Genomic DNA, 133,543 nt, shown 5'->3' on the forward strand with positions numbered 1-133,543 from the left:
TGTCTGTTTGTAGCCACGCCCTCTGTAAGGACACACACCTGCATGGGGTTAATTGTAACGTGTCTGTCTATTTAAACCCCAGTTAGTGTGAACCTCGGTGTGGGTCATTGTAGTTGTTGATGTAAATTTAAATGTAAATGTAGATGTTGTTGTAAGCATGACTGTTTTTGTAGAATCACTGTTATTGTTGTTTAGTTTTTGTCATTGTTATTAATGTCCAGGCTGTTAATGTAAGAATGTTCAGCATTAATGTTTTGTGTGAGTGCCAACATTGTCTTGTATGTTTTATGTTATTAAATGTCTCTCAACATCGAGGAGGTCTGTGCGTCCCGTTCCGCGCCCTGCGGCACTCGGGCCACCTATACAGCGATACAGACTGCAACTGAGAGTTAATAAGAAGCTCTCTTTGGTCTATCCACAATCCATTGCTTGGAGATATAAAGTAAAAATAGCTAATTCCTTGTTGCAATCTGTTAGATATACTATTAGTTTACAATGTGCTGTAGCATAATTGAAAAGTATAGTAACTACAAAATGAATCTACAGTTTTCAGCAGCTGTGGTTGGCTCTCCCTCTCAGTGTGAGAAGAGTTTAATAATGCAAATTGAGGGTGCATTTACATTGTTGTGTTTTGACTCTTGGTCTACTGGAGTCTAGACAGGAGAGATAGATATGTAGGCGAGCATTGTTTGGCCTTCTAGCTCTCACGGGTTATTGGCAGAGTTTGAAAGCTTTTAACCTAATTAGGCCATATGCTGTGTGACTGATTAAAGTTACACTCTGCACTTTTCAAAGCCTTTTTTGTTTACATCTTGCAGAGAACACACGGTGACACTTAAAATTGTTTCTTAGACACAGACACTGACCTACTGACTAGATCCTTATATGAAATGGTTAACACTTCAGAGTCAGAAGCAAAATTAGAACCTGAATCCAAATCAGAGACACCTAGTTTGCCAGATACAGGAATCTGTTTTGGCATGATGGAAATTGCTCAACAGAGAGTACGTGCAATGACATTAATGACAAACTGGAATAAATCAACAAAGCAACACTACAGTATATACATAAGTAACACTGTTCCTCTGATTCCTCTTCCTCTGTTTACCAGGAAGAACTTCCTCTGCTCCTCATAAATAGCTGATTTATTCCCCTCACCTGCACTTGCTTTCATATAACAGGAAATGAGCTACAGCTGTAGTAAAGGTGACAGAGATTAAAGCAACCCTCTGTTATTTTCAAAGGCATTTTATTTACATTAATAATACTGCGTACAAACTTTTGTGATAGTTGTTCTTTTGGATGCTTCTAAATGTATAATAGCATGAAATGAAAGAATATGTTACTCAGAAACATATTCTCTTATTATTAGTGATTTTGTTTCCAATATATAAAAGAGAAATTTAAGCCCAAAATGTTTTCAGGTTCCTAAAAATTGAAGATGAAGGGGACTAAATGCTTCCTTCCGCTTCCTTCACCTTTCCAGCTGAAGTTCCAGGGTCACCACTCTGTGTTAAAGCCAGACAGAGTTGCTTTAACAGTCATATGTGCTAAAGATGAAAAATGCAGACACAGGTGCTCTTAATGTCTGAAGTCACTGTACTGAGTGCAGCATTTTCTCAGTTCTCTGGTGCAAAACACCTCCCACTCAATTGTTTCCCAGTGCTTTCTGTTCAAAGAATGCCGTGCATCTCCATAATTACAATCTTATCCCCACAGGACATGTCTGCAGTTTCCTGCTCACCTTCTTCTGTTATCAACGGCTATTAATCAAATCTGACCAACAGCTTCCTTGTTATGGACAAGCTTTATTCGCAGATCCAGTGGGGTCCTTCATATACTGCTGAGTAGTTTTAATTAGGCAAGAACGTGTGTTGTGCTTCTCATAGAAGTGGCCGCACTGTCGAATGTTAAGGCGGCGACTCAGACCCTGCGGGGACTGTAGCTTCCAGCATGCCAAACACGACAAGCTGTGGCAGAACACTGAGCAATAAAGTGAACAGCCATTTCATTCACCACTTCCCTCTCTTGCACTGTTCTAGCAAAGTATTTTCTCACGTAGCGAGAACAGGAGAGAAATGGAAGGTGCCTGGAGAGAGATGCGACGACGTGGGCAAAGCTGGCAGACATACAGACAGGTTTAGACCACAGACAGTATGTGACAGGAGAAGATCTGAAACCACCTGGAGCTTCTAATCCTCACTGCCAAGCTCACCAACTGAAAGCATAAATAGAGAATATTATGAGATTCTAATGTGTTGCACTCAGCCTTATAGCTTAAAACTTTTCACAAAAGAGTTTGGTTACTTGGTCTGAAAAAAACATTTTAAGAAGCTTATTTGATACCCCTGAAGTCCAAATAATAGGGACTGTATGAATGTGCAATCATCTTATAACAGATGAGAACAGCAGAACACAAGTTTTACAAGTTCCAGATGTGTGGTTTTTCTAGATAGCAAAACTAAACACATAAAGTGGCTTTGGGTTTGAACTTAAGTATGAATGCAATCAATTGCTAATGTAAACATAATTAAAGAGCTTTGCAGACATTTTCTCAAGGCCGCAGAAACCCATGTGAATTTGTTTTAATCACAAAGCTGTTGGATTATGTACCATGTGTGTTATTTGTTTTAATTTTTTTTAAAAAAAGGGAATTTAGAGGGCACTCCATCTGAGTATTGAGAGAAGCTGCAAGCTCTATTGCATCAATAAACAAAATGAATATTTCTTCCAGACGTAACATATTTGAATGTTCTGTATCAGGCTCAGTTTACTGTAACATTCAATTCAAGCTTCTGTTTATGTAAGCAGTGGACTTATATGCCATTTATAAGCATGCTATAAATATTATACATCTGCTACTTTATTTCTGTTGATCAGTTTTAAACAGTACAAACTAAGGATTTAGCCTAGTAAGTGTAAATTATGCTGGTCATTTATAAACTATATATGATATGTCTGTGATGAAGTGATCTTTATCATCACCCCCATTCAGAAGATTTCCTTTTCTCCATTCTTCTGCCCTGAGCCTGTCTCACTGCAGCTCTGAACTGGCGCATTCACGGAGATGCACCGTGCGAAGCCACGGAGACCGTGATTTCCTCCCATTCTCCCAGGACTCCTATCTGTTCCCACACTTTAAGCACACTCTGTGTACCTTCAAGCCCAGGCTCCTGGGACATATTGTTAAGGATGCCATATTTGACCACAACCTGCTATGTGGAGAACACGCTGTGTTTGAATAGCTGCTACTTCAGAGAAGAAAATGCATTGAAAAAAAGTACCATTTATCACTTATCTCAGCATAGGAGGCTGAATGGGAACTTCATTTCTGCACCAAAAATTGTAACTGAGGCTTAACATATTAATATTCTTTACATATATAATATTAGACAATTAATGGCTGTTAATATTTGTCCTTGGGTAGTGTCCCACTCTAGCCTTTAGCTTTAGCCTAATAGTATTGTTGTTACTAATTATCTATGCTTGCATCAGGATTTGTTTATAGACTGCAAAGCACTTCTGTAAGTCGCTCTGGACAAAGGCTGTAGATGTAGATGTAGTGTCAACTGTTCAGATGACGCCCAGTGTGTGATCACATGATTCAGTAGAGGTGTTTACTAAAGGTAAAAAAACAAACATGGAAACACTGTTAAGCAGTGATGGATCAGGAAAAACAAAACATATAAAACATCTTAGATATTGTGACCTAAATCAAGAATCAAGCACTAGTGATGCAAGACTGGTAGTGAAGATGGCTGGGGCTTAAAAAGATGGCATGAGTCAGGGGAGATATAAACTATTTTTGGATGCCATCCAGGGGCTGTGTTTGGGTGATGGGTAAACAAGCAATGAAGGAGCATAAAAGGGACAGTGAGTGCAGAATATTTATTATACCTCAGACAAGAGCGTAGAGAGCCTGCACTAATTAGCAATGACTCACATGGAGGTCTATCTTGATTATTACAGACCTTTCTCTACAAAAAACTACACTAAGTTGTTTTGACTGCTATTGATTTGGATTCATAAAATATGTTTCACTTACCTGGAATTGGCTTTATAGTTGGTTTGCCGGTATGATGTTTTTACAGAAAGGAATAGTGCATAACACAACGAAAGAACAATAATTTTGCAGTGAGCTCATATGGGTCTTGTTTCAGGAATAGTCTGACATAATGTCAGTGTGTTAAGTACCGTTAGTCCTGTTAGAGCTGTCAGATACGCCCTATTTAAATATCTCAGTGAGGTTTTATTTGCTTTCTCCACATAGTTATTTTGCCAACAAATTACTTTGGCATGAGAGTGCACTGCAGTGACTATAAGAAAAAAAAATCAATATTTTTTCAGAATCACTTTCATCCACGTAGGTTATAGCCTAATGGATGGAGGGACATCTGTGTTAGTTAACAGTCTATTGACCATTTAACATAGAACAGTTTATACCATACACACAATCAATCAGTATAAATGCCTCCCATTTACAGCGATATGGGTTTAAAATTATTTTAATCTCAAACTCATTCCTTTTAAAAAGATCTTTTTAATGGATATAGCTGCTATAAATTCCCTCTGAATGTTCCATATCAATATTTGTACGGCATGAATAGACCGCTTCTTTTATAGAGGCTGCTATCCCTTTAACATAAGGAGCACCGTGTGGCTACCTTACAAAACACAACCAGAAAAGGTGGCGCCTAGTCGTACCCTCAATGTTTAAACCAATCCGCTACTTGGAGACAGTCACGATCCGCGAACCCTGAACCAATCACTTTTTGCCTTGCACCAGACTTACGCTCGCTATATGTGGTTGCTGGTTTAAGGTTAATTATTCTGAAGTGCTGTTTTGCAGACCAGGACTGCAGGTAAGATTTTGCTATTCAGTGGCATTCGACATACTATATTATATGTAGTATATGAAGCACTGTCTTAAAATCAGTGTTTTGTTTATTAAAAACAAAGCATTAAAAATGTCTGACAAGTTGAATGCCAGGGGTTTCACAATCGATCTGGCAACCCAGATATATGACGCGCATTCTGTGTGATAGAGTTGTGGAAGCACCGTCGAACGGACTTCAGTGTCGCATTTTTATGCACGGAACGGAACGTCAAGCGAATGGAATGTGCGGTCATTGGTGTTCCATCGCAACTATTGCAACTATCGCCTAACCAGCCCATCGCCTATCCTGTGACGGACCTTCTGCGTTTGGTGCGTCCCGCTACATTGCTATTGGAACTGAAAGAGTGGCAATGGTACAATGTAAACGCTTGTGTTGTGGTCGCTTTGCCGTAGGGTAGCTGCGGCTGGAACTTCAGCTCAGCTCAAACCCTCGCCTTTCGACTTGGCCTTTCTTCCCGTGCGTGTAGTTTAGACGACATCTTGTTCAGAACTTGCTCGAATTGAGCATGAATTTGGATTCGGAAAACGATCCAGACTTGGCACGGAACGGCACGTGCCATCGTTCAAGACTCGTGCGTTACGCTACCGTCTAAGCAGGAGGCATCTGACTGAGAATGCGGATTGGAAAAGATGCGTAGATAATCCAATAACATTTATCAAATGTGCTTAAAATATACGGAAAGCTATATAGTTATTCATGTATTCCGTTTCAATGGGCAGTTCTTCAACCCTCTGGTCGCTAGTGGTTATGTAAACAAGAATTGGCTCGCGGCGCCGTCAAGAGATGGCTAGTGAACCGAATTTCTTTAATTAATTGACTTATAAAGGCCTGAATGATGCTGACTTACTGGCTGACAAATGACAGCATTCCTTTCACCCTTAGTGTTCGTAATGCTTAAGTTAATGTTTAGGTGCGGTGTCCGTAGGCGCATGTCGGTCAGTTTTCTTGAAGAGCAGAAGCAGGATTGAGAAGCACCAAAAGACAAACTGGTTTTAAAAGATGATTTTAGGTCCGTGTAAGACCTTTCTAGTAAAATGTATTCGTGAAAATGTACACGTTGTCAAGATACATGGCATGGTAACTTTGAGGGCTGTGGTTGGCCTTGGTGAAGTTTTCATTGAACTCATGTATGTTGCATCTTTCCTCGCTTAGACTCGGTTGTGCCGTTTGAGTCGTGTTTTAAACGTACATATTCAGGGGACTGCTTTTGTGCGGCGCAGTCTGTCATCATTTTGTGGTGATGGGGGACAAGGAGGTGATAACTAAAACGCTTTCTCACATTCTCCAGACAGATAGCTGGAGTGTCATTCTTTGACGCCTGAAATGGTTTTCTCTCCTCTAGAAAAACTGGTTGTTCAGTATAGATTTGTCTTGCTTTTATAGACAGTTTGGACAGAGGTCTGTAACCTGAACTTTAAACTTGTTGGGGTTATCTGCTAGTACCAGTTCATCTCTGCTGCATACAGGGGCGGGTTAAGAATATGGCATCCACACATTCTTATCTTATTAAAGGTATTCCACTGAGTTGTTTAATTGCTTTTAAATTGCTCATTTTGGATTGTCTTAATTTACATTATGTTTTTTTATGGAAGGGTTGACTTTGTACAGTGTTCACTCTGGTCCCAGTGTGTGCTGATCAAGGTCTTATTCTGTTGCCTCATACGCTCACTGTTTTCCCATTAAAGATGGCTGTGCTGACCTGGCCGCTGGCCACCAAAAAGCAGTTGAGATTGATATGTTTTGTTTTGAAGGTTTACAGCTACCTCAGTCACCATCAGCTGAAACAGATACAGCATATTAATAAAGAATGTAGGTATCTAACAGTTTGCAGGTTTTGGTGCTTTGGTAAATTGTTGTTGACTACAAACCTCTCTCTCTCTCTCTCTCTCGCTCGCTCGCTCGCTCGCTCTCTCTCTCTCTCTCTTTATATATATATATATATATATATATATATATATATATATATATATATATATATATATATACACACACACACACACATATAGCGTATATACCATGTACTATATAATGTACTATATATAGTACTATGTACTATATATACTATAGTATATATATACTGTCTCCCTTTCTCTCTCTCTCGCTCTCTCTCTCTCTCTCTCTCTCTCTCTCTCTCTCTCTGTATTAGAGAGATTTTTAAAACCGCAGAGAAGTACACAAGGTTTCAGATATTTTGGACATTCTTTGGAGGTTCTTCATCAGCTGTGCAAGCACCATGCTTCTGAATTTGTAGGAGGAGGTACCAATTTATATTTGCAAAACTGGTTCTTCCTCCTACTAATTCAGAATTCATGTGAATGAATAATATCATGATTCTTAAAAAAGCATGTGAGCAAATGTGTGAAAACTCGAAATAATAAAGCTGGCCTTGTGTGCCTGACCAAGGCTTAACCATAAATCACCATAAAGAGCTGGCTCACTGCTGCATGCTGATGCTCCTTGACTCTGCAGTAAATGAAACATCTTTGCTGTAAATAAAGAAAGATGCTAGTCTTCAGATAAGGAGAAAATAAGACATTTTTTAGGTGTGAAAACCCATCTGATTATGAGAATTTCACCCAAATTGTAATCTTTAATCAGAGCTTATAACTAAATAAATAAAGAGTTAATAAACTCTTTATTTAATAAAGAAGAGTACATATCAAAATCAGCTATATGTAGCTTGTAGCAAGTTATAATTTGTTCCTTCACTGAATTTGAGGCTAAAGCTTAAACCCGCAATTTCTTAATGGTTTTCTGAAGTGGTCCACCTCAGGCATTGACTCATGGAATAATTCAAGCGAATGGAGGCGAGACAAGCACTGAGCTCTTTAGTGAGGGCATCTTGTGTGTTCTTGGTGGTCACTCAGAAATCCCCTGATATTATATGTGTCAATCTGAGGACTCGCTGAATTATTGTTATATCTTAATTGTTTTGTTGTTGTTGTTGATATGCAGTAAACTACATGTTGTCTTTGTTTCCTTGCTGCTTGTTTTGGGTATCTGGAGGTCTACTGACCCGTGCCGTGGAGTGGTGAGAATTTGGTTTCATTTGCAGCCAGTGCTTCTTAAGGAGTATTTACTTTTACTGCTTAAGAGTTACCCTTAAAAGGAGTGATCAGTCTTTTGTGAAGGAGAACATATCTGGGTTAAATGTGTTTTTATTGTGTGAAAATGCATAGAGGATCTCTTCAGAGTGCCTCTGTTTCACAAACTGAGCTAAAGATGTATGGCAGAAAGACCTGCCCTTTGGCAAAAATGCCTGTAAGGCATTTGCTGGGTGTGCAGGGGCCTTGAGGTCAGAAGGAGGGGACTGTCTGCTAGAGCACGCTGAGGATCGGTGACTTGGCAAGGATTAGCATAGTTTACTCTCAGGCAACCTGGTTTCAGGTTGGATGAGTCAGACCTGCAGTACATTGATGGTGGTGTTAAAAACATTGTAGCCACTGCATTTGTCTAAGCAATCCTTTACTCAATTATTTCATTAGTTTTTGTTGTATGCTGTAGAGTATGCTATAATAATGATCAAACTCCAGGTTCCATTTTTAGAGCAAAGTAAGGTATTTGAGTAAGGTGTTTGAGTAAGGAATTTGAGTAAGCAGAATGTTGTGTTTCAAGTTATGAAAAGCCTCACAGGTTAAGAAACAATGGGATGGGCAATGGAACATGACTGGTGCTCATATTTAGCTCTAGAGTTGAGACAGAAGAAAATGTTTCTTCTCTGTGCAAGACCTTCTGCCACATTGTTGCGAAAGGTACCAGGAGAGACTCTTCATGTGTTGTCTACCAAGCCTTGTTGAAACACTTATTATTAAGTGTTAATGTGGTCTTGTGCAGGGCTCCCAAACAGATCAATGGGAAATCCAGTGGAGGATATCTGTAACAGCAGCGAGAAGGCACTCTTAATTTAACACCAACACATTCTTGCTTTTGGTTTTACCAAGATGAAACTTGAGACTAAATGTTGCCTAACCACAATAGTCAATCAGTTGTGGGGTGCAGTCTGTGCTTGTTCCTTTCAATGGTATTGGAACATCAATTCCCAGATCTGTCTACTTATTCTACATTTGAGTATATGTACAGCAGATTTGCATGTGGGTCTGTTTTTGTACTTTGAATGTCCCCTGCTCTGTATTCAGCAGAAATTTAAATGGAGATCCACTGGAGCCCTTCTGCTTGTTTTCTTTGTTTTCCCACTGGTTGCTGTTTGTACTTTCTTTGCATGCTGTTTATTCTGCCCCCTGCTATCTCTGCGACTGCTCAGCCTGGATTTCATCCAGTGATCTCAAAAAGACGTCTGAGACGTAGGACCTCTTGAGGTATCTATATTTTTACTGATCTTTATCATTTCTTGGGCTCCCGTGTTGCTTACAGATCCAGACAGAATTCAAGTGTTTTGTCCCTTCAGCCAAGGACGTGCCGTGCTTACTGAAACGAAACTTCTTTAGTGATTGTGATCCGCTGCAACTGGTAGGATTAGGATGTGGAAACCATGTTTCCCTCCCTGACAGCATCAATATCCTGTGGCTAAATCTGACAAGCTCAGAACCCCTCTTCATGAAACCCGGGCGTTTCTAAACATGGCCTGTCTGGGAAGGCCTAGAATGACTGTTTATATAGTGTTGGGATGCTGCTGTGTGAGTAGGACCGATCTGACAGGGAGCTAAGTAATCCGTTGCAAGATTCTGATGTTTCTTGCATCTTTCTCAGGGTTCCTCTAGCCGTTCCTGTTCTCTGCGGATAGACGACAGCAGATGTGCTGTCTCATCTTTTTCATTACGACCCTGTGAGATTCATTATGGTGAGATATCAGCAGCATGCCTTCAATTCTTGATGGATTGCCAAATTCCATCAAAGTTTGTTAAAAAAACAAGCCCAAAGCAAAAAAACCAAAAACCCAGCAAAAGGAGTGTGACTCATTCCAGCCTCTTGTCATGTTTACAATACGTACTGTGATTGAACTCATCTAAACTGCTTCCACTTCCTTGGCTTTTAATGAGGTTAGTCCAGGCTACATCTTACCAGTGCCATTCACTCTCTCCCTCTCTTTCACTATCTCTTCTTTTCAATCTCTCTCTGTCTCCCAGTCCCGCAACTCCTGACAAAAAGCCCAAAAACAGAAAAACATGCACTATGTGAAATATTGCGATCCGTGTGTCCTCTGGTCAAATGGACATGTGTGGGGGTGTGACTCTTCAGGGTTCTTCCAAAGTTGTCAAAATACTGCCAAGAAAATACTACAAGAAAATGTCTCTTTTTGGCCTTTACTTTAATAAATTTTAGATAATCACAAATGAGATTACAAGCAAAAATCGTTTAGAAAATGTACATGAGAAAGTTTGTTTGAAATCCAGGCCACTTGTCTTAAATCCAGGTCATATTTACTTTGCCCTGCTTCTCCCATTACAATAATGAGTGGCTACCAAGAAGGCCATGATCCCTGCTTTTGCTGTGACCTGCTACCCTTTCTGTTTCTATCTGCCTTCCACCAGCATGAGTTCACTCAGGGCAGCCTATGTTGTGCCGCTCACCACTTTGGTCAGAGAACAGCACATGAAGGAAACCTCATGACATGACCAGTGAGTCTGAGCCAACCCTGTGCGGTGGTGTTTTCACGTGGGCCTTTTGTGTGGAGTTAGCCATTCACTTCTTAAATACGCATGCCGCTCGGCAAATTAAAGACTTCAAGGTCATGCGTGTTGTTTCCGGTGGAGATGGCTGTCCCTGAAGCTCCATGAGAGGAACTATAGTTCGAAAGATGAGCTGAAAAGACGGAAACCTGACCAGATCAGTGTCTCTAACGGGTGTCTCCTCTCCCTTGTGTTATTTCTCTGAAGAGTCCAATTCTGCTTATTGCTCAATATAATGAAGCTCAATATGAGTTTCCAATACGGCCTTTAATTCGTTTGACATCCGTTGCATGTAGACTGCTTATTGCACTCAACTGAGGGTTATTTTATGGCATTCTTTTGATGTTTAAATGCGGTTGTAGTGTTGACCTGAGATCAATAGTCTTGTGAAATGAGCCAAAGGAAATGCTGTAATTACATGTGAAGTGGATGATGGCCCTATGCTCTGGTTTGTGTTGCAGGCCTGATGGAGTTGGGTACTTGGCGAGACCTGTGCACCGCGGAACCCAGTCTCCGCTCGTCTGTCTCCAGGGACTCCTGAAGAACAGGCGTCTCCCTCAACCCGTTACCCTCCCCTCGTCCAGTGTCAGCCCTATCCCCCCCGGCAGCCCCTGCCCCCAAGCCCCGCCCTCAGGCTTCCCCTCCCTCTCCCGAGATGATCGGCAAACTAAGGCAGAATCTGCTGGTGGCCTGTTTGGTCATCAGCTCTGTCACGGTCTTCTACCTGGGCCGGCACGCCATGGAGTGTCACCACCGCGCAGAGGACCGGGTGGTGGCACCGCTGCTGAGCAGCCTGCATGCTACGCTGCGCACGGGACACAACCTCAGCAGCCCCTTCGTCTACAACAAGGACATGCCGCTCATCTTCATCGGTGGCGTGCCACGCAGCGGGACCACGCTCATGCGCGCCATGCTGGATGCCCACCCGGACGTTCGCTGTGGTGAGGAGACGCGCGTCATACCACGCATCCTGGCCATGAAGCAGATGTGGAGCCGCTCGGGCCGCGAGAAGATGCGTCTGGATGAGGCGGGCGTCACTGACGAGGTTCTGGATGCCGCAATGCAGGCCTTCTTGCTGGAGATCATCGTCAAGCATGGCGAGCCGGCGGCCTACCTGTGCAACAAGGACCCGTTCGCTCTCAAGTCCCTCTCATACTTGGCCAAGATCTTTCCACGTGCCAAGTTCATCCTCATGATCCGTGACGGGCGTGCCTCTGTCCACTCCATGATCTCGCGAAAGGTCACCATCGCTGGCTTCGACCTGAACAGCTACCGCGACTGCCTCACCAAGTGGAACCGCGCCATAGAGACCATGTACACTCAGTGCCTGGAGGCAGCCGACAAGTGCCTGCCCATGCACTACGAGCAGCTCGTCCTGCACCCTGAGAAGTGGATGAGGACGCTGCTCAAATTCCTGGACATTCCCTGGAATGAGGCGGTCCTGCACCATGAAGAGCTCATTGGGAAAGCGGGTGGCGTGTCCCTCTCCAAGTAAGTGGCAGATGGCTGGCAACTTGCGCCACAACACAACTGAGGTTGGGGGAGGGGTGGTGTGGAGGGTGGATGTTGGGGGAGGGGTGGAGAAAAGGGTGGGGTCACTGAAGACTGGAAATCATTTCCTCTGCAGATGACAAGCTTGTGGGCTGTGTTCCACATTGGTTTAATTGAATATCGAAGCATAATTGCTTTGCTGTAATTACAGACAGCAGCATAATGCTAAAACACAACCTGGCAGTATTCTGCTTCTGGACGTTAAAGCCCCTTATTAACTTGCTTAACTGGGGTCCCCAGCTGTCTTTCTCTTTGAAGTTTTTTCATCTGGTGCCTTTAAATATCCTTTTTAAATACATATCCAGCTTGATCTGCTCTATATGTGTATGTGTGTGATCTTTCTGGCCAATTTATTACAAAGGCGAATGTTGAAGTGTAGTCCTGATTGCGAGATCAGTGTTAACTAATAGTTTCCTGTCAGAGACTAGGATGGTCTATGAGGACTAAGATGAGTAATTTGATGATTCGAGAGTGTTTGTGATGTAAAGGTGTGAAGGAAAAAATCTGTGTATTATACAGACACACACAACACATTAACACTGTCTTCCTGATGGTGGATGAAGCAGATTCTATCCACTGAGGGTCATCTTTGATAAAACAAACAAATCTAAAAGGGATTCTCTGCCTATTTTTTCAAAAATATTCAAGAACAGTATGTGATTCTCTTTTAGTCACCAGGATTTCGAAGTACACCGTGATAATACGCCCTTGCCACACAGCAGACGCCCCCCCCCCCCCCCCCGCGGAAACGGGGCTACCGTCTGGATATCATCTGGGGTGGGAACACAATGTACAGAGCCAAAGGTCTGTGCTGCTCACGTTCACTTTTCGGGTGACAGAGCACACTGGTTTAGGCCCTCAGGTTGCCCCTGTGGGCATCTCACGCCACGCCTCTAATCTCTGTGTTCATGTTAGCTTGTTGACACAATAATGGCATTATAGTGCATTATAAAGTGAAGGGTGGTATTGTTTAGACTTTGTCCCGTGGAGCAGGAATCTCAACTGTCACCATAGCTGTTCTGAACAGACTCAGGGACTGCACACACTGCTTTGACCTCCCCATTACTGCATTTAAACACATACAGTTTATTTCCTAAAGAGGTTTGGGAAAGAGGAAGAAACTAATATTTGAAAGCAGAAAGATAAATTTTTGGTTTTGTTTCATGGTCAGTGGTGCCACTGTAATGATGAACGAGGCTCGTTGTAAGTGACATCTGTGTAACAAAATGGTGCATTTCAGGAGACACATAATGGAGAAGCAGAATCGATTCAATCTTTTGGACATAAAGATCTCATACCCCTTAGTAGCAAACTACTGCACCGACTAACTGTAGATTAGTGTAGTGTTACAGGTGGTTTATGCCACTTTGTTGGCAGGATCCAAATAAAGTATGCAATACCTTGAGCAGTTTTATGGGAAAAAAAACTATCCCCCAGCTTTTACCTTTGACCCCATATAAGGGTCCTCCCTAGCATAAGGGGCCCCAGAGAACCAGGTTTGATAGCAGACAGGAACTAAGGCTGAGATAATGCAACATCCTCACTGCACATAGTGTACTTTCCTCTAGGTCTTCTTGTAGGACACCTAGTTAGGCCTCTGAGAAAAAAAATACTTCATGTACTTCACTGGCTTGCATAAAAATTGCGATTTTGTGCATTAAAGAGAACCTTGCCCACTGATTATCATGGCTTTCATGACATGGCCTGGGGCTTGTCTGCATTGACAGAGTTGTAACATCCTGTAGAAGAAATTGCAGTGAAACTTAGCATGTTGCAAATCTACACCACACTTCTTTAAAGCCAGCAGTGATTATTTTTATGTTTTTGGTTTCTATTACCTAGTTACTATTAACATTAATTGTTATATATTTACTTTTGTCAAACACAATAAAAGATATTTAGAGGACGAGGCCAAACGGTCATATTATTAGGTAGTATTATTAAGGAGGGGTAAGTCAAATATTCTTGAATTTGCCAAATTAGTTGTGTCCTGTACATGCAAATGTGTGTTTCAGCAGAAAAATTAAAAGAAATCGTCTCCTGTTTGTTTTCGGTCCTGTACACTCACCCTTGCCTCTTCATGACTTGTTACCTACAATACAAAGACAGAATAATGTCAACAAAATTAAAAGTAAACTGTTGGGACAAGACTGCAGTGAAATAATATTTTAGCATCCATTCCTCATCAGTCCCTCCAAAATTCCACACATTTATTTGAAGAGACCCCTTAGACGTCCTCTGTGATGAGGAAGATCGTTTGGTTGTTTTGTTGCCCACAACTTTGAAAGTGTATACACCAAAGTTCTGGCTTTCAGTTTATTTCCTGTTCTTATGCCATTCACTGAGTTTTCCTGTTTTAATGGGATGTGGTTTTAACATTTTTGAGTGTTACTGTTGTATTTTATCATTAATGTGAATCACACAGAGCAACCAGTGTTGACTATAACCAGGTTGTGGGTGTGTTCTGGTGTCCCCTGTGTCCTGAGGCATGCCTTGAGTGCTTCAGAGCTTCAGAAACCACTTAAAGAGTTTCAGTCATAGCATGGCAAAGCTAGCAAGGGCTCTTCAGTACTAAGAACCATCGGTTCTGTACCGTTAGCTCTTTCAAAGTGAACTGTAAGCTTTGGTGGTCTGGTAAAAGCCATTTAGCGTAGCTCGCATATAATGTTTCGTGGGTTTACACCTGAGCGGTCCCACACAGTAACCCTGACCTCTGCAGGGGGGGGGGCAGAAATGGACATTGCAAGGAGGAGGGGCTGTGTGTTGAAGCCGTGCACATTGGAGTGCTCTTGGACTCCTCAGGTCTCCAGACAGTGGCCTAAGCGCTGAGCACATGCAACTCACTCTTCATTTCATTGATCCCAATCAAATATTAATAAAAGGGCGACCTCTCGCAGGCAGCCTAATATGAGCTTTTTACACTACTGATAGGAGGGGCTTTACCGAACACGGCTTGTCATCAATGGCTTTGTAATATGCGATCCACCGAAGACGTGGAGATGACGGAATGGCCCACAAACAAAGTTTGGGCTTGCTGGGACTGACTCTGGGGAGAGCAGCATAGCTGAGTAGGATCCGCCCAGGCATAAGACAAACTCAGCCTGTGGCAGATGGAGGGTGCACGTTCGCGCCTGGTGGTCCTCGACATGGAGAGAGTCTGCACCGTGCCGAGTCAGTCGGTGGGCAGGCAGCTTGTAGAACAGGCCTGCTCCGGACAAATGCGCTCCAGTCCTCTGGGGGGACCTGCCGAACCCGTGGCTCATTTCGGAGAAGGCACTGATGGGATTTTTAGGTGGAAGGGGAGAGCCTGCAGCGCTCTAATGGCTGATGAAAAGCCCCACCCTGAGTCCCAGAGGGGACTTGCAGAAAACAGTCCATTAAATCTGGCCCGCTGCACCTGCAGGGCGAGGGTCTAGCACTGCTGCGTGTGCGCCTGCAGGCAGTGCGTCCCTGCCTGCGACGGCCACCGGTCTGCTCGCCGCGACAGCCAGGCCCAGGCTCTGTCTAGCCAAGACATGGACCTGACCATTAACATCAATTACTTCCTCGTTTTTATTTGTTTAATTCCTCCCTCCCAGTCGAGTTGTGGCAGAGATTTGGCCATTACTTGGTCTGGTGGAGCAGCAAGGCTGCTATTTGCCTCCAGGAATACACAGCGTTGCAGAAAAGCGCCGGAGCTCAGCATGAATAATTAACATTCACCCACAGGCTATTATACAGAGCTCAACCACAAGGAACTTCTTGCGACGCGTGTATGAGTGTGGATGCACTCATGCGCCTGTGTGTGTTTCTGTCTGGAGAGGCAGTGGAGCGGGGTTCTGTGCTGATGGTCGCGTTAGACGATGGCAGAAGAACTGCTGCCTTGGGGGGTGCTGTGGTTTTGGGCAGGTGAGCAGCTAGTGAACCTCCGTTTCAGGGGGTCATATGGCGCCTACTGCTGCAGCGGACGTCTTTGGCATTAGCCCTGTTCCTCCCGGCGCTGTTCTCAGACACTTTGGCAGTCTGTGTTGTCTGTTTAGAGCCTCTCTGGGCATATGGGCTGTGGGTGGAGAGGATGAAGGCTGATCATGGCCTGTTTTGGCCAGACCTTGTGAATGTGAGCATATGAGGTACACAGCTATCAGCTGTAAGTAAGCCTGCAAATTGCAGTATTTACCAATAGCTGGCCTGTCAAGTTAGTCGAGTAGTCAAGTTATTCAGTGGACAGCAAGCTGCTATGGAGGCATCCGCTACGGTGACCACGGCTGCCCTTCCTTACATCCGCTGCTCTTCCTGCATTCCCGTGAATGCTGATGCCACCTGAGAGGGCGTCACTGCGACCTTGTACACTCACGGCAATGAGTGGCAGCGTGTCAAAACCAGACGGCCTTCTCCATTTGTTGGCCATGGCAACAGCAGAAGAGAGACGTTGTTTTTCAGGAGAATGGCATGACTCATCAGCGGTGGCAAAGCTGTCAGGACTGGCTGCAGCTCTTCGCCACACCAGATCTTTTTTTCACATCTTCCCTCGTTTCTCAAGGCATCACTGCAGACCGAAGCTTTTTCCTGCACTTTCCATTAGTGAAAAGTATCATTAAAAAAAAAAAAAAAAGAGAACTAAATATGCAAAAAAAAAAGGGAGCAATCCACGCTGTCCTATGAAAGAAAGAAGTCTATTAATCATGCAGGGAGTGGTGAAGTGCGATTCCAGCGTAAATGGATTATTGAAGCCAGAGGCCGTATCGGCCAGGGACTCGAGCAATGAAACGTAAAGCGGCGCTTGTTGCTGGTGTAAATGGACTGGTCAGCCTCTGGGGAGGGCGCTGCGTCTCTAGCTCTGGAAGGCAGCGAGGCACTCCTCCTGCACGCAGCGATCTGCGGCGTGGGAGCTCCAGCAGGGTTTCCCAGGGTCCCCACCGACACACTCCGGGGCTCTCCGCCATGCTGTGTCTGTGGGGAGAGGGAACAGGAGGGGCCAACTCCTGCTCCGGAAGTGCTACGAGTTTACAAAGTGTGTGCAGAGATACGATGAGGCAGGCTATCATGTGTTTCACCTCGGATCATGCACAGCTGCGAGGCTTATTCATCAAGCTTCCCCCCTTCTCTTCTTCTACACTGTACACACACACACACACACACACCCATATGAGTTCTTGCACAGGCCTCATCTTGCTTGTTTAGTGGAAGGGGAATGGAGAATGATTATGGCCTTAAAGGGAGTAAAAGCCCCAGGATCTCTCACCTGAGGGTAAGAATCGTTGTGCAGTGTGGACCTGCTGGGACCAATCGGTACTCCATCCTTGCCCTGGTTGTAAAAGGCCTGCCTTGGCCACAGATGGGTATCGCCTGTCATAATCTGTTCCCCATCTGGTTTTACTTCTCCGCAGTGGGGGATAAGAAAGGGGCACTATGGCTTCCCTCCTTTCTGGCTCCAACAAGGCCCTGCTCCTCAACAAACAGAGCAAAGAGGAAGACTAATACGCAACATTCCCGACATGCACTTCCCCCGCTGCCTGTGGCACCACAAACTGGCAAAGACTACGTTTAGAATGAATTGGCTGCTTGTGGCCCTATTCTACTGACACTTTTAAAGAGTGCCATTCATTTTTCTGTGAAACAAGAAATGCATAGTTTAAGGAAGTACAACAGTATCTATGGGAACTGAGTGGATGTTATAATGTTATATTTATGTTATGGTTTTGAGTAGATGTTATAATGGCACTGACGTTTTAGTGAAGCTGCGTGTTAAGGGGTAAATTGCTTATTTAATTCACTGTTCCTGTGCATTTGTATTAATTATGTACTGTGTTTATGCTTTGATGTGAATCTGAAGTATCTGCCTCATCACTGTTTGAAGGCAATGAAAATTTTGGCTCTGATCACAAAACAAATTTTTGTCTATTGTTTGGCTGAGGTCTAGATAACTGCTTATTTTAAATGTACACGTGAGGCATTTGATCCACATCCCACAGCATCCAGAGGCCAGATCATGTGTTTTCTATAACTATACGCAAAAAGTGTCATTCCTTTGGTTTGGTCCCATCTTACGCCATATATTATTTCATACAGATCAATAATTTATCGTGGATGTGATATAATTCGTGATTCATTTTTAATCTGCTTGCAGATTTGCTTCCACAAAATTTCGTGTTTGAGTGAGTCACACTGTAACCACGGTAACGGCGTTGTTGGGTTTGCACTATTTGAAAGCTTCAACATAAAGAACAAAAAGACATCGGCATGCCCACACACGGCATGGGCCTCCTTTGTGATGTTATATAAATCACAGCCATGCCTCAGTCGTACAGGTTAGGGTTTCTGGGGTTTTGCACATTTGCGCAGTTCTCAGCAGGCCCTGCAGCGTTGAGCGCTGCAGCATTGCTGAGATTGTCCCTTCGAGAGAGCTGTCACCACCATCCTCGTGACTTTAATCAAATATGAGCATTATTCGCCCCATGTAAGGTGACGCATGGCAAATGGAGACTGATCTCAGAGAGTGAAAGGCCGTTCGCTCCAACCATTTACATGCTGCTGTAAGTGGGAGGAACCCCGAGCTTTTACTCGTTATTTGGCTCTCGCGATGCAGTTGACGCCAGTTGAGGCCAGTTAGACCCGGCGGCGGTAGAGAGGAGCGGCGATGGGCGGCACTGATCCGGCCGGCCGAGCAACCTCGCTGTCCTGCTGCCCCCGCTGACGTGGTGGTGTCTCGTGTCCTGCAGGGTGGAGCGCTCCACAGACCAGGTGATCAAGCCAGTCAACGTGGAGGCCCTGTCTAAGTGGGTAGGCAAGATCCCTGTGGATGTGCTGCGAGACATGCCTGCCATCGCGCCCATGCTGGCCAGGCTCGGCTATGACCCTCACGCCAACCCCCCCAACTACGGCCGGCCGGACCCGCGCGTCCTGGACAACACCAGAAGGGTGAGTGTACCCCAGAGACAAAATGAAGGCTTCAATCGCACTTATTTTTATTTTAGGTTTTTGCAGGGCACAAACTGCTTCTTGTCATATGTCCTCGACCCGTGATGAAAACAGTTGGTGAATATACTGGTTTCTTACTAAGTCTCAGCTTGTGCTGCCTACTGGATGTTTACTGTGCAGGGCACGTTTTGGGAAGCCCGTCGAGCGAGACATGCATGGTACCTGCCTAAAGCCAACATCCCCAGCCTTGGCAGTGCCGCGCTTGCAGGTCAGAGGTCACAGGAACTAGATGCCACCTAAAGTTTCTTACATGACCGGAAGCTTCCCTTGCAACAAAAAGAGGACCATCTGGCTTTTGAAGGGTAATCATTATTGGGAAAAGCACATTTCTGATGAACCAGCTCTTCGAGGACCTGTACTTAATGAATGTACTCATGAGATGCGTATACACTTTCTTTCTGGAGCTGATGTGTGCAATATGTACTAAAATGGGTCTGCGCATGCTGGGGTATCAGGTGAAAAATGAACACGTTTTTACCTCCTGTGCTCTTAGGGTCATAGGATTTTATGTCTTAAACGCTGGATCTATTTAGTGTTTATCATCTCAATCAAAGTCAAACTCCGTAGTTCAACAGGCCTGCACTAATGAGTGGAATTAGCCACTTACTTTGGAATATGTTCCATATATATGAACTACAGTACTTTGTTGAGTTTTGCAATATTGCCTGTGAGACATTTTACTGTGTTGAGATGCTGTTTTCAAATTGTTAAAGTGTGTTTGTTTCATGAAGGGGTTGTAACGTTAGTGTTTTGACAGTAGACTCGGTTTCTGAGCCGCCATTGTTCGGCCATGGGAGCACCGCCGTACGTGGTCTCCTCTGTTGGATCCTATCCCGTTATTGTTTCCCTGACTATTGATTTCAAATCATTCCTGATGCTTTGTTGGATAAGAGCCCACTACACTTCTCTCAGGACCTGGTAGTACACTCCATTATGAAATGAGAAGAGACTGGCCACTCATTCAGATGTTATTCCAATGTTAACATTATATCTTATTCGTCACCCTCCATTATGGAAGAGTCCTCACTGATGGAAAGCTAGCAGATATGGATATAGAGCCTGTACTGCGTAAGTGGACACCGCACTCATATCTCCTGCAGTCCTTTCTCCTAGGGCAAAGGTCAAAACAAGCCGCTGCCATTTTCAAGACTAATTCTCTTTGGAGGCTTCCTTCCAGCGGAGGGAACTTAGCGCCGTGTGGAGGCGGGGCCGCACCTCTAATGGCTAACGGCGGTGCTCTGGAGGAGCGCACTGTCCCCGGCGAGTCTGTTCCGTCTCGGAGCGTCTGTGGAGGGAGTGGGGAGCCTTCTCACGCATCCGCCACTTTACACCCCGTCCCTCGCCGCCGCTAATGACCAGGCGGTACACTGAACTGCGGTCGATAAAGGGAATAAAAGCCGTTCAACACCCCATAAAAGCCAGTAAGGTTTATGAGAGTGGCCGCAGGCTGGCCGTGCTCCCCCAGTGCAGTTCTGTTATGTGTTGCTGTGATTTGAAGGGCAGCATAATGTTTGGTTCTCCCGAGGCCTTTAGTGCTCCTTCCTTTTCTCTTAGGCTTAAAGCTCAAACTTACTGGTTCGGTACGTCAGCGAGGTGTCCCGGGTGTTCACCTGGCGAGGTAACGATGTTTCTCCACTCCATGAGTCTTAAGAAAGGAAACCTAACAGAGAAAAAACGCATGACTCGGTGGAACCTTTTTACCGCAAGGCTTAATCATTATGCTTGAAAGCATTTTTTGAAAGGTGGAAAAGCCAAAGCCTGCGACTGCAGACTGCTTTTTAGCATTTTTCCTAAATGAGGTTAGTGGGGTTGGGAGGGCCCCTAGCTGAAGCCTGCGTCTGACTCACTCCACTTCCGGAGACGAGAGGGGTGTTCGTTTCTCCCGTCTGGCTGTGTGCTAATGTTCAGCTGCTCTCTCTGGGAGTGCCGCGTCTGCAGGGCTGGACGCTCTGCATGAACTTTGCTGACCACGTCCCTGATACGTCTTCCCGGGGAGGTGTTATGAAGGGGAGCCTGACACCACGTGTCCAGGTCCTGTGACGTATTGCTGACAGATTTTCTCAGCAGTGCATTCGAGACATGTACAGCGATCTCTAGGCGCATTAGAGCTGGAAGTTAATGTGACTACAACAGAGAAGGGTTTGAAGTTACTGAGGAGATCATATATTAGTCAGCTCACTGACTGAAATTATTGGGTTTTTTTTCTTTTGTGAAAGTTGCTCTGTCTTCTAATTTCTCAGCATTCCATTTCATTTAGACAAATTCTTTACCAGTCCCAAGTGTCCCAGGTTTAGATAAAATATTTGCCATTGCTTTTAAATGTCTCCAATGGGTGTACTATGCTGTCTCAGTATTTCCCAGTGCAAAGCACTAGAGTGTTAAGATTAGCTCCAGAGGGTAACCTTTATATCCATACACATGTGTGAATGCACGTGCACATATGTGTAATTCTAGTTTCACGTGTGAGTGCAGATGCTTGGCTGGTTTTGGGTTGTGCTCCATGTGTCTGTGCCTCGCCGTACCAAAGGTCCTGCCTTTCTCTCATGAATCCTTTCTGTCGTCCATGTGATGGGCAGCACTGCACATCTGCAGGGTATTATCGTGTGTTTTCCGCAGATCAGCCCCAGCTGCGAGGCTTATTCATCAAGCTTCGCCCTCTTCTCTTCTTCTACACACACACACACACACACACACACACACACAGACAGAGATGGAGCTCAATTATTTTTATTCTGTGTGTTAGCTGTGGACTATTCTGACCAGAGGAAGAATGACGCGGTGATTTCTGTCATTGCGCTGCACCTCCTGTCATTTTGGCAACGACTCTTCTCATTGTACAGGCTGCTTTACTTTCAGGGGAGGACAGGCGTGAGGAGACCAGCATGATGGGCATCAGGACCTTCCCCCACCCAGCATGCCTGACTGACTCAGAGAAGCAGATTTTTCAACTCTCTTAGGTGTGGGAAGTGCGCAGAGCAGTCAGGGAGGGATCTGGGACGTTGTTGAAGACGTGTGCGTTTGAGCTGTCATTTACCGTCACCAGGTTTCCTTCACTTGTTCCTTTTCTTTATTCCTTTCACATTCTACTGATCCAAGTGGCAAAATCCTTTTTGTGTTTTATTGCACTTCTTGCGGGGGTTATGCTTTAGGCTTGCTTCGGGCTGAGGGTTCTATCGTGGCTTCCTTGTGAGGGCGCACAAGTCCTGTTGTTAATGTGACAGAACAGCACTCTCTTGCTGCAGTGATGCACAGTCGCTTAGGAGTACCTTAAAAAACCTTAGTGACTGGTGGGTGCCATGCAGGCCTTTGATTGGTCCAGGATGCTGAACGTGCATGTGCTCTGCATGTGCTCTGCGCATGTGCTCCCTGTGTGATGCGGTCGCGCTTGCCGATTTGCACGTGTGCACAGACCTTCCCCAGGCTGAGCGGGCAGGCCAGCGACGTTTCCTTGGTAACACCGCCTTACCACAAGACGGGAACCGTGTCGGAAATGCGTGGCGGCTGTACTTGTCTGCCAGGATGTTTCCAGAGTCTTGGCCAGCTCAAGGTTCCGAAGGTTCCGAGGGTCTTGGTCCGGTTCCGATTCGGATCTCTGCGACACACCAGCAGCTTTGGCTGACTTCAATGATTTCACTGATTTCAGTGATGAATCTAGTAACTAAAGAATCCCTGGGTCTCTATTTCTGCTTGCTACCGCAATTGATTGGCTTCGTATGACAGGAATGCATTACAAGTGACATGTATAATCAATATGACTGAGCTTTAACTTTGCGTTCCACTGGCACCATCCATTTCATCCTGATCACCTCCATTATTTAGGCTGCCGAGGTGCTGATTAAAATATTGATCTCACCATGGCAAACAGACCTGACATAGTCGAGGTTGCATTAACTTTTAGCCTCTTCTTTCCTGGCACCTGGGCCTCTTGAGGTGTCTACCGCAGTGAGTCAAACCTCAGCTTTCACATGCTGACATTTTTACCAGTGCGTATTGATCTTGTCTTGTACAATCGTCCCACGCAAGTAAACAAAACGTGGCTTTATGTGCATCTGAGTTGAACATTAACCATTACTGTTCTTCCAAAAAAGAAACACATTTACAAATAGAGCCGGACGATTGTCATCAACCTCAATGATTTGCTCCAATGATAATTCCAATTTTCTGGATTCTAACTCGGCTGCTATTAATTTTCTCCACAAGAGGGCGTTTCCACATTGCAACATCCATTTGTCTGGGCTTCAACAGTACAGCAGCAATGGAGTGAAAGAAATTCTAACAACATTCCTCTTTGGAAATAAAGTTCCACTTTAAGTGGAAATATATTTCGCTATATTTGATTATACATCAAAATATGTTGAATGCTTTTTTAGCTAATCACAGAGTACAAATCCTCTGACACAATAATGTCATTCGTAATACTCGATAATGTGGTGTTTATATCAGTTAGTTATAATAAAGGCATGATTTGTTTATTTAGTCTGAGAATGTTGATTATCTTAGTCTTAATAGGTTTTACTTACTTAACAAAATGTCTAAATATCTAAAAGTGGGCACTGTTTTTAATAATCTAACAAAAAAGCACAAACAAAAAGAAAAACAAAACAACTCTGAATTGTTTTAACAGGATCTTCCAAGAAACAGACAGATTTGCCCTTTGTGGATGGAAAGATTTCATATATGACGTCATTGAGATCTTTCCCATAGACGTGCCTGTGCAAAGCTTAGCCAACCATCTCTGACTTTCATCACAAATATTTACCCTGTTTATCTTCATCTGCTCAGGCATAAACACCATATGCTTTGTGCTAGTGCACAGTGGGGTTGACAGAATGAGGTTGTCCTGTGTATTCTGATCAGAATTCTCTATTTGGGTTTGGATGTTGTGTGTGGACCTGTGGGCTAAAGGTATTCCTCTGAAGCACGAAAAACCTGCCATAGATACAAGAGCCGATTCATGTGTGATTGTATTGTTGTCCAGAGGGACAGTTTCACAGCAACAGATCTCGTTAAGCATGTTAACTGAGCGATCTCATTCCGAGATTTGGGGACAGCTCCACGTCTTGGTGTGTGAGGGAGTTCTGCTTGTGTTACGAGGCATGTACAGGATGTGTCAGTGTCAGGATGACATTAGACAAAGACAAAGAAAGACAGAGAGAGAGAGTGCATCAGTAAGTTGAACAACAAGATCTTGGCATCAGAAAGCTGTACCTCTTCTTCCTATTAAAAGTATATTTGCCGGTTTTATGGAGTTTTCACCTAACCTCCTCTCAGCTAAAGTAAGTCATAATGACAGCATTCTACTTTCCAAACGCTTAAAGTCATAACGTGCCCCTGCACAAGAGCAGCTTAGTTTATGAGCCTTGTGAAGTTCCCCCGTCTGCCGTAACCAAAACAATGAAATCCACATCCCAGTAAGAATCTGCTCGGTGTCCAGCATGTTTAGCAGACGTGTTATTTCATTAAAACCTACTAGCAACAGTTTTATCATTTTGTCCTGTAAAATAAATACTTAAAGGTTGTGTTTTGAGAATTATGGATATTACTGAATGGTGTTTCTAACACCTTCTAACATCTCTTTTTAATCTGTCAGTGTCCAACATATATAATGTAGTTCTGCATGCATGTTCTCGGGCATCTGTTCCACTTTAATGTCACTTTATACTACTGCCAGACTGGATCGGCCTAGTTACACATTTATTTTTAATTCTAAAGAACAGTAACAAATGTGTTAATAATTGGACAATGTTGTCCAGAGAAACTTTGGGTAGTATTAATATAATATTTCTAATTATAATAACAATATATAATAGTATAATATTAATAAGAGAGCCCTAATTACAGAAAGCATTGTAATACGGCGTTATTGGATGAGAAGTAATGCTTTGAGTCAAAGCAGTTGTCTGCTCAGACGCAGGCCTTGGTACCTTGGTAACTTGCATCGTCTGGTTCCTGCTGTGTCTGGAGAATAAACAACAGCTCTAAGAAAGGTTATTAACAGAGTGTCAAAAGTCTCATTTGGGCATATATCGTCATTTATTTTATTTCTCACTACTTTAGTGAGACCCAAACCCTTCTCTTCCAGCACAGACAGTGTAGCTGTGGTGGTGACGTAGTTTCACTGCTCTGATTGAGTTTATCAGGCTACGAGACTAAAGGGTGTACGGTTCGTAATCTTGTCATGGTGATCTGTGGCCTTCATCCCATGCCTTCTTGCATAACATCAGACTCTGATAACGATTTTTTACTGGAGAGCCACTTACATCATGTAGTCTACATACGTGAAGAGCTCAGAGGATTTTAAAGATTAGTTTTGCTTCTCCTGACCTGTTTGTATTTGTAGCAAGTCAGCCCCCAGACTAAATCATTTGGCATTTTGTAGTCTGTGTGATTTGAATAGCAGGCATTGTAATATGTGTCTTCTGTATAGTTAATGAAGCTTTGCAATGCAGCCTGTACTCTTCTTCATAATCTCAGTTTTCATTTTTTTTAGATTATGTAAACAGGGTGGACTGGTCTTTTTAATCTGTGGTGGCAGGGCACTGCACTTTGTAATAGTCTCCCCTTTAATCTGCCTGTGGCCTACAGTGTGTGCTGTGAATTAGCACATCTTGAATCATTTGAAAAGCCGCGATCAATACCTATTAAGTGGCTTTGAAGCTCCCGTGATCTATGTTGAGAAACTAATATTAAGATCAATACATTCCTGGTCTAAGGATGATATGATCAGGGAAACGGTGGCATTTAACTCAGATAGACAGACTCTAAACTCCAGCCTCTAATCTCCAGCCTCCAAATTTAAACTTCTAATCTCCAGCCTCTATACTCCAGCCTCTACACTCCAGCCTCTAATCTCCAGCCTCTAAACTTAAACTTCTAATCTCCAGCCTCTATACTCCAGCCTCTAAACTCCAGTCTGCATATACAAGACAAGCAGCCATTCATCAGTGCAGCTGGATATTTATTTAGCAAAAAGGACAAATGGATAAACTGTGTGATTTAAGGTTTAATTTAATCAGCTCCAGTGCTCTGGAAGTAGTGCATGCTCCTATGTGGCTGTAAATACAGGCGGAGAGGACCTACCTGTCAGAGCTCACCCAGCCAAACTGTGACAGCGTAGGCAAAACACGTAGTAGAGTCAAATCCCTGGGAAGTGCATCAATAAAACGAAAACAGAAAACTCAAAAGGAATTTTTTTTTTTTTAATGTTTCTGTAATTTTTTTTATTGTCTATTTTAACCACATCTTCCCTGTTCTTACCCCATTATTTCTTTCCTGCCTTTTTGCCTTGTTATTGTTTGTGAAATAAACTACAATTCAAATAAAAAAAAAATTTTTTCTGACTATTTAAAGCTTCTGGTGTAGCTCTCCTGGTAATTCACCATGATCGTGAGTTCATTTTCCATGTAGCATTAATGTTGTTGCACTGATAAATATAAGTTGCTCTGGATAAGATTATATATATTCCAGAAATGTACAGCACTTTTTATGAAGTAGATTTAACAGGTGGAATAAATAAATTGCAAACATAATGTGTACTTCTCACTAGTACACTAGAGAACATGCTGTTCGCTCTTTTAGTTTCAGTATTTTATTTTAGTTTCTTCATTCCCAAAAGTGGCCTTGCCCTCTCACCTCTGCTTTTCCATATGAGCGTCATCGGAGGTGATCAGCCTGTCCCCGTGGTTTGTTAGGGCCAGAGAAGGGTAGGGCCAGCATACTTAGACGCTTTCCACAAATGACACACCCAAGGAGGTGCGTTGTGGACATGCACACGTGTGCACACACAAGCCCGCAAAAATGCAGAAGGGCAGCTGATTGTATTTCCATCATGTGTGCATCTTATCATTACATTTCATACATTTCTTAGAACCGTTGTATTGAGGAGATATAGTTGTTATCTTTTAACTTTTGAGTTGGTGTCAAATTCCTAAACTGCTAAAACTGATCAGCACTTCTTGTCAAGTGTTTTTTTTTCCCCCAAACCCACATTGGTGCAGATGTGGGTGTTAATGTTTCCAGTCACCTCGATGATTGAATATTCATTTCTGGGGGTCATCTGAGGTCCTGATTGCCTCATTATTTTGCCAGTGCATGTCCTGCTAAGAGGATAACGAACCCCCATCAGTCATCACCAGCTACCACGGGCTCTGCTGTCACAGCTGTCTTAATGGAGACATTAGCAGGGGGGGTGGACATGGATAAAAGGAGATACGAGGTTTGATTCAGAACTCCTGCTTTCAGCGTTTGCCTGCAATGGCCCCTGGCCCCTAATAAGCAGAGTGTTTTGAGGAACCAGCAAACCTGCTTGAAGAAAATCTAGGCCAGGGTCTGGTCCACGGCCACTTGTTCTTCACAGACAGCAACAAGTTATGTACAACAATCGGACCCGTCACCAAACGGTTTGGCCATAAGACTGATGTTTCAGCAAGTCACCCACTTCTCAGCTCCTCATTGCTCCTCACTGCTCCTCTCAGCTCCCGAGTATTCTATCCCCCCACCCCTCCCCCTCCCGGCCGTTTTGGCTTTGGCGCTTCCCACTGGGACGTGGGGCAGCATGGAGGTGGTTCTGAGCGCACCCACTGGCTCCTTCGCTCTAGGCCCACATGCTGCTTTCAATAATTAAGGTTTGAAATAGTCAAAACCCCCCCCAAACAGCCTGCGGGAGACCGAGCGAGCCAGACTTCTCTCGGCATGTACTCCAACATGCCAGAAATGCGTCAAACCAAACGAATAGCTAGGGCTCTTCCCGCCATCCCGTTAGGCTCTCGTTTCATGCAGACATCAAGTTCTGAGCAAAACGTGCTAATGTCAGCTAGAAAGCAGGAATGGGGAAAAAAGCCTGTGGGGGGAAGGATCGCCTGGACAATCAGCCAGAGCAGGGCCTCCTCCTGTCTCCTCCTTCTTTACACTCCCTCGGAGGCGCAACAGAGAGGGGAGGTCTGCCTGGTGGAATTTGAGAGAACAAGACTTTATGGGGTGCGGTTGGCTGATGGACCTTGCAGTGGCCGCCTCGACGCTGGAGGGTAAAACAGGAGAGCGAGCCTCAGATTCCCACTGTTTCCCTGGTGCAGCATTTGTGAAATTATGGATTTAACACTAGTTTTTTTAGTTTAGTTTTTGTACCTCATTTTCCTCTCCCTCTCGCACCCCCTCACTCTCCCTCTATTTCCCTCACACTATTTCCTTTCTCTCTCTCTGTCAGCAATTCTCTTCTTTTTGTTTGCAGATTCAACGGTTCTTTTGTTTGTGCTTTAATTCCCTTTATCCTTGATTTAGCTCCTTTAGATACATGCATTCTTCCAGCAAGCAGCTTGCGAGGCGGAAAAGGATTCTGGACTGGTCTTAATTGCCGATTGCTCCTCTGTGCCCCCTTTGGCTCTGCTCACTCGCTGACTATAGAGTCCATGATGGCTGTCTCTAATACCACCAGCGCACAGTTCACAAACCCCACACACCCCTTTCATCTCCTGGATTGACAGACTGACTCGATGCATGAACATTGGGGTGGGCTCAGTCTGACACCCTGGGAATCGATATACAATATCCTCCCAGGCGCGAGAAGAATGAGTGTCTCTTATAAGAAGTCTGTTAGTTTTCACTGTGCCTTTTTCACATGCAAACTGCTTCACTTAGCCGTTCCTCTTCTCCCAACATCATTCCCAAATGGGTCTGTTTTATTGGGGTTTTTCATTTGATTTCAGTTTGGACTCTCATCGCATTACATCACAGCGCAGTACTCATCTCGGGATAGATGCATCCTGAGAGGAGATTTGGACTTTTACTACTTTACTGGTTCAATGATGTATCAGTAGCACTGCTTTTGTTATCCCTGAAAACAAGACCGATTTTTTTTTTTTGTCTTGTTGTGTTTTTCCAGGTGTTTAAAGGTGAATTTCAGCTACCTGATTTTCTTAAAGAACAATCACAGGTATGGTAGCTCCTCTGCCTGCTCTAGTCATTTCATTTGTTTTTTTCTATACAGTTTTTCCCCTTTGATCCTCTTTTTTTAAGTGCTAACCATCTTAATAATTAGTATGCAGTACTGGCTTTCGCTCCCGTATGCTTTCTCGCTTGGTCTTACTGCATTCTAGTCATTTTGGTGATTCCGCCGGTGAATAACCCGTCTTCCAACCTCCTGCAGTTCTCTCTTGATCTTTTATTTCTTGCCTTATTTTCATGCCTGCACACACAGATTCTCACATTAGCTCTCTGGCCTCGTTTCTCATGGCCTGGTGGTCCCTGCTAGCGAGGGAGACGAAGCTGGATGCTCTGTGGCTGTCTGGGGGGTGTATACTGCCCCCTCTTGACCAAAATGAGTTATTTAATCAGCTGCATAGAATGCCACCCAGATTGTCTGGCTGGTTACTGTAGTAATGAATAATGCTCGCAGTGTCACTGGGAGAGACTGCATGTTGTAAGACTGCGATGCGTATTGGACAGGACCCTTCCTTATTGGCTGCCACACGAGAACCGGAAGGACAGACATTGTAAACAGATCTCCAGCAAAGCAGATTGGCTCGTTTCCTTCTGTCAGCATATCTGCAACGCATCAACAGATGTGCTTCACAGGAAGTGTATTCCTTCTTAAGCACTGAGGGGTCTTCTACTCTTTTACAGCTGCAGAAATCTTCAGAAAAGCCAAACCCAAGTTAGGAGGAGAAAAGAAACAGTCCAGACAACCATAAAAGTAAGTGACTGCTTATATTGGCTAAGAAAATACTGACTGAAGGTTTATTCATCTGACCTAAATTGAACTTAATTGCCATGTAAAAAGCACTGATATGATTGTTTTTAGAGCTTCAGTCTGGCCCAATGCAGTGTTCTGTTTCAAATATATTCTCAATGTTAGTGTGTATGGTTTGTAAGTACATCTTGTAGGTGGGTGTGTGTTTAATATTCCAGTGTAGCTACTCTTTCTTCGTATACTCACTCAGCTGGCTGCTCTCTGCTGTGTTACAGGCAAACAGGATGGGACACAGCAGGGCCCTGGTGGACCCACAAACACATGCTGGGACCTCCCTCTCTATCTATCTCTCTCTCTCTCACACACACACACACACACACACACACACACACACACACACACACACACAATATTCATTCAGAGGCCCCTGGGCCCAGACCACTACATGGAGAACTTTGGCCTTTGATGTTGTACTGTAACAGTTGTGGCCTAAGAATGTCATTGCTATCTAGATTTTTTTTTTAAACCATAATCGTGGGACTTTTTCCTGGCTACATAAATCTGTGATTCTGTTATAAGAAAATACAGTGATTAGCAATGGAAATATTTATGGAAGAAAATTAGCTTTTGAAGATGCAACATCTATTTTGATGTTTTGTTTTTAATGTTCATGTATTTGTAATGTGCAATTCCTTGGGTACTCATGTACAAGATCACAGTCTTCAGGCAGCACTCATAGTGAGGACAAAGCGGCATTTTGTACCCTTCCATTCCCAATAGCGTGATCTTTTGTACATGGAGATCTGTAATAAATGAATTGTCAGTGTTGAAGGCGAGAGAATTGCTTGTATTTTCCCATCGGAGGAAAACTGGGATGTCAAGAGACAATGGTTGAGTCTTCTATTGTAGCAAATTTTAAAATGGCACCAGCAAATTGGACCTTTTGTTTTTCCTGGTGAAATAAAGCAATGATGGCCTTCAGGCTGCTCATGTCCACATCACTGCAGTCTGTGCAGCGCGGAGTTTTCGGCGGACCCCTGCTCTGCTCTGGGCGCGGCTCGCCTTTATTACTTGACTGACTTTGTAATACCTTCATGCTGAGTCTTCTTCATAGCTCGATTAGTCCAACAAACAGGCCACAGGAAACCTACTCCTGGACTACCAAAGTCTTATGAGAATCTATAGGCTAAATCCCTTAATCTGTTTGTGAAACTGATTGTAAAACCTGTTATAGATACATGATAAACATGACAAATGTAAGTTTCTTAATTTCTTAATGATTCTTAATTCGTCTTAAAAATTCTTAATTTTGAATACTCATAGCTACTGTAACTTAACAAGTGCCTACTAGTGGTGGTTAATGCCTGTGGCCTTGTGTGATGTCCGAGCTGTGGCTGACTACGATGCGTCTGTCTCGTTGTGGGAGTGGGTTTCTACAAACAGATCAAGCATAATCGTGACTTAAATTGCTGTGGAGCTCAGGAGTCCGTGTTTGGGTGGTGACGTTTATCTCCACATCTGTTATCCTCTTCTTGTTGCACTGCATAACTGTTTTGTTTGACTGTGGTGCCCCTGAGTGGTGGCTTTAGCAAATGACATGCCCGTTTCAGGTCTTCAAACCCTGGGAATCGTTGAGATGAGTTCACGCATGTACACACGCAAACCCACATCTCTGGAGTTTCTCAGTTTCACTGCTGAAAAAGCAAATGTATTTTGGCAAATGAAATGTGAAAATATGTTAGGAACAACATTTTTTTTTTCAAAGTACATACATACAAGATAAATGATACATCTATTACAATACATCATCATTCAGATTTTGGCATCCAAACAAAAAAATAAATAAATAAATATATATATATATATATATATATATATTCAATTTAGTAGAATCCAGAGCACAACATTAATAAGGAACATAACAGTCAACATGTAACAAAGGTCTCCACCATTCAAATTGTAAAGTTCTCCAGTTCTACAGGGTTCTTCAAAAGCACATCTCTACAACCAAAGTAAAAAATAGAGTTTAAACTACAGATGTCTTTACTGCTCTCAAACTGGAGTTCTTTTTGCCCTTTGTATTTACACTACAGTAGCAGGCATGGGGGGGGGTTGTCAAAAAGCATCTTCACAGTAGACATTAAGAACATGATTTATCTTTCCGATACCTAACCAACAGTCGTTGAGTTTTGAGATCGCACAACCGTATGACACCAAGGATGACGTTCTAGAGACTTTGGTATACAAGCTCCTGTTGGAAGTAATCTTTAATGGGGCCATAATGTCCCTCCCCAAGAATCACAGGCTGAGATCAAGACATTTGACTAGCAGGGTTTGAGGCACAGTTACTACAAAGGGCACCTAGTCAAGGCCCAAACGCATGGGCCAACCGATACAGAAGATTCACATGAGGGAAGTGGAAGGGTGAAACCAGGCAATAGCTCAGGATTGGGGAAGACATTAAAGGGAATGGGTGAACCTCTCAGGTCCTTTTTGTCAGGAACGCTGAGGGCGACGTGCATCCTTTAGAGGAGTTATGGCTGTGATGTGGGATGCTCTACCGTATCCAGGAGCATCCGCTGATGTGCACGCTCAGAGCTGTAGCCGTCAATCCGCCCAGATGCGAACTCCGTCCCAGAGGTGTTCTCGCGGCCAAGCCCAGAACGCTGCACTGACAGGTGAGAAAAGAATCCGCCGCCACCCACTGTCAGTGTCAGGCATGCCATTGGCTCGTCACGCAACCCCGTCACCATCATCTGGAAGGAGCTCGCCTCTTTGGGGCCCCGGCAGGGAGGATTCTGGTAATCACGTCTCCACCCTCATCTTCCTGCGTGGGCTGATGGGCATGAGTGGAAGGAAAAGTTTCAAAGTGCAAAAAGTAGTGAGACAGGTTAGAGGACAGGGTACGAAGGCAACGTTAGCGTTTTCTTCAGCGGCCATCAGAAGATCTGGCAGGGAAAATAGGGCCAGTGAAGTCATTTAGACAAACAAAAGGACATATAAACACTATGACAAGGTCATATCATTGGCACAGTCCTTTTGGTCACAGATGGATGCTTTAATAACTCATCTCCGTGGCTTGGTTCTTCAGTGGCTGTCACCGTAGGCAGTCTCTGCCTTTTGAGGCCCTAGGGCTGTGGGGCAGGATTAGGACACTTCAGTTTGACTGGTCAGTGCCAGATCGAACAAAGGCAGACAGAGAGCAGAGACGGTCCTCCTGAGAGGTTGATGCGGAACACTTTTGTGTGGGTTTGGCGGGGAAAAAAACAGTCACTGGTAAACTGGTAAACACTGGCCATGCCCCCATGCAAGGCCCCAGTCGCCCCTGGAAGGCAGACACGGAGATGACCTGGCCGGTCACATGCTGGAGGAGCGTGCAGCCGGCAAACCCCCCCACCCCCCAAAAAATGGAAAACTTCAGTCACAGTGTGTGCAAATCCCACAAGCATGCAGACTATCCCAAGGTCTGACACAACGCTGTTGTGAGATGGGGCAAGGGTACAAGCGGAAGAGGACACATCAGAGCCCATAAGGCCAACAGTGGGTCCCAGGCAGTCTCATCGCTTTCGCCCAGGGGAGCCGCAGAAAGAAAGTGTACTCTCCCCCACCATCTCCCTCTTCCTGAGGAGACGTGGAGTGGGTCGACAGGGGAGGGGGAAGGTGTAGCAGGTGGAGGAGGGGCGAGTGAGCTCCAGCAGGTTCCCGCTCACCCTGCCTCGCATCATTTGTTCTCGATGAGCATCTGCACCTTCTGCACCAGCTCACGTGCCACCCTCAGAATGTGCTGGACATCGTGACGTTCGGCCATTTCTATCCACACGACACACACACACACACACACAAAATCACCCGCATGTTAGTGAACTTGGAAATCTGAAGTTCTGCAGTTAAGTGTAAGGGGCTGACAGTCTGCTCTTGACTTAGGAATGTGCTCACCATTGAAGAACTTGATGATGTCTGTGAAGTCCATGTTGTTGTCACGGATGATCTCCCGGTAGACCTCCACCAGAGCCAGCGCGATGAAGAGGACGAAATGCGGGGAGGAGACACGGGGCGCCACCCAGATAACCTCCCACACTGCAAACACATCCTCATAGAGAAGCTCTAAAACACACACACACCATAAATATGCAAATGTCGGAGCGGGTGGAGGTTTACACAGCAAGTGAACTAATGGGAGGCCTTTAAGGGAAAGGCGAAACGTTGGCAGAGTGGTCGTACCCCTCTTGAAGTCCAGCAGGAACCAACGGTAGCAGAAGTAGAAGTGAGTGTAATCTCCGTTCTGGTGCATCAGCTCGAACAGCTCGGAGTCAAGGATCTACGGAAGCAGCCGGAAACAAAAGCCTGTTAGTCATCTCTACTGATGTCACTGTATTCATCTGGTGAGGACTTTGTGCTCAGCCAGATGGCCTCAGCCACCGGACGAACGTCACCTGTATCAGGGACCTCATGTTTGCAAACTGAGTGTCCATGGCTCCTCCGGTCGGGAAGTTCTGACTCATCCTCTTCATTAACTGAGTGAAACAGCTGTAGGCAAGGCATTCTGGGTATGGGGGGGAAGAGAGGGGACGATGAAGGGAGAGAGAAAGGGAGAACGCAACACATGCACACGTCAGCAACACCAACGCTAAATTAAGCCCGTTTTTAAATGATGATCAGTCCTTTAAGGCTACTTAGGGGTCAGTATATTTCAGGCCCATGCTGAGAACTAAAATTGGCTTGAACTCCCAGAGCACTGAGTGCTGTATTCTTAAGAACCACACATCCTCTCTTTCTCTGCCCTCGTTTTCAGAATTTACTGCACAGAGATTTATAAGCTTGACTGAACAGTTCTGGAACTGTTAACCAGTTTTATAATTCAGTAGAAATATTGGCCATATTAAGCTTAAGCTCACAGTTCTACAAGGTTTAATATCACAATTCAGAACGAAGAAATGCACTTAGGGAGCCTGGAAAGTAAGACGAGGATTTTGTCTTCCATCAAATTGAAAACCAGCAAAGACCTGCTTCTCACCATCATCCAGGATGACCATCAGAGGAGCGAGGAGATCACACATGCCCTGCACATAGCCCACCTCTAGGTGCTCCCACACATAACTGAAGCCCAGGAGAGGAGAGAGGAAAACCAGTGAGACCAGGAATCAAGGGCTGGACACTGCAGCCACACCCTTCAGAAATCTGTGCAGAAAGACCAGGCACTGCTCCAGGTTGGGCTGACCTGCACATGATGTTGCGAAGCTTCTCCAGGTTGCTGGTGGTGAAATAGTAGTAGTTGCGGTCGCAGCGTGCAACGTCCTTGTCTATTCTATGCAGGTTCAGTGCCACTGTGTCCAAGAGCTCCATCTGCTCAGAAACAGGTTTAATCTGTCATCAGAAGCATGAGATCTCATCAATGTTTGCCTTAGGACAAAAACGTTTTAGCACCGTAATCACTGACACAGAGGTTTTCAAATCTTCTCACTGCTAGGGAGCAGGACAGTGATTCAGTGAGCCAGTCGTTACTTCATTAATATTACTTATGGATTACTAATAACTAATGTCATAAATAATGTTAGTGATGAGAGCCTTGATATAAAACATCACCCAGCATTTGAATAAATACATCAAAAGGTCTATTCCTCAGGCCCTGAATCTCGTTTCATTTCTCTTGCATGTCTTTTCTGTCATCAGTAAGAGCAGACCAAGGTAAAAGAAACGTTTAGTGGAAGTCAGTACCGTATATGAGGAGAAGGATGCTGGACTGTCCTCATTGTCAGTCACCAGTTTGTCCAGCTGACTGCACAGCTGCTCCTCAGTCAGCGAGTCCCGCCCACTTCGCTCTTCCAACACGCCTCTGGGCGTGGCCTCATCTCCTGGATCCTCTTCCATGCTCTGCCCATCATCAATGCTAGACAGGATCTGGGAGTGTCCGGACGCTACCGAGTAGTTCCTGGAGGAGGGGAGACCCGAGTCCGGGGAGTCGAACTCCACCACCGGCCTCTCGTCAGGGGCCGGTGCGGCCGGGTTAACCATGGTGGTCAGGGTAGGGGTGTTGTCCCTTTCACAGGGCGTGTCCTGACCTGCCCCGTCAGGCTCATCCACCGACATGAACACCTACGAGCAGATTGGAAGCAGCATGCAGGGTAACGAGGACCAGGCAGCGTGAAAGAACAGCACCAAATCTGGATAACCAGCAACTTTGGTTCCTGCAGCAAAAGCCAATTTGTCAATTTGTGGGATGTACAGGAAGTGGAACCAGTGATTGGGCATGACTACACTAAAGTATCCAGTTTGAACTGTAGTGTAACGCTGTCCCGAGCTTTGGACAGAACAGGTGAACGTCACGCTTTAAGAGAACGGGCAACAAGTCCCTCGCGTCACACTGAGATATGGGCGGGGCCTACCTCGTTGCTGAGGGTGGAGTCTCGGTGGACAAGTCTCATGACATGGCTGTCAATGCTGCTCCCCGACGACAGCTTGGCAAAGATGGCCGACTGCATCTCCTTCTCACGCTGCTTCACGATGACTTCGCAGGCCTTCCACTCCCGCATGACTTGCTTGTATCGCGCGGCGATCTTCTCGTCGATCTGCGGACAGCGCAGCAGTCAGGCCGGCAGCTCAGAGAGACACTCCGCTGGTCACCTCCGGCTAATCGGGGTTTTGGCTTTACCTGCGTCATGTTTTTTTTCCCCATGCCGAACTTATAATGGCCCAGTAAAAAAGGCCACACCTCCTTCCTGATCTCATGCTCCACCCCACCGTAGTAAACCAATCGCAGCAGCTCCAGCTCTTTGTAGTTCTAAAGAAAACAGCATATGACACGAAGATGTGATGATTGCGGACTTATTGCTCCAGTCAAAGCCTCTGCTGCCCTCTAGTGGACGTTACTTTGACCACGCCATACTAACCTTGCAGTCTTTTTGGTATTTGCTCCAGACATCTTTGCTGAGGCCTCCAGAGGCTTCACAAGGTTTGTCTGGGGGGACGATATTATGGTTGACCAGGGCTGACAGATGTGTTCTCACAGTGGACAGATGGCGACAGTAGGCCAGCCCTAAAGAGGAGGACATTGTTTTTGACGTGGCCAACGTCTCAACGGACACAGAAGCCTGCGTCTATAACTCAGGTTGCGCTTACAGCCGTAGAACGCTCTGGAGACGATCTGCTTCTTCATGTTGTGGCACAGCAGCTTGAGCGGAATTCTGGGCACAGACAGGAAATTACATCATTGTGTGGCCCGTCGGGAGCCACAGAGAATGGAGAATATCGGAGCGAGCAGTGCTTTAGGCTGATTTGGGAAGTGCACCCTCACCGGTCGTGCATGCAGGTGCATCCTGGAGGAAGCTCCACAGACGCGCTACTGCCCCTGGTGGAGCAGGACGGGCATGACGACACGTGACTGGTGGACTCGGCCTGCTGCCATGACAACGGGCTGCCTCCGAAGCCCTGCGTATCCATCATGTCCCCATGGTCTAGCAGGAGAGAGAGAAGGAGAGAAAATGAAGAGGGTGAAGCAGCAGCAGGAGACCTGTCAAATGACCTTCGTTTGAAGACTCCTCCACATTTCCACTGTGATCAATTGTCAGCAGCATTATTTGCATTATTTTCATCTTTTGCTGAGTTTGTTCAGAAGAATGTTTGTTGTCATTTTTTTTTTAAGGGGGCAGCAGATTGTGCTTGAAGAATACAAGTTCACATGTCCACGTTAGGAAAAAATCAGTTTGATATTGCCGATACCGACATTGTTACGTAGGACAGGCCTCTTAGCTCAACCATGAGATTATTTAAGGTAGAGATTCCTGCCTCTACCGCACAGGTATTCATTCATGTCCCTGTTTGGACAATTGGTCTGATTGGGTTTCAGATCTTGGCAGCCCCGAGATCCTTAGACACAGACACAGGGAGGTAAAAGGAGCCCTTAGGTAGCATGCATCTGTGAAGGAACAGAAACCAAAAGAAGAAGGCATATGAACAATGTGAGGGGGAGGGTCATGCCAGAAGACCTGCCAATCACAGCGCGCCATTGTACCGCCCCAGCCAGGCATTCAGATAGCTAGGAGAGAGGAGACCCACAGCCACGCCTCCCACCATGCTGGATGCATCAAACCAAACGACAGGACAAAAGAGGAGGACAACAACAAACCAAAAACAAAGGGAGGAAAAAAAAACCCAAAAACTTTCATGTCGCCAAATGTAAATGTACTTGAGCCAGTGGAACCAAAAGAGTTGGACAGTGCACAGTGACTAAATGCTCTTCACCTTAATTCTTCAGGCCCGAGCTGGTGACCTGCTATAGATACCGGACTCCATTTTGGCCATGACCAACAAAAGAAAAGAAAAGAAAGAAAACAAATGGAGGGAGAGCGAGTTGGAATTTTGCCGCCGGCGGGTCTCTTGTGGACTACGGGGGCTTTAAAAGTGGCAAGGCTACGGTCAAACAGGCGATGCGTTCACGGAACGATTCACGTGTCTACCACGCCAGAACCCCACAGGACCTGACTGTCATAATGAAAGGTGACCGCAGTTAGTGAAGAATTACAGTGAACAGCATTGCAGAAAACCAGCTGAACACAGGAGGAAGAGAAAAACAATGTTAACTCAATGAAATCAAACTGAAAAGGAAAGAGAGAGAGAGAGAGAAAGAAGAGACAGGGCACTGAAGGGGTAGACACAGTGTTCACAAAGAAGCAGAGGAGCACATTTGGTAACAAAAGAAAAAGGCAAATAAGGGAAGATACTGGTAGGTGCAAATTTCCCATGCAAAAGTCATCAAGCATGTCGAAATCAAATCAAGGTCAAACCCAAAGATTAATTGAGCATTTACATTTTTTTCCTTTCTTTTTAAAAAAGAAGTCAACCAAAAGAAACCGAGCAAATAACTGGAAGCATGGCTGCCAGCCCAACAGTGCAGAGAGGAGGAGGAGAGAGACTGACTAGTCCTGCTGGCCTAACCTCCCAGGCCTGCTCTCCACACTAAATCCGCATCCAATCTAAAAGTCCGGCGACAGAGAGGAGGGAGGGATGCTAGTAACACGTCACCATGGCAGTGCGATGACTGCTCTACTGCCACTAAACAGGCGAGTGCAGGTTACCCCAGGCAACTGAAGACAAGAGGAAGAGTGACCATGCTTGGCACACACACACACACACACACACACACACACACACCGACTTCCCAGCAACCCAAATTTATAAAAGTAAAGGATGTTGATCCTGTTGTTTCTTTTCCACTTGACAAAACGGGACATGTGTGTAACATTGGAACTGTGAAACGCGGGAAAGTTTGAGCCATGGAACGGTGACGGCTAACGCAAGCAGAAAGCAGCATAATTAGTGAGCACCGTCTCCCTCTCTCCTCCGTTGTAGTGTCAGAGCAACATGCACGCCGGGCCTCATCACTTGACCTAGCCTTTGTTCCCGGCATGCATGTTACCATGGTAACACATGCCCGGGTTTGGCTGGTGACGTGCCTGCTCCGGTCTAAAGAGTGATACTGTGGTGCGGCGCAGCCGGGGAGACCGGCACATCTCCCGCTGGCCTCAGTGACCTGCTGCACTGTTGGGCTCGGGGTGGGGGAGGGGTAGCGTGGACAGGGATACCAGGCGAAGCGTCCGGAAGCGAGGGAAAAAGGCATGGCACAAAGGGGGGGGGGGGGATGGAATGGGAGCGCTCGTGATAAAAACCTTTCATGACATTAGGGTCTGTGAGGTTCCGCGAGCAGATCATTGAGATCATTGCGTGAAGTCTATCTTCTTCCTCCTCATCGTCGTCCAGGGAGGGTGCGCGACTGCCCGTGGTGTGGTGGTAGTTTATAGTGACTGCTCGGGCAATAAGAAAACACAGTTTAGCACCCGCCTCGACAGCACACTGAAACCACAGTGAACACACACGCACATACACGCACGCACATAAATACACCCGATTAATTAAGACCCGAGGGGTCCGATTGAATAACGGCAGCCCCCACAACAGCTGTCATGGTCCAGGGGATAAAAAAAAGAATATGAAAACCAAGGGATCCTGAGTCCGGGGCTGAAGCAGTCATGCTCAGTCATCCGGACGGGTGAGAGCAGCAGCTTCCAGCCAGAGAGATGGACGGATGGACGTGACGTTCGGATGAACGGAAGAATGTGCCAGAGCAGGAGGAGGGGCATTTTGGAGCCAACTCACTGGAATCGGGGCAGTGTCCTGGGTAAACGATGCGGAACACGTAGTCGGCAGCGACAGGCTCCTCCCCTTCACCGTCCTGCTCCGTCAGGCGTGCCGTGCTGCTCCTTTTACGCAGCTTGGGGAAGACCTTACCCTGCCCAACACACACACACATACACACAGATACACATTAGAAGGTGGTGCTGCTCCTGTGATCTCTAAAAATTTGCAGTTGATTTAAGACATTACACAGAAAATAACATGTGGCATCTGAAAGCACAAACTAACTAGAACAGAACAGAACAGAAGGGTCTAGGGTGAGCATGGCCAAAGCAAGGAAACCTTCAGCCAGACAATGAGTTCACTGGAAAGAGACGCCCTAATTAGCATCAGTTAATCAAATGGAGGTTGATTTGTTATTTTCTCTTTAAGAAAGATGAACTTCTAAAACCAAACATACACAGCAGTGCATAAAGGAGCTATGACAATGATATCTACAGTCATTTTTGTTTATTCTTTTGTTTGTATGAACATTTAGAAAAGATGGAGCTTAAACTTGTGCTTGATAGAAAGATGAAGTGGTGTGCTTGGTCCTAAGGAGCTGGTCGCATGGCAAAAGGCCAATGCCCAGGCCAGTAGGAATGCGTAGGCGCTTATGTGGTTCATAGCAGGTATGGTTTGAGCCCGTGGTTGCTAACAAACTGCTGTATGAACTTTACCCATTGCACCAATGTGCACTGCTGACTAAATGGTGAACTTGAACATAAACCAGAGACTTTGCTAGCAAAATCTACAGCAGAAACTATGTCAGAACACCGCATCCAGTGAGGTTGCTGACCCCTGTTCTAGGGCATGCCCAAGGTTGCTGACCCCTCCCTGACCCCATACCATGCGCTTATTCTGCTACACCCCAATTACTCAGGGAGAATTGAAACGACTCAGGACGTGACACTAACCTTGCCTTTCTGAGACCAGAGAGGGGGCTCCAGCTGACCCCTGGGCTGTAGTCCTGTCTCCAGGCAGGACAGGAAGGCCAGGAGGTGGCCCCCAGGAGGGAAGTGCAGGGGGGGCCTCTGGATCCCATCCTGACTCACCAGCACCAGAGTCCCACCACAGTCCGCTGAGACGCAGCCATGTCACAAGGAGCATCATGAAGATGGAATACAAGACAGCATGGAATTAGTGATTTGCATTCCGGATATGGTTGTTTTTGTGAACAGACAGCAGGCCTTCTCAAGACGTCACCAACTGCAGTGCTGGATTATGCCCTTCCATTATCTATAAATATCCTGCCTTGGGCTTCTTTGCTTTTTTTTTGGAAAGTTAAAGGAAAAAAATTCAGAAAAATTCAGAAAAAAAAATTCAGAAAAGCCTCCTGCTTGGAGGCATATAAAAGCCGATGCAAAAGGATGTGAGAAGAGAAAGACTCACGCCGCTGGTGACAGTGGATGCAAACGATCTGTCTTAAAGGCACAGTCAATGCGTAGTCCCAATAAATACTGCAGACAGGGAGATAGCAGGAGACCAAGCAGTGTGACAAAACTGATTTATGTGACTGCACCATACGCACCACTGCAATGTGTGTGTGTGTGTGTGTCTGTGTATGTATTGCGCTACCTTTTCTCCAGGTCGCAGTCCCCCAGAGTACCATTGATTAACTGGTTAGGTGTCCATTTAAGCGTGAGTGTCTCTGCGGTTTGATGCAAGGACAGGTAACCCCGCAGTACTTCCAGGTCCTTCTTCTGCACGCATATGGACACAACACAAAACACACACACACACACACACGCACACACGCACACGCACACGCACACACACACACACACTTTAACCAGTTACTTCTTGTCAAGCTGCACTTCAAGTCCACTGTCGTACCTGGAGAGCCAGATAAAAGCTAAGCAAAATTTTTACAAGATAACGTGAAGAAAATAAAACAAATTAGAGAAATGCGAAAAAGACAAAGAAATCATGAACCAGTGACTGAATGAAAGGAATGATGTGGACAGATACAGTAATGAGGGTGATATATGGTAATCAACCGCTACAGCAACTATCATATTTCACACCCAAATTGAATTAGAGTTAAATCTTTCCCTTATCCACAGACCTGGGTCATTTACACTATTGATTCATATAAGACCTGCCAGATCCAGAATGCCTTGTGCCAAGCTCAGTCTGTCAGTGATGCTTACCCTACTGTTACGGAATGACCCCACTGTTATGAAATGATCCTATTTTACCAGCTGAAATAAGCCATTAAATGAAGAAGTAAAGTTTAAAGGAAAAGTTGCTGAAGTAAAGAAGGTATCAGCCCTCTAATCAGCCTAAACTTTGCTTTTAAAAAAGGTGTTAACAAACAATCAATTAGCATTATTATTTTGCATATTTTTAACTTAAAGACTTACAGTTATTATCATTGCAGTTAAGTCATTTTATGTGATTTTTAAATATATATTGGTCACAACAAGAGCAAAATATAACAACGCTCCACGTACTTCTTCCCCTGTTCCATTTAAGAAGCCAGAAGGTGTTGCCCAGATCGTGGTTTTAAATAGGCTGGGAAGCCTATTTACATGTGTACATCATTGGAGCCTGTGTAACCTCACAGTGCATGTTTTTCATTAGCTCCACAGCAGGAAAGATAACGAAGAGCAGAGTTTACCTGAGGACAGGCACAGGAGAAAAGGGAAACCCTCCACCATGGAGAATCTACAGCTGGCACCTGTGTGCACTGCGTGGGCCTGCTAGTTGCCCAGAGAGCTCAGGGCGGCCGAGACTTATTGATCTGCGATGTGATGAATGCGTTTTACTACATACCACCCACACAGAATGAAAGGAGGAAAGGGACTTGTTGCCTCCTGAGTCTTATTAATGTCAAAATGTTCAAATATTTTTCATATTGTTCTGTAAAATATAGTCAAGCACAGAATGTCACTGCACTGGGTTTTTTAAACCAATGAGTAAATGCTATAGTAAAGTAAGAAATAAAAATAAAAATTAAATAAATAAATACATTTCTGTCTTCTGAATCCATATCCAGAGCTGACATCTGATGACGTAAGATCCAAGCATCAAAAAAATCTTTTTTAAATTATTCTGCCATAAGAAGGCTGAAATGAAAGCTGGACTGTTAATTGTTGGGACACATCCTGACATGAAACTACAAGTTGCTTCATCAAGACATCAGTATGGATATAGAAGCTTCATTACATTCACAGTGCAAGCCTCCCAAAGCCTTCAAGCCAAGCGACAGGTATTGATTGTGTGATCCTCTGGCTTGAATGAAATAAATGGTGTGTGTGTGTGTGTGTGTGTGTGTGTGTGTGTGTGTGCGCGCACGCGCACACGAATCCTCACCGGCTGAACGAGCACATTGTTCTTTCCATAAAGCAGATGCACGCGCGAGTTCTGATGAAGAGACTCCACATATTCTCTCGCTGACACTGCAAACTTATCCTCAGACATGCTCCCGCTGGACTGTCTCTTCCGGATCTGGGACGAAGCAGAGGCCATGTGAATTCACACAGCCTACACCATGAACGGTTCTCTCTGACCTTGCCCCCTCTCTGACCCCTGCCAGCTGCTCCTGCTCTCACCCCCAGAGCGGGCCTGCGGCTGAGCGAGGCCTCCTGGCCCCGATGGGCTCCGTGGATGCGGTGCCTCTGGACAAGCTCATTGGCAGAAGGGTCTGTCCAGAAATGGTCCGACGTCTTCAGCTTGGTGTACTCCAGTGCACAAGGCCCGACTGTGGTGGCGCACAGACAACAGACCACTCAAACACACAAAATAAAAAAAATCTAAGAGAGTCTATGAAATAACTGGCTAGAGAGAGACTGAAAGGACTAAAACGCCAAACAAAATACATCCCAAACCGCCTTTATAGCATTTATTCTATATTCTGTGGGTTTATTCTATGGATGATGGTGACCACGGAGTACTGAGAACTTAGAAAAACTTACCCAGCAGAGCTGCTAGGATCGGCCCGAACACCGAGTCGTGCATCAGAGCCTCCTTCTCATAATACTTACTGGAGAGACACAGATAAACACAAGCAAGTGTCCTTTACACTACTTTATCTGAGGGATGGAAACCTGAGCTCCTTCAAGCCAAGGCAAAGGCCAGGCGGTGGTGTGATAAGGTGACACAGAGCATAGCGCAGCCTTCTCACCTCGAGTTGTCTACGATACACTGTACAATTTTGTCCAAGACCTTCTCAAAAAGGGCAGTGCGCACCCAGATGTGCTTGACAGCTTGTGTGGAGAGGGTCTGGGGGACTCGGCCTGCCGTGGACCCCTGTCTGCGGAGGGGCTCCTGCCCCACACTCTGGGTCCTCCTGAGGACAAACCATTTCCACAGATACTTACCAGTCAGCACGTTCCACTTAATAATACATTTAAAAGCTGTAATAATACGCTATCTAAGGAACTTGACACATGGGACCATTATCACGTTTTAGTGTCCTTTGGCTTGCTGTCTGGATGATAAATACAGAATATATATTGAGGTGTTTTGACAAAGGAGGAAATATACTTAATGCTGAAGTGTTGTGATATAATCTTCTGTACGTTTGCATGTACATAAATTTATGGAACCAAAATGAGAGGAGACAGAGGCATATTATATTCCGTAACAATAGACCTGATGGTAGATTATCTGTCTGCTGGCGTAATCTTTTGTACTTTTCCACACGGCACATCCACAGGGGAGCAACAGCCTTCAAAGGGTTCCGTTCGACTGGTGAGCGTCAGGCAAACTGTAGTCACGACACTCATTCACAGCCACTTATGCTTTTCACTCGGTGGTGCCAACACGCATACACGCATAACGGGTCATCTCGTAAGACTCACTTCAGACAGCAGCTTTCTAGTGACTAGTACTGCAGGTTGAAAAGATGGATATCATGCTTTAAAATGATTTACAGCACTGCAGTGTCACAGATCCTACACTTAACTGGTCAATTTAGGCAAAACGACTGCAATTACGGGAGATTTTTTTCCCCGAACTGATGCTTCAGAGAGGACATCACAGCGCCACCATTCAGCTGGAGGGCTTCTGTTCTGTATGACTGCCTTGCTGATGCCATGACCCACTATGAGGCCCCGCTATAACAGCGGGGCCAGGCAGAGGAGGCTGACGAAGCGGGGGCCATTTCAGGTCTCCAGCTCCAGCCAGGCCCCAGCCGGGCCCCTAAACAAATGAGCCCGCCTCACACGGCTGCCTCGGCCTCCGGCCCGCTAACCGCCATTAGCATCGATCCCACTGTGGCCTGCCAGAGAAGCCGGGCACAGCGCTCCGATCGTTTGGACCATTAAAAGCAAACAAACAAATAAATCCCAGCGCCTGAGATGGATGCTGAAGGTTGGTACAGTAGTGGGATTTACTGTGCGATTACGCAGTGATGGTGAGAAGGCTAGCAGCACCATTTCAGAAAACTGTTGTTACAAAGAATGTGAAGACCTCTGAGAGTAATAGGCAATCAGAATAAATCAACAGGAAGTGGAAAAAAGCCATACTAGCACTCTAGTGTATTTATATTACATTTATAAATCTCAAATATGGCACTTAGGATTTAGAAATGTGATACAATTACACTGAATCCTCTTTTTCTCTCAGAATATGGTGTGGATCTGCAAGAATTGTCCATGTCCCTTACCATCCCATCTGAGTGACAGAAGAAAGGCTGAGTGGGGGGGGACCACCTTTGCTCTACTGCCTGCAAGCCAAAGTCTTCCTCTCGCATCTCTATGTAACATACAGCTAACGCAATTTGCACCCAAAATGGATCCGCCAAATTAGATCTGGCCTGCACTGCGAGATGGGGCCTGTGCTGAGTGACTTGGGCAGCCTAATCACATTTCAGACCTCCGAGAGCCACCGTAGGAGGATCACGACAAGCAAATCAAGAAAAGAATGGAGCTGGAGTGCACCACGAGTACAATAACGCTCTTGTAATCAAGACGAGTCCCTTTATGGGGCCCCCGGTATTCTGCCTAATGACCTTTCATTCTGAAATCAATTTGAGCCCTTAATCACTATCGCTGAGGCCTTCTATAACCGCAGTAGCAGCTGGTTGCTTCGGCAATGATGACGCCGCTGCGTAGCTATGGCAACGGGAGTGTGGGGGCAGGGACTAAACACACGTGGAACTCGTGGCCAGAGTCACTCTGCTTTAAGAGGTGGTGCATGGACCCCCGGAGCCTGCACGCACTCCTCTCTCATGTCGGCAGGTTCTCCACGTGAGACCAGGGCCTGCATGGCTCTGGTAATGGGGAAGTAACGGGCGGAAACAGCAGCACATCCCAGTCTGCAGACGGCGGCGGGCAGTTCCGAGACCCGCGGGGCAGACCCCGCTGACCACTTCCCCGCGCGCCACCCAACGTTATCCACTCCCCCCCTCGCTTCCCACAATTTCCCGCACCCTTCGTCAGCCATGGACGTTCATTAATATCACTCCTGATGAGCAGGGCTCAGCAGCAGCGAGGCACGGCGCTCCGACCTGGTGATCTCGGCCTGCTGCTGCAGCTGCTCCTGGACCTTGGCGCACAGGGCCGCTGCCGTGGCATTGAATTTGCCGACCTTGGTGAAGAGGGCGGCGACCTTGTCACTGCGGAGGAAGCCGGCAGCACGACGCTTCAGCATGTGACCCAGGCATGCCTCGATGGAGCCTGACGAGACAGGGAAGAATGAGCTTCAGAGAAAATGAAGGTAGAGAGCAGCAGTAGTAGTAGAAGAAGAAACAACAATAATAACAATAATAAATACGCATTGCATTTGTAATACAGAGTACAAAGTAACATTAAAAACTAACAAAAGCAAACAAAAAAATACAAATACACTACACACAAACTCACTGGTACTGTATTAGGTATGTGTATTTTCTTACATATATTTTATCTTACAGGCCTATTTTACACCTCTTACAGGGTTTTTTTCTGAGTGGACAATTACAGACTGTACTCTAAAGAGTCGGTCACCCTCTGGCAGTTTCTGCCCACAGGGCCACGGCCCACCAGCAGTCAGACCTCTGACCAAACCTGCCAAACAGACACTTGCACATTCATGCTGAACTGCTACCTCAGCCCTGTCCTCACATCTACTACACTACTACTGCACCCAGTCGCTTTACACTTGAGATTGCACTTTGCTCACTTTAATCTGTACACACTTTATTCACTTCTAACAGCATTAAAGCTACTAAGGTCTATTACTAGCCACCCAGAGTCCACCTTCCATTTGTGTGCATTTACTGTCCATTTGATCTGTTGTCTGTTTTTATTGTACTTATTCTTCATTTCTACTGTTGTCTGTGGTGAGAGGGAATGTCAATAAACTTCATTTTGACATTGATATTGTTGGTGTGGAAGACTTTTCTCAATACGGCATTTCAGTGACATCAATGCGGCTGAGGACAACTATTAGAAACTGTACTTGGCAGCAGATGGGCTATAGACTAACAGCTGTGTTTATAATAATGTCTCTAGTAATGCTGTTTTCAATAATGGTGTTTTCAAGAAAGTGTTCATAGGTAATCTGAACCACTGTGTTTCCCAATTCATTACAGCAAAGCTTACTCTCACAATCATCTAAAAAAAACCAGTAATCCCAGGGTCCTCTGCTTTTAATGAACATAGCTGATAATGGGTGAATATCTTATTGAAAATGTAATTGCTTGACGCTTCATTCTCTCTGAGGTGCTGTGGGCATGCATGGGCAGACTGGAACACCCTGGCACAGAATACAATTATCAGTGGCAACAGAATTTACTGGCTGGCACCAGAGCACTGGTAAATATTTCACTAAGAAAGAACGTGGCAAACAACCTGTTACCCCCACGGCTTCTGCCGAGCCCAGGCAAAGCAGCCGTGCGAGGTCCCTGATGATGTGGGTTAAACACAGCCATTCCAGCCCTACAGCTCGAACAGCCCCTGGGAGCGGCACCTAGAGAGGTCTTCAACGCTTAAGGATTACAGCGGTCACGTGTGCTCGTGAGGCGACGGATCAAGGTGTTGCGCGCCTGATAAATCGCAGAGGCAAGATGACGCTCTACAGGACAGAAAGGCCAGACACGAGATTTGCTGAAGCCAGTCGGCCTGCTGCCTCTCGCCATGATGGATGTTATCGACGTGTCGGAGGAGCCCAGGCGCTGGCCCTACCGCATCGTCGGCGAAGCAATTGCTGTTTTATGTCGGTAATAGCTCTTTTATTGCTGGCTGAGCAACAGTGGAGCTGGCAGTTCAAGACTCTCTGCCTTGCAATCTCCCCTACAAGAGTCAGAGAAACACAACGTACACAAAAAAACCCCAAAAAAACGGTAGGAGAGTGGGGTAGGGTGGGGAAACAAGACAATAAGCGAGGAAAGCCAGCTGGACAGCAGGTACCTCTGGCACACAGGTGTTGAAGTGGGTCATTTGAAGCGGGCGTTTTCCTCAGGAGAGCCTCCCCTGCCTGGTCTCCAGGCTTTACAAAGAGGCGCTGGGGCCTGCATCTATGGACATGGTGCGGATGATTCATCTAAGTGCTGGCTAAGTGCTTCCCCTTCAGGCTAAAGCAAGTTAACTGTTCCTTCCAAAAAGGGATCACCACATCAAATGCTAATGCTTCCATGTGCCGAACCAGGGCTCTCTGTCGCTCACCCACCTTTGGGTGGTCACGGTCTGAGTGGGAGGAGCAGGAGTTGAAGCGTAGCGTGCAGGTGGGGGAGGAGAGGCGGGGAGAGGGTTTGACACAGCCAAGATGCAGAGCATGCTCGTATCTGGGTTTACGTAATGCCTTCGTGCCTGGTAATGTGCCCGGCTGCTGGGTGTGTGTGAACGCCCACGCTGTCACCCATGTTCACGCACACACACACACACACACACACACACACGCAAAAACAAAAGCACTTGCGTATACAGACATCAGAGCCACTAAAACAGCATTATATTGTATATGAGATTTCATACAGTCCTTCTTAAGATTGCTGTGCTGTATGAATGGTTTTCATGGCCCTAAAGTGAATTCAATTATTGTAAAATTTAGTCCATTATATAAAAGTTTAAAAAGGGACAACTTCCCACTGCTGCGGGGTCTTTATGAAGATTCGACTGTTGCATCCTCCACTTAGAGAGAATTAGCACTGTGGAGTGACACACTTCACATGGCCGTAACAAACCGAGTCCGATCGGGCAGTGCTGAGGTTTTTACAGCTCCAGATAAGAAATGACAGCATGAGCCCTAATGGTGCATTAATGGCTGAGAGCTCCCTGTCTCTCTACAGGCAGGGAGAGCAGTCAGGCTGCAGGGAGGAGGGAGAGGCTGGCCGCGCCGGACGCCCCCGACGCTCAATCCCCTCTAGCTCGTTAGCAGATCTAATTAAGGCAGAGGCGCAATTAGCTGTGGCTGAATGTCAGCAGTGGACTTGTCAGCGTGGGCAGACTGACCAAATTACAGTCACTGTGCTGCTCACGTGTTGAGCATTGGTGGAAGGCCGGTTCATGCAGTCTGGATTCAGGACATTGCACAAAGTGTGTGCACACCTTCATTTTATTCATTATATATATATATTTATATATTTGTGTGTGTGTGTGTGTGTGTGTGTATGTATGTATGTGCGTATGTATGTATGTATGTATGTATGTATGTATGTATGTATGTGCGTATGTATGTATATGTGGCATCAGTGCACTCTGCTGGGGGGACCCACCTGTAACTGCACTGCTGAGCTGGAGCCATGAGTCACAGTAATTGACAGTAATGAACTGCATTACAGAGGAACGAGGAAGCTGTGGGTTGCGTGGGAGGGAGAGCGAGAGGAGAAAAAAAGAGTAGGGGGCAGGAGGATGAGGCTAGCGGTCAGGGGACATGGAGTCAAAGAACTGATGGCAAAGAATAAGTGAAGAGTGTGCATGCAAGAGAGTGTGCAACAGTATAGCAGAGCTAAAGTAGAGTCAGAGTGCATCTAGAGTAACTCTAGAGTGGACCTACAGTAGTTAGGGTAGGGCTAGAATAAATCTAGAGTAGAGTTAGGGGAGGGCTAGTGAAGACCTAAAATAAAGCTATTGTAGAGCTACTATAGAGATAGAGTGTAGCTAGAATTGGACTAGAGTAGAGATAGAATAGAATAGCCTAGAATAGGACTGGAGTAGAGCTATTGTAGAGCTAGAAGATGTGATATCTTATTGCTGTTATTGTGCCTATTCTGACATGAAGCAAGCGTGACCAAACAATGTCACAAATCGCCAACTACAATACATTAAAGTATGTTGTGATCCATAGGAATATGTTCCACATTTGACTCACCTGCTCATAATGGAACAAAAGACTCCAGTACCAAAACCAAAATTGTCAGTGGTCTGAAGTCTCTTTAAAATATATTCCTTTACTCATTCAGAAACTGTCACACCGACAGCATCAAGTTTCCTTCATATAATTTGAATTAAATATCACACAGTAGTTTCACACCCAGATACACTTTACTGAGCATAGATATGAACTCTGCCTGCATTATTGTTTCCTTGGAAACATATCCCAACTTATAGAATCTGGGCTTCACGTCATTGATAATATGACCGACCTCTTTCGCTTCAAAGCTCTTGCAATTGCAGAGGTGCATCTAACTGTTGAGGGTCAGTGCTGAGGCAGTACCATCGGCCTCCAGTCCAGGAGCTCCAAGAAAGGTTTGTCTTCCTCTCTAAACGAACCGGCGTGCAGAAGCTAACTGGCTGATCTGGCCCCACTTGGGCATGTGGTAGAGCCGGGCATTTAGTCCTCTCCTAATGGTGTACAGAACTCTGCATGGCAGGTGAAGAGATTTTGGGGGTCTGGGGCCAGCCTGCCAGAAAATGCTCCACATACACCGATACAGTCAGAGCAGACAGAGGGCATCAGCTGCTACTGAATACGAAGCAGCTAAGATAAGAAAAAGAAAAATAAGAAAAACATCCACTTGCTTGCAGAAGGTCTACAAATGGCAGCAGGCAGGAGAAAGTGCAAGGAATAAGTTGACAGGGCAGGGGTGGGTGGAGCAAAATCGAGAATAGAGTACACCAGCAGCTATATGACTCCTCCATGCCCCCAGCAGTCTGGGAGCAGTGGGGACCCTCAGGGCTGCAGTCCACCTCCTCTCATGGTGGGTGGATATCCTCTGACCTGAGAACCGCACCCACCCGAAGTAAGACACACACACGGTGCTGTGTCTTCTGTCCAGATAAGGTACCTGTAGAGAAGTTGATAGTGATCTGATCGCAGTGTAATGACGCACAGAGTCACGTCACAGGCAAACGGCTGGGTGTAAGCCCTTTGCTGTGGAAGGGACATGCGCATTATTCTGAGATAAGGAAGCCCCACAACCTCCTTACCTCACAATCCCCTATACCAGTCATCAGACTGAAGACGAGGAGCTGCAGACATATAAGTCATACAGCGTTATCCTGCACTGTATGCTATTTCCACTGTGTGAAAATTAGCAAACATAGAGACACCGTTAATAATAGCAGCACACAGCTGACAGCCAGAGAGACGCTAACAGGGAGCGAGTGTTAAAGCACTCCTCTCTCAATAGGCTCGATGGCAATGAACTAAAATAGTGGGCTATTTAAACTTCACTCTTACACCTGAATTCATGCACATCCCTGTCTTCTCGTGTGTGTGAGCATGCGCACATACTCCACACACACTTTATGTGCTCTATGTACACATTCTTTTAGCATGTCATATCTGCTATATCAAACCTGCTGGCAGCTTCCTGCTAAGCAATCATCACCCTATAGCCAATTTAAACAGCATCTAAAGGTGGTAAGGTGGGGTATAAAGCAGCCACCAGACAAGGCAGGACACCCGGGGGCCAACACTGCTTACCTCCCACCCCCCGCCTCCTGGGTCTCTGCTCATTTCCTTGTCCTCTTAGGCCAGGCTCTCTCGCTATGTGATTAAATATCGATCCTCTCTTGACTGTCCATTGGAGGTGCAATTTCTCCACCAGCAGGCAAAACGCCACAACGGGTCACTAACTGGACTTTTATCTGATCTCACTGCAGCGAAACTGGCAGGTCCAACTGGAATCAATCGACTTGCATCGCCCTCTGTCCGCTCCGATGGAGAACCTGACCAATCGAGTGTCTCTTAGTCAAAACTATACAGATCACTCAGAGCAGTGCCTTAAGTTAAGGCCACAGCAGTTAAGTGTATGAAGGAAGTGAATGCGATGTATAACTAGACGACAACTGAGATTATTGCCAAGTGCTGAGTAAGAAGGGGGAGGGGTTGTGGACATCATCCAGTTACAGGCCCAATTACAATTAGGACTGGCGTCTAACAGGGCCATCAGTAGAAGCTAAGGCTGGCATTGGCTACTGCAAAAGAGGGTTGGTAAATTACTTCCTGGGATTCCACACAGCCAGATCTTTGTGATCCCACCCACATCCCCACCCCTGCAAAACATACACAATAATGTCTGCGTGCGCGCGCGCGCACACACACATACACACACACACACACACACACACACCCCTACTCTCTTGGCTGCTTTCTAAGTGGAACTGCTCCATCTGTTCTCTCTTAGCAAAGACACTTGTTCAAAAATAATATTAGGACACATCTAACAAAAGGACTGTATTAGTATTCTCACAGTAATGACAAGAGCAAGCTTGGTTTGTTCTTAAGAACATCACAGGGTTACAGTAAAAAACTGTAGCTGCATAACACTAAAGTAATACGTTTTCTTCACATGATGCCCTCGCTGAAGGCCCACATAAAAATGATTGAATATTGTTTGGAAATGTCAAGCGTTATTATTGGAGAAAGAAACGGGTTATTTCCCAGGCCTAACCAAAGAAAAATATTAAACAGATAAATCTCCATCTCACCCTCTCTCATATTTTGCGCATGCACAACCAATCATTCTTCCAGCTCTTGAGATGCTATTTAACTGTTGCAAAGCAAAGTTCCAGGTGTCTGTGTTCCTGCTTGTCTTCACCTTAGCCATCCTGAGCATTCCGTTCCACCACGGGCTCAGCAAACAGCATGGAAGAGTCCTGGGAAAACAGGGTGGACAAGTTCTGGGAAGCATGGACATGGTGTCTGGGAGAAGGAGCAGATGCAGACGATGGAGGAGTCAAATCTTCCACAGAGGGCTGATGAACACCAGGAGTCCTCTCCCACTTCTGCGAGTATGCAAGTGAGAGTGTGAACAGGAGTGGTGTGTGGGTGGGTGTGTGAGTGTGAACAGGATTGGTGTGTGGGCGTGTATGTGAGTGTGTCTGGGGGAGGTGGTGGTATCACCTTGACAGAAATAGAAAACAGACATCAAAGAGTCTTGGTACAGTCTGGATGCGCTTTGAGGAGGCCAAATTGAGCAAGAAAAAAATTTCGGTAACGTGTCTGGTAATAAGGTGCTTGCAACATTCTGTGTGTGTGTGTGTGTGTGTGTGTGTGTGTATGTACGTGAGTGTTAAACAGGTGACGGAAGTAATTAATAGCACTAAATCCCACAGCAGAGCTATAAATCTGAGCAAAAGTCTACCTATTCATTCAGTCGTGCCTCAGCAAACACACACACACACACACACACACACACACACACACACACACACACACACACCCCAAGACAACAGGTGCACAGATCACGACTCCACCGCCCTTGAGAACAAACCAAATCCAAAACTGTAATTCCACAAAAGCAGACTTTCATTTACAGTCACTGCAAACCCATTTCAGTCCACCCAAGAAACCGGAACCGTATCGTCTGGTCACACCAACTGCTGGTGACCTCGGCGGGATTCCAACCAGCAATGAATTCCATAGAGCCACAACTGTAATACTTCTGAAAGAGACTGACAGACCGAAGAGACAGTGTACAAGAGCTTTCCCTGGACTCAGCTGAGAAGTACCATGTCACAGAGTCTCCCACTGAGCCATGTCTCTTTGTCACCCCAAGGGCTTAGAGCAGAATCAGAGAGAACAGACAACGCAAAGGGTCCCCGTGGGTCCCCACTGCAGTGCCGGTGTGAGCTCTATCGATCGCATGCATGCCTGATCTTAATCCTGAGCATGGCAACAGCAGTGGCAGGCAGCAGGGGGAGCAGTCATCCCACACTGGGTGGGTGCTGCAGTCAGATAGACTCCCCGTGCTGCTCATCTCCCCTGTGGTCAAAGCAAGGAGAGAGCTGGAGCTGTCCACACCAAGATTCACAACCCCACACGCCAAGTTACTCCCACCACGATGGGCGTTGCTTTCAGTGTGGGCCATGCTGTCTCCAGAAGTCCAGAAATAACTCTGAACAAGATCACCAAGGGAGGAAAATTATATAACCCTAGGTCTCTATATGTGTGTGGGTTTTTTTCTTGAGTGCATTTGTATGTAATAGCCCTAGACATACCCAAATATCTGCTGAGAGATTTTGTGTTGTCATGGAATTGGCCAGTGGAATACCTGAGCCTTTTGCAAACTCTCTAGTGATGTCCCAAGTTTTTATTTCTAAATCCCAATTGTAATTAGACTTTTCAGCTACCCATGGCCAGCCTGTCTAACTGAGCCACGATGCAACATTTTGCCAACTCATAGCATACTTACTTTTGCATTCACAGGTACAGACATGCTTGTAGCATGCTCATTGGCTGAAAAGATGGCATCAGTGTATGTGATGGTCAGGAGGAATGGAAAAGATCTGGTTGGATGTCACTGATTGGGGAAACATCAGACTTGTGGCACACAAGGTCAGCACCAGTAGCATTTGGACAGTGTCGCACTTTGACTCTGTACACCAGCTCTGTGTATCAGACATGACTTCTCTCTCAATGACTGAACAGCCTTTGGCTTCCGGGACCATTCTAGATACATGCGATTCATTGCTGAGCATTGAACGTTCCAACAGCACTAGTGTTCTTCAAAAACTCAAACCAGCACAACAGATATGTTATATATGATCCCCTATTCAAAGGTATGCTTTTTTCTTTCCCATTTCTCCCTCAGTCCAGACCAAAATTATTGTTTCTTAATACTAATATTACATAATTGTTTATAATTATAATTATTCATTATATATAGATACATTAAATATACATGCATAGCATCGCCATGCTAAATGCTGTCTTCAAGCCTCTGGTACTGCTCAAACCACCATACCTCAAGACACAAAGACGACATGCATCAAGACTCTCCTCTGTCCTGGCACCCAGGTGGTGGAATGAACTTCCACTGGCCCTCCATACAGCTGAGTCACTGGCTATCTTAAGACTTAAGACTTAAGACCCACCTCTTCATGGAGTCACTAAGCACATAAATATGCACTTATGTATTAACAAAACCTCCTTTTACTCTGCTTACTGGCTTCCTTACATCTCTGGCCAGGGCATTAGCTTGATAATGATATTGATTGTTACACGAGGACGTGTATTTGATAAAGATTACAAAGCACTTCTTGAAGATGCTCTGGACAAGGGCGTCTGCAAAATGCTGTAAATGTAAATGTAAATGAAGAGAAAAAAAAACTGTTTCAAAAAAGGCTGAGCTGAAGGAAAATGCTGCATCCTTTAACAGGAGCCCGTAACACTTGGACCACTCGGTGCAGGTCAGTAGACCCTGTGATCTCCACCATATCTTAGGTGAGTGAAGCTCTGTGCTCCTCATTCCATGCCATGACCAATTTCCATTCCAGATTCAGTAAAGATGATTTTTTTCAGTGTGCTCGGGCTTTGTTGTAGAGTGAGCACTGGCAGAGGCACACTGGGTAAACACAAATGACTCACATCTCTGTTCATTCACTCATTACTCTCTAATTATCGCGCTCTGGTGCAGGTGTTCGGTGTACCATCTGCAGTTTCGTCTTGCTTCTTTTTCGGGTTTTGAGGGATTCAGATTTCACATTTGGAACACAGCACAAGGACCTTGAATGCACCATTAGTTGCACGCCTGCAATGATGTTTGGATTAGCCCTGGGAAGGGAAGCTGGCTGATATCACCCAGCACTTCCTGCTTTTTGGGCCATTGTTTTTATTTCCTCAAATTATTTCCACAAATCAGGACACGAGGGATATTACATGCCACGGTGTCCATGCCGTCATTGGCTAGCTGGGGCTCAAAATCATGGGAGAAAAGAAGCATGTGGTGCTGGACTTGGCATAGAAGACAAGAAGATTTCAAGATAAACTCCAAAATACTGAGCTGATGTGCCGCAATAATGGAGCCAACAAACTGGGCATAAACGGGTCTATAAAATCAGTGGTCACAAACAGGTCTATAATATCAGTGGGCACAAACAGGTCTATAGCATCAGAGGTTCTAGCAGGAACACTAGCAGGCCATTAACATAAATCTTAAATGGAAATGATACTATATATTCTATTGATGAGAGCAATACAGGGAAAATGTTGACTAACTACTAAGGATTTATTAAAGTGCACCATAACCAATCTGATAATGGCAGAGATTTGTCTAATTACATCCACATTACTCAATCATAACCTCCAAATTAGGGTTGCATAACACAAAGTCCCTCAACAGTTCAAAGACTTAAAACGAAATTAATTGTAATTACATTCCCACCCATTCCAAATGACCTTTGACCTCACCCACACTCCACTGTTTTTGGAACAATTATTTATTGATTCCTGGAAACTAGAATATGTAGACGCCACAAGAATATGTAGATGCCACAAGATGTGGGCTACTGAGGCCCAGAGCTAACTGACCTCAGGCAGCCCACGGTTTGTGGGGAACTATAGATGGAATTACAGAATTTTCTACAGAGAAAAAAAAAAGATATTCTAAAACAGTAAACCTTCTAAAATGGTAAAAATGTTGGCTAATAATCTTGAGGTAAACAATTTGAGGAGATACATTCAAACTTTTTCTGTTCTATGAGTCTTTGAGGTCTAGATAATCATTAAATATACATGGAAACTCAAAGTGTTAACTTTGAAAGTGTGTGACTTTCACAGAAATCGCCCACCAAACACTCATACACACTTGCTCACACATACACACAGGTACACATCATGTACACGGTGGCAGCGTCAGAACTGCAGCTATTACCAGCCCTGTCCTTGGCTAATGAGTCGTGTCAGAGATGGCAGTACAATGTGTACTCCACTACAGAAGCAGCTAGCTCCAAGCGCATGTCGTCACAGCCACACCACTGAGGACACACGTTCAGCACGAGATAGGTGCCAGTTTTCTGTTTCACTGCTGTCCACTCATCTGGGGATTTTCTTTCATTCAGAGGCTTTCGGCAGCAAAGCACGAGTCTGTTTCTGAAGACTGTCTGTTGGCCAAAGCAAGAAAATACACGAAAAACCATCCGGGACACACAACTCCTCATCAGTCTCCTACAGCCTTCCTCACACCTCCTCCATGCGAACTGGCATCCTCATCCCCCGCCTTGGCCCGCTTCCTCTTCATCAACTTCCTCCTCCAAAAAGGATCGCAGAGTTTAAAAGCATGCTGAAACATGCCCCTGTGCTGGCAGGGGTTGCCAGCGCACTTTCTCCACAGAGGGGCCGCAGCATGCGCGAGCGGCTACAGCTCTGGTCTGAGAGCTGCTCTCGTCTTCAGTCGTGCTGATAGCGGCTGGCGGTGCTTCCAGAGGGGTAACCTCAGAATGCCACCACGCCTTCACCATCACGACTCTCTCTTGCGATGGCGCACACTCATATCTGGGGCTCCATGCCCGGTTCCTGATAGACAGGATTTTTATGTTTAGTTATAGAGGCGTCAGATCCCCTCAGCATCTCCTTGTCCAAAAGAGAGAAAGATCTTGAAGAGTGTGAAGGTGAAGAGAAATTCAGTTCTCCCCATCAAAAATGTCACATCAAAGGTCCTGTATGTATGAATCATTTCTGTATGTTTGAATGGTGCACCTTTTAAAACCCACTAATGGAGTTAGGAAGGCAGTGTTGGAAGATTCCACAAAGAGCACCAGGTCACCTGTCCCAAACAGCCTCTGCTGTAGCATTTACATGGCAAATGTCACCCGGCTGACTTCCTCCAATCCAGAGCTAATGAAGAGTAGGGCTGAATGAAAATGTGTTCATTATTGTAGCAGCGGTGAATTAACATGTTAGAATAATGCATCGTTAATTGAAGGTACTGCTTACACTGTCACTGTTAGTGCTGACACAAATCACAGACTCATGAACATGACCACTGTGAATATAAAGAACACCCAAACAGGCATTTCAAAGTCAATGGATTATTTTAGGCATTGCTCACCTCCAGACTGACAGTTCAATTAAAAACGTTGAAACTGAGAACAATCTTAAAAGAAATGTCCTGCTAATGTCCTGCTCAATGTCCTGCTCATCAGGTTAAAGGCAGCTCTGGGAAAATGCCTGCAGACTTGCCTGACCTAATGACTGCCTGTTAACTAGATCTTCCCCTGAGACAGCTTCCTCGGAGACAGCTGGAGGTCACAAGGCGATGTTTAAACCTGAGAGTTCAGTCAGAATATGGCAGATTGTCAAGCCTGGATACGTTCATCAGGGGGTCTGTGGCACAAGGCAGAGAGTCCATTCTATGGGGGCTGACATAACATGGCCTTGCCAAGGTCCTTCCTTCTCTATGCCGTTGGATGGAAGAAGGGTGAGTCATCAGCAACAGATGCTTCAGCCTCAGCGCTGGCTCCCTTCCAAAACTCCACCAAGTCACCCAGAGTTGGATGGCGTCCCTAAATGACTGATTTCAGATCAGTCTTCAAGAGGCTAGTCATAAACCTGGGCTCTGGGAAAGTGGAGTCGGGATGACGTCAACAAACGTCCGTCGAGTTGATACTGATTTATGTTAACAGAGATTTTTTTATTCAAGACAATGCAGGCAAATCTTGAAACATGAACCATATTAAGCAAGAAAAATGCTTGTAATATATTGTAGAATATATCAGGATAGTAATATTTATCAATAAAAACCATTATGTGGTATTTTGCCGGTTCCATTTAGTAGTTAGTATCTGTGAGTATGAGAGATGAAGGGGGTGCTAAGAAAGGTGTTGGGGGCCAAGGGGCTTAAACTCACTGCACAAAGCGATGACATGGCTACTGTCTTCATGAACGAACTTCTTGGTGACCGCTTCCTCCATAATCTGCTTCACCTACAAATGAAGAGTCAAGTCATCACAAAGGAAAGCAACACAGTGAGCTTCAAGATGATGGCAGCCTCACACCCATGCAGGAAATCCCAGCAGCTCCTAATGAAACCTGACAGAATAACCACAAATGCTTTTAAAAAGTTGTTCTTCAACTGTTGTCTCCCAGTTTCCCTCAGAGTGCAAAGAGCCAAATGGAACGAAACCACAGAATTTCAGCCTTTTTTTCACCGTAAGTAGAATCCTAGGCTGTCTAATTAATCATGACCCTTACTGGCAGTTTTTTCTTTCTTTTATAATTAGGAGAAAGGACCAGAGTAATTACAGCACAGTGGCAGAGCTGGACATGGTCACCCGCCTGGACGCAAAATGGATGGGGCAGGTGAGCACAGGGATGACAGCACCTTTAATAGATGCGGGTGACACCTGAATCACACGGTCCTGATCCCGGCTGGCATTAGGTAACAAGTTCAGCCGGTACATCTCATTTTTAAAAACAGCAGCCCCATTTTCTCCTAGACTAGGGTGATCTGAGCTTGGCAGTGGTAGAAAATAATTACATGTATTATATCAATGGTTGGTTATCTCACTTCATGCCTGAGTACTTTTAAATGATAGTAAATTACATTGAATACAGTGGCATTCTCAGTTACATGCTGCAGTAATATACTGATCATCTGACATTGACTTTGCGACAGCGTCACAAGCTTGTAGAATCTGTTGCGCAGTCAGATTTTCTTTCTCCCATTTCTTACAATTTAGGCAGAGTATAATGTCCTCATATACATACACATAAGTGCAGTGAACTAGACAATGCAATAGAAAAGTAATATTGCATGAGAGGTGCAGTGGTTATTTCACCAGTAATTGTGAGAAAAGCTCAACACAAGAAAAGTGTCCTTGTGTCTCTGTTATTAGCAGCTGATATCTGCAATGCTATCATGTTGATTAGAAGGACAGACTCTGATGAGTACCAATGCTTGTCCATTTATTAAAATATTTTTAAATAAGTATCTGACATTAAAAGTGGGTATGACACACCAAATTACTTTATGCATTTTCAGGCATCTTAGTTCAGCGTGGTGGAATGGTGTAGAGAAGTTCAGTAAAAGTGTAATGTGGAGCTTGAGAATTGTGCTCTGTTGAGCCTCTTACAGACACTGGATGTTAAAATCCCATTTTCTAACTGAGCTAACAGCAAGGACAATTACATTTAATGAAGCTATTATTCATGGATTAATACAACTGGAAGACAAAGGACTATCCGAGGCCCATCAGTCTGACCCAGCATGCTACACAGAGATATCACAGCAACCCATATGCCTCGCTCATCTGCCCTGTGACAAAAGTCACATTGTGAGGCTTACGTAGAAGGCTTAAGCTACAGCCTATTTCCAGTTCAAGAGCATATTTAAGCAAGCAGCAGTCAACAATGAGTTCTGGAATGAACAGTATAGAAAGAAAACGAGCTCTAATCTGGACTGTAAACCTCACAAAGGGCAGAAATAATTATGCAAGGACCCACTGGGAAAGACTTTTAAACCTGTAAGGAATTCATTGTTCATTTAACTACATTGTGCTGAGAGGATTCTTTTTCATTTCAATAGCAACAACCAATTTGCTTCTAAGTATTTCAACATCATGTTAAAAGGGTTAAAATGGTATTTTAGTCATAGATGTAACAATAATCGTTATCCAGAGCAACTTAAATCATAACATATAGCATTCCATTAATGAAACAGAAAATCTGAAATCACAAGAATGATCCGTTAGAGCTTAAATTAACAGTAATGTAATAAATAGCATCATAGACTTCTGACTTGTAAAAATCCATTATCAGCTTTAAACAGGTGATATAGTATTATACTGAAATGTATGCGCAATTGCTCGGAACACAGGGAAACCCAAATTCTTAATTACTATTAAACTGTGATTGTCTGGTTATCATGAGAGCCTGTTTATAATAATAAACCATTTCTAAATTATTGCCAGATGAATTGCATAAGGAAACCCTGCAACTGTAAAAAAAAAAAAGCACAAAGGACGTCATTTTCAGGCAGCCAAGTCAAGAGAGTTGTGACATGATCTTCCATTATGCAGCCCAATAAGGTGCAGATGGAAGAAGATAAACAGATATAGACAGATTAATATAGATATAAAACCAGAAGAGGAACAGCAACAGTTTCGGTGTGGTGAAAGCCACCTTGGGCAGCCTCTCCAAGCTGAAGCTGTAGAAATGTGAATTGATGTAATTGAACTTCTTAGGTAGCTGCTGATGTTTTCAGTTCCTAGGCAACAAGGAGACAGCTGACTGTAGCTTAAAGTGACAGAGTCCTGAGGTGGAACCCAAAGAAAGCCAATAAAAAGAAAGCATATTTCTATGCACCGCATGACTTCAGCGATATTCCTGATGTGCCAAATCCAAAAATACACATTCCAGGTTTGTCAGAGTTCTTTCTGTTTGGGCTTATAGGTGTTGCCATGGATTCATTGATGAAACGGTCACGAGTATGTCAGAAAGCATATGGCATTCAGAAATACTGACCCAATTACTGGGTTGAGAAAGAAATTAATATGCATTTATATAAGCTAGAAAGCAAAAATTTAAATGAGTGACCCAATGTGAATAATTAGAAAATGCTCATTTTCCCTGATAACGATTGAAGTGGTTGCTATTATACTGTTCCACCGGGGGACCATTAATGCTTTAGAACAAAAAGAATAATAGCTTGACGCACTCTGAAAGCTGGGAACCATGCAAGGCTGGTGTGCAAAGTCCCTAGACTTTAAATGAGGGCTCAGATGTACCACAAAGTGTAAGGAAGTATTTCTTTTTAAAATTTGATGTTTATTTCCCTACAGGATTTTTAAACTTCAGGCATCCTGCCCCAAATCATGAGATTTGCAAGAGATGTATTTTTTCACACTGTAAAAACAGCTCTTTCATTTAGAAATCACAGCTTCTATAGATGTATTAATGGAATTCATTTCAACAGCTTTCCCGCTGAAACATTTTCATGTTTGGTTCTTTCAGGCAAATGCAATCCCTGACCAACAAACATTCAATAATCATTACATGATATTACATTAATATTTCGAATATCGACTTAAAAACTTCAAAGCCTACTGCCTTTATGTAAATGAGGGCTTGCATCAACCCAAAGGTTATCCTGCAGAATATTACTGTAGCTAAGCACATAGGAGGCCGGAGCACTGCTCTGAACTGCTGTTCAAAGCTCTGTACAGCTTAGGCAACGCTGGGCGAGGTGAGGTTGCACTGAGGCTACAGCATCCAAAAAAACCATTTATTACTCTCAGAGTAAAATCAGCCAGATATGGCTGATCGTGGGGAGGGGCATGATTTGACTGCATCACTCAAAAAAGTAAAGCAAATAGGTAAATGAATGATGTTTAATAAGATTTCTGTAACAAGAATGAGTCTTATTGGGAGTAGACAGCAGAACCTATTCACGACTGTGCATCTTAAAGATTCATGATGAAGGGATCGTGAGGAGTCCCTAACTTGTTTCTAGGTTACACAGCCTAGATATACAATGAGAGCCAATCCAGCTATGACTCATTACATAGTGGAAGTAAAGCAGCGTGGCAGATGCTGATCAAATGCTGCTTTGGGCGATAATTAACGTATACGAGAAACCTAAGATGCAATTTGTCTAATAATCAATTCCATGTACAATGCAGCAGTGACATTGCTGAGATCGACGAGTTCTTGTATGCACGCTAATGTTTTGTTACTGTGCAGCTAATATTGTACTTTATTATAATCAGTGTTATTGCGCGTAATGCCACAAACTACAGATAATTTCCGTGTCCAGCGTTTCCTCATATAATCGCTCACAGTTCAACAGGTAAAACAATTGTGACTAACCACGATTCACGATCAAATGTTAAATGACTCGCAGTTGTCGCTGTCCTTAGCCGAGGACATGTCCAACATACAACAACAACAACAACAACAACAACAACAATAAACAGAAAACAAAACTAAATTAAAAGGCTCCCTCCGAGTAAGTTTTTATTTTGCTCTAATAAGTAACCTTAAACTCAGTATCGTTAAGGACGCGAATGGGTTCCGCTGAATAGCTGAAAACTTAAATGGCTCTGTTGCAATGCACTCCCACACAATCTGATGCACTGTATTAACGCACCTCACAAACTTCCGACATGAACGCACAAAGCCCCACGACCACAGCCAGAGTGCCGGTGGACGCGGTGAACGGAGGATAATCGCGGACACCTGACGTGCGCTCGCATCCATATTTATTAGTATCGAGGAACCAGTTAAACGAAATAACCTGCACGTACCTCCCGTTTCACGTTCCATAGCAGTTTCTCTTTAAATTCTTCGTCTGTTGCAGAGCCCATTTCCCTGTGTTGATTGACAGCCGGTGTACAGCACAACGTCGCGGATCTACGGCTTTATCTGCTGTTCTCTTCTAATATTCTTATCCTTCCTTCCTTTTTTCACCTAAACGCGCGTCCTGGCAGGCGAGCGCTGACGCATCTGTGCGCGGCCGTAGCGCACCGCGGAGCCATCTTCAGCTCCTCCACGATGACGCCAGCGCAGGCGGGCCCGCCCCTAGGCGCTGCGGAGCAGGGGCAGAAATCACTGCACGCAAGGCTTGCGTATTTTTAGCTCCACTTCACATTTGGAAAACTCAGCCAAAGTTGCACAGTATCTGTTGGCTTAATCACGTCCACTTTATATCCGTTCCGCTCGCACGATGTAAACCCACAGAGGTCTTTGTAAAATCTTTTGTAGATTTAAACCATTGATTTTTTTATAGCTATTATTGGGTACTAGCCTTAAAATTGATTAAGGCCTTGTAAGGCATACACAAATTTATTGACATAAATAACTAGAAAGGTCGGTTTCATTAAGGTGGTCGCTATTCATTTACAACCTAAGATTCAATTACTTTAACACGGAAACGATACAATATGCATCACAGCCTAATGAGGTGCAGCTCCTATACTGTTCAAAGTGAAATGACATATTGAAGTTTGATTTGATTTTAATCTTCCCTTAGGGAATAACAACGAACAAAAAAAAGACAATCACGCAGATAAAGAAACAGATAGCCACACATATATTCCAACAGCTTTTAATATCTTTAACAAGTATGTTCTATATAAAATATAAAGCAGATATTTGAGGCACAAGTAGTCCTATTAAAAAAAGTACTTTGTGAATAGTATGAATTTCTTGATAAAATAAATCTATACTTTAAACAAAATACACTGAATTTAATCAATATTCCCAAAGAGTGAAAAAACATTCTGAATTCTATTTTTATTCATTCAAATTGTAACATTGGGCTCACATCTGCATTTAACTAAAATGCAAGAAGAAACAAATGTGACTAAGGCATCTTAAGATGCAAAGTTGCTTCTTAACCAATTCCCAATGGTTTTATTCAAATTTTAAGAAAGGTGGCCAACATTAAAATACTAAGTGAACCTCAAACCAGTAAACCCATTTGTGTTCACTCTGAAGGGTTAATTTTTAAAAATTCATTTAAACAAATTTAGTGTTAATCTCAGATCTTATTCTAATCTAGTGTTTACAGGGAGTCATTGCTCCTCAAACATTTTGAAAGAGGTAAGAGTTAAATTCCAGCTAGATGAACTCCACAGATGTCTGATTGAAAATACTGAACCACGAATCGATTAGGCTTTCAACCAGATTGTCATGACACAACCGACCAAGCAAACAATCATGATGTGGCAGTGAGTTAAACAGTGGTTAAATATTGTCTAAGAGATTTGCTGGTAGTGTGGTAATTCACAGACGTTTGGCCGTGGGCGAAAGCTCACACTTGCACAGTGTTCAGTACACTTATTACGTTTACGTCATCAAAAAACTGGCAAGTGTGTGGTTTTTGTTTTTCCTAAAAACAAGTACCTTTCAAATGCCCATACATTCGTTGAGAATTTGTGTCAAGTGGGTTGGCACAATAGCTCACGTACCTTGACCAAAACACCTGCCTTCAATGGAAGGGGGTGAATGACAGTCCTTCCACAGTGTGGGCTGCATCTCTCACCCTCAGTATGTCACACTCAACAGCAGGACACCAAGAAATGTTCTGCACAGTGCAAGTTCTAAGCACTCAACGGACAGCGTGAGCGTTCGCCCACAGCCGAACAAAAACAGAGGCACAAGTGGAGGGAAGAGACCCGAAGCTTGTGCCCACAGCTAGTGTCCAAGTGGTCTGTCATCATAGGTGCTGTATCTTTTGATGTGTATGCGCCGTACGCGTTCCCTCAATTCCACTGCCTCGTCGTCCTCGCTGTGAGAGCAGCAGTGGGCGTGTCGGCGTATCGCCTCCAGGAGAAAGTTGTCTGGCACCGGAAGCGTTTCATACAGCAGTGCATTTAGTGTCTCTTCGTAGATGCGTGCCTCGGGAAACTCAACCTGAAATGGACCAGTGGGTCACAGCTATGGGATTCTGCTATGGACGGTTTCCATGTAGCCTCCTTGACTCCCTTAAACCTTTAGGTTTTTAAATAATCTAATTAAAAGGACCAATTTGGATTCCTTTCAGTTGCATCAAATAAAAAAAAAATAGGAGAACTTTAATGAATTTAAATTGATCAATTACATGATTACACACTCTGTCCTTTCTAGTTGAATACTTGTGAAACGTCTGGTGCTGGCAGATTTTCAACAAGACAAACTCATGAGCTTACAATTAATGTCAAATAAATAAAATCTACTCAGAACATTAGTCAGTCTTAGCACATGGTGAGGAAAACATGCCTCTAACAATCTCCAGACAACTCATCAAATATCCCTAGGCTTATGCAAATTCATATAGTACAATACCTTGGTCTGTTTCTTCTCAGTAGCATAGACAATGGATGTGCAGCAAACTTCTGCTAATTTACGGCCCTGCCCATAGAAAGACCAGCAGCAGATCTCATCTCCAATCACGTCCTTTATAAACAGTACACGTCCATTGTAGCTCAGGGACAACTTCTCAAACAGCTCGATATTCTTGAGCAAGTTGTCATCCGAGTTGCTTTCAGAGGACAGAACATAATTCAATGGTTTAATAAGGAAACAGGGACTTCTACAATAAAGAATATTAGTGTTTGCTGTGGCTGAAGTAGCCCAAAAACCACGAATAGATTTTTACATCTGAATAAATATTAAACTTTGAAATGGTTCCAATTTGCCATATTTACCTTGTATAAGAATACTTGTTGTTGCCTCTATTATAGAGAAGTTTCACCACCGGCTGTATTAGGAATAAAAGCAATGCAAAATTGAAGAGCTTTATTACTTACTTGTCAAATAAATTATATTCATGACATACACCGATAGCTGTCACTATTGTAACATGACTGTTGTAAGGTGAACCTCACCCTTGTACAGCCTTGTATCAGTCTCTCTTCTTCTTTGGGAGAAGTGATGACAGGTATAACACACAGAGCCTTCTGTTTATTATCCTGCAAGGCAAATACAGAAAAAGCAAATACAACAGCCAGTTACTGAGAGACAACCCAGGACCATCAGAGAGCTGTAAGTGAAAAGAGATTTACATTGAGGTGCCAATGATAAAGAAGTAAAAATGATGGCCATTTCTCATGTTGTCACGACTGCCTTGAGGAAGCAAAAAAGTCTAAACGTGTTGGCTCAAATGTTTAACTGCATGAGATTTAATTTGAATTATGATGACAGATTTTGGAAGCAAAGGTTACTGTAGTTTAATGTTGGATACAGCCTTTAAAATTTATTGTACATGTCATTGTAATAATATGATCAGTGACTATACCAAGTAGACCGAGACCAATCTGTAGCCATCTGAACTGTTCCCCATCAGCAAACTGAATGCCATTAGTAAATCTGGATCTGAAGTTGTTACTTGGCTTTAAAGTACTCTCCCTTAGTCAGGATTCACCGACCTGAACAGCATGCTGACACAAGTCCACCAGGCCTTGGATGTGATAGTACTTGGCCTCGGCCAAAAGCTCCATGATACCCTGTCTGCTCTTGGGCAAAGTCAGACTTCCATCCCGCAAGTAGTTCAGTATCAAACCAAAGTGTTTCCCACAGCGGTCTATCAAAATCCAACCTGAGAAGAACAGCACTCTTTTAGACTGCTGACATAAGATACCACATTAATACATTAAAATGAGTATTGTGTGATTAATTTTCTGCAATATTCACCTTCCTTGTCTGTGAAAACCTCCATCTTACCGCTGAACATCAACTTTAGCAAGGTATCCTGCCGCGTAAGCACTTGAACAGTGGAGTAGTAGAGATCTCCTCCAACGTTAAGGCGCACATACTTATTGCCCACCGCACCACGGTAACTGTAGGTCTTGGTCTTAGGACAAGGCACTGAAGAAACGGACACAATGGGACCAGCCTGTGGGTGAGGCTGGTGCAGACAGCTCTCCCCCGACATGTCCCTCTGTAGGTAGATCACCACCCTGCACACGATGGGCTTGATGTCCGCCGCCGTGGTGAGTTTTGCTGGAGAAACTGCAAGTGCTCACAAACTCCAGTCCTTCACATATCTATAAACATTAGTTTAATTAGTTCTCTGCATACTGCTCACACATCACTAGTGATATTAAAACACTGAGCCTCCACCCAGAATTATGCATAACAGAGGCTTATTTTTACACAAAACCACAGCTCCAGCAGGATACAGTACAAATACTTCATTACTTGACTACAATTTCTAAATATTTTTTGCACTCGTCATTTTGTTTATTTTCATTTATTCGACTACATACAACTTCACCACTTTTTAAAGTTAACCAAGTTGTAAATGGACAGAGGCATATCAATACGTTTTTCCTATATTTAACCAGGCAGAAATAAATCTCGGCTTTCGAGTTTTTTTTAACCATGAGTTGCGCAAAAGTTACTAAATCAAAATTTCAACATAAATGGTAAATAAAGTTTATATACGCAGCATACAACAACCCACAATAGCATGAAGAAACACAAGACTACGCAACAACAAGGGTGGCAGGTTAAGCTAGCTAGGCTAGCACACTGCAGAGGCTCTAAGGCTGTACTACCAGCTGCCGAGATGGTTTAAATATGAACTTAAACAAACCCACCCATCCATCCATCCATCCAGGTTAACTAACCCAAGTCTCCAGTGTCCGGTCCTTCTGAACCCGGGTAGACAGGACTCGATACGGGTTTAGCAGAAACATTAGCTACATCAGCTCTAGCCATTACACACGTATTTATTACATATATACGTACTATTACATTACGGTTGATTAGGTTAGAGTCTTTCACTTATATGTGCAGCCGTGCATAAATATACAATCCTAGCAGCTACAAAAAAACCCAAAAAAAAACAGGCCAACGTTAACCAACTACAAACACAAACTATTCGTAGGAAGGAAAAACGACGATACCTAGCTGAAACACCCCAAGCGCCGTCGTCCTCGTCGCCTTATTCTTCTTCTATGTACAATAAAGGTTGACGTTGAAGGCCATCATACTGCCACCTACTGGAGCAGTGATTAGGCTTCTTCTTCTTCTTCTTCTTCTTCTTCTTCTTCTTCTTCTTCTTCTTCTTCTTCGAATGGTGCATAGCGCCACCAGCAGGGTGCGAATGGGAGGAGGTGGTTAAATGATTCTATGTTAAACGATTCTAAGGTTATTGCATTATTGTTAGGATTCTCTTAGCAATCTAATCTACTAGGAAAATATTACATTCACAAATCCAGGTTAATGGCAGTAATTCCTTTTTTTTTTTTTTTTTTACTGTTGTGTGGCATATTTTAGACTCCCCATCACACACATCACAGATCAGGAAAGCAAGAAAAACCTGCTGAGCAAAATTAATAAAGCAGTACATTGAGAAATGTAGGTCATGTATTCCAACTTGCATTATTTTAATGCTTGTTATTGTTATTTACTTGTAATTACTTGTAATTGCAGTTGTATTTTATGCATGTTATGTCTTCCTCATGTGTAAAGCGGAATTGTTCTTTAACAATTGATGATATATTAATGATAATTAGCTAAAATGCCTGAATAATGAATTATAGAAAAGGAAAAAATATAATACTCTGCAGTTCTGTGCCACTCCCAGTATATAGCTAGCATGAGTAAATTAAGACTTATATTTTGCAGTGTATAGCATCTGAGGGCACACTGAATGTTTTTGGTTAGCCAGAAAACCGTTATAATCACTTCGTGTACCTCACTAAGATAACCTACCTCACTAACCGTGAAAGCTTTCAAACCAGCAATTATACTAGGCATTTTCAATCAAACAACAGGACCACGTTTATCTGCTCTCGAAGGTCAACGCTATCAATTGTTGGTTGGTCGGTCAACATAAAGATCCGCCTCTGGGGCGCGTTGATGATCTTGATTGGCTACTTCGCCTGTCCATCAACATATATTTACCCAATCACATTCCTTTGTCCTTTCCCCTCGCATTGGAGCGACAAGCTGCTTGCATTCAAGATGTCGGCGGTGTCAATGTACCCCATGTGTGTTCTAGCGAGCCGGGGCCTCCTCCGGTTGAGGAAAGGAGTCAGGGGCCCTTTAGCCCCGGCGGTGTTAGAGTTGGGTAGAGCACTCTCGGCCGATAAGTCGGCAGGAGGAGAAAGGAGCGCCACGGGGGTACTGGCTCAAGCAATATTACAAGAGAGACTTCAGAAGCAACAGAAGAGCCAGGTATCATTCCTTCACCTGTCAGTTCTTGTCTAAAGTACATTGCCCATTTGAAATTTCCCACGTCCCCGCGAAAACATTGTACAGCGATGTGCATGTATAAGAGATTTCTATCACTGATCTTAATTTTCTTTCGTGACCGTTTACAGGTGTTTATTATATAGGAGACAGTATGAATGAAGTCTGCCGTTTGGATGTGTTTGACGGTACGAAGCTAGCTAGCTAGCAAACTACCCAGACAGCTAACGGAGGCAACGTTATCTTCAATGGCACATAATTAATAGTATTTTATGTATTGTAAAACTAACTAATGGATCGTGTGGTAAATTATTGCCGTTTTGACGCTTGTATTCTGTGCAGAATGGTAACTATCTGTGGGCTATTTGGTAGGTAGGTTAGGGAGCTAATCTAGCTTAGCTATTTTATTACTTGTTGCAGCTAAAAGTCTTCTCGCAGTTTTAAAGAATACCATTTACACCCACTGGTTATTAATCGACCTAGCTAGTGTAGTTTACATGTGGAATCTGTTCACATATTCCAAGAAAGGGTCAGTTTGAATTGGACATATGCTACTACTAGCTAGTTGCTTTATTCCTGCATGTGTATAGAAATGTCTCATCATGAGAATTATTCTAAATCTGATTTTTTTTTTTTAAAATGTATGCAATAGAGGTGTTGGCATTATATATTCATTTCTGAGTAGTCATTAAAAATGGGCAGTTTAAGGTTAGAACAGTGTAGTTATAGCATGACACCCAGACCTTTTAGGCTGGCTTTGTGTAGCTGTTACAGGAGCACATTGTAATAGGATTACCATCTGAAGATCTTGTTTATAATTGAAGGTGAGTTGAGTGTGAGGTTTTGCAATGTTTTAGCAATGTTAAATGCTAAAAAGTGTGCACTAAATGATGGGAGCGTTATAATTTCACACTAGTCGTGACACTAACACCTTTGCGGCGTGTACAAATGATTTTTACTAAACAGTTTTGATGTGCTCACAGGAACAGACTCCTCCTGTGGGAGAGGGCAGCTGTGACCAGAAGAAGAATGACCAACATGAGGACACAAAGCAGAAAGAAAACACAGCATATGCGAAGAAGGTTGTCCTTCGCTTGGCAGGAATCATGGGACTTGGTGGAGCAGTGGGTGTGGTGTACATATTCGGTGAGTAAATCCTCTGGGTCTTTCTTCTGGGATGAGTCCTCGAGCTTTTGTCTTTCTAAGGCTTGACAGGATTTAAGAAGAAGAACATTATCATTTGAAATTTGGATGTGTGGAACACATGAATATATATTAAGGAGGTATGTATATAAGATTAATGCATATAAGGAGTTAAGGTGGTGAAAGTGAAGATCCATATGTTATATTATCCATAACATGAAATTTATTTTGGGAATTTGTGAAAATTTTATTTGTCATTAAAAGTTTTAAGTAGCTCTTAGGAAATTGTTTACATGTAAAATATCTGTCTTCTCCATTTGTTTGTATATCTACCCAAGTAAAATTATTGGTAACTAATATTGAGTAAAGATTAAGTTGGGCTAGAAACAACAACATTGATTATTAATAATAATAATAATAAATTATTATTATTATTATTATTATTATTATTATAACAACAAATAATGAATACTAAAAAGACATGTAGGGTCTCTTTTCATGAAATCTTTGAAAAGATTGAGCAAACTGTGTGATGCGTCAGCTAGCACTGCAACAAACAAGACAGGCTTGCCATCACGCGTTTGTCTTTATTCTTTTCTTTTTGAATGCAGTGTCAGCATTATTTGTGAAACTTCTGTAAGGCATCAGTCCCAAAAATGTTGGCGATGAGATTCTGTCCAATCCCAGAAATCGACCATTAACTGCATTGAGTCGTGCCATTTTCAACTTTGTCAGTGCCACTTACACAATTGGGTATAATTAGGCATGTCACTATTGGCCATCATTTCCCGGACGTATACAGTTCTAATGTTTTTCCTGAGAACTCAGTTTATTTTCTAGGTCAACAAAGTTAGTTTTGTAGTGTATGATTTATAAATTATTATGCATTTATTGGCTGTTCTCCTCCCAGAGGAGCTCCAGATCTCTATACCTGAACGTTTTCTTTCACTTTCTGACTTATTAGGTAGTTAATATTGTTAGTTTTTGCTTTTCTTTCATGAATGAGACCCATAATTTATAATGCAACATAGTATGAACCTTTGTATATCCGTAAATGAATGTATCCTGTGAAATATGGATGCCACTGTTTTTATAGTGTTCAACAGGGTTAGTTTCACCATGATCTTTCTGAGATCAAGAAGTTTTTAATTCTGAATATTAAAATGCTAAATATCAAACAGTGATTGTTTGCCTTGCACCTCTAGGTAGCAACTCTGTGGATGAACACGGAAATAAGGTGGGTGCATTTCTACCGGGGGGGTGGAGGGAGAACAAGACAAATGTTCATCATTTTGGTAAACCTGTGCCAAAGCTTCTGACATGGTTTGCAATTCATCATTTTTAACTCAATTTACATTTAAAGCATCTGTGTGACTAAACATGGTTTTATAACAGGACTTTTGACAGGCTTCAAGGTGTTGAATCATTTAGAAGTTTCCTAGAGCCCTGAGGTGGGAAGTGTGCCAAACGACAACTGCGGCACACTTCCTCACTTGATCTCCACACCATGGGTGCTTTTCTGATGACCCCTCCCCTAGCCCATAGTAAGAGCCCTCAACCTCTGCCGTAACTATTGAATGTGTTAGAAGTTGGTGGTGGCCAGCGGAAGGTTCTCTTCATAAGGCACACTTCACAGGGGAGTGTGAATGAGTAGAGAGCAGGTGAGATTTAATTTATGACTTTAGGTCCACTTCAAAGTGTTCACTTCACAGCGAGGAGCAATGTAAAAGGAGATGAATGGAGTGTGTCGACACTGATGGCGTTGGATCTCGTACATGTTACTTTTCCCTTGTAGTAGAAGTGGGCTACTCTAATTCAGTATTGTCAGGTTTGCTGTCAAAGGGGCTTGCATCCTGTTATAATATTTATTGTTTTCTGAATAACAGCTCTAAGCTCAGCATGATGCTCTAGATTTCCGAAGAAGGTGGAGGTTTTTTTTTTTTGGTTTTTTTTTGACAAAATAAATGGTGGTCTAAAATTATTACAATTATTTATATTATTATATTATATTATTTATATTAAGCAATGGAATATTAAATAGCATTTTTACATGTATAACCAATAAAAAAAAAGTTCTGTCATGGAGCAACTATTGTGCAGCGTCGTGTTGCTCAGCATTTCTTTAGGTTACAGTTCAGACATGGACAGATGGTCATTAGAGGTTTGTTTATATGTTTGTTTTAGTTTAGTATTCTGGTCTGAAACTTATTCATTCAATATTTATTTCACATTAGACACCAGAGACACATCTGTTAATTTCCATGTGATTTAGCCAAATCTAATTCTTATAGAAGCTGTATCAGTCCATGAATATAAACATGGATATAGTATTAATTTGAGTGGACCAGGAATTGCATATGAGTGCAATGCTAAGCTTGGTGAAATGCTTTTGTGACATTGAACAAAGCCTCTGTGTGTGTGGCTTCTGAAGACCAAAACTGTAAGACCTTCAAAGAACAGGACATCTCTGAGTGACATTTGCTGTGTATCAAAGTGTGGGAATGTTGTTACTTCAAAGACTACAGCCATCCTTATTTCCTCTTTGGGAGATCCTTTTCAGGCTCTATAGCCCATAAAATGCTTACCTTGTAAGGACACACTTGTCAACTATGTGTGATCTTGAGTTGAATGGGCCTTGTGATGCGCAATCACACACCTCAATCTGTCGGTCTGAAGGACAGGGGGTAGAAGACCTTGTGATCAGAAGTACAGAACCTTCATCCTGTCCCTCATGCTATAGTGAACCAGTACCTTAAGGACTCTTGTCTTTTTATTAGGCCAAATAATTGATTCAACAATTGTGATTTGTTTACATATCTGAAATGTTTATCAGCCTCATACATTCATGAGCTATTAGAGGTGTTTTACAAGCCCCTCAGCTTGCTCGTCAGTTTAAAAGAGAATTTAAGACAATTTTAAGATAACGGTGTCAAGCATATACCAATGTGCATATTTTCAAGAAAAGAGTGTAAGAGAATTATCATGTTAAAGGGCATGCAAGTTTACAGTGAAAATATTTGAATAGTTCTTATTTAGCAGTTGATGGTAGCTAGTAGTATATCAAAGGATCAGAACTGGCACCTGGTTTTAAAAAGGGACTTATAATTCCAACATCATGAAAATGGTCAAACACCAAGCCAAGGCTCCTTGCTGGCTGCCAGTTCTGGTTTCTGTGAGCCTGCTGTCTTGAGTGTTAGCACAAATATCTGAAGGCACACTTTGACAGCCCTGAAGGTATCTGCCTGGCTTCACTAATGACACCATGTTTCCATGACATGTGGCAGGAGGTGGGTGTGGGATCGGGATGATTACCTCCTCTCCACATCTTTCATTTATGAGATTTCTTAGGAACCAAACGTGAAGTGTGCCAGAGGTGTTGGTGGAGCTGTAAATTGGCTGTCCTCTCCTTGTTAACTTGGGACTGTGAGAGCGGGAACTCAAACCCTTTCCCATGATGAGCACACCATTTTGTTTCAGTTGTTCCTCTTCTGAAGGTCCAACAGGCATAAAACATTTTTGATGCATTTTACTCTAAAGTCAAATTTATTTATATAGCGCTTTTTACAACCGATGTTTATACACAGCAGCTTTATAAATGTTGGGCTCAAGATCCCTAATGAGCAAGCCAGCTGTTGCTGTGGCAAGGAAAAACTCTCTTGGTGGATTAAGGAAGAACTGTTCTGCACCAAGACTCAAAAGGGAACCCATGCTCCTGGGGTGGCCCAGCATGTTATACTGATGTAATATTCAGTATTTTTTATATATGAAAATGTCAGTAAGCTTTGAGAAAATCAAAAAAATAATCTTATGAAAAAGAATAAGTAACTACTAATAACCAATGAGCACCAGAACGTGTGTGTGTGTGTGTGTGTGTGTGTGTGTGTGTGTGTGTGTGTGTGTGTGTGTGTGTGTGTGTCAGTGTCAGTGTCAGTGTCAGTATCTGCTGTAATGATTTACAGGAGAAGGTGTGTGTTTGGTTTTTGTTTGTTTTTATATAAACCACCTCTTTTGCTGCTTCGAATTATTTGTCCACAAGAGGGTGTTACTCACATAGCTTCAGCCTGAGGCCCTGACTTTAACAATACAGCATTACAGGACTAAGCAGAGAGGCAGAATGAGCCTCCTCCATCTCTCACATGTCTGATTACAATGTACTCACTTGAAGCAGAAGCTTATTTTTTATAGCAAGTTTCTCGTAGGCATAAGTATATGGTAACTTGTTTATAGCATGTAACTACATTGTAATGGTGAAAATGAGTCAAATTTACTTAAGCAGAGCTCAATTGCCTGGGATTTAAGAAGCACTGGCACGGTGGCGGAATGTCTGAATATATCTGGTTCGTGGAGCTGGATTAAAAATGGGGGTGACCAAAATCAGAGAAAGTCTTTGCATCTTTGTGCTGGCATGAATTATTTATCTAGGTTAATTTTTGCTTAGTTCAGCATGATATTGTTTCTTTAATGAGACAAAATGTCATGATAATAAGTACACACAGATAGCGTTTGCTGGTCTGTGTTCCTCAAGTTTAACATTAAAAAATGTATCTGATAAAATTGCCAGAGTAGGTGGGTTTCACACACAACCCAACATGTGTTCTGTGGCTGAGATGAAGTTAACTTCCGCTGCTTTGTAATGTCCATGCTGGTTGCTGAAGCTGGAATATCAGGAGTGGTTCTGTCGTCCCCATCATTACTATGTGTTTTGTTTCGCTGAAACAGCACCTGCGTCCTCCGTGCCCTAACTCGCACAAGTTTCGGCACTAACTTGAAAATTGCATACTTTGGGCAGTGTACCGTGGTATGCATTCAGTGTTTTGCTGTGTGAAGTGTGTAACTAGACCTGTGGGTCTATAGTCTAAAACCCCTAGGCTGTATGGTGATTGTACTGCTCAGAGTGTGTCCAGAACCGTCTCCATCTCTTTGTGTGTGTGTGTGTGCAGTTATGCTTAGCATGCATCTAGTTATTTGGAAAATTGGAATAATGTATTATGCCTTGCTGAACTCTGACTGCATAGTACAATGGCTTACTGTTACTCTAGATCAGGCTTTTTGTGTCTGTTCCCCGTCATGCAAAGTTTTCTGTCATATATTCTGTCCAGCCTGTTTATTGAATAGGGAACTAGTGTTGAATATAAGGGAATCGTGTTTCCCTTTATGTATATGCAGTTTTGCTGAAAGTTAACCATCTGCCCTCGTTGAAGGAGTCTTGCACCGGTGCAGACGTGTGAAGGGCACACTTCTTAACCAGACGGCATCTTCGTGTGGCCCACCTAACTGTCGTCAGGAGTAGCACCTCTACAAAAGACACTCTTCTCAACTGTAATTATCCTGTTGTCCACCTTTTGGGCCCCAGGCTGAGTGAGCAGAGCATGCAGGCATGGGGGGAGGTTGCGAGGGGCACGTGCGGAGTGTGCCAGGCAGCGAGGGTGCTGCTCCGTACACCTCCAGGGCCGTGGCTGGAGGTGACTGCCTGGGAGAAAGAGTGCAAGCTTGTTCTCATGTGTCTGGGTCTCTGTGGTCAGGCACAAGACCCTTCAAGTCACACGTCACTACAGTACGATCCCAGTTGTGTGTGTGTGTGTGTGTGTGTGTCCAGCCAGAGACAAGCTCTGTTATTATTAGTGTTTTTATTTCAGAAGGCTCTAACTTGTTCAGAACATCTGCAGTAGACTTGCTTAGTTTCTCCAGTTCTTTTAGGTAACATTTGCATCTGTTTATTTACTTCAAGGTAAAATGTCATGACCTCTCCAGTATCTGAGCAGAATTTCTTATTTTGTTCCTTCAAGGTGTTATCATCTACTGCTGCTATTATTCTTGTTAGTTAGTTAGTTAGTTAGTTATTATTGCTGCTATTATTATTTATTATTATTACTACTGTTACTACTAAGGATAATCAGGGGATGATAAAGGTATAGTATTAAACAGTGTGTATGATGTGCCCTCAAAATGGTGGTTTAGAGTTCCCTGTGCAAGACTCCATAGGTTCAAGAACTTGCTTATACCTCAGTTTTGTTACTCAACAAAGATCATTATGAACAAGTGTATTCATATATGAATACTTCAGATGTGGAATCTGTTTTCTTATACAGTTTTATATGTTAAGAGGGTAAGGAAAGGGCAGCGGTAATAACCTGAACTCACCATGAGATGGCGTGGTTTCCAAAGAGCAGGAGGAGGCATGAAGTTTGAAAAGAGCCTGCTCTATGTGTATTTAGACAGCAAAGTGAGGATTGCTGTAAAAATTAAAGAAAAAGAAGGAAAGATTGCACAGGGCTGCATGTTAGACTTCATGTTAGAGCCAACTTTCTGTTACCTTTTTCACTCCATCACAGTAGCCAACCAGTGCCAGGAAAGTAAGTGGCTAAGCAGGTGATTGAAAGTGATGCGTCTCATTTACTGCCTCCAATTGTGGAACTGTTTAGCTTACTATTATTATCTCAAAGGTCTTGTGCAATCTGCACTAGGACTGTCGGATTCCAGCACCGCTGTGTGTGTGTGTGTGTGTGTGTGTGTGTGTGTGTGTGTGTGTGTGTGTGTGTGAGATGACTAGACGACTTATCCACTCCATGCTTGCTTTTCCAAGGTCCTGCAACACTATCACTAATGTATACTTGACAAAAGGAGGTAATGATTTCATTATTATTAAGCTTGAGCTTAAGTCATTATTTACCAACATCACTAAAGACACTAATTTTATGCTCCAACAGGCTGTGCTTATTTGTTTTTGTTATGATTATTATTATTATTATGTTGTTGTTGTTGTTATAACTAATTCTCATATGTTGCTGTAGAGACATGGGTATGGATCCCCCCCCCTCCCCTTTCTGCACTGTATTTCCTGAAAGGTCCCACAAGCCATCATGTGGCACTTCTTCCCTTGAGGGGTGGGGGGGGGCGGGGTCAGACCCCCAAGAGGGCCTCCTGGCAGATGCAGCTGAATATTCATTAGCTTGGTTGTATATCTCGCTGCTGATTGATGGATTGCTCTGGTGCCCAGATAATTGAAGAGTACAGCAGGGGAGGAGCTTAAGACCCTACTGAAGCTTTGTTTTACCCTGCTTATCTTCTTCAATCTCTCTAGTTTTTCCTCCTCCTCGTCTAGGCTACCAGCAGAGAGCTGAATGTCTCCAACATTTCTTGGCATTTTCTTTCTCTGATCTGCCAGAAGTTTTGTTTGTGTAAGGCTGTTGACAGTTTGTTCCTGTAATGCAGCGGGCAGTTTATCAAAGAAAGTGCATTTGTGCATGAACCAGCCTGTCTTTTTGCATAGGGAAGAACAATATACTCAGGCACTGATTTCCAAGCAGCTAGTGCATTTATCACCATGACTCCATTTTCTTAATCTCTGTGGCTTTCACAGCGCCCACTTTTTTTTACTTCCTTTCCTGTCTTTTGATTTAGCTTCCTTTTAATCGGGGAAAAATGGGTTAAAGTTCAGCAGGATATTTGCGACTCACTTTCATTCTTTTTAAAGGTGTTCTCAAGCGGTTTCACTTTTAGGTGTGTGGTTTCAGGTTTATGGACTTTTTTTTTTTTTTTGCTAGGGTTTATTATTTGGATCTATACCCTTGGCTTCTGTAATAGCTTCACAAGGACTGGGAGCTTTGCTCAGGCCAGATATAAGGCTGCCCTGTATTTTTGTCTGTTCATATCTGTAAAACCAATAGACACTGTTAGGTGAAGTTCGACTGAGTAGGACGTACGACTCTGTTTCCAACTTATGTGGGCAAAGTAAAATGTGTTTATAAATAAATTAACGGATTGCCATATAAGCAGTGTCATCTTTTGTAGATCAATACAGAAGATCAGTATTGATCCACTGTACTGTACCTGCTTTGATGTGTTCAGATGTGTACCTACATTTTAATTCTTAATTTAATTTAACTTGCACACATCTGTAGCATTTTTTCATATTGCCTCACCTTCTCCACGTCTATGTTTTTCAGATCCCAGACGAGTTTGATAATGGTAAGTTCAGACCTCCTTGTCCATCAAGGCTTTCTGTCATGAACTGGTGTATGAAGGGCATGTTAGAGATGGAATGCCTTAGACTGTTGTGTTGGGGATTGCTCTGCTGTTGGCCATCTAACACACAATGTGTAAATGGCAAGTGCACATTGTATGAACTCTCAATTAATGGACATCTTAGAACCCTGGAAGAGACTTGTGTGTCATCTTTTTCAATATGATGTAAGCTTTTAATTTGGGTTTCTGCTGGTATCATTTCCTCCTGTTCAATTTACATTTGAAATGCAAATGGACTGTGGGGCTGTTCTGTTTTATAATGGTGTAGAAAGATATGATCAATAAAATTCCATGAAGGGAAGCTATGGCTCATTGCTATTTCCATGGAGAGCCAGCTGTGCCTTTCTGAACTGATTTTCAAACAAGATTGTGGGCTGTGAGATCTCAAACCTTGTGCAGAAATAATTGTATAATTAACTGCACATGGGGCCCAAACTGTTTACCACCCCCCCCACCCCCCCAAACACAACATCTTGATTTATGACCTCTGGAGTGTCTAACACCAGAGTATTTAATGCCATAACGAAGGGCAATGATTACTTTAGGGACTGGGTTGAAACGCCCGCTCCCCAAGAGGAGTGGAGAAGCGTGCTGGCTGCCTCCTGGCCCCACGCTCGCCCTCCCTCCCACAGCAGAAGGTAGGCGGATGGATGCGCGTGGAGCCCTCGCAGCAGAGTGGTCCTTAGGGACCGGAAGCAGGCGAGCTGCTTGGCAAACAGGCATCCTTCTGTATGCCCTTATGCCTTGGCAAGTGACGGCATTCCCTCAAACATCAAGATATATGTGGCCTGCATTTGTAAGTCCTTCCATTTAATCAAAGGCTGCATTACTGGATTGAGTAACACTGCATGTTCTAACTAGTCACAGACTTGCATGATGGGAGGCTTTTGCTATGAAGTTGCTTTTTCTCTACAGTGCTCACTGAAAGGTGTTGCTTAAATGTGTGTGGTGGGGTGTAGTCAGGTCAAAAGCATGTGGTCAGGTCAAAAGCGTGGGTGTCTCTTATTAACTGAACTTAGATGCTTTTGTTTACACCAACAGTGCGTTATGTATTGCCTGCAGACTCATACCCCCAGGCAGTCAAACCCCTCAATAACCAAAACAAACAACACAGCCTTCGTTGACGGTGCTGATGGCCACAGCCGCTCGCGGTGCTGTGAGCCCACAAAGGTGGGGTCGTCCTTCCACGTTGCGGCAAAAATGTGACCACATTTACCAACCGTTTATCACGGCTGGAGGCGGCAGCACAGTGGGTGGGGTGGAGGTGGATGGAGGAAGGGAGGAAAAAAACGAGCGCGACCCAAAGAAAGGGCTCGGAGAAGAGAGGTGATTGAGTAATAATGGCCTTTGGCAAACTTGCAGAGCATATGCTAACCCAGGGACCGGATTAATGGAGGCCTTTGTTGAGTCCGGGGGCCCAGCCATCGATCTTTCCATCACTCCCTCCAGCCTGTTTCAATGGTCACCCCTCCGGAGCACCACAGGTCCTCTCTAGAGCAACAATAGACCTCTTCTCCATTACACTGGCAAACAAGGTTAGGACAAGGGGCTCTTCAAAACAGACCATGCTGTCTGGCTTCCTTGGTGTCAGCAGTCTTCGTAACGGTCCTTGCAGCCGTCCGCCTTTTTTGACTGAACTTGACCTCTTCTAACAGGGTGGGGGGTGTCTTGAACAGGTACATAAAATTTGAGTACTGCTTTGTTCCCATCAGCGGCCGTTTGCTGGGATGAGGCTCACCCTGATTAAGAAAAAAATTAAAGGCATTTTTGTATAAATGATGAAACCTAAATGTATAGTGTGAAGTGCTGTTGTTTGCTGATTTTAAATGTGTTCCTTTATTATCTGCCGTCCATTCCGCATTTAACACAGCCTAGAAACTATTTTGCAATATTGCATGCTTAAACTGAATTGTGGGATGATAGTTTTACATAGTTTAACGTGCTCGTGTATTGTCACAAAATGTTGTTTTTCTGTCACATTGTTTATTGATGTATGCATTTGGGAGAAAAAAATGTAAAAACATAGAATCAGGTTTCATGCATCTTTTTACTTTTCCTTTCATGTAGATGTTCCAGTTATCCAGCAGCTCAAACGAGCCTTCAAATATTTTAAAGACTACAGACAGGTGAGCTAAAATCAACTCCTTCCTTTGAATCTAATCATCCTGCAGTTCCAGTACACTCGTCCAGTCATCCTGCAGTTTCCGTACACTCATCCGATCATTCTGCAGTTCCCATACACTCATTCAGTCCATCCGGTCATCCTGCAGTTCCCTTACACTCATCTGGCCATCATGCCATCCCCTAAACTCATCCCTGTGAGTCATCAGCAGTTCCTGGCTCTCCTCTCTGCAGATGATCATTGAGCCCACAAGCCCCAAGCTGCTCCCAGACCCACTGAAGGAGCCGTACTACCAGCCTCCATACACCCTGGTGCTCGAGCTCACTGATGTCCTGCTGCATCCAGAATGGTCGGTATGTCCTTTCCCATCTAATAAATATCCATGCAGGAGTTCACTTGCTACAGCAGAGGGCTAAAGTTCCAACCTTGGAGGTTTAAAATCTTGTGCTGTGAAACGCACTATGGCCTGTTGCTGTCAATGGCACTGAGGCATGTGAAGGTAACTACACATTACTACATTAGATCGGTGAATGGAGAAATGGTGAGTGTCCTGAACGGGAGCTCTGCACAATTTACCTTCAAATTCAAATCCTTAATCAAGGCCTTCGGTAGCATCCAAATATTGGCGCCAAGTATGCTGAACCTCAGCTTTACCTCTCCATGTTAGAGTTAACATCACCTGTGAGCAATGCACCTGCCTTTAAGATTAGCATTGCAGCTTTGCCATCAAAAACCTTCATTATACACTTGCTGATTTCTGCTGCCGGTCATAGAAGGCCATCTGCAGTGTGTGCTGCTTGGGCCGCACCCGTCGGGCCGTCTACCTGTAAGTGTAGACACCCCCCACAGCTATTCCCACCTGGCTTGCTGGGATGGACAGGCTCCACGCGAGCAACAGGTGGGCCACGGCACTCCTGCAAGCTGACCCCACCTGTGCACCCCCCCCCCCACCCCCAACAGCCTGCAGCCAGCACATGCCACACCCCGGCTTTGATTTCCGAAGCAGTTCAAGTGCAGCTCGGTTAGAACCTCGAGTATTACTCCAGACCAGTGTCTTTTGGCTCATGTTTTGAACCATTCAGGGAACGCTGTTTCTTAGAAGCAGATAACAAGAAAAGGGAGGAGTTGTGTACTGCTTCCAGTCTGAAGTGTACTCTAATATCCAGTTCCCCCTTTTTAAAATAATACATGTATTGAAATAAATAAAATTCACTGTTTCCTTTTTCTCATCAGTATTGCACGCTAGAGGAAAAGTGTGAATTTTACTCCCTTTTGTGGAGGTACACTGGAGCTTAATTTAAGCCTGTATCATTTGCACCTTTTATCTTTTATCTTTTAATATTTGTGTCGTCTTCTGTAGTTAGCCACTGGCTGGCGTTTTAAGAAGAGGCCGGGTATAGATTACCTGTTTCAACAGCTTGCTCCCCTCTATGAGATCGTCATCTTCACATCGGAGACGGGCATGGTGAGTGACCCGAGGAGCAGAAGAGCCACCGTCTGGCAGTCTGAGCATGAGATGCTTTATTTGTTGTTTGATGTGCTGACCATGCACATCATGCATTGAGGTCAACGCCACACTTCTGAAACATCACATGTGAAAGTGTAATCCTGTTCATAACAGGTTGAGGTCTGGGTCTTGTTGTGGTTACAGCATACACGCTGTATACAAATAGGCCAATAGCCGGGTTTGTGTTGAAGTCCTTATTTCTATATCTGTAGAAATGCTAAAACCTAGCGTTGCCTAAACAGTGTTTTTATTTCTAACTTAGATGCTAATCCTTGCATCTTTGTTGTTGTTGTTGTTGTTGTTGTTGTTGTTAATGTTGCACCAGCAGTGTTATCAGGCGTAGTTGTTTCTCTGCAACCATGTGAGTTGGCTTGCCTTTGGGGATATGTGTGCATAAGCGTGTGTGAAGTCTTTTATACTGGGGCTAAGCCTCTATTGTGTCAACATTCATATGCAGATAAGCCATGGATGGAGTCTAATTGGGTGGTGGTTTTTGTAATCCATGTTTTGTTTGTTTGTATGGTGTTTGTCACTGTCTCTCATGCCACACTGGTGGTCTATTGACACAATGACACAAAATGGCACAAAGCGCTGGGGCATCAGTGGCACATTAGCAGCCTGCAGACACCCTTCCCTGGCAACGGCCCATGGATTGATCGCTCCACACGGAGGAGAACCGGCTCCAACTGTGGCCCTTTCTGCCCGCAGTAGCAGCAGACTTTGAGGCGGTGGACAGCAGTAGCTGGTGCTGTGAGACTGGGCGCTGGCAAAAGGCTTCTCAGTCTGCCTCGCCTGTCTTTACAGATTTCTCTGTGCTGGTTCTTACTCTGATATATGCAGTGCATGGATGCTTCTATAAATAAATAAATACGGACAGTGGTGGTTCAGTGGTTAAGGTACTTGACTTGTAATGGGAAGGTTGCCAGTTCGAGACCACCCTACTGGCAAGTTGCCACTGTTGGGCCCCTGAGCAAGGCCCTTAATCCTTAATTGCTCAAGATGTACTCGGCCATAATTGTAAGTCGCTTTGGATAAAAGCGTCACCTAAATGCCGTAAATGTAAATATAACAAACAACATGAATTTGATTCAAGCTTATGAATTGACAAAGTCTCTTGAGATTTTCCTCAATTTCTTAAATGTGTCATTATCACATACTACTACATACTTGCTGTAAACTGTGATCATGTTCTGATGAAACATGGTAAAGATGATGAGTCAAGTACTCGATAGGCATTCACCAGAAAGTGATGTAATGTTTTTTCCCGGGAAACCATTCTCATTTAGTCCAGAATTCATTTCCATGTGAATATGACCAACCACACACGGTTCTTTTACGCAGACGGCCTATCCCTTGATTGACAGCATTGACCCTCAGGGCTTTGTCATGTACCGCCTCTTCCGGGACGCCACGCGCTACGTGGAGGGCCATCATGTCAAGGTAAAAACAGTTTCATTGGTAAAATGGATCAGAGTTGTTGCATGCCTCAGTGTGTTTTCCAATAAAGCATTTTAGTGTAATGAGCATATCATGCTGTCTTCTGCTAATGCTGCAGTGATTTCACCATCTATTTATATCTCTCCATATAAACAGTTATTCATCTTCCAAATATTTATTCATCAACCTCTTTCAGCTCTTCCATAAGGAACCCTTCACTGAGGCCTGTGTGTTTTAGCTGTCTAGCGATGGCCATCTTGCACATTCTCTCATTGTGATCGCCCTCTCTGTTCTGGTAGTCGTGGAGTTGGTGCATTTTAAACCTGCTCTTTGTGCAGAGCCCAGTCCAGCAGCCCCTGCGGCATAATGATGCCATGCCCCCTGCGTCTCTGCTCCATGCCGTCCTTCTGCTCATATGTTGATTTCTTCGTCTTCGTCTTCTTCTTCGTCTTCTTCGTCTTCTTCTTCCTCCTTCACCCACCTTGTGCTACGTCACCATTCTTCTCTCTTCTCCCAGAAGTCCAGAACAGAAGTCCTGGGAGTTTCCAGCCCTGTTCTCCTCCTGATCTCTCCACCCCGTCACTGTGCCTCATTTACCTTCTGCTTCGCCTCTCCTAGGTCGCTGTTACTGGAGCCATGCTCTCCGTATGCCTGCAGACCACCGTATTGTTACCCTCTTATTGTGCCACTCTTATGACTAGTCTCATAGATTCAGAGCCAAAACAAAGTTCACAGAATTTTATTTATTTTTTTATTTTTTAAAATTGATACCAGAAATTACTCAGCCTGTATTGTATTTGTAACCCCAGAGAACACAGTAAATTGAATGCTCATTATATGTCAGTTATAGTGTTAAAACAGATTTTAAGCTATGGCTATGAACTGTTCATGAGTGCACTGGACCAACTTTCTGGTATTTTGTTTGTTTAATGATTAGACCTTTTCTGTTAAAAGATTAGAGTAACTCTGATCTGAGGGTTTTAGCCCTGGGTGTCTGTTGTGGAATGAATAATAATAATAATAATATTATTATTATTATTATTATTATTATTAAGTACAAATATGTTTGGATGTGAAGTGCTTGGGCTCGGAGTATGGAAGTGCATGTGTAAGTGAGGAAGAATGTGGGTTTGCGTCTGCGTGTGCGCGTGCGCGTGCATTATCAATAGCCTAGCCGGTCACATTTCACCAGTAGCGTGGCGGTGTTCTCCCTGGCCCACGCTCAGTTCAGTACCACTCCTTTCTCTGCCTTTTGCCCTGTTTTCTCTCCTCCTCCTCCTCTCTCTCTCCCCTCCCTCATTTCCCATCTGGCATAGTAAAAGCCAGTAGGGCGGGAGGCAGCCAGCCGTGTGTGTGTGTGTGCGCGCACATCTCTGTGCATGCATGACTGACTGTTTGTCACAAATGCAAGATGCATGTTCCCCATGGTTAGCTAGGATTAATGGTCAGTCAGCCATGAAGTCCTTTAAGCTCATCGTTTAGGAAATTAGTGTTTGCTCCCACTGAAGCTGTTGCGCTCTGTCAGTCGGCACATCAAGCACGCACGCCCGTGTGTGTGTGTGTGTGTGTGTGTGTGTGTGTGTGTGTGTGTGTGTGTGAGTTTGCATGTGTAGATATGACACCAGTGGATGGAGACCCTGACTTTTGTCATTGAGTGCTTGTGAGGCTAGCTGGGTGAGGGGGTGGGGTGGCCCATGTAGGTTCGAAGAACGCTTTTTCTCACACGTTACCTGGGGGATTAAATCCAGTCTGATACAGCAACCTGACACTCTTGCTCTACTCCCACTTTACACTGCTCTGCTAACAAAATGTGCGCAGACACACACACACACACACACACAGGCCTTATGTCAGTGTAAATTGCATGCATTAATAGAACTGATGATCCCCAGTTCACCGTCGAATGCATGACTTATGACCGGTTCACATTCATTTCACCTGTTCTGCAGAGAGTGCAATAACCTCACTATATTTACAAACACACACACACACACACACACACACACACACGTGCGTATACTGGTTGGTCAGAGGTCTCCGTTAAACCTGCATGGGCAACTGATTTCTCGTGGATCTCGGGGGTGGGGGGCAGACGTGCTTTGTTTATGGTGATTCATGCTGCGTGTGTCCTCTCCTTTTCACCTAGTCCACTCTGTATTTAGCTCTCCCTCTTAGCTGTCTGTCTGTTCCTGTTTGACCCTCTCTCTCTCTCTCTCTTTCGCCCGCTGTCGCTTGTGCCCGGCCCCTGTGTTCAGGCCTCTCGGGGGGATACAGATGACCCTAGTGATAGGGAGAGTGCAGCGTCCCTTTCCATCTGTTCTGGGGGCCCTCCACTGAGACAGCTGCCTGTGTGTGTGTGTGTGTGTGTGTGTGTGTGTGTGTGTGTGTGTGTGTGTGTGTGTGTGTGTGTGTGTGTGTGTGTGTGTGTGTGTGTGTGTGTGTGTGTGTGTGTGTGTGTGTGTGTGTGTGTGAGACTCTACAGGGGTCGATGAATGGGTGTTAACAGTTTGCACTTCTCTACAGATGCTTAGGTGTGAATATGGTTAATGTCAGTGTCATTACATGGGCATGACTTAGTTAGTTAGTTATTTAGTATAGAACATAATTATTTTTCAATTTAACACAGGTCAATGAAGAAGGAAATAATACTGACTAGAAAGGACACATTAAAAACTTAGTGCACCATCCAAAAATAAAAATGCATCAGTTAGCTTTTTTTAACTGATGAACATGCTTAGGTGATGTATCTCTCTTTTTCTTTCTCTCTCTCTCCCACTTGCTCTCTCTTTCTTTTCCACAGGACGTGTCTTGTCTGAACAGAGATACATCTAAAGTGATTGTAGTAGACTGCAAGCGAGAAGCTTTCAGCCTGCAGCCCTTTAATGGCATGGCCCTGCGCAAGTGGGATGGCAACTCTGAGGACCGCACGCTCTATGACCTGGCTGCTTTTCTGAAGAGTAAGCGTGCGTGTAAGCATGCGTGGCTATCTTTTGTGACATCAGTACTTTACAATTAACTCCTCTGAATCTGTGTCCTGTGACAGCAATCGCAGTGAGTGGTGTGGAGGATGTTCGTACTGTGCTGGAAAACTATGCTCATGAAGAGGACCCCATTGAAGCCTTCAAAAAGAGACAAGCACAGCTGGCACTGGTATTGCTGCATTCCTGCCTTTATTTTTTCTGCATGATTTGTGTGTCTGTCGAAGAGTGCCAATATCTGTTGTGATTTGTATTAACGAAACTCAAGTTCTGTATATGAAAAGACTTTAGCATAATTTTAAAGGAATGGATTGCAAGTGTGTTTTCATTTATTTTTTAAAAAATCCAGTGTTTATCTTTAAATCTGCTCTGGTGTTCATCTGGTTTTGTTCAGTTCTGCCATTTATCGTGCAATTCTTGTGTTTTTGTGCGGGCAGGAGGAGGAGCAGAGGCTGACAGAGCTTTCTCAACACAAGAAGCAAGGCTTATCTTTTGGCTCCATCGCAGGCCGCTTCTGGTCACGCAAGCAACAATGAGAACTGTTCTCACTCAGGGCCACCAATCACAGTCCACCGTGAACAGTGACTGGCCAATGGGAGGTAGCCATGGTTGCTGCACTGGACAGCACATCTGGGCGCATGGGAGGGAGGTGACAGACGGAAAGAGGCAGAAGGCGGGTTGGGGAGGAGGGTGGGGGTGACTAAAATAAAACATGAAGACATCTACTGAAGATGTTCCGTAGCCATTAGAAAGGCTTTGGCTAGACTGCAGACACACCCTACAGCCTTCACTCATCTGATCTCATTTGTTTTGTTCGTAACTGATGTTCGTCTGAAAATTGTTCCAAGAGGAGGACTACATTTGGATTTCTTTTACTCCACTTCCCAGCTCACTCATTATTCCTACTCATACCGAAGAGCAACCCCTTGTATTGGATACACTCTCAGCTGAGGGAGAGATTATGGACATCCACTTTCAACCTCCTGACTGATAGAGATCATGCCAGCTTAGTGCTGTATGTAGTGAGGATGGGAGAGCGGCAAGGCACTCGAATTAGAGTCTGTGCACTCTTACCGCTGGAAAGACTGTTTCTGTGCCACAGGATGACGGTCTGCAGTTCCTAGCAAGTGACGTCAGATCAAATGATGAGAATGACGGGGTCATTTTATGACAGAAAGGCCCCATTTCTTTCTGCAGATGTGATTGTTAAACGGTCTGTGTAATGCATTTGAACTACTTAAATTACCATAAATAAACAAAATGTTTATGATTTTCTATAATCGGGTGTTTTTTTTTTCCCCCCCTCCATTCATTTTACTTTAAAAAAAAATATCTGAATGAAGCAGCTGCAGGAGCCCCTAACAAACCTGGAGAAATTAAGGACTTGCCAGATAGCAGTTTATCCATATATTAGTTCAAGGTATTGAGTAAGAATACACATTTTCTCCCTGTTCCTGGATTATCTTTATTTTCAAGTCAGATGATGAATGTTTAATTATTGGAACTTCAGGACAGATAGTTTTACAGGGAATCCAAAGAAATACAACTATGCTCCTAGTTCCTTACTAGTGGGTTTATTATATGTGTATGGGAAAAGCTGTTGTCCTGGCTTTCACACAAGTGTTTCAAGTAACTTGTTTCATGCTGAGATTCTACATGGTCTGTCTGACACGGAATGATGATGAGTCAGGTTCCAGATTCCTCAGCTCTCAGGAGATTATGGATGCAGGTTTTCTGTTAAGGTGCCAAATTTTTGTCACTGACATTTGATATTTTTGCAATCAAGCTACATACAAGAAAAATTTAAGTAGATGTATTTACGAAATACAAATCACTCCCTGTACTAATTTTTTGTGTACTTAAAGGTAACGAGTGGGAGAGAGCAGCTTAGTTTCACCATTTCCACTAAAATTATGATGCAGATGGTGGTTTTATGTGCATTTTTATACATTTCATAACACTTTTTATGTGCATTTAAAACTGAGGACTGTACAGGCGTGACAATCTTTAAATACCATGTCATTTTTCTTGGATACATGGTATGAAAATGCATAATTTTATGCTGAATTAGAAACATTCTAAAAACATTCAATCACACAGTTTATGTAAAGGCAATTATATTTGACAGTAGTCATAAATAAGGCTGTTACACATAAAACCTGGTTCTAAAATGTACCAGTCTCTGATTTTCACCCGTATTTGGAATCAGGAATATTCCTTCAATGTTCAGCAGTAGTCCACCTTCCTTGGTACTGCTTGCTTGTTTGTTTGGTTTGTTTGTTTGTTTGTTTGTTTGTTTGTATTGTTTCTTGCAGGAAGCAAAATCATTACTGACCACTGTATTTAACACTTTCAGATCCTCCTAGTCCTCCTAGTGTCCTAATGTATATAACCACTGATTTGTTTCTTCCATGACATGCAACTCCTTACAGTGTAACAGATGAAGCGGTGTTTTGCAGCAAGTCATGCATACTTGGTCAAAAATAGTAAACAGAAATGTTAATGAAAACATTTGATTCTTGACTTAAGGTCCCCCACACTGTTGCTGTTTTTCCATTCTACAAGTCAGAGTATTTTCAAACTGTTGCTCATCCATTGGGCTTTGCCCATGACAAAATAACTTCAGAAGCTATTTGTTTTCCTTTTAAACGTGGTTAAAGCACTGGATGCATTAAATACGTAAACTATAAGTTCATAAACATCTTTTACACTTTCCTGTCACTTCCCAGAGAGGTACATCTTATGCTGCAGTAAAACCACTGGTCTACAGATTATGATCATAATTATAATTTAAGAGTAGGTATTTGTATTTACAACATTTTCAGGGGCTAGGATAATGGTATCAAGCTGCCGTCTTGCCCCATTAAGTGTCTATATGAAGGCTTGCGCATAACAAAGGAGATGCAAAAAGCCTGGCTATGAAGACATTTGCTTTTCCTTCTGTCTGTGGGTTAAGGGTGGAATGCATCGCCATAAACACAGCAGGAAAATGGCGGTGGTGGTTGGTTGTTTTGTTGTTGTTTTGATTTTGTGATTATCTCTGTGGAACCTGAAGCCACAAATGCAGTGGAATTTTTGAACAACTTCAAACTTTAATAGGACAAAGTTAATTATATACTTGATATAATCAGTGGCATGGGGAAGGGGTTAGCAAGAGTTGCACTGTGGGGGGAGGGTACCAGAAGGCTTTTGTAAATTTACAAATGGAAATAAAATTAAAACGCCCTCCAGCCTGGGAATAGGGTCCCAGAATTTTGCCAGCGTCTATAATTATAAATTCACTTGCCCTCAGTTTCTATAGCAAAACAGTTTGTAGTTTGCAGGTGTACAGTTTGAGCCTCTAACCCAGCTTCTGCCAAGCTTCTGGGAACACAACAGCCACTAGCATGTCATCACTGCTGTGTTTAGAATGGTTCCCCTGCCAGAGAGAAGTGGTCAGCAGTGGTCTGAAACTGACCAGTGATGAGTGGGGCACAAAACGTGTGATATATGGCACAGAGCAGCGAATGGACTGGGTGAGTGTATACACCAAATAAAAACAGAATGGAAATAAATGAAAGCTTCGCACAAGAAATCGCGTGTTCTCCCTGGTACGTTAATCGGTAAGTACTACTGTGAATGGATTAATTGAGTGCAAGTTATCTTATCCTTGAAGTTCCTTTTATTATAGGGCATTACAACACAATGCCTTCTCGAGAGGAATTTAGAAGAAGCTGTGGGATTTCCGTGGTAAAGCCAATCAGAAAAACCCTCATTTCTGATTAACATGACATGCAAGACCAGAAATGGAAATTTCGGTGGTGCTCCAGGTGCATTCGTCAATCACGAAGTCACTCTGTCACTGCACTAAAAACAAATAGCAAACATACCTTTACTGAGGGGCAATAAAACTGTATGGCCTTAAGTCATCCGTCTCAAGCCTTAAGTTCCTTTGCATCTTCTTTAAACGGCGGAACGAAAATGTCAATTTGCTCCTACGGCCTTTGCGTAATGCTTTCATTATTATTATTGTCCTTGTTGTTGTTTAGTTTTGGTGGGTGTATTTCGTTTTATTGGTATTCGGTATACATGCTGATATTCCCGTCTAATCAGACGACCTCATTCAGTGCACAGCACTACTGGCTTAACAAACCCAGAGTGCCATTCTCCGCCCGGCACAGAACGGTGTCAAACGTTTGCTTTTGCTTTTCGTTTGCCACTTCTGCGTTTGACAGACGGACACGTGCCATCGTGCCCTCGGGGTTACATCGAGCAGATGTGCTGTGGTGGAATCCGAGCGTGTGCACCCACGCTTTAAAGTAAACTGAAACTTAAATGGGAGATATAAGGAAGTTTGAGATATTCTATCATGCTAAACATCTACGCAGATCGAACGCTTTCTTATTTTTACTGTAATCATCGTCCATGGTACAGCTAAATACCTTACGTAGGCTTACTTATCAAACTGTCATACTAATCCTGCAAAAGGCAATGTGACAATAACCACCAAATTGCTGCCCGAAGGTGTAAACTAACACTTAAGATCATCAAGCACGTGGAAGAGACTATGGGAACCAGTGTCTTTAGAGCATCTGGTGTCGCGTATAACACTTTGGCAGAGCGCCCAAATTTACATTTCTGTGTGTGCTGAGCCTTCTGCCACTGGGTCACACCTTTCCAAAAGTCGCAGTGTCTCTTTCCGCCTATATACCTCCTCCTTCCTCTAACCCTCACACCCGTGCAGACACACGCCACCTTAGCAAAAAGTGACGGCTCCTACACCCGTAGAGCTAGGCACGTGGATGATCCTTAGCTTTGATGCGCAACCAAGAACACCACTTGGATAACGACTAAACAGTTTTCCTAATTTTGAGGTTCTTGTTGTCTATACCATAATTTACAGGACTTCAAGTTTACGAAGTTTGTGAGTCTTTTTTCTTTTCTTAGAGGCACACCGTTCAGCTTGCCCTTATTGATCATAGTCTTTGTCTCTGAGCATGCAACATGTGCATGGTGGGTTATAGCAGATGGCTATCGATTTCTTCCATCATGTTCCCACTTTGCTGTATAAAATGTGCTTGATACTTATTTGTCCCGGTGTATTCCGCAGCGTGCAACAGTGTGCGGTGCTGGCATCATTTTGTGATGTTTGTAGGAAGGACAACGCTTATTCCTGTCTTCGTTGTTATGGTTAACACGAACAATTAAAGTACAATATCTACCCCCACCCCGTGTCGTGTACCAGGCGAAGCGTGCCGGGTTAAAGTCGGGGCACGCGAAGGCACGCGATGGCCTCATTAGAATAAGAATAAGTGAAGATGCCCAACAGTTCGCAAAGCTGCTCGCTGTGGTCCGATATCCGAGTTATCGACGCTTTCTGATACTGGGGAATAACTTATTTACCTTTTCAAATGTTCAGTTAAAACATGTTTAATATATATAGTTTACATAAATATAATTATATATAGTTTTGTCTTCTCATACCCTCGGACTAAATGTTCCTACAAATAAACAAAACGGTTTATGTGTATTGCACTTGCAATATTCCAGACACTTCGGGCTCTAAATACTACATATTTTCTTTAAAATAACCAGAATATTGTTGCCGAACCTACTGCACATTGTGTTCTGACTAATGTCCTGGTTTTCATATTACTTGCTTAGACCTTGTTGTCTATTGTATGCCCGCCCTATACTGATGTTTGATAATTGTAACATTTTTCTGCTGTTTATGGTCAAAACATCTCGCGAGTTTACAGCCGAGGTTTCCCCTGTAAGGAGTGTGATGTTTTTGTACGTAAACAGAATTAATAATTAATAAAAAATAATAATAATAATATATTTTAAATTGTACAGGCAGTCTTATGTAACTTTCCTAACCACAACGCCAAGCACAGCGGCTTTGCACGGTTGAGCTTCAACAAAAGAGTTTTCTTTTGATTTGTATGATAAACTGTAATTGTAACCGAGAAGCTCTTGCAAGGGTAGTGTTACCGAACATGGCATATGAGCGCGCCCTACTCGTTAAACACACATATCGTTTTTAAACTGTTGTTTATTGTGCCCTTTCTATAGAAATTGGATTTATAACGTTCAAGATTGATATTTAGGACATTAAGTGCTTATTTGTGATATCACTTGGAGTGAAAGGCACCGTTGGGGTACATACATATAGTGTGGACACTCACTAATGTGCATTTTGGATCCCTAACTAATAGAGATTAGACATTAGATACAGAGCACCTCTGAAGAGGTGGCGCGTGCAGCCACCTAAAAAAGGAGGTGGGTCAAAAAGGAGCTTTTCTAGGAGCCACCTAGAAAAGGAGGTGGGCCAGGTGCTGCAGATTATCATACAGCTGTGGTGGCTACACACACACACACACACACACACACACACACACACACACACACACACACACACACACACACACACACACACACACACACACCTACCACCACTACCACCATAGCAATTATCTGTAATCTCAAATGCTCCGAGAAAGCCCCCGTCCTTCCCCATCTTCTCCCCAAGGCGTATAGTGCAACTCAGGATAACAAAAGACCCTCCGGATATTTGAAGGGCACAATAAACGACGCTGCTTCGACGCACGCCGGTTTAACGACTCGCACGCGTCAGAGCGATTATGCATTTTTAGGTCTGAATTTAAAAGGGTGTGCAAGCACCTTTCTCTCGTCTGAGCAATCATTGTCGATTCTCCCCCGAGGAAAAACTAAAAGCATCCTGTAAAGTCTGGCACGCGACACAGAAGAGAAAAAACGAATGTGAGAAAAACACGAACTTCCATAACTTTTAAATAAAAAACTGCAGCAAAATAAGTGTGCACTCTCTATTCCGACTCAACCAGGGAACTCTTCTGTTCAGAAATGCTTTATTAAATTCAAATGTTTTATTAAATTGTATGTATGTATATATATATATATATATATATATATATATATATATATATATATATATATATATATATATATATATATATATATATATATATATACACATACACACTCTCTCTCTCTCTCTCTCTATATATATATATATATATATATATATATATATATATATATATAGGTATAGGTGTAGCCAAAACCATAAAATGATTGTGCTCTAAATGATTAGAGGGTTTCCCTGCGCGTTCAGACACTCACTAGCCAGTCTCGTGCAATTGGCGGTCGCACCGGTTGTAAACAAGACTCTACACCAAGCTCATTTGCGTAACACGCCCCGCCCACGTTGTCCCATTTTAAAAACTGGGATTCTCTGTCCTCTACTAAACTAAAACGCACAGGTTCAAAGTATACGCACTGCGGAGCTGGCAATTTGTTTTTGTAAACGTGAGCTCCAGTAACGGTCAAGAGTTAGAGGGTGACTCTGTACTAAGTTACTTATTGTCTTGTTTTTTCGATTTAGCTTTTTGTTTTTAACTCTACTTTGAAAACAATACATTCTTTTGCACCGGATACCTGCTATAATCTTTTAACGAGAAGATATCGCAAAATGGCTTGTTTTTTATCATCTTGTATCTTGCTTTTAATATCATTCCAACTGGTAAGTATACCTCATGAATACGATTTAATTTCAATCCGAGTGATGTTGACATTTACAACACTACAACCTTATCTCATTCCCGCAGGTCGAGTCATCTGGTGTGTTTGAGTTGAAAGTGCAGTCTTTTACCAGCACACGACTTGTCTGTAAAATGTCCGAAGACTGTCGGATCTTTTTCCGTGTTTGCCTCAAACACTCGCAAGATGTCATTTTACCTGAGCCGCCTTGCACATTCGGGGAGGGACGCACTGGGATACTTGGCGCCGACCAGAGTTCCCTCTCAAGCAGCGCTCCTATCCGGATACCTTTCAACTTTAAATGGCCTGTGAGTATCTTCGTGTTGAGAATTAATGCTGCATCCCATAAAGAAATAGTGTATCTAAAGACATTTTATTCTGGGATTTTATTATACTGTTTTCACAAAATTGTGGTTTCTTACAGGGAAGGTTTTCGTTGATAATTGAAGCGTGGAATGCAGAGAACTCTTCCGACCAATCAACAGGTTGGCTCCTCTTGCTTCTTCCTTAGTTAAACGTTTATTTTAGATTCGAAACCACCAAAAGACAGACAAAGTTAAATAAATGCGGTTTTTTTCATCTAGATCAAAGCAATCTTCTCAGCCGCCAGGCAACCAAAAGATCCATTGCGGTTGGAGAAGATTCGTCCCAAGATGTGTATGTAGGAGAGCAAAGCGAATTGCGATATTCCTATCACGTCGTTTGCGATGAATACTACCACGGGGACAGCTGCTCTGACTACTGCCGTCCGAGGGACGATACTTTCGGACACTTCACCTGTGACTCCTCCGGCAACCGAATTTGCCTGGAAGGATGGAAAGGCGAATACTGCTCAGACCGTAAGTATCCCTTTAATTCGTGTGTGTGTGTATATGTATGTATGTTATAAATATAAATATAAATATAAATATATATATATATATATATATATATATATATATATATATATATATATATATATATATATATATATATATATATATATATATATATATATATATATATATAAACTTCGTTTGTTAGTCTTGATTGATTTGGAATAAGTTGCCTACAGAGAAAATGTGAAAGTAACGCGGGTCGGGTCGTCCGAATTCTGCAAACGGTTAATTCAACTGCCTCAATTGGTCAATACAATTTCTAAGTCGCGTCAAATCATTGCTGGTCTACCCCCTTTTGTTCGCTTTAACAATAGGAGTAAAGCGCATGGTTTAACAGGCGCACGCGTTGGAACTTAATGTGCGCTGCCTTGCGTAAAAAAAGACGGCATGTGTTTCTTTTGTGTGGGCCCCAGCTGCTTGGTTTAGTACTTAACAAATACTTGATGTGTCTGAACCTTGTGAGGGGGGTTGGTTGTTTAGTGCTGGGGACAGTGGCACACTCACTCATTTCCCCTTTTTCTCCTTCTCCTTTCTAACAGCCATCTGCTCGTCTGGCTGCAGTGATGAGCACGGTTATTGTGAGACCCCCGGCAAGTGCAAGTGCCGCATCGGGTGGCAGGGTCCGCTCTGCGATAAGTGCGAGCGTCACCCAGGCTGCCTGCATGGCACATGCAGCCAGCCCTGGCAGTGCAACTGCAAGGAAGGCTGGGGTGGCCTCCTCTGCGACCAGGACCTGAACTTCTGCACCAACCACAGGCCATGCTTGAACGATGCCACATGCACAAACACGGGCCAGGGCAGCTACACGTGCACCTGCAGGCCAGGCTTCGGTGGCACCAGGTGCGAGATCGAGACCAACGAGTGCGACAGTAACCCGTGCAGCAACGGAGGCAGTTGCAGCGTAAGTGCCTGTGCTTGGCCCTTGCTCGCTGCAGTCCTCCCTTACCCTTGTGTCTGTTGATTTCCTTCTTGGAAGTCCAATGGGTTTAAGAGTATCTCCTCTTCCATGCAGGATCTGGTGAATGACTACACGTGCACATGCCCTCAGGGCTTCTATGGGAAGAACTGCGAGATCAGTGCCATGACTTGTGCCGATGGGCCCTGCTTCAATGGTGGGACGTGCATGGCTAAAGTGGCTGGAGGCTATTCTTGCCACTGTCCCCCCGGTTACATGGGCTCCAACTGCGAGAAGAAGATCGACCGGTGCAGTAGCAACCCCTGTGCCAATGGTAAGTGTTGCAACCTTTAGGTGCACGCACACACACACACAAATACCCCAAACTGTTTAAAGCTGGGTTTGCGAGAGCTTATCAGTCAGACTCAACCAACTGGGCCACTGGCATTCCTTGGCTGTCTTCGTCTGCAACTTCAGTGTCAGGCCCTGCCTGGGCCTCCCAGCACCACCATGCAATGCACTCTCTCAGCTTTGTTTTGAGATGCATCCACTCAGCATATCCCCGTCAGCCACTGAAGGAATGCTGTTCTGGCTGGATAGGAGCCGCAGGGAGAGGCACCACGATGCATCTCAAACTGATACGAAGGGCAAGATAGAGCAGCCCTCGTAAATATTATTGTGAAGAAATGCTACTCCTTTCGCAAGGGTTCCAATTACTTAGCCTGGATCATTTATTCACCTATGGAAGTTTTATCATCCCACTCTTGAATTCCTTATAACTTTGACTAAGCCATGCACAACCTGCCTGCAGCGGGTCCCTGTTTGCCCATATATTTTGCGTGGAAGAGCCCACAATCTGAGCCTGTATGTGTAAGATTGCCTTTACAGTGTATAGTGGGACCCAGTAGTGTCCCACAATGTCATCAGGGCAGTGCCACAGAGTTTGAGTGGTTTCGTTTCTCCTTTAAAGGTGGCCAATGCCTTGACTTGGGGCACAGCCTGAAGTGTCGATGCCGAGCCGGTTTCACCGGCTCCCGCTGTGAAAGCAACATCGATGACTGTGCCCGCAACCCCTGCCGCAATGCCGGCACCTGCGTGGATGGCATCAGCGACTACACCTGTAAGTGCACCCTGGGGTTCAAGGGCAAAGACTGCAGCTTGCGGGCTGACGCTTGCAGTCTCGTGCCCTGCGAGAACGGCGGGACCTGCTTCACCCACTTTAGCGGGCCTGTGTGCCAGTGCCCTCCAGGCTTTATGGGCTCCCGGTGCGAGTACAGCCAGCCAGTCACCCAGACGCCAACCACGCTCAAGGTCCCTGACTTCCCATTTGCGCTGGCCATCTCCTTCACCCTTGGTCTGATCACCCTGGTGCTGGTGCTGTGTGCTGCCATCATCCTGCTCAGGCAGATGGGACGTGACCGAAAGGCTGCAGCCATTTCTGTGCGTAATGACCTGGACATGGTCAATAACCGTGCCTCAATGATCTCTGCTGCTGCCCAGTCTGCCTTCAGGGAAAAAGAGGCCTTCCTTAACCCTAGTGGCCCGTGCAAGGTGTCCAACAAGGACGCAGCACTGAGCTCCTGCATCATGGATACTGACAAGGCCAATAACAAACAGAAGATGGTGGACTACAATCTAGCCAAGGAAGAGAAACATACAAAGGACAAGCTAGACTTGTGAGTATCCTCTTTTCTCTCTCTCTCTCTGTCATTTTGGTTAATTGAACTGTGTCCAACCTGTTTATTTTTGCAATTTTTCAGGAAGAATTCTGAGTCCAGTATACTGGTTTCCCCCATGACCTTTTCTAAAGATGGTTTATATCATCCTGTATACATCATTCCAGAACAAATAGAGCAGTGTGTTTTTGCGACCGAGGTAATCCTCATTCATGTCAAATATTTATCAAACTAGTGCCATTTTCATTCATTTTTCTTTTAGAACAAAACTAACAGTTTGTATTCTTGTCTCTGCCATCAGGTTTAACAGTATTGTCTGACCTGGGGAACCTCAATCATAAACAGGCATCGCCTGACCATGTTTACATGTTTTTAAAGGACAATAGGAAGATGTGAAAAGAATATATATTATACTGACATATTTAATATTTATTCATGCTGCTTAAAATGAAAGGACTTCTTGATGGGGACAATATTGTTGCGAAGACAAAGCAAACTGATTGGCTGGAAGAGGGGGTGGAGCCACTATTATTTGCACTATGATTTCTTTTTTTTTCACATCTTAGACAAATACATATATATGTCTTGATACATTTTATGAAAGGAACATATACACTGTGGAAGTGAATCCAAGGTTCCTTAACTGCAAAAAGGAAGGATCTTTCCTCTCAAGATGCCTTATAAGATGGAAGAAGGTGCATCTCGGTCTAGGAGGGCTGGCCCAGGGCTCTGAGACAGCTCAACTGAAGTTGGAGCACTCTTTGGATAGTTTGCTCGGGCAGGCAGCTGAGGAGCTATCTGAGCGCAAGCAGCCAAAGTGATCAACAGGCTGATCTTCGCTGCAGGCAATATGGGCAGTGGTCATGGGAAATGTGATCTGAACTTGTGTGTTACCAGTATTTGCTACGCAATGCCTGACACCTAACACGGGCTCGACTATCAGAGAAAACTCATTGAAGGCGAACTCAATCCAATCAAGTGCCTGATTTTTATTATTTTTTTTATATGTACCGTGGCTTAAATGACAAAGGTACTCTTTAGAAACACTGAACCTTCTAGCTTTATTGAACCTGTGAAATATCTGCTTTTTTTTTTATCCTGCACGCATAACAGCAGTTGCTCTCAAAGTGATAATCTGGGTACAGACTATACAGCAGGACTTTAATGGATGATTGTGTACAGCTTTCATCCTGTCACTGTCCACAGACATTCCACTATTTCCTACATTCCCAGAGCAGCTCAGACAGCCTCGCCACTGATGGGTTCTTGTTTTGCTAAACCTATGTATGGGGTCTTTTCAAAAAAGATCTCAACTTTAATGGAGTACAAGACTCCACTATAGAGTTTGATTTTTTTTTTTTCTTCACTTTAAACCAAATAGATCATTTGTTATATCTTTATTAATATCCTCATTAATTTAACAATGCAATGTTGTACAAACCCTTGAAATATTCCTATTCCTAATATTTAATTTGATTGTAAATAATTTGTATTTATATGAAGAGAATTGTATACATGTCACTGTTTTGTGCCTTTCAAAGTCAAAAATATATATTTTTTCTTAGAATAAATCATAAAATGTGTAACTTTACATCATGTCTTTCATGGTTGCATGATTTTGCACAAGTCTCTTTCCTGGTCCTTGCACATGGCTCTCTGTGCTGACCTCTTCTACACTAACACAGGATGTGGTTCAATTACCAACTCCTTAAACCTCTGAGTTATTTAAGCAAGTAGAAATGTGCAGGTCAGGAGTAGCTCAGAACCAGGATTTGGAAACACTCTCTGAATTAAATAACCCTTACATTGGCATGGCCATTGTTTCCAAAACTAAATACTTCAGTCTGACTCCATGAAAGAACCATTTAGCTCGTTGTGCTCGTAAATGTTGTTCACAGCTGGCTGCCAAGTACACTATCACCTTGGGGGCACAGCGTAAACATACTGAGATGCATCACTAAGGGACTAAAGGCTGAAAATCCTCCAGAGGAAATTCCACAGAACTTCAAGCAGAACTTGCACATGACCTCGCTCTAAGAACAGCTGCAAGCGATCATCTCGCCGTTCGTGTCTTTATATGTGAGTTTCTACACACTTCCTAAGGCACTGTTCCTCGCTAGATGTGTGCAGCCCAGAGCAGAGGTGCTGCTTCTGGACAGTCACTGATGGCTTTCTGAGTGAGATTGTCTGCTGCACATGGGATTCTTGTCTTTCTCTGCCAGCTCCTCCTCCTCTTTGTGCACAAAGAACAGGAGCATAGGCTTGAGTGGGGGAGGGGAGACCTCCTGCATCAGCTCTCTCCTGAAACCATGGTTATGTGTAGGCCAAGGCAGTCTGACACCTGTCACAAGCCCTCTGAAGAGTCTGTACACTACTTCCTCTAATTATCCCAGTTTTCCAGAAGTAGAAACATCATAAAATATAACACAGGGTGCCATATCTATGTCTATATGCATGGTAGGGGTAATGATAGTTAACACTGCAGTGCATTCTGTGTGATGTTGGCATGTAGTGAGACAGCCTGAAATCAGAGCCACAAATCTGGACTCTTATCAGTAATTACCTTTATTCCAGTGATGTGTGGAATCTTTTGACTACAAGATCCATTTCTTGCCTTCTATTGTATGAACCTTTTATAATGTTTGTCTCTCTCTCTCTCTCTCTCTCTCTCTCTATCTTTCTCTCATTCACTCGTTGTGTCTCTGTGTCTGTCTGCAGCTGCTCTGTATGAGTAATGGACTTGGTGACAAGCTAGTGTTCAGATAAGCAGGTAACTGCTGCTGAGCTTGTCAGTCCTGCCAATGTTGGCTGTACTATGGACGAGGAGTGGCCATGCTGTGTGTGTAATAAATAGCGTTAAGGTCATGCTTACAGTTGGAGCACTGCCTCTTTCGTTATGTACGTGGAGGTTAACAGCCTTACCTTGCCATGGACACAGAGTACAAACAAAGAATAGATTATTTTGAGATAAGACTCTTCTGGTCTTTCCTGTTTGATGCCAAACTCTTACTTTCGTTTTTCCATGATCGTTTTTCCATGCATGTTTAATCATTTACCTTGTCTGTTTGCAGAGGAACACAGTGATACAGAAGGGTGGTCTTCAGCTGCCAGATGCAGGGTAATCTAACGTACACCTGCCTGCACCTGCTCTCACTTAGCCCGCTAACACCCACATTCCTGCTTATCAGCTGCTGGCTTCAAATCAACTGGGCACTAGGCCTTGGGGAACTACTACTGTTCAGGCCAGGGAAAGCCGGCAGAGGGGCGTGGCTAATGCCTTGACCTTGTGGCTGTCCAGATCAGCTTTTCTTGCTGGGCCAAAAAAACAGGATGCACTCGTGTACATAGAGCAGGGTACGGCTGAGGTGCACAGTTGGATCAGGGGGCATCTTCCGTGTCCTGTTTAGCTGGAGGGGAGAGGCTTGTACCAGGCAGGCCCTTTGTGTGGGACCTGGGGTCGGGGGTATCACTTGAAAGCAAATCAAGCCCAAGGTCTAACCCTTGTCCAGGTCAGCACTGTGCTTCCATGCTCTCATAGTCAAAGACATGAGAAGTAGAGATATCAAAAGGTGTGTGCATTATGGTTTATTGTAAAAAAAAAAAAAAAAAAAGCATTCTTTCATAATAGTGTTACTGAATTGTCAGAATTCTCGTACAACTCACCATCTGATTACTAGCTGACTTTTTCATACATACGTGCAACATTTCTTTCGGCCTTCTTGAGTAGCCTTGCAATCCAAATCGAATCGATTGATTATGTCTTTACAGTGCTAATGGTTTATCACATGAGGATACCTGGATTTGTCATAGTTCATGGGTTCCCATCCTTTTTTACATGGGTGGACACTATGTGGAGATTTCCCAGCCTCTTTTTAGATCCAAGACGAGCGTGATGTGTGCGAGGGCACAGCCACGCTGTTGATATCAACCCTTCACCAGAGAGAGCGGAAATCCCTCATTACGTCGGCCATGAACACTCATTAACATGGCAAAACAACATCAGACAATTGATTAGATCTGTGCGATGCCAGTAAACATGCCGTTTGTTCTAGAGTTACAAGAAATACCTCTGGGGCAAAACGAGGGAGAAACACACAGAAGGAAGAAGGAGAGCAGTAAAAGGCAGCAGTGTCTGCAGATAAAAGACCCCACCTGTCATCACTTCATCAGTGCTGCTTTCTTCGCTCTTCCTCTCCGTGCAGACGCTATCTAGCTTCAATCCTGCGCCACACAAGGGGAAAGCGTGAGGAAACCCGTGAAAATCATTCCTGTCTTTTTAGGCAGCTACCCGTCCCCATTTTCTTTGGTACAACCCATCACAACCCTGAAAGTCAATCTTGCTGCTTTACTTTTACTTTTTTTGTTTTTTGTCAGAATTTTAATGTAAATTCTGGAAATTCTACATACACTCTGTATATACAAATGCATGCGTTTAATCAATGCAGAGATTCTGTGATATCTGCATTTATATGATGTCTGCATCGACTGTTTCTCAATAGCTCATTTACATGAGCTCGCACACATACCTATCTATTCAAATGATTTCAGTATTCAGTGCCTTAAATTCAGTTTCCTGGGATTTTGCCATTTTACTTATCTACGCTCCAAAGCAGATAAGTCATATCTTTCAGTAGGGATAAAGCACTCCAGTGAGTATGCTTTACACACTGACTGGGAAATGCATGTGGTATATATTCCAAACTTCTGAATCTATGCCAACGCTTCGACTGTGAACATTCTACAGAATTTGTATAGTGTCTTGGTGTATTTGCAAAGACACATCATAGTTAGGACACAGTTTTTCTTATATGGACAGTACTGCTGAATACAATAATTTCTGATTTATTATGGCTCAGTGAGCAGGAACTGTAACAAAGTACAGATGCTGGGAATGTTTTTCTGCAATTAATTAAATGTATTCATAATCACTCAAAAAAAAAATCTTTAAAAGAAACACATGGATCGAATGAAACAGTATGCAACCTATTGCTTTTCACCACTAGATGTTACCAATGGTACTACAGGTGAAAACATAATACTGGCTGATGTACATAAATACATGCACCAAAACAAGCACACAAGCGGACGCATGCACTCACTCCTCTGCCCCTGCTTCTGGTGGTTATCAGCTACACTACCTGATGTTCATGTGCTGCTCTCTACCCGTGTCACACATACAGCACTCCATTTGTGGTTTTCTGGAATTAACTTTGAAATTCACAACCTGTGTGAGTTTCTAATGAGTGGAAGTGCTATATGGTTGTGAAGAACATGCACGATTGTGGAACGCAAAATCTGAAGGTTGCATTCGAAATGTAGGGCTAGTGTGTCTATCTAGGAGTAAAGCTTGCCCACAGTACCTTTCCTGTGGACTTCCTGTTTTCACAGTATTTACGGGTTCCGATATGGGAAGGGAAGTGAACCTTTTCTGGCACACTCATCACTCCCCAGTCCCCATTCTTCATTTTAGAGAGAAGAGGAAACAAAGCACCTTCCTGACCACACTCATCTTCTTAGCACACGCATATGCTCATGAAAACTGCAAGATAACATATTCCACACGGCATGTGGTAAACCCAAACTGTCCCACAGATCAACCAGACTGTACTTTACTGTAATATCACTGCATGCAGAACACAGGAGGGGTTTTTGTTTGTTTGCTTATTTGTTTGTTTTTGGATTTTTTTTTTCTCACAACAGCACAGTTTCAGTTAGTCCCCACTGTGTCTTTGACTAAAAAACCATTAGTCTTTTCTGGCCTCTGTGAGAGGGAATTACCTTTTGACTGGGAATAGAAAATGGTGTCCTGCACAGTGGGTTAACTATATGGAGAATGAGCTGTTTCAGTGGTCAGGATCTGTCCCCAACCTGTATTGCTCAGCTGTGGTGCCCTCACAGTCAAAGGTCAGAACAAATAGGAAGTGACCAAGGCAAATATAGACCCAACTGACAGAATGGTCTTATGGATGGGATGTGGAGACAGGAAAGGGGCTTTGGTGGTGTGGTGTGGGGGGTTGAAGACTACCATAGCTTTAATGGTAGCAAAACATGCAGAAAACCATGTGAGGCCCAGAGTCAACACAACCCGTTTCAAATGAAAACAAAATGTTTGCCCTCCTTTTTCTCACTGTAATTAGAGCCACACTCGCCTTCCTCCTGCATAGCTAACGTATGTGTGACTAAGATCTTTTTTTTTTCTAACGTGAAACCTGGAAATACTCAAAGCTTGACAACATGTGTATGTCTTGAATCATTTTGAGGATGTAAGTTACCTTGAGGATATACTCTTTTGCATAAATAACGTTTTAAACACATGTACAGTATACTGTATTGCAAATGAAGGTAGATCCATTATTGCATATCTGACAGACCACCACAGCAAACATGTACATCATGCCTGCACCCATCTGTACAGGTAACAAGCACGTCTGTGATAGGTAAAATGGAACGAAACATAATTTTGTGATAAGATTGAATTTTTTGCTTGGCTTATAAAAATAAGGGGTTTAACTTTATTGGTCGGGAACCAGATGGAACTGTATTTTTCTTGGACCTTCCAGTCCTGAGAAAACAATAGCAGTATACTTCTCAATCACACAGAGCCTTACAATAATAGAGGAACACATGCCCTGAAAGCCAAACCCCATTCCCGCTTACGCTCCCGAGTTCCCGTTGGTCTGATTGCAGCTGAAGCAAGGGTTGCATTGAACTCTGAGATGTTCTCAGACTGCCTAAAGAGTTACCAGTCACCTTCAGCTCTCGTCACACATGGCCACAGGCACACACATGGGCTTGATAAAGATGACATGTTCCCACATCCTGGTGACTGGCCCAGAAATCCCATTGTGAAATGGTGTTTCAGGCATATGGCAGAAAACCATGTGAAAGATCCCATGAATCTTTTTTGCAATGTAAAATTCTTTAGATGACACTAAAAAGAAAATCTGGGGCAGATTAATTTTATGGTTCAATTTTTTAAATCTTTGAAGAAGTTATGAAATTGGAGGCTTATTGATGCACCTGTGTACATGGATGTGAGGAAAAAGATGAGGTAAGGCCCACTAAGCCAGTCCACTTTGCAGAAGTATAAGGTGAAGACAGGGTTTGTGAGGTTACCTGAGGGTCCTCAGTTCAGCATGGGGTTTGTGGGAACCCAACATCCGGCAGACTGGTCCCCTTTTGACCCCTGTCAGCGTGGGAAAGGGAGGAAGAGAGGCTGGGGAGCCGCCGTGACTGAGGGCATTAACACAGATGACTCTAGCAGCCCTGAACCAACACCTGTCCCACTCCTCTCTCCACCAGACAGGAGAGACTTAAAGAGCTACTCATTCCCAAGTGGGGGTGGGACAGTTGGTGGAGGGAGAGAACCACACACCTCCTGTTAACCGCCCATCTCCATTACATGGGCTGTGTTGGTGAAACTAGAACTGTCAGAGTGGGTCTTAAGAATAAAACAAGAGGGAATTAAAGAGATCAATCAATCAACTTACCTGTCATAAGAACTGCACTCAGCCAATTTTGAAATGAATTATGCTAAATCACATTGGAGCATGTTCTTTCTACTCATTTAAGATTAGTATTTTAGACTCCTAAATCTGCAATACAAAAAGGATTACCAATGGTGATCCACTGGATTGGGATTAAATCCATATCCTGAAGAGTGGCCCAAAATCAAAAGCAGCATAATCTATGGGTGTTCAAAGCCTATGAAGAACAGGTTTTTGGACACCAGCACTGTGTGCTTGAATCAGATGATTACCATATGCTACACAGGAAACATGAAAAAACAATGTCAGCCTAAACAGGATGCTAATCGTGGATTCCAATATGTCCCAAAAATTTGCTTTATATTCACAAAGTCATGGAATTAAAAAAAAAATTTGTTTCACTTTCGTGATTATCGCATTTCCTGTCGTAAACCCCATGAGTCAGTGGCAGCACATACCTGACTCAAAATAGGCCACTGCTGGCTGGGCCACCTGACCTAAGACTGACTGTCCCATCCAGCGCACAATGACAGTGTGGGAAAGGAGGAAGGAAGCATGTTTTGACAAAGATCTGCTGAACTGAGCAGGGTGCTTTTCCCTGGGGAGAAAAACATTAAGGACTTGCCTTGACCCCAGCACTGGGGCCTGAAATGCTGGGCATTTTGCATACTGTCTAACCCACCAGTGCTATTCAAGGTCAGTCAATACTGTGAGTCCATTATTTAGAGAGCAAGCTTTATCATTTGGAACCCATGACAGATTTAATATATTCTAACAGAAATCATGTAGTCTCATCTTCAGGGGTTCCAGCTCATACCAGGTACACAAGTCTGCCTTCAGTGCTTGAGTAATAAATTCCTGAACTAAAGCCAAGACAAGACAAGGCAACTTTATTTGTGTACTGTACACAGGAGTAATACAATGTACTTTTCACAAACAAGAATAAAAATGTACAGAGTTTAAAAAGGATTAGACATATATAAAATAAAAAAGATCTCAAATAAAATAGACAAATGTAAAATGAAAATATAAAATAGAGCAATCTAAAATGAAATTCACAAATGTAATTAAAGGCACAGGTTTGGTTTGAAAAAAGTTATGGTTTTGCCACCATGGAAATCTTCTGGTAGGTGGGTCCAGCAGTGATTAACACAGTATATGAAAGCCACGTCACCATGCTTGTTCTAAACATTGGAAACACTACTAAACGATCAGTCACCACTGACTGAAGAGGCCTAGTGGATTTGCACTCCTAAACCCCCTTGACTAACACAGTCAAATCATGAAAATGCACACATGGTTAAAAGATTTCTGATCATTTCGACATGATCCACATGATTCCACATTAGTGATTGTAAATGTGTGTATTGCACATGCTGATTTCAACATAACTCAAAAACACTGAATTATTTATTTTACTGTTTTTTCGTACTATTGTGTACGAAATTGTTTAGAGAAAGCATGCATTGTTGCAAAAACCGCACTCGGTATCAGTATCCTACTGGCTATGAATCAGATTTAGTCAAATGTTACCAAAAATATCTCAAATAGTGCCAAAGAGGACAAAACAAAAACTGCTTTTATACAGAACATCTGCTTTTCACCTCAAACCTGAGGAGGTTACAGAAAGAGAGGCTGGCTGAATACTGAACAGAACAGAAGGGAGGCTTATTCTGCTGGATTTCGGCGAGAGGGGAACCCATGAACATGAAAGCCTAGATGAAGTGTGAGCAGCAGACAGAGACTGAGGGGCTGTGGCTGTTTCCTGCAGGAGCCATTCTCTCCTTCTTCCTCTTAGTCACACCTCAGTAGAGGTGTGAGGAAAATATGCCTTCACTTCAAACAGGCTACCCATCCATGGCAGTCTGCTGGCTACTATCACTGTTCTCGGCAGTGTGATGCAATTTTCTTGAAGCGCTCCAGAGTGCCACTGATCCACAAGCTTGTATTTAATAAAGACAAGATGGCCTTTTCTTAGTAATTGTTCCATCAGACCACGAAGGCTGAACCTGGTGGTAAATCTCATAAGATATATCTCATCTTTGCATATGTTATTTTAAGATATTATGTTTTAACATAACATGTAACAAACTAAATGTTTTAATTATGCTTTGGCAGGAATGCCTAGGGGCATTACACTTCAAAAGAACTGTCCTCTAGATTACAGCAGATTGGTTTTTCTCAGTTTCAACATAGTTTTGAAAGAGCATGACTCATACGTTTATATATATATATATATATATCTCCAACGCAAAACCCTGTTTTTGTAAGCATAAACTAGAACTTGCTTTAAATATAGCACTTCATGTCGCAAAAAAAGAGGAACCAGACAACTTACAGCAAGACTGCTAGCCTGGGACAGCATAAAGTGCAGAGTGGTAGCTGTCAGCACTCACACGAGCCCTACGAGGGCACGGGTCAGGGAAGCACTCACATGAGATTACGACAGACAGTGCACGGGTCGGGGAAGCACTCACATGATCTGACAGTGCACGGGTCGGGGAAGCACTCATGAGCCTACAACAGACAGTCTAAAGAAGGTGCTGGGAGGAACCGTGGTGAACCGCCAATCAGAAGTAATGAGAAAGAGAGTGCAACAGCTCTTGTTCACTTCTGGAGATCAAAGCCTTTCCCCTCACTTCCCAGGCTAACACATCACTTTTACAGAGACAAGACTGCACACCTCAAAGGGTTAACATTCATTAAGTTAGAATGAGCTGACTTCACACCCAAAGAAAATGTTAAATACTGTCAATAACAGACAAGGTTTAAAAATGTTTTATATGATTTAAAAAAAACAAAACAATTACATACGCTTGCTTTGAAATAGTTCAGGTTTCTAAAATAAAACAATACACATGTCCCTTGACCACTGGTGGCAGTGTTGTATCAAACCCTTTTGCTGCTCAACACATAGAACATAGAAGGGTAAAGGATGTCCAAAGCATACGAGAAGGGAGACTTATTAGGTTTTCCTGCTGGAATGGCACATTTTAAAGCATAACTGCCCAGATCTATCAATGAATAGTTAGAATACATTTGCAAGAAGTTTTGTTCATCCAATTTTTCTAAAAGTAGTCACTTTCACTCATCCAGGCATTTCTGTTTTCTGACAATCATACAACAATGGACATTTAAACATACTCAAAGAGTTAGCAGGTATGTACACATAAGACTGTAGACAAGCTTAATTGGCTTGAATACAAAGTTTGGGGCACTCTGGGGTAGTTTCCAGAACTATTGTTAAGATCTGTGTATGTCCACTCTGCTATTAGCTGGCTTTGTACAGATTTCCTATCTGGGATTTCTTCGATGTCAAATAAAGTTCCAGATAAATAAACATTTAGTAATGATTCCTTTTAAATGAGATAATGGATGCACTGACCACCCCCTAGCTGTAAAATGATATCCTTATTCTGTGTGTAGTTTGGACAAAGCTTTGCACTCAGAAATGGAATCCAACAATGTAACCCTAAAAACATTAATAAAAGAACATTAATAGTCCCAAAGAAGTAGAATTCTGTTTCAGTATTGTGGTTCCAGAACGACAATTTGCATTTTATATGTTAAAATCAAATGCAGACTGTAAGCAAATCTTTAGCAAGGGATATTTATTGATGTTTTGCCAGAAATACAAATGAATTACACACTTGGGATCCAAATATATTAAAAGGACAACTGCCAGCATTTTGTGCTCATGTTAAATAATTAATAAAACATTGAAGAATGGCATGGAAAAGATAAGGAGTATTAAACAACCTAGAAGATATTTGAACATGTTCCCTGACCAGCAGGTTTCTGCCCTACGAGTTGCTAATCTTTAGTACGGAAGCTTATGTCCTTCAAGAGGATATCCTGCAGCACAAGGTGGTACACACTCGCAAATGAAAGCGAATAGAATTTCAACCTGCAAATGGCAGTGGAAAACAAACAGTCATCATGGCAACAGGTATGAGCTTTTGTTACATAAATGCTTCAGTGCTCTTTCATAAACACTGTAGGTAAGTGTGCACACCGACCTTTCAGATGAACAGTGTGCTCATCTCAAAAATGTCTCAAAATGCTTTATTTAGAGTAAGATTTAAAATGGCACTGAAGATAGGGTGATATGGTTTTAAAAGAGTCTTTCTCTTAATACACAGTAGATTATATTAGTAGGGCCCTACCAAATTCACTGCTTAATGTAGCTTGCTAGCTAACATTACACATTTTGACCTTCCCAAGTTCTCCTTTTAATTTCTGATTTGGATTTAAATGTAATAAACACCAACGTTCCTAGTTTTGTCAAAATGTTTTGGAGGCTGGTGAGGTTATGGTCAGATATTAGCTCAGCATGGCATCACAGCCTGTCAAGGTTAAGTTACTAGCTAGCTACATAGCTAGTTAAGTGTTATTTAATATCAAAATGCTATGACATGTAACTAGCTAGCATTTGTCTTCTAAAATCCATGAAATCCATAATTCTTGAGAAACTTTCAGAGTACTTGAAACGCTGTGGTGAAAATTCAGGCACGCATGAAAAAAAAGTTTCTTTCACCTGGTCTTCCAACGGTAACATGTTACCGTTTTACTCAGGTAAACACACTACCTGAATAAAAGGCGAGACAGCTGTCTTAGTTGTTAAATTTGTTTAGTTGTTAAAGTTGTTAATTTCCTCCCTAGTAACCTGAGATTTCTAGATGGTTTAGCCGTTTTAAATAGAAGGTCAATCTTTTAACGTCTTTTAATTAACCTGTGATGGCTGTTTGTTTTGTTTTTGGTTTTTTTGGGGGGGGGGGGGGGGGTTGCTGTTGTATTTTTTTATTTTATCTTTTAGTTTATCCCAAAATTATTGATTTATTTGCGCTTGTATTTTGTTCTTTGATGTATATTTTATCTTCTACTTTATCTTATTTTATTTCATTTAAAACTTTTCTAAAAACGTTTCATATAAAACATTGCTTCTGCTCTTCTTCCTCATTCTTCTTCTTCTTCTTCTTCTTCTTCTTCTTCTTCTTCTTATTATTATTATTATTATTATTATTATTATTATTATTTAGTAATGGCAAAGAATTCTAATAAGCTAGATTCATGTTAATAAAGTTCATTCCTTTTCTGACTGCATACAGAGCATAATGCATCATAAATGTATAAAACTGAATTTATCAGATGCTCTATTTCAAGGAAATTCAAAGTGTGTACAAAAGGTACCACACTAAAGTACCTGTCAATATAACTGTTAATCAAACTCTCACAAATGAGAGGTTGAAAAGTTACTTTGCCAAGCTGAAAAAAAAAGGATTCAGATCTTGAAAGCAAACTCCAACTTTAAAAATACGTTCCATGTGTGCTCAAAACTTTCTCAATATTCAAACTCAAAATTAGGTCATATTTTACCATACATAAATGGTAATTTATATTCGTGTCTAGAGTTCACCGTGAAATGTAAGCTGAGTCCCAGCTGTGGCTCTGTGCATCTCCTGTGTGGGAATGTTCTTTTGAACAGGCAGTGCAGTGTGTAGCAAAGTGTTTAGAGAAGCCTTCCCACTCTGTTTGTATGTTTGCATTGTGGCCAACTATGAGCAAGAGTCCTCCTATCTGTTTAAATCAGTGGTGGTGGTGTATGTGGGGTGAGCTAGTTATTTGTATTACAGAAAGAATATAAAAAGTAGCTTTGCTTTGCTTAAGTAAGTACACAAGATGAAACTAAGTTGTTTGTAAACTTTTGTACTTTAACAGGAAACTGTTGTGTCTTATTTGGGTTAGTCATGCCTAGATATACTCTGTGATTTCCAGTTAGAGGTAGGGCTTATGTTAATCACCACCATCTTTGGCATGACAGGCGTGGTCACTAAACTCTCCACCGCTCTGCTCTCTTCATTCTATAGATTTTATCTATAGAGGGCTGCAAATGGGGTTTAATAATAGGAAATGTAGGGGTCAATGCCTTTGCAGTAGAGGAGGTCTGACTCCACGAGACCTCCCTCCATCCCAATAGTACTGTTGACAGCTGCAGTAGCTAGTTCTGCGTTCTCATTTGGCCTGACTGAGAGTTCGTCGACCCTTGACCTCTCCCTGGGGCACTAAGCTATCAACTGTCAACAGGAGTCAGAGGAAGCGATTTATTCTGTGAGGTCAAAGACCTTGCACATACAGCAGACCAAGAAAATCAGAGAGAAACCAAAAGAGAAAGGACAAAATGAAAAGGGCAGACTATTTAAGTAAAATCTTTGATCTTAGAACAGAAAAATGGTGGTGCAGATAGTTCATTTGCTATTAAGCTAAAGAAAATGCTAGAAATGTGCTGTCTACAAAGGATTACCTTCTAGAGCGAATGTTTATACAAATTAATAGGCAGGGCAAGACAGGTTTAGGCATATAGCACTTTTCATACAAAGTGCCAATTCAAAGTATTTATGCTAAATAAATGATAATATATGTAACCAAAACAAAATCCATAGAAATTCTGCCAAGTGGTGGTTTTCAGAAGAAGTTCTGAAATAAGGTATGACGGACTAACCTTGTTCATTATTTTGGTTATTCTGAATCCATGTGCATTGTGAGAGTGTATTAATAAATGTAGCATAAAATGCATTAGAGAGGGTTCTGTACAGGAAGGCTGGAGTTATGGCCAAAGACCACTGGAATGAGGAAGACTTATGCTTGCTTTCTGAGCATCGTCTTGGTCATAGTCTGAACAGCACAAACAACCCATTACACTGCTGTGTATAAATTGAGATCAGTTCTCGTTGGCCAGTGTGAGGGTGAGACAAGAGTGAGAATGAGTAATCCATGTTCCATATGCTGTTCAGCAATTTAGCAAAGAATATTAATAAACAATAAATATGAAAAGGCCGTTTGAATTCATGCAACGCTTAGCTGTACCGCTGCCTGATGGAGTTCTGTGTAATTCCAATATACAAACTGTTTTGACTGCTTCAAGTGATTTCAACTGACTGAACCCTGGCTCAGATGTGATCATTTGTAAAATGTTCTTGTGAAATGATTTCCCAACACTGCATTTTGCATCGGACAAATCAAGATAAACATACACACACACACACCCACACACACACCCACTGCAAAACAAGCAAAATCATTGGATTTATTTTCTTTCTAGTATTCTTTACTTCCTTTCTGGTTTTCATTATATCTCTATCTCGTACAATGTTCACCAAAACAGTCCATTAGTTCAGGACGTATGCTGTTTAGGGTAGTTGCCTTGTTATGCCAGCCTTAAGCAGCATCCTTTCAGAAATGATCCTCATAGTCTCATGTGGCTTTGATCTCTTCTGGGCCCTACTATGTTCATGTATGTCCAATTATACCTATATTATTATCCCAAGTTACTGTTTTCTGATTTATCCCTATCCATTTTCCATATAAATGGTGATGTTTATACACATAGTGCGAGGAATGTTGGTAATATGTCCCTGGATCAGAGGTCTTTGTCTCTGCTGCTGTTTGGCTGGCTACATGCCATCTTCATGAGACTAGAGTTCATCCTCCTTTAGCCCTCTGCACCACAAAGGTTGAGAAATGAGCATTTAATATTTGTCAAAGGATACCTTCACATTAATGAGATTTTACATTTAGAACAAAGCTGGCTTGAACTGAACAGTGTGGCATGTCTTATTGAAACTGTGCCACAGACTTCCTCTTTGCACAATACGTGAAGGTAAGAAAGGAGATGGTTTATTTGGCTCCTTTAAAATACAGGAAGCAGTACTGTTTCTTATTGCTTACTCCCACCAAAGCCTTCAAAGCTTTCTTGCCTAAACCTTTTGAACTGTTGTCTATCTGTATTTTTTCATCACAACAAATAAATCCTACACTAAATTTTTCATTGTCATGTTGATGATGCTTTAGAAAACAATGCAATTTGTGCAACTTTCAAATACATTAAATTCTACTTAACATCCATTTACAGCCAAGGACATATCTTGGGTTTATTTCTTTTATTAGAGTAATGTGTATGCATTAAAGAAATTGCTGATATTGCTGTCTCAGATCATTTATGTCAAAGATCAAAGGAATCAGAGATTAAAAAGAAGCGATGTTTCAATACAATAACAGCTGTATCTTTCATCAGGACTTTCTGGACAATCTCCTGCTTCTAAAAGAACAGCACTACAAAATAGGGTTGATATTCTTAGGTCAAGTGTAAGATCAACTCTAGAGTTAGTTGCACCAGAAAGGGTTAAATCTGCAATCCACAATCTGCACTCCATAACTCCCTCTTCCCTTATTTCTACTATTTTGTCCACCCTTCCTCACCCTGATTCTCTATCCTCTCTCTCTTTGGATACAGTTACAAATACTTTCATTTCTACACTATCCTCATCAATGAATCTTCTGTGCCCTCTAGACGCACTAAGTCCTCCCCACCTGCCCCCTGGCTAACAAATACTTCGCTGCCACAGGAGAGAACTAAGGACTGCAGAGAGGCGGTGGGGGAAATCTCGCGTAGATTCAGACCTCAGCTCATAAAAGTCTCTCCTTTCCAAGTTCTCACTGGAAGTAACATCTGCAAAGTCATCCTACTACAGAGAGAAATTTGAATCATCATCATCGTCATCATCTGATCCACGCAAGATCTTCACTATTTTTTCTTCTCTCCTTAATCCTCCCCCTCCCCCTCCTTCCTCATCTCTTACTCTGGAGAATTTTATCACCTTTTTTGAGGAAAAGGTTGCAGCAATCCTCCAGTCCTTTTCCTCTGTTCCCACCCCTCCAACCAGCGTGCATTCCCCAACATCCACCTCTCTAACTTTTTTTTTCCTCTCTCCACAGATGAAATTCTTCAACTCCTGACTTCCAGCAATCCGACCACATGTCCGCTGGATCCACTTCCTTCTGCTCTGTTCCAGACAATCGCAAGACATCTGCTTCCTTTTATCTCTGTCATCATCAACAACTCCTTAACTTCTGGATACATGCCTACTGCATTCAAAATGGCCAAGGTGGTACCAATCCTCAAGAAGGCCACACTTGACAGCTCCAGCATTACCAACTACAGGCTGGTATCACTTCTCTCTTTCCTCTCAAAAGCCCTTGAGTGAGCAGTTTATAATCAATTGTCTCTTTTTCTCACCCAGAACCAGCTGCATGATCCCAATCAGTCTGGCTACAAACTGGCACATTCTACAGAAACAGCCCTCATAGCGGTGACTGAGAAACTTCATGCCGCTAAAGCTGCCAAACAGTCATGTTTTGATTCTTCTAGACCTCTCAGCAGCCTTTGACAGTGAACCACAACATTCTTCTCTCTGTTCATTCCAGGCTTGGTGTGACTGGCTCTGCTTGGAGATGGTTTCAGTCCTATCTGGATGGACGTTCCTGTCAGGTGACATGGAGTGGAGCCACATCCAAACCGTGTAGACTCTCTACTGGTGTTCCACAAGGCTCAGTATTGGGCCCCCTTCTCTTCTCTTTGTATACTCTTTCTCTTGGTGATATACTATTTTCTCATGGTTTCTCCTACCACTGCTATGCCGATGACACTCAATTATTTTTTTCTTTTCCACCCTCTGACACGCAGGTCTCCAGACATATCTCGGCATGCTTGACTGACATTGCGTCATGGATGACAGCCCACCACTTAAAGCTCAACCCCAGTAAAACTGAGATTCTGTTCATCCCAGGTACTCCCAACCCTTACCATGACCTCAGTGTTTCCTTTGAGAACTCCCTGGTATCACCATCCAAAGTTGCCCCTAGCCTGGGCATAACTTTGGACAACCAGTTGTCCTTCTCAACTCATGTTTCTAATCTAACCCGGTCTTGCAGATTCCTCCTTTGTAACATATGAAGGATTCGACCCTTTCGCAGGAAGCTACCCAGGTGCTTGTGCAGTCTCTTGTGATCTCAAAGCTAGACTACTGCAACTTGCTACTTGCTGGTAGTGCCACCACTTTGCTTCAGTAAGTTAGACACCTGACTGTAGATCAACATAATGAACAGTGTTCCGGCATAGGACTCATCAGGAAAATAAGTGCAGCAGCTGAACTGAACTCATGGTGTGCAGGAATACATGCCCCATATTGAGGCATATTCTCAAGATCATAAACATTTAGAGGTTTCAAGGTTCTAAAAATTAAGGTTTGTTTTTGATTTTATATATTGGCATTTCTTTAAAAACGTAATAAATACTCAGAATACTTAATATAACTTAAAGAAAGAAGATAGTCTAGGAAAACATCTCAAGGAAAAATATGACTCAATTCTAAAAATGCATGATCTATAAAATCTGAGAAAGCGGTAACATGTAGGAGGTTTAGCAGGATGCGGGGACGAGTTTCATAAAATATAGACATACGCTTATCAACATACAACACGCCAAAGACGTAGCACGCAGGCTGTCATGGTTAAATACCGACAATCTTTACACATTAACAGCAGACTTTTATACACGCATACTAATGACACAACAAGGATCAGGTGTGGAACACAGGGAGGGAACACACACACACAAACACACACGGGGGAGACATTTGGGAGGAGGGGCCGTACCGTGACAAAAGCATAATAACTATATTAAGATAAAATAGAGATCCTCATTACTGTTAATGTAGCAGAGATCAGAAGGTTGGCAAAGCCTCGGAAATCTGGCTTTGCAAAGGATGAAGTTAAGAATCTTGGGGTAATTTTTATGCAACAAACATGTAAATCTCATACTGATAATATCACTAAAACAGCCTTCTTTCATTTACATAATATAGCACAAGCTCGGCCCGTCCTCATACCGTATTGTCATGCAAGAAGAAGAAAATGACCCGTCTTTTTATCAAGGCGGGACTACTATAAAGCATTTGCTATAATGCATCTGTCACGGTCTTAATCCCCTCCCCTTCCCTGCAGCTGCTGCATTCCCAGAAGCTGTGATTTCCCATAGTAAGTACTGTGCTCAAACTGGCCGCTTCTCCTTGCATGTGTGACATGATTGTAAAAGCTGAGTTCTCTCTGTAAAGCGTCCTTATGTTTGAGAAAGGCACTATATAAATAATAAATAATAATAATAATAATAATAATAAGGAGAAGTAGAAGAAGAAGAACATTATTTTATTGGTCTTTAAATGTCTTAAGTGTAGCACTTTCAGAATGTCTGAAAGACTATGCTCAGAAATGGCAAGTGCTAGAATATTGAACATACCAAGAATGAAGAACAAAAAGACAGGTGAAGTGGCTTCTGCTAATATGCTTCTTGCCCTACCAGACCAAGGAGATAACAGTTTGGGGGCTCATCCAAAATTAGCACCACCTGTTGACAGCCACTACTTACTGATAAATATTAGAATTCTGACTTCGTGCATCAGTGTACTAGGACTCAAGGTTCTAGTCAATACTGAACTACGGCAGGTTAATGGGACATCAAATACAATTTAATCAGCTTGTCAGCAATCCATCACAGAGATGTTATTCTAGCTCACAGCAGCAAGCCAAGATGAGATGCCAGGAGACTTAACAAGGGCAGATGGACCGTGGCGATTGGACTGCTGTAGGAGGAGTGATTGCAGAGCAGGGAGGATCAGCATGTGCCTTTCCTGTCTCATCAGTAAATTGTAGCAAATAGCCAGAGAATCCGTGTGCAGTCAGAAAGAAAAGACAACTGTGGAGTGCAGTGATGATATCAGCACTAACACTGAGGACTGCTCAAGCAATGTCAACTTCAAAAACAGCAGACTGGCACTCTCATCTTATGACACTGACAGATGTTGCCTCATTTCTGCCCCACACAGAATTCAGTGTTTATGAGAGAATTTATGGGCAAATCTTTGATGTAGATGCAAACTGGCGTTTACCCAATGTATGTAAATTGATGAAGGGGTAGCACGCATTCCATTGAAACCGTGATCATAAAACCTGTTACACTCCAAAGACTCTAACAAACCTGAAGTGCTTCTGCTGGCACAGTTTAAAAACAAATGTATTTCAGAGTTCATAAAAGAAGTTCTCTCCCAGCAGTTTCAGCATGACAGCAAACTTGTTCAGGGCTCTTCCACTCCATGTATCAAATATTGATTGAAAAATATTCTTATACTAGACAGGATCTTAAATCTTGTAAAAACTAAATGTTACAGATGGCTGCATCCTAAAATGCATCAGAGGTAGCAGGGCAGGTAGGCACAAGCACATAGGTCAGACACATGATCCTACAGTGTTGTTGACAAATGCTACAGTGACTTTTTACTTGAGCATGGAAGAACCATTAAGGCTAATTTATAGTCCAACAGGGGAAGCACTTTAGGATATCCATAGTCCTTTGCCACTCATAAAACTCTCAGGACTAGTTGCGCATCACCCAGCTAATGCCAGCTACCTACCATGAAGTCTTGAACTAGTTCAGCATCTAAAGATAGCTATGTAGTTAGTCTAGATAGCTATGTGAGGAGATATTCAAAAAAACGTAAAAATTCTCTACATACACGTTGTTTACCTTTGATAATGTCAGCAAAACCAGAATGCCAGTGTAGCAGACTTTACTATCTTTGTTAGTTTGCCACAGTCAAATCGACTTCCAAAGTGTATCAGATGTATTTCATCCCTTTGAGGTTAACATACTGTTATATGTAAATTATGCTGTGCACTGTTTCATGCAGTCAAGTACAAGAAAAGCAAAACAAGAGTGAAACCTTTTTTTTCCTCATTAAAATCCTTTGTAACATTTACATTGTTAGACTGATTGGTTACACTAGAAATATTTGCTACAGCAGATACTGTAGCTACAGCAATACAGTGGTAAAGCTGAGAAGGTAGGTATGCTTGTTACCTTAATTTGGACACCTTGAACAACAAAAAGTACAAAAAGCTATGTTCTTTCAGCTTTGCAAAAAAGTTGTTTCATTTCGACATCTTTTTAAATTTTATTTATTTGTTTTACAAATAACACTTTACTGCTCTGGAGGGCACAAAGGGCTGCAAATGAAGAAATGTGACCTCTTTCAACAGTGAATCTGATTGACTAACCGGTGTCATCTTGAACCATACAAGAATAAGTCTAGAAACGTGGCAGTAAAGAGTGTCTTGCACGATTTCAGTCCTCACTTTGGGTACCCGTCACACTCTTCTAGGGACTACAACAACTGGTACTTGCATACCACAAAATCAATCAATCATTCTTTATATGCAATTGCTTATGGCTGAGGAGTAGTGAATGAAAATAACACTTATCTCATAATGGACCGTATTAGAGGTATTATCGGCGCTACACCATGCACCGGGTGCTACACTGTATTTAATTCCTCTTCATAAAGTCACACTGCAATACATTCTGGATATCCTGGGGTAAAATCTGTGATCAAAATGAAAGCCAATCAACATGTAAATGAGACCATACATAATGAAATCCCCCACCTAGAGACAGATGACTCACTAACCTCAGTCTTGAAATAAGTGGTATGCGGAGAACTCACCAGCTGTAAAAATGTAACGCATTTGTAGCGTTCACTAAGACGGAAACTGGATGGATGCGCTGAGTTCATGACTTGGAAGTGCATCAAAATCATGGCAGTGCATCTCTCCTCATTTTATGTCTGCTGATAGTTTCTTACACAGTAAAACTTCATTAGCATTTCTTATGAAGTTTGTAGCGTTCAGAGGTCACCGTCCTCTCTCTGAACTTCCACTATTACTCAGGCCAAACAGACTAAAAATGCATCTTTGAAATAAAACTGTTAATCTGCTAAATGGGTATGTGTGCAGAATGTTGTTGAAGATTTTGTATGTGTGACCAAATAAAGACAAATGCGGTAGACAAAATAATGTAAAAAATTAAAATATACTGGTAATCCACATTTATGAATGATGAAACGTGTTACTGCAGCGCTATTTGCTGTTAGCGTCACGTTAAATAAAATGTTTTATGAATTTGGCCCATTGTCTATAAGTGCACCAGCAATGGAGCTACTGGCCCATTACCCTTAACCTACCTTCTCTTTAGAACACCCCGACTCCGCTCCTTGCCTCACTCGCGATCCACGTCCCCGGACTACTGATTGCTCGTCTTCCGTCTCCGCTTACCGCACTTGTTGCCGGTTACTGACTGTAATTAAACACATTCAGGTTTGCCTGATTCTTAGCCTCGGAGCTCAGTGAGGCATTTTCCGTTCGTTTTCCCGGTGAAGGCCTCTACCTCCCCGTGGTTCGTTCTGTCTGACGAATATGTTCGCTGTTAGCCCGCACTGTGCTGCCTTCATTCCCACTGCATCAAACTCCAAATCACCATAAACCCATCTCAAACCAGAGCCCCCTGAAAGCTGTGGTAGCTCTAGTTGCCTATATCAATATCTCTATATATACTTAAGAATTTACCAATCCAAAATAGAAATACATTCGGTCAGGACACAGCTTTAAGGATTATGAAGGAAGTATTGGCCACTGAGGGAATAGGCCATAAGAATAATTTAATTAAATTGTAATAAGACAGAAAAGCCATCACATTTTACATTTTATATTGAGAAGTGATCACTTTAACATAGTGGAATATTTCACAGCTACTTATAGACAGGGCTTTACATCTGTGATGAAATGAATGCGTTGTTCACATTATTGCAGTAGTTTTTTCGTGATTGTATACCTCATCTCAACATGACAGATTTGTTGTGGACAATGACAAGAAGGTATACTATTTTTAGACATCCTGGAATTAGAATACCAACAAAACAAGAGTTGGCTAGCATGACTTCCATGTAATATGTTTCTCTTTATAAACATATGCACATTCAGCTTGTAAAGCTAACTGTTGCATGCTAGCTAGCTGCTTTCTAGTGTTTGTGAAGTGAAGCAAAGAATGCACTGCAAATCCAGACAGGAGCAATACCTGCATAATTTACACCACATCATGCTTCCTCACTAGAAGAATCTAAACATGCTTTTGTTTTGTTTGAAAGAAAAAAGTATTTTTTCCTGTGCTACTTTGCCCTGGCTTGTCCATTATAGAAAAAAAAAAAAGAACTCTATTACCATTAACCTTTTTATTTTTTTTATTTTTATTTTTTTTAGGTGTTTCAGTAGTTTAATGCAGGGTGTGCATCTCAGTTCTGTCATTTTATAACCAGCAGTGAATCACTGCAATAAGCACTGCTCTTGTAACTGTAGCTATAAAGTAGCATAGAATGCTAGAGTTTACTGTGTGGTCAATCTGGAGTCAAATGGCATGTTTTGTTGCCTCTGCACACCCTATTCATAAGGGAATGTGCACATTTTAAAGAGACTCAACATAGATTTGGACCTTTTCTTCTATTTCAGTTTTCTCATTGGAGAGTTATGCAGAAATTGTGCAGGGCTGCTGTATCAATGCAAAATGACTTTTTGCAGTGTTTTTACACATGTGAACTGAGAATGTAAATTTATGTAGGTAATGGTTTCTTTGTCACTTTCTCAAATATTCATCTCACTTTGTGCCTTTCAATCCTGAATTGGATTAAGCAGTTTAGAAGAATGAATGAATTAATTAATTAATTAACTGGATGGATAGATGAATAAACTGGATGGATGGATGAACTTACCTGTATTTACGTCCCTTTCAATTAAAAAGCTCACATATGTATGGTAGAATATGGTAGATGTTTCCTTACTTAGCTTTCTAAGGCTAATAATGCTAGCTGCTGATCACTCAAAGAGCAGTCTCAGTGTATAAAATAACCAGTGTATCACTATACTGTTGGTACAATAACAACAGTTCATACTCCCATCAGAGCAGAGCTCAGGTGTAGTCCCTGAAACAGTTCATACTTCCATCAGAGTGGAGGTCAGGAGAATCCCCTGGTACAGTTCATACTTCCATCAGCAAGCAGGCTTGTACATCCTGCAGTTTCCTCTTTTGAAAATGGTGATCATTATGATCACTAATGTTCTAACAGCCCGCTTCAATCACTTTTTAAATGAATGTATTCATCCTTGAGATGCCTGTTGATATAATTAGTTTTGCTTTATGTACTCATGTATCGTTTATTTTGTACTTTTTTCATTGTGTTTGTGAGGGAGTTTGTGAAGAGGTGTTGACTGAATTTCTTGGCATGAGTTGTGTTCTGGGGTGGTTATACCTGCCACACAAAAAGATTACATTTCCGGTAATGTTTCTGGCAATAAGGACACCTGGTAATAGGAGCATTAAAATCAAGGAGAAGGAGCGGATAAGCATTGTTAGGGATTTTTTGTATTTGCAACACTGAAGTTTCACGGCAGTTCAATGAAAGAATTTAGTCTCCTGCCTCACTGTATTACTCAGACTTTGATTTCAGTTAGTACAGGTGGCAGAAAAAAATGTTCTTTGCACACTATCACATTTCCTAGCAATGTCCTCTCTCAAGTTTGTACAAGTGACAAACAATTCGTGGAAAGGCTAAAACAGTGCCAAATAAAATCCTGCCCATGTAATGTAAGATGTGAACAAAGACTCAACACATTATGGCACTTTTATTAAAGGGCCTTCAAAAAGATTTCTGAAATGTGATGAAGTGACATTTCTTTCCTATCTGAGCTTATCTTTTCACCCAATTTCTGACTTTTAAAAATATATTTGTTTCTAGTGTTTTCTTTGCAGTCAAGATAAAATGTCAGCACTGAATTCAGAAGTGGAGGAAAGTCGCAGGTGGGGTTTTGAGTCCAGTTCATCTTAACATTTGCCATCTCCTGGTCACATCAGTGGCCACAGACAGGGCACAACAGGTGCTTCATGGTGCTATGCTGACTTGTCCATTATAGAAAAAAATTACCTCTATTACCATTAACCTTTTTTTTTTTTTTTTAGGTGTTTCAGTAGTTTAATGCAGGGTGTGCATCTCAGTTCTGTCATTTTATAACCAGCAGTGAATCACTGCAATAAGCACTGCTCTTGTAACTGTAGCTATAAAGTAGCATAGAATGCTAGAGTTTACTGTGTGGTCAATCTGGAGTCAAATGGCATGTTTTGTTGCCTCTGCACACCCTATTCATAAGGGAATGTGCACATTTTAAAGAGACTCAACATAGATTTGGACCTTTTCTTCTATTTCAGTTTTCTCATTGGAGAGTTATGCAGAAATTGTGCAGGGCTGCTGTATCAATGCAAAATGACTTTTTGCAGTGTTTTTACACATGTGAACTGAGAATGTAAATTTATGTAGGTAATGGTTTCTTTGTCACTTTCTCAAATATTCATCTCACTTTGTGCCTTTCAATCCTGAATTGGATTAAGCAGTTTAGAAGAATGAATGAATGAATGAATGAATTAACTGGATGGATAGATGAATAAACTGGATGGATGGATGAACTTACCTGTATTTACGTCCCTTTCAATTAAAAAGCTCACATATGTATGGTAGAATATGGTAGATGTTTCCTTACTTAGCTTTCTAAGGCTAATAATGCTAGCTGCTGATCACTCAAAGAGCAGTCTCGGTGTATAAAATAACCAGTGTATCACTATACTGTTGGTATAATAACAAGTAACAGGTAGGTTTGCACAAAGTAAGAATGAGGCTTTAATAACACATGTTATAAGCAGGTCTTAACAAATAGAGGAAAACATTTTCCATTTACCAAATCTATCATGCTTTTATTTTAAAGAGAGATGATGGATTCTGAATAAATGACAGGAGCATTTGTGATGACTTAAGAATGGGACTTGGATAGTCCATTATCAACCAAGTTAGGTGATGCGATCATCATCTATCTAAGGCAGAAGGGTAATACTGCTTGTAACAATGACAAAGATAGATAACAGGTTAGGTAACATACAGTTAGATTACAGATAAGGTAACACATAGTTAGATAATAGGTTAGGTAACACAAAGCAAAACTGAAAACATGACCGGACATGCGTGCACAATTTCCTTTTGACAAAAAGCATGCACAATTTCCTTCTGACAAATTTCTTTTCTCAGTGCCTTGAGCCATTTAAATTGTATTTATGCACAGGGCAAAATTATTTTTGTTATTATTTCTCTTTACGTCAATGATTTTTTTTTCTGCACGCTACTAACAAGAGCAATCTAATTTATAGACATCGACTGCACATTTATGACATGTTTAATTGAATGCTGATTTTACACTCATGCTTCAGTGTAAAAAGTAATTTGGGATCTGAATCCATACTGGACTTGTTCATGAACTACAGTTTGTGGTAAAACCTTTATTTGTTTTGAATCACTAAGGACCACATTTGCATTCACTTATAAAATGTAGGATTTATATGCAGATAGTAAATAAAAGTTCATATAAAAAGGACATTTTACAAATGAAACAAATAAGTTACAGAAAATAAAAACGTTTTAAGTATAAACAACTTCAGTTACTATCATTCATTAGCTCATCCTGCCAAAAGAGAATGGTAATTTTATTTTTTATTAACTCATGACAGGAAAAGCTTGTTTGCCGAGTTGTAAGGAAAACCCAGAGAATTCCAGATTATTTTACAATCCCCCACTTTACTATTATCAGATCAAGATGAGATGCTGATAATGGATCCATTACTGTTGAAACCTAACAGGAAGTCAGAGGTTATTTTAATTCAACTTGCTCAATTTTCAAATTATTTTTAAGGTGACACATAATTGCTTACTGTAAATCATAGCTGTGATTTTTGTTGTGGAATTTGATGAACTAGTTTTAAGGTGATTGGAAATTCCCTCTTCTATTCATCAAGGGGCATTTAGATGAATGCAAAAAACAAACAAAAAACAAAAAAAAAAACAATAGGATTTGAAACCCCATCTTGCCCCTAATGCAAAATAACTGAAATGAAACCCTGTGCAATAAGATTTAATTTTCTGAGAATATGCATTTTCCAGAAGAATAATTTATAGGCAACTCTGACCGATATGTAGATATATAGTTGATTATTACAATGCCAAGATTTATGATTGACATTACAATAGGTTTTGTGGAGCATAGGTTTCCAGACTAAATGCTGTAATGATTTTAAAAAAGACCTTTATATCTTGTAAAGTTAAACAGTAATAACAACGATTCACTAATAAAACAATGATGGAAATGTTGTTTTGGAGAACCAAATATATACTGACAGATTGTTTCCATATAGGTAAGCTCAATCAGGTTAGAATGTGAGAGGACCTTCACAGGCGCCATCTGTGGCTGGATTGAATTCTTTCATTGTTATGACAGAGCAAGATGCAGCAGTGGAGCTGGTGGTATAGAGCAAAGTGGAGCCCAGGTGAACTCCCTGGAACAGTTCATACTCCTGTCAGAGTGGAGCTCAGGAGAATCCCCTGAAACAGTTCATACTCCCGTCAGACTGGAGCTCAGGAGAATCCCCTGGAACAGTTCATACTCCCGTCAGAGTGGAGCCCAGGTGAACTCCCTGGAACAGGTCATACTCCCGTCAGAGTGGAGCTCAGGAGAATCCCCTGGAACCGTTCATACTCCTGTCAGAGTGGAGCCCAGGTGAACTCCCTGGAACAGTTCATACTCCCGTCAGAGTGGAGCTCAGGAGAATCCCCTGGAACAGTTCATACTCCCGTCAGACTGGAGCTCAGGTGTAGTCCCTGAAACAGTTCATACTCCCATCAGAGTGGAGCTCAGGTGCAGTCCCTGAAACAGTTCATACTTCCATCAGAGTGGAGGTCAGGAGAATCCCCTGGTACAGTTCATACTTCCATCAGCAAGCAGGCTTGTACATCCTGCAGTTTCCTCTTTTGAAAATGATGATCATTATGATCACTAATGTTCTAACAGTCCACTTCAATCACTTTTTAAATGAATGTATTTATCCTTGAGATGCCTGTTGATATAATTAGTTTTGCTTTATGTACTCATGTATCGTTTATTTTGTACTTTTTTCATTGTGTTTGTGAGGGAGTTTGTGAAGAGGTGTTGACTGAATTTCTTGGCATGAGTTGTGTTCTGGGGTGGTTATACCTGCCACACAAAAAGATTACATTTCCGGTAACGTTTCTGGCAATAAGGACACCTGGTAATAGGAGCATTAAAATCAAGGAGAAGGAGCGGATAAGCATTGTTAGGGATTTTTTGTATTTGCAACACTGAAGTTTCACGGCAGTTCAATGAAAGAATTTAGTCTCCTGCCTCACTGTATTACTCAGACTTTGATTTCCGTTAGTACAGGTGGCAGAAAAAAATGTTCTTTGCACACTATCACATTTCCTAGCAATGTCCTCTCTCAAGTTTGTACAAGTGACAAACAATTCGTGGAAAGGCTAAAACAGTGCCACATAAAATCCTGCCCATGTAACGTAAGATGTGAACAAAGACTCAACACATTTTGGAACTTTTATTAAAGGGCCTTCAAAAAGATTTATGAAATGTGATGAAGTGACATTTCTTTCCTATCTGAGCTTATCTTTTCACCCAATTTCTGACTTTTAAAAATATATTTGTTTCTAGTGTTTTCTTTGCAGTCAAGATAAAATGTCAGCACTGAATTCAGAAGTGGAGGAAAGTCGCAGGTGGGGTTTTGAGTCCAGTTCAGCTTAACATTTGCCATCTCCTGGTCACATCAGTGGCCACAGACAGAGCACAACAGGTGCTTCATGGTGCTATGCAGGCACAGCCAGGATGATGGTTCAGCAATTTATGCCATTAGAGTCACCAGGAAGTGCTGTCTTCCTCCAGGCCAGCCCTAGTCCGTATTGGCTCCCCATGTCTTTCCTGCAGTAATTCAGACATTCAAACAATCTGTAATTAAAATCTGGGTGTTTTCCAAGAAATTATCTCCTCCCCTTTATCTGTCAGTAAGGCATCAAGCTGGGTGCATTGTTCACACTTCCTGCTGCTGGGCTTAGTTGGTTGGACTTGTTTTTCAGACAGAAAGTGCTGGCAAAAGCACACCCTTCTTTGGATCTTACATTTACTGTCACTTTAGATCATTGTGTAATGCATGCCTTTATAATGACAGTTGTCTGGGTTCAGTGGTTATTATGAGACCTTCGTTCAGTTGGGCAGTATTGGATCATCTCTGAATGATTCTTATATTACTAATCTCTCCAGGTCAAACACACTTCCTAGAAAAGGTTTACACCTGCCCCAATTTTACCATATTCCTTACCCCTAGTTTGGAAGGAGTGAATGCTTACATAGGTGGGCTGCCTTCCGGCAAGGTGGTTTTGATGGAACTGTCAGGATAGTGTGAGCTTTTCTATTTACTGCTGAAAAAGCCCCTGGTCACAGAGGACATTGGTCTCTCCATTGTAATTTCCCCTAGCTGTCAATGGTACTCAGTGATAACATTGTTAAAAAATGTTCTAAAGTACCTTGCCAATGTCTATAATTAAAAGTTATCATAGTTGAGGCAGAACTTTGTCTTATTCTAAATTCCCCTGTTTGTTGGTATGGCAGTTATAAATCCAATAAAAATTTAAGATAAATCCAATAAGAAATAATGATGCTGACTCAGGAATTAGTTGAAGAGCATTGCTGGTTTCGTTCTTTATTGGCTGATTAAAGATAACATTTGTTTGAGGCACAGTCTGCAGAATGAGTGATTTATACAAAGACATCTCAATTTTTATACAGTTTTCAGAGGGATGAAGTCATTTTCCCTCCTTTTTTAGCATTCCAATCTTTGAAGTTGCCACCAATATGTTCAAAATATTTATTTATTCATCATTATACAAATTTAAATTTGACACCATTATATTCAAATGGACTTTTTTTTTCCTTTTTAAAAAAGTGATTTGCCCTCGCCTAACTGATAAATATATTTTATGTATCATTTATGTCTTAATACAGGAATATACCAGAATAAATGGCTTTGCTGGCTTTGAAGCCTTCTGCACCATGTCCATAGATGCCCATGTAGATTATTCAATTATTAATGTATTTAACTGAATGAACAAACTCTTGTGCCTGCCTGGTCAGTCTGCAGAAACGATTACACTATATCATTACATATAGCCAAAACATTAAGATCCTAGGTTACTACAATAACTTTGGCACACCTAAACCATGATATGAAACAAAATAATATAACATTCATTTTATTACTTCAAACCAAAGCTCATTCAAAGCTCTGCTCTCTTATCAGGCCCTGGAAGGCACTATCAATAGGCTTTCTACTGGTATACATCATTACTAATATAAGTTTGGATTGCCATATTTCAGGAACAGAAGCTATCTGTCTACATCAGTCTTGCTGACTAAGCAGTTATTCATTTAAGAAAGGAGACCGGTTAAGGATTCACTATTTTTACAAATATGATACATATGAACCTCTGAAATGCCTTGTTTATTATTTGGTTAGAAATGTTAAGGTCATTATTCAAAAACTACTGTAAACTATTCAGTAAGTAAGAGAACTGTAATGAATGAGAGTCCCCACCAATGACTCATGAAATTTTAAAATGTCAGTAAAGGGGAAAACCTATAAACAAACAAATAAACAACCCCCCCCCCCCCCCCAAAAAAAAACATGTTGCTTGTGGTTTTAGCAAAGCAGCCACAGATACTAGTTTGTGGTTTTGGTATGTGGTCTTGTGTAGTCAGAGTAGAAGCAGTACAAGACTTGAATTCCTCAGGGACCATAAGCTGGGTGGACAGAGTGCACCTTTGTTGACTGGTGTCTGAGAACTGTGTCTCACCTGGGTCTTCAGCAGGCTCCTGTGAGTGTACATACAGCATGCAGGTTTTTCTCATGCCCTCTAATAGTTTCTTGAAGGAAAAAAGGAATGGAAAGTCCATTGAGAACATAATGCTTTACACAGAAACATTACACGCTGAACTAGAATTCCTACTAATTCATAGCTCTTAACCAGGAACTTTTGAACTGGTGTGTAGCTACTTTACATATATAATATTATTTTTAGAAGGAAGTTGTGATTAGCACAGTTATTTTTAAAAACAGTCCACTTGCACTCATGCTCACCCAGCCCATGTGGAAGTTTGTGATGCTGCTAGGTACAAATGACTGTGTGTCCAGCCTGTCACTTCTAGTGTGGTCTTCCCTGCATTTCTCCAGTGTGAAATGGCAACCCATGGAATGACAGCAATCATAGATAACCACGGAGATGCCCAAAAGGGGGAAAATGTATAAATCCCCAAATTTATGCACAATCCAAGGTCATTTATATGGCAAAATGTCATTCAAGGGAAATTATTGCACGTGCACAAATGGCACCGTGCATGTGATGTTTAGTTGTACACAGTGGACATGTAAATTCCCCTATCAGTGGCATTCAGTCACATGTCACAGGACTGTAAAAAGTACCATCATATTTTAGAGGCTTTAGATGTTCCCAAGCCTCTATAATATAGTGGTACTTTTTAACGAAATGTGCTATGTCATAATTGTGGCAGTGCCTTGGAATATCCCATGAAAACTAAAGCTGTATTCAGAGACTTTAGAATTTACTTTTATATGGATTTTGCTGACTTCTACTTTAGAGTCACTAGGAGTCTGGCAGTAATGATCTAACCTTCAGCACAGTCAAATGTATACACATTGACTGTGCTTGGTTTTTCCAGGATTAAATCCATGATGAGTGCATGACTAATAATTAACTATACAAGGAATTTTTCAATTTTCATCCTGTAAATGTTTAATTTTCAGTCTTGATGCTGTATCTTTTGACCAGTATCAGTCACTGAAAGTTTGTAAACAGCAGCATTGCTAAGTTACGCATTGGGTTTACTTTCATTTCTTCCTGTTATTTCCTTAGATCATAGGTTATGGGGACAATGTTTGAAGAAAGATAACAAAGGTTTTCAGTGAGTGATCTATTGGAGTATTTGCTGTAAATTCAGGTATGACCAGGGAGGTAATTTACTTGTTTCATGGTCTGTTGGAGGCAATGTCTGGATGACTTGATATGAAAACAGTGAGTCACAAAAATCCATCTGAGCAAGAGGAGGTCATTATTCAGATTGCCATTGCAAATTAACTATGTAATTTCTGTCAAGAGATTGCTTTCCACAACTTAATGTCTCATTATGTATCGATCACAGTTTAGATAGGAATGTTGCTTCCAGATTCTGTCATTGCTACTGTAATATAGACAAGACTGAATATTTGCTATGCAGTCATACTTAAACTCAAACATGTTTTGTTTTGCCCACTCATGTTTCTAGATTACTATAAATTCATAATAAGTTATAACATTCTTGTTATGTAACAAAAAGTATATCTATTTGTCACCTGCGATCGGTTAGCCCAGGATTGACATAAAAAGGCTGCATTCAGTAATGTTTCACTTGTTCCTCTTTCATTAGTTCAGATGCACAATTAATGCAGAAGGACATAAAGCCACTTTTGGGTCTGTTTGGACTGTACGGAACTGTTGTGGGACTGTCCACATATAAACTGAATAGGAAGTACAGTTCACAGGACACTATAATTCCACTTGCCTAAAGTTTAAAAGTCTAGCTCTAGTTTTTAATCAGACACAAATGATAATAAGAGTCCATGGGCTCGTTGGCATTCAACAGCCATATCAAAAGCATATGGCAAAGTCTGCCATACAGGAACACAGCTGCAACACAGGAAAATGCTCATTGTTAGAAACCCCAGCCAACCTTCTGAATAGCTTCTCTCTTATATGAATTATAATATTCACACTGTGTATTACCGCTATCAAATGTGCTTGTGAATTGATGTTTCCATAGATATTTTGCTGTGCTCTATAAAGGTGCATTTTTTTTGCCCTGGAACTGAATATTTGCTTATTTTTCCTTTCAGACGTGTTTTTTTAATCTTGATTTACAGTACATATATTTACTGAAATTGCATGGAATTAATCACAAAGAACAAAAAGTCTAATTGTATGTATATGAGCTTGGAGAAGCATAAATAAAACAGGTGTATCTGTCCAATCTCAGACATAGACAGCAATGAAGCGGAATGTTGCAGTGGTAGTTTGCTCAGTCTCTGCTCTGGTGTGGGCGTTAGGAGAAAAGCAGAAAGCACATGAGTAACACCCTTGCCCTCATATGGACCTCTCAAGCCAGATTTTCTCCAAGATAAATCTTTGCAAAAGTTTAGTAAAACATAATATTACATTAGTGAGACATACAGGGAGCTTTAGGTATGAAGAGTTCGTTTATTTTGAACACTAACACAGACAACATGTAGTACAAGCAAAAATAATGCATCTTCAAAACTCTAAAGAGGCATAACAAGTGTGAGCAAGTGTGTTCCATGGTTTCACTTTTCTCAAAGTACCAACTTTGCTTTAATATTGGGTGCTGTACACTTGGCCACAGAAACTAAACCAGAGACATAGTTAAGGGTCTTGTAAGTAACACTCTCTCTTGTGTATAATGAATGCACAAAATTTATAAGAGAAAAAAGTAAACCTGTTATACAGTGCTAAAGACAGTAAACACTTTGGTTTACATGTTTATCCAACAGAAACATCTCAGCTGTAACATTAATTGTAAGGGTTGGTGCCAGACCGAGGCCCCCTCCGGCCACCAGAGGGAGGCCTAGAGTCAGGCACGTCACTAATCAGGCTTAATACCCAACAGCTGGGCTAAACATTATATAAGCCCAGTGAGCCAGTCATTCAGTGCTTGGTCTTTGCCAAAGTTCTGAGCAGATCTCCTAGCTGGCAACTTGAGGTCTGAGAGCCCGTGTGCTACACCTCACTTCTCGTCTGCGAGGGTGTTCCGTGTTCTTACACGTCCCCTCCCTTCTCCAGTTTTCCCTCTCGAGTGTGTCTCTCTCCCGAGGCTTCCCTTAGCCATTCAAGTTCCTCCCCGTTTTCTGTTTTTTTGGGAAGTTGTAGTTTGGCTTTCCCTAGTGCATCGGGGTTGCCATTTCTTCCCGTGGCGTCCTTTGTTCTCCCTTTTTCCAAGCTCGGCGTGGTGTTTAATTTTTTCCTTTTGTTTTGCCTGATCGAAGATCTAACTTCTGCACAGAGGCCCGCCATTGTTGGAGCGTGGTTGCTCACCCAGTAGGCGAGTCCACCTTACATTAATGAAAAGCAGTCTTTCTCAGTCATTTTGCTGAACGATTAGTGTGTAATACTGATCTCTAATAATCTAATCAACCAATAGATATAAAGATATGCATCCATGATTTTTTTTTTGCATATGTATGTACCTGTATGATAAGGAAATCGATTGTTTGACAGTATAGGCTAAGTAAATTTGAAAAACATTTGAATAAATGTAATATACGTATACATGTATTTATTTCAATTCATGTGCAGGAATATGCTCCTTTATACTTAAATATTATGCTATACATCTGCAGTTGGCTATCATTTCACTGAAACAAGACTGTCCTTCCCTCTCCAGAGGGCCAGTTATGCTCTCTTGGACTCCTCGATGGCTGTGGGATTCAAATACCTTTTATCTGATTAGCCATGACGGTTAGATCTAGAGTCTGTTTAAATAAATGGTAGGTAACATGCATTTTGAGAAAAAAAAAAAAGTTTGAAATTGGAATTTGAAAATACATTTTAAATAACAAAAACAAATTAAAGACAAAATGCACAAAGAAGGGTGGGATTGTAAGAGTGGATTGAATCATTTAGAAAAGAGAACACCTAGAAGTAGATAGACCAGTTAGCAGAGACAAGTTGTAACACAATTCAAAACCACAGAAAGTTTGTTTTTTCAGTATCCTATAAGAAAATGTGCGGAAATTCATTCATATATATATATATATATCCTGAAGAAAATTAACATATATAATTTATTTACCATGTTAGAATCAATATACATTTTAAATGGTGTATGGCGCCATCCAGTGTTATATGATGTCTACTAGCACTGGGCAAAAAAAATGTTAACTTTCTTTGTTCATAAATTATTTTGCATATATTTGACCTCAGGAACTTGAGTGTCCAGCAAGAGTGTGCCAACGTATTTTCCTTGGTATAACTTTTTCTATACTATACTGATAAGTGAGTATACTGGAACAAACAAAAACCCCACTGGTTATAGAGAAATTCTAAAAACGTATTTGGATTCAGCATGCAAAAATGCATATAAAACAGGATATTTTGCATGGAGCAAGTGTTGCCTTTCAGGTCAGTTTGTGGAGGCTTTGTTATGTTATTATAATAATGGACTGGGATATTTCTGTGATTAGGGATACAGTGATTCTAAATTCTGTAGACCTACAATCTCAGTACTGGGGACCCAGTGCTCTGAAGTATTCTATTTTTCATTTTATTCCCTTACATTTTTCTCATTATTTTTTGCATTTTATCTTTACTGGTGGCTTTGACCACACAAATCTAAAGTTATTGCTGCAAAACAAAAAATTAGCATACTGATTTTGCAACCCATAAACACAATAGACCTTGTTTATACCAACACCACAGTAGTTTCTAGGCAGCAATCCCTGGCCCCCTCACCTCAGCTGCTTGGATCATAGTGCTTTTACCACACATAAAACGTGCCAAACCGGATCTAAAATGTATAAGGACCAGGCCTGAGGAAGCCATCTCAGCACTTCAGGACTGGTTTGAGCACACCATGTTCAGGGAGGCCTAGAGGAGTACACCACTTCTATGACTGGCTATGTCAGCAAGTGCATGGATGATGTGACTTCCTTCAAAACCATCACCACACACACTAACCAGAAACCATGGATGACAGTGTGTGAACTGCTAAAAACCCAGGACACTGTTTTCAGATCCAATAAAATAGGCAATCCTTTACACAGCAAGAACCAGATTGTACTGGGCTATCAGAAATGCAAATTGCAATTATACTTAAAGTTTTTCTTGGTTTGTTCTTGAGACTAAAGACACAGAGCATGTTTGGCAATGTTTCAGGTCATCGCTGAGCACAGTGTCATTACATGTCTGTGATGAAGATGCCTCAGCCCTGGACACACTAAACAATTTCTATGGACCATTTAAAGCACCAAACAACAAGACCCCATACCCCTTGACCTCCAAAAAGGCTGCAGGTCCTAACAACATACCTGGGAGTGTATTGATAACTTCACAGATATCCTAACAGACATCTTCAGTATCTCCCTGAGCCAGCAGATATGCCTGAGAGCTTTAAAAAACACCATCATCCCTCTGCCAAAGAAATAATCAATGTCTTGCTTAAATGACTATCAACCTATAGTACATACAGTAATCATCATGAAGTGCATGTAATGCCTGGTCATGCGATGCATAAAGAGGAGCCTCCCCAACACACTGGACCCATTTCAGTTCCCCTTTTGCTCCAACAGTTCTACAGAGGATGCCTTACCCTCTGGCATTTACCAGTCACTGACCCACCTTGGTAAAAAATAAAACGTATGTGTGAATACTGTTCATGGCCTTCAGTTCAGCATTCAACAATGGTTCCACAGCAACATACAGGAATGTTGCCTGCTGCTCATGAACACCTCCC

General features: G+C 42.7%; 5 protein-coding genes across 19 annotated transcripts; 3 read left to right on the plus strand and 2 right to left on the minus strand.

Moving 5' to 3' along the window:
• The first annotated feature begins 4,747 nt into the window (after nucleotides 1-4,747).
• On the plus strand, nucleotides 4,748-30,548 carry tpst1 (tyrosylprotein sulfotransferase 1). 8 transcript variants are annotated; one of them, XM_081699619.1, is made up of 7 exons: nucleotides 4,772-4,862; nucleotides 5,046-5,206; nucleotides 9,160-9,214; nucleotides 10,987-12,016; nucleotides 28,911-28,961; nucleotides 29,651-29,720; nucleotides 29,993-30,548. In XM_081699619.1, the coding sequence occupies exons 4-7, from the start codon at nucleotides 11,181-11,183 to the stop codon at nucleotides 30,194-30,196; spliced, it is 1,161 nt and encodes a 386-aa protein (XP_081555745.1). In that variant the 5' UTR covers nucleotides 4,772-4,862; nucleotides 5,046-5,206; nucleotides 9,160-9,214; nucleotides 10,987-11,180; the 3' UTR covers nucleotides 30,197-30,548. The 8 variants fall into 8 exon arrangements, with proteins under 8 accessions (XP_026853460.3, XP_081555745.1, XP_035389826.2 ...); XM_026997660.3 differs by lacking the exon at nucleotides 9,160-9,214 and adding an exon at nucleotides 18,775-18,973 and having other exon boundaries at nucleotides 4,775-4,862; nucleotides 29,993-30,126; XM_035533933.2 differs by lacking the exon at nucleotides 9,160-9,214 and having other exon boundaries at nucleotides 4,773-4,862.
• Nucleotides 30,549-31,455: 907 nt separating this feature from the next.
• Nucleotides 31,456-63,477, minus strand: sgsm2 (small G protein signaling modulator 2). Of its 5 annotated transcripts, none has more exons than XM_026997654.3 (24): nucleotides 63,224-63,477; nucleotides 58,828-58,903; nucleotides 46,342-46,510; nucleotides 44,014-44,178; nucleotides 43,805-43,872; nucleotides 43,442-43,590; nucleotides 43,203-43,337; nucleotides 41,463-41,587; nucleotides 41,277-41,344; nucleotides 40,802-40,965; nucleotides 39,867-39,999; nucleotides 39,380-39,514; nucleotides 37,009-37,168; nucleotides 36,834-36,898; nucleotides 36,605-36,750; nucleotides 36,367-36,495; nucleotides 36,101-36,283; nucleotides 35,433-35,810; nucleotides 34,936-35,060; nucleotides 34,732-34,814; nucleotides 34,151-34,260; nucleotides 33,939-34,035; nucleotides 33,654-33,821; nucleotides 31,456-33,527 (listed from the first exon to the last, which is right to left on the minus strand). In XM_026997654.3, the coding sequence occupies exons 1-24, from the start codon at nucleotides 63,281-63,283 to the stop codon at nucleotides 33,439-33,441; spliced, it is 3,180 nt and encodes a 1,059-aa protein (XP_026853455.3). In that variant the 5' UTR covers nucleotides 63,284-63,477; the 3' UTR covers nucleotides 31,456-33,438. The 5 variants fall into 5 exon arrangements, with proteins under 5 accessions (XP_026853455.3, XP_026853454.3, XP_026853459.3 ...); XM_026997653.3 differs by having other exon boundaries at nucleotides 34,936-35,081; XM_026997658.3 differs by lacking the exon at nucleotides 63,224-63,477 and adding an exon at nucleotides 52,798-52,855 and having other exon boundaries at nucleotides 34,936-35,081.
• A 530-nt stretch (nucleotides 63,478-64,007) lies between these two features.
• tnfaip1 (tumor necrosis factor, alpha-induced protein 1 (endothelial)) lies at nucleotides 64,008-68,446 on the minus strand. 4 transcript variants are annotated; one of them, XM_026997688.3, is made up of 7 exons: nucleotides 68,309-68,446; nucleotides 67,092-67,444; nucleotides 66,827-66,996; nucleotides 66,287-66,370; nucleotides 66,107-66,159; nucleotides 65,745-65,940; nucleotides 64,008-65,333 (listed from the first exon to the last, which is right to left on the minus strand). In XM_026997688.3, the coding sequence occupies exons 2-7, from the start codon at nucleotides 67,330-67,332 to the stop codon at nucleotides 65,115-65,117; spliced, it is 963 nt and encodes a 320-aa protein (XP_026853489.2). In that variant the 5' UTR covers nucleotides 67,333-67,444; nucleotides 68,309-68,446; the 3' UTR covers nucleotides 64,008-65,114. The 4 variants fall into 4 exon arrangements, with proteins under 4 accessions (XP_026853489.2, XP_026853490.2, XP_035390356.1 ...); XM_026997689.3 differs by lacking the exon at nucleotides 68,309-68,446 and adding an exon at nucleotides 68,030-68,302; XM_035534463.2 differs by lacking the exon at nucleotides 68,309-68,446 and adding an exon at nucleotides 68,000-68,302.
• Nucleotides 68,447-69,351: 905 nt separating this feature from the next.
• Nucleotides 69,352-87,765, plus strand: timm50 (translocase of inner mitochondrial membrane 50 homolog (S. cerevisiae)). The gene is made up of 11 exons (XM_026997686.3): nucleotides 69,352-69,584; nucleotides 70,583-70,745; nucleotides 71,948-71,979; nucleotides 78,689-78,710; nucleotides 80,835-80,893; nucleotides 81,123-81,242; nucleotides 82,250-82,354; nucleotides 83,738-83,836; nucleotides 86,634-86,790; nucleotides 86,877-86,983; nucleotides 87,249-87,765. Exons 1-11 carry the CDS (start codon nucleotides 69,372-69,374, stop codon nucleotides 87,345-87,347), a joined length of 1,176 nt encoding a protein of 391 aa, XP_026853487.3. The 5' UTR covers nucleotides 69,352-69,371; the 3' UTR covers nucleotides 87,348-87,765.
• A 6,322-nt stretch (nucleotides 87,766-94,087) lies between these two features.
• On the plus strand, nucleotides 94,088-99,381 carry dlc (deltaC). Its single transcript, XM_026997652.3, has 9 exons — nucleotides 94,088-94,354; nucleotides 94,440-94,679; nucleotides 94,796-94,856; nucleotides 94,956-95,210; nucleotides 95,789-96,150; nucleotides 96,262-96,478; nucleotides 97,115-97,820; nucleotides 97,905-98,019; nucleotides 98,122-99,381. The coding sequence occupies exons 1-9, from the start codon at nucleotides 94,304-94,306 to the stop codon at nucleotides 98,125-98,127; spliced, it is 2,013 nt and encodes a 670-aa protein (XP_026853453.3). The 5' UTR covers nucleotides 94,088-94,303; the 3' UTR covers nucleotides 98,128-99,381.
• The last annotated feature ends 34,162 nt before the right edge of the window (nucleotides 99,382-133,543 follow it).

The sequence above is a fragment of the Electrophorus electricus genome, chromosome 17 (genome assembly GCF_041902795.1).
Source record: "Electrophorus electricus isolate QZ-2024a chromosome 17, ASM4190279v1, whole genome shotgun sequence".
Classification (NCBI taxonomy): Eukaryota; Metazoa; Chordata; class Actinopteri; order Gymnotiformes; family Gymnotidae; genus Electrophorus; species Electrophorus electricus.

What these genes read in the sequence shown, in the direction of transcription:
- tpst1 (XM_026997659.3), top strand. Translation starts at nt 11,181, where the DNA reads ATGATCGGCAAACTAAGGCAGAATCTGCTGGTGGCCTGTTTGGTCATC. An exon ending in GGTGGCGTGTCCCTCTCCAA is followed by an intron (nt 12,017 to 28,910) that starts GTAAGTGGCAGA and finishes GTGTTTTTCCAG; the next exon opens with GTGTTTAAAGGTGAATTTCA. An exon ending in CAGTCCAGACAACCATAAAA is followed by an intron (nt 29,721 to 29,992) that starts GTAAGTGACTGC and finishes GCTGTGTTACAG; the next exon opens with GCAAACAGGATGGGACACAG.
- sgsm2 (XM_026997653.3), bottom strand. Translation starts at nt 63,283, where the DNA reads ATGGGCTCTGCAACAGACGAAGAATTTAAAGAGAAACTGCTATGGAAC. An exon ending in ACAATGTGCTCGTTCAGCCG is followed by an intron (nt 41,588 to 43,202) that starts GTGAGGATTCGT and finishes ATATGCGTGCAG; the next exon opens with AAGAAGGACCTGGAAGTACT. An exon ending in AATACCAAAAAGACTGCAAG is followed by an intron (nt 36,496 to 36,604) that starts GTTAGTATGGCG and finishes TGTTTTCTTTAG; the next exon opens with AACTACAAAGAGCTGGAGCT.
- tnfaip1 (XM_026997688.3), bottom strand. Translation starts at nt 67,332, where the DNA reads ATGTCGGGGGAGAGCTGTCTGCACCAGCCTCACCCACAGGCTGGTCCC. An exon ending in GGTTTTCACAGACAAGGAAG is followed by an intron (nt 66,997 to 67,091) that starts GTGAATATTGCA and finishes TGTTCTTCTCAG; the next exon opens with GTTGGATTTTGATAGACCGC. An exon ending in TGATACAAGGCTGTACAAGG is followed by an intron (nt 66,160 to 66,286) that starts GTGAGGTTCACC and finishes TTCCTAATACAG; the next exon opens with CCGGTGGTGAAACTTCTCTA.
- timm50 (XM_026997686.3), top strand. Translation starts at nt 69,372, where the DNA reads ATGTCGGCGGTGTCAATGTACCCCATGTGTGTTCTAGCGAGCCGGGGC. An exon ending in CCCAGACGAGTTTGATAATG is followed by an intron (nt 78,711 to 80,834) that starts GTAAGTTCAGAC and finishes CCTTTCATGTAG; the next exon opens with ATGTTCCAGTTATCCAGCAG. An exon ending in CCTGGCTGCTTTTCTGAAGA is followed by an intron (nt 86,791 to 86,876) that starts GTAAGCGTGCGT and finishes GTCCTGTGACAG; the next exon opens with CAATCGCAGTGAGTGGTGTG.
- dlc (XM_026997652.3), top strand. Translation starts at nt 94,304, where the DNA reads ATGGCTTGTTTTTTATCATCTTGTATCTTGCTTTTAATATCATTCCAA. An exon ending in GCAACGGAGGCAGTTGCAGC is followed by an intron (nt 96,151 to 96,261) that starts GTAAGTGCCTGT and finishes TCTTCCATGCAG; the next exon opens with GATCTGGTGAATGACTACAC. An exon ending in TAGCAACCCCTGTGCCAATG is followed by an intron (nt 96,479 to 97,114) that starts GTAAGTGTTGCA and finishes TCTCCTTTAAAG; the next exon opens with GTGGCCAATGCCTTGACTTG.